This window comes from Bombus huntii, chromosome 1 (genome assembly GCF_024542735.1).
Source record: "Bombus huntii isolate Logan2020A chromosome 1, iyBomHunt1.1, whole genome shotgun sequence".
NCBI lineage: Eukaryota > Metazoa > Arthropoda > Insecta > Hymenoptera > Apidae > Bombus > Bombus huntii.
The window spans coordinates 15868050-16012228 of NC_066238.1; positions in this window are offsets into that span (position 1 = coordinate 15868050).

Sequence of the window (144179 nt, forward strand, 5' to 3'; positions counted from 1 at the left end):
TAGCGTCATATAGTATAACGTTATAACGTATTACGTTATATGCTATATCGTCATATGGTATAACGTTATAACATATTACGTTATATGGTATCACGTTATAACGTATTACGTTATATGGTATTACGTCATATGGTATAACGTTATAACATATTACGTTATATGGTATCACGTTATAACGTATTACGTTGTATGGTATTACGTCATATGGTATAACGTTATAACGTATTACGTTATATGGTATTACGTCATAACGTAATACGTTATATGGTATAACGTTGTAACGTATTACGTTATATGCTGTAACGTGATATGGTATAACTTTATAACGTGTTACGTTATATGGTATTAAGTCATTTGGTATAACGTTATAACGTATTACGTTATATGGTATAACGTTATAACGTATTACGTTATATGGTATAACGTCATATGGTATAACGTTATAACGTATTACGTTATATGGTATCACGTTATAACGTATTACGTTATATGGTATAACGTCAAATGGTATAACGTTATAACGTATTACGTTATATGGTATTACGTCAACACGTATTACGTTATATGGTATGACGTTATAACGTCTTACGTTATATGCTATAACGTCATATGGTATAACGTTATAACATATTACGTTATATGGTATCACGTTATAACGTATTACGTTATATGGTATAACGTCATATGATATAACGTTATAACATATTACGTTATATGGTATCACGTTATAACGTATTACGTTATATGGTATTACGTCATAACGTATTACGTTATATGGTATAACGTTATAACGTATTACGTTATATGGTATAACGTCTCATGGTATAACGTTATAACATATTACGTTATATGGTATTACGTCATAACGTATTACGTTATATGGTATAACGTCATATGATATAACTTTATAACATATTACGTTATATGGTATCACGTTATAACGTATTACGTTATATGGTATTACGTCATATGGTATAACGTTATAACATATTACGTTATATGGTATCACGTTATAACGTATTACGTTATATGGTATTACGTTATAACGTGTTACGTTATATGGTATTACGTTATAACGTGTTACGTTATATGGTATAACGTCATATGATATAACGTTATAACATATTACGTTATATGGTCACGTTATAACCTATTACGTTATATGGTATTACGTCATATGATATAACGTTATAACGTATTACGTTATATGGTATTACGTTATAACGTGTTACGTTATATGGTATTACGTTATAGCGTGTTACATTATATGGTATAACGTCATATGGTATAACGTTATAACATATTACGTTATATGGTATAACGTTATAGCGTATTACCTTATATGGTATAACGTCATATGATATAACGTTATAAAGTATTACGTTATATGGTATCACGTTATAACGTATTACGTTATATGGTATTACGTCATAACGTAATACGTTATATGGTATAACGTTATAACGTATTACGTTACATCCTCTAACGTCATATGGTATAACGTTATAACGTATTACGTCATATTGTATAACGTTATAACGTATTACCTTATATGGTGTAACGTCATATGGTATAACGTTATAACGTATTACGTTTTATGGTATTACGTCATAATGTAATACGTTATATGGTATAACGTTATAACGCATTACGTTATATGCTATAACGTCATATGGTATAACGTTATAATGTATTACGTCATATTGTATAACGTTATAACGTAATACGTTATATGGTATAACGTCATATGGTATAACGTTATAACGTATTACGTTATATGGTATTACGTTATAACGTATTACGTTATATGGTATTACGTCAAAACGTATTACGTTATATGGTATAACGTTATAACGTATTACGTTATATGGTATAACGTCTCATGGTATAACGTTATAACGTATTACGTTACATGGTATTACGTTATAACGTATTACGTTACATGGTATAACGTTATAACCTATTACGTTATATGCTATAACGTCATATGGTATAACGTTATAACGTATTACGTTATATGGTATAACGTCATGTGGTATAACGTTATAACGTATTACGTTATATGGTATCACGTTATAACGTATTATGTTATATGGCATAACGTTATAACGTATTACATTATATGGTATTACGTCATAACGTATTACGTTATAAGGTATAACGTTATAACGTATTACGTTATATGGTATAACGTCATATGGTATAACGTTATAACGTATTACGTTATATGGTATTACGTCATAACGTATTACGTTATATGGTATATCGTTATAACGTATTACGTTATAAGCTATAACGTCATATAGTATAACGTTATAACGTATTACGCTATACGGTATTACGTTATAACGTATTACGATATATCGTATAACGTTATAACGTGTTACGTTATATGGTATAACGTCAAATGGTATAACGTTATAACGTATTACGTTATATGGTATAACGTTATAACGTCTTACGTTATATGCTATAACGTCATATGGTATAACGTTATAACGTATTACGTTATATGATATTACGTTATAACGTATTACGTTATGTGGTATGACGTTATAACGTGTTACGTTATATGGTATAACGTCATATGGTATAACGTAATAACGTATTACGTTATATGACATAACGTTATAACGTATTTCATTATGTGGTATTACGTTATAACGTATTACGTTATATGGTATAACGTTATAACGTATTACGTTATAAGGTATTACGTCTCATGGTATAACGTTATAACGTATTACGTTATATGGTATTACGTCATAACGTATTACGTTATATGGTATGACGTAATAACGTATTACATTATATGCTATAACGTCATATGGTATAACGCTATAACGTATTACGTTATATGGTATTACGTTATAACGTATTACGTTACATGGTATAACGTTATATGGTATAACGTTATAACGAATTACCTTATATGGTATAACGTCATATGGTATAACGTTATAAAGTATTACGTTATATGGTATCACGTTATAACGTATTACGTTATATGGCATAACGTTATAACGTATTACGTTATACGGTATTACGTTATAACGTATTACGATATATCGTATAACGTTATAACGTATTACGTTATATGGTATAACGTCAAATGGTATAACGTTATAACGTATTACGTTATATGGTATTACGTCAACACGTATTACGTTATATGGTATAATGTTATAACGTCTTACGTTATATGCTATAACGTCATATGGTATAACGTTATATGATATTACGTTATAACGTATTACGTTATGTGGCATGACGTTATAACGTGTTACGTTATATGGTATAACGTCATATGGTATAACGTTATATGGTATAACGTCATATGGTATAACGTTATAACGTATTACGTTATATGGCATAACGTTATAACGTATTTCATTATGTGGTATTACGTTATAACGTATTACGTTATATGGTATAACGTTATAACGTATTACGTTATATGGTATAACTTTATAACGTATTACGTTATATGGTATTACGTCATAACGTAATACGTCATATGGTATAACGTTATAACGTATTACGTTATATGCTCTAACGTCATATGGTATTACGTCATAACGTATTACGTTATATGGTATCACGTTATAACGTATTACGTTATATGGCATAACGTTATAACGTATTACATTATATGGTATTACGTTATAACGTATTACCTTATATGGTATAACGTCATATGGTATAACGTTATAACGTATTACGTTATATGGTATCACGTTATAACGTATTACGTTATATGGTATTACGTTATAACGAATTACATTATGTGGTATTACGTTATAACGTATTACGTTATATGGTATAAAGTTATAACGTATTACGTTATATGGTATAACGTCATATGGTATAACGTTATAACGTATTACGTTATATGGTATTACGTTATAACGTATTACATTATGTGGTATTACGTTATAACGTATTACGTTATATGGTATAACGTTATAACGTATTACCTTATATGGTATAACGTCATATGGTATAACGTTATAACGTATTGCGTTATATGGTATCACGTTATAACGTATTACGCTATATGGTATTACGTCATAACGTATTACGTTATATGGTATCACGTTATAACGTATTACGTTATATGGCATAACGTTATAACGTATTTCATTATGTGGTATTACGTTATAACGTATTACGTTATATGGTATAACGTTATAACGTATTACGTTATATGGTATAACGTCTCATGGTATAACGTTATAACGTATTACGTTATATGGTATTACGTCATAACGTATTACGTTATATGGTATGACGTAATAACGTATTACATTATATGCTATAACGTCATATGGTATAACGTTATAACGTATTACGTTATATGGTATTACGTCATAACGTATTACGTTATATGGTATGACGTAATAACGTATTACATTATATGCTATAACGTCATATGGTATAACGTTATAACGTATTACGTTATATGGTATTACGTTATAACGTATTACGTTACAGGGTATAACGTTATAACGTATTACGTTATATGCTATAACGTCATATGGTATAACGTTATAACGTATTACGTTATATGGTATAACGTCATATGGTATAACGTTATAACGTATTACGTTATATGGTATCACGTTATAACGTATTATGTTATATGGCATAACGTTATAACGTATTACATTATATGGTATTACGTCATAACGTATTACGTTATATGGTATAACGTTATAACGTATTACGTTATATGGCATAACGTTATAACGTATTACATTATGTGGTATTACGTTATAACGTATTACGTTATATGGTATAAAGTTATAACGTATTACGTTACATGGTATAACGTCATATGGTATAACGTTATAACGTGTTACGTTATATGGTATTACGTCATAACGTATTACGTTATATGGCATAACGTTATAACGTATTACCTTATATGGTATTACGTTATAACGTTTTACGTTATATGGTATAACGTTATAACGTATTTCATTATGTGGTATTACGTTATAACGTATTACGTTATATGGTATAACGTTATAACGTATTACGTTATATGGTATAACGTCTCATGGTATAACGTTATAACGTATTACGTTATATGGTATTACGTCATAACGTATTACGTTATATGGTATGACGTAATAACGTATTACATTATATGCTATAACGTCATATGGTATAACGTTATAACGTATTACGTTATATGGTATTACGTTATAACGTATTACGTTACATGGTATAACGTTATAACGTATTACGTTATATGCTATAACGTCATATGGTATAACGTTATAACGTATTACGTTATATGGTATAACGTCATATGGTATAACGTTATAACGTATTACGTTATATGGTATCACGTTATAACGTATTACGTTATAACGTATTACGTTATATGGTATAACGTTATATGGTATAACGTTATAACGAATTACCTTATATGGTATAACGTCATATGGTATAACGTTATAAAGTATTACGTTATATGGTATCACGTTATAACGTATTACGTTATATGGCATAACGTTATAACGTATTACGTTATACGGTATTACGTTATAACGTATTACGATATATCGTATAACGTTATAACGTATTACGTTACATGGTATAACGTTATAACGTATTACGTTATAACGTATTACGTTATATGGTATAACGTTATATGGTATAACGTTATAACGAATTACCTTATATGGTATAACGTCATATGGTATATCGTTATAACGTATTACGTTATATGCTATAACGTCATATAGTATAACGCTATAACGTATTACGTTATATGGTACGTTATAACGTATTACGTTATATGGTATTACGTTATAACGTATTACGTTATATGGCATAACGTTATAACTTATTACATTATGTGGTATTACGTTATAACGTATTACGTTATATGGTATAAAGTTATAACTTATTACGTTACATGGTATAACGTCATATGGTATAACGTTATAACGTGTTACGTTATATGGTATTACGTCATAACGTATTACGTTATATGGTATAACGTTATAACGTATTACGTTATAACGTATTACCTTATATGGTATAACGTCATATGGTATAACGTTATAAAGTATTACGTTATATGGTATCACGTTAAGACGTATTACGTTATATGGCATAACGTTATAACGTATTACGTTATATGGTATTACGTTATAACGTATTACGATATAACGTATAACGTTATAACCTATTACGTTATATGGTATAACGTCAAATGGTATAACGTTATAACGTATTACGTTATATGGTATTACGTCATAACGTAATACGTTATACGGTATAACGTTATAACGTATTACGTTATATGCTATAACGTCATATGGTATAACGTTATAACGTATTACGTTATATGGTATAACGTTATAACGTATTACTTTATATGGTATTACGTCATAACTTATTACCTTATACGGTATAACGTTATAACGTATTACGTTATATGGCATAACGTTATAACGTATTACGTTATATGGTATAACGTCATATGGTATAACGTTATAACGTATTACGTTATATGGTATTACGTCATAACGTATTACGTTATATGGTATATCGTAATAACGTATTACGTTATATGGTATAACGTCAAATGGTATAACGTTATAACGTATTACGTTATATGGTATTACGTCAACACGTATTACGTTATATGGTATGACGTTATAACGTCTTACTTTATATGCTATAACGTCATATGGTATAACGTTATAACGTATTACGTTATATGATATTACGCTATAACGTATTACTTTATGTGGTATGACGTTATAACGTGTTACGTTATATGGTGTAACGTCATATGGTATAACGTTATAACGTATTACGTTATATGGCATAACGTTATAACGTATTACATTATATGGTATAACGTCTCATGGTATAACGTTATAACATATTACGTTATATGGTATTACGTCATAACGTATTACGTTATATGGTATAACGTCATATGATATAACGTTATAACATATTACGTTATATGGTATCACGTTATAACGTATTACGTTATATGGTATTACGTCATATGGTATAACGTTATAACATATTACGTTATATGGTATCACGTTATAACGTATTACGTTATATGGTATTACGTTATAACGTGTTACGTTATATGGTATTACGTTATAACGTGTTACGTTATATGGTATAACGTCATATGATATAACGTTATAACATATTACGTTATATGGTCACGTTATAACCTATTACGTTATATGGTATTACGTCATATGATATAACGTTATAACGTATTACGTTATATGGTATTACGTTATAACGTGTTACGTTATATGGTATTACGTTATAGCGTGTTACGTTATATGGTATAACGTCATATGGTATAACGTTATAACATATTACGTTATATGGTATAACGTTATAGCGTATTACCTTATATGGTATAACGTCATATGATATAACGTTATAAAGTATTACGTTATATGGTATCACGTTATAACGTATTACGTTCTATGGTATTACGTCATAACGTAATACGTTATATGGTATAACGTTATAACGTATTACGTTACATCCTCTAACGTCATATGGTATAACGTTATAACGTATTACGTTATATGGTATTACGTTATAACGTATTACGTTATATGGTGTAACGTTATAACGTATTACCTTATATGGTGTAACGTCATATGGTATAACGTTATAACGTATTACGTTTTATGGTATTACGTCATAATGTAATACGTTATATGGTATAACGTTATAACGCATTACGTTATATGCTATAACGTCATATGGTATAACGTTATAATGTATTACGTCATATTGTATAACGTTATAACGTAATACGTTATATGGTATAACGTCATATGGTATAACGTTATAACGTATTACGTTATATGGTATTACGTTATAACGTATTACGTTATATGGTATTACGTCAAAACGTATTACGTTATATGGTATAACGTTATAACGTATTACGTTATATGGTATAACGTCTCATGGTATAACGTTATAACGTATTAAGTTATATGGTATTACGTCATAACGTATTACGTTATATGGTATGGCGTAATAACATATTACATTATATGCTATAACGTCATATGGTATAACGTTATAACGTATTACGTTACATGGTATTACGTTATAACGTATTACGTTACATGGTATAACGTTATAACCTATGACGTTATATGCTATAACGTCATATGGTATAACGTTATAACGTATTACGTTATATGGTATAACGTCATGTGGTATAACGTTATAACGTATTACGTTATATGGTATCACGTTATAACGTATTATGTTATATGGCATAACGTTATAACGTATTACATTATATGGTATTACGTCATAACGTATTACGTTATAAGGTATAACGTTATAACGTATTACGTTATATGGTATAACGTCATATGGTATAACGTTATAACGTATTACGTTATATGGTATTACGTCATAACGTATTACGTTATATGGTATATCGTTATAACGTATTACGTTATATGCTATAACGTCATATAGTATAACGTTATAACGTATTACGTTATATGGTATTACGTTATAACGTATTACGTTATATGGTAAAACGTTATAACGTATTACGTTATATGTTATAACGTTATATGGTATAACGTTATAACGAATTACCTTATATGGTATAACGTCATATGGTATAACGTTATAAAGTATTACGTTATATGGTATCACGTTATAACGTATTACGTTATATGGCATAACGTTATAACGTATTACGTTATACGGTATTACGTTATAACGTATTACGATATATCGTATAACGTTATAACGTGTTACGTTATATGGTATAACGTCAAATGGTATAACGTTATAACGTATTACGTTATATGGTATTACGTCAACACGTATTACGTTATATGGTATAACGTTATAACGTCTTACGTTATATGCTATAACGTCATATGGTATAACGTTATAACGTATTACGTTATATGATATTACGTTATAACGTATTACGTTATGTGGTATGACGTTATAACGTGTTACGTTATATGGTATAGCGTCATATGGTATAACGTTATAACGTATATCGTTATATGGCATAACGTTATAACGTATTTCATTATGTGGTATTACGTTATAACGTCTTACGTTATATGGTATAACTTTATATGGTATAACGTTATAACGAATTACCTTATATGGTATAACGTTATAAAGTATTACGTTATATGGTATCACGTTATAACGTATTACGTTATATGGCATAACGTTATAACGTATTACGTTATACGGTATTACGTTATAACGTATTACGATATATCGTATAACGTTATAACGTGTTACGTTATATGGTATAACGTCAAATGGTATAACGTTATAACGTATTACGTTATATGGTATAACGTTATAACGTCTTACGTTATATGCTATAACGTCATATGGTATAACGTTATAACGTATTACGTTATATGATATTACGTTATAACGTATTACGTTATGTGGTATGACGTTATAACGTGTTACGTTATATGGTATAACGTCATATGGTATAACGTAATAACGTATTACGTTATATGACATAACGTTATAACGTATTTCATTATGTGGTATTACGTTATAACGTATTACGTTATATGGTATAACGTTATAACGTATTACGTTATATGGTATAACGTCTCATGGTATAACGTTATAACGTATTACGTTATATGGTATTACGTCATAACGTATTACGTTATATGGTATGACGTAATAACGTATTACATTATATGCTATAACGTCATATGGTATAACGTTATAACGTATTACGTTATATGGTATTACGTTATAACGTATTACGTTACATGGTATAACGTTATATGGTATAACGTTATAACGAATTACCTTATATGGTATAACGTCATATGGTATAACGTTATAAAGTATTACGTTATATGGTATCACGTTATAACGTATTACGTTATATGGCATAACGTTATAACGTATTACGTTATACGGTATTACGTTATAACGTATTACGATATATCGTATAACGTTATAACGTATTACGTTATATGGTATAACGTCAAATGGTATAACGTTATAACGTATTACGTTATATGGTATTACGTCAACACGTCTTACGTTATATGGTATAACGTTATAACGTCTTACGTTATATGCTATAACGTCATATGGTATAACGTTATATGATATTACGTTATAACGTATTACGTTATGTGGTATGACGTTATAACGTGTTACGTTATATGGTATAACGTCATATGGTATAACGTTATATGGCATAACGTCATATGGTATAACGTTATAACGTATTACGTTATATGGCATAACGTTATAACGTATTTCATTATGTGGTATTACGTTATAACGTATTACGTTATATGGTATAACGTTATAACGTATTACGTTATATGGTATAACTTTATAACGTATTACGTTATATGGTATTACGTCATAACGTAATACGTCATATGGTATAACGTTATAACGTATTACGTTATATGCTCTAACGTCATATGGTATTACGTCATAACGTATTACGTTATATGATATTACGTTATAACGTATTACGTTATGTGGTATGACGTTATAACGTGTTACGTTATATGGTATAACGTCATATGGTATAACGTAATAACGTATTACGTTATATGACATAACGTTATAACGTATTTCATTATGTGGTATTACGTTATAACGTATTACGTTATATGGTATAACGTTATAACGTATTACGTTATATGGTATAACGTCTCATGGTATAACGTTATAACGTATTACGTTATATGGTATTACGTCATAACGTATTACGTTATATGGTATGACGTAATAACGTATTACATTATATGCTATAACGTCATATGGTATAACGTTATAACGTATTACGTTATATGGTATTACGTTATAACGTATTACGTTACATGGTATAACGTTATATGGTATAACGTTATAACGAATTACCTTATATGGTATAACGTCATATGGTATAACGTTATAAAGTATTACGTTATATGGTATCACGTTATAACGTATTACGTTATATGGCATAACGTTATAACGTATTACGTTATACGGTATTACGTTATAACGTATTACGATATATCGTATAACGTTATAACGCATTACGTTATATGGTATAACGTCAAATGGTATAACGTTATAACGTATTACGTTATATGGTATTACGTCAACACGTATTACGTTATATGGTATAACGTTATAACGTCTTACGTTATATGCTATAACGTCATATGGTATAACGTTATATGATATTACGTTATAACGTATTACGTTATGTGGTATGACGTTATAACGTGTTACGTTATATGGTATAACGTCATATGGTATAACGTTATATGGCATAACGTCATATGGTATAACGTTATAACGTATTACGTTATATGTCATAACGTTATAACGTATTTCATTATGTGGTATTACGTTATAACGTATTACGTTATATGGTATAACGTTATAACGTATTACGTTATATGGTATAACTTTATAACGTATTACGTTATATGGTATTACGTCATAACGTAATACGTCATATGGTATAACGTTATAACGTATTACGTTATATGCTCTAACGTCATATGGTATTACGTCATAACGTATTACGTTATATGGTATCACGTTATAACGTATTACGTTATATGGCATAACGTTATAACGTATTACATTATATGGTATTACGTTATAACGTATTACCTTATATGGTATAACGTCATATGGTATAACGTTATAACGTATTACGTTATATGGTATCACGTTATAACGTATTACGTTATATGGTATTACGTTATAACGAATTACATTATGTGGTATTACGTTATAACGTATTACGTTATATGGTATAAAGTTATAACGTATTACGTTATATGGTATAACGTCATATGGTATAACGTTATAACGTATTACGTTATATGGTATTACGTTATAACGTATTACATTATGTGGTATTACGTTATAACGTATTACGTTATATGGTATTACGTCATAACGTATTACGTTATATGGTATCACGTTATAACGTATTACGTTATATGGCATAACGTTATAACGTATTACCTTATATGGTATTACGTTATAACGTTTTACGTTATATGGTATAACGTTATAACGTATTTCATTATGTGGTATTACGTTATAACGTATTACGTTATATGGTATAACGTTATAACGTATTACTTTATATGGTATAACGTCTCATGGTATAACGTTATAACGTATTACGTTATATGGTATTACGTCATAACGTATTACGTTATATGGTATGACGTAATAACGTATTACATTATATGCTATAACGTCATATGGTATAACGTTATAACGTATTACGTTATATGGTATTACGTTATAACGTATTACGTTACATGGTATAACGTTATAACGTATTACGTTATATGCTATAACGTCATATGGTATAACGTTATAACGTATTACGTTATATGGTATAACGTCATATGGTATAACGTTATAACGTATTACGTTATATGGTATCACGTTATAACGTATTATGTTATATGGCATAACGTTACAACGTATTACATTATATGGTATTACGTCATAACGTATTACGTTATATGGTATAACGTTATAACGTATTACGTTATATGGCATAACGTTATAACGTATTACAGTATGTGGTATTACGTTATAACGTATTACGTTATATGGTATAAAGTTATAACGTATTACGTTACATGGTATAACGTCATATGGTATAACGTTATAACGTGTTACGTTATATGGTATTACGTCATAACGTATTACGTTATATGGTATAACGTTATAACGTATTACGTTATAACGTATTACGTTATATGGTATAACGTTATATGGTATAACGTTATAACGAATTACCTTATATGGTATAACGTCATATGGTATAACGTTATAAAGTATTACGTTATATGGTATCACGTTATAACGTATTACGTTATATGGCATAACGTTATAACGTATTACGTTATACGGTATTACGTTATAACGTATTACGATATATCGTATAACGTTATAACGTATTACGTTATATGGTATAACGTCAAATGGTATAACGTTATAACGTATTACGTTATATGGTATTACGTTATAACGTATTACGTTACATGGTATAACGTTATAACGTATTACGTTATATGCTATAACGTCATATGGTATAACGTCATAACGTATTACGTTATATGGTATAACGTCATATGGTATAACGTTATAACGTATTACGTTATATGGTATCACGTTATAACGTATTATGTTATATGGCATAACGTTATAACGTATTACATTATATGGTATTACGTCATAACGTATTACGTTATATGGTATAACGTTATAACGTATTACGTTATATGGCATAACGTTATAACTTATTACATTATGTGGTATTACGTTATAACGTATTACGTTATATGGTATAAAGTTATAACGTATTACGTTACATGGTATAACGTCATATGGTATAACGTTATAACGTGTTACGTTATATGGTATTACGTCATAACGTATTACGTTATATGGTATAACGTTATAACGTATTACGTTATAACGTATTACGTTATATGGTATAACGTTATATGGTATAACGTTATAACGAATTACCTTATATGGTATAACGTCATATGGTATATCGTTATAACGTATTACGTTATATGCTATAACGTCATATAGTATAACGCTATAACGTATTACGTTATATGGTATTACGTTATAACGTATTACGTTATATGGCATAACGTTATAACTTATTACATTATGTGGTATTACGTTATAACGTATTACCTTATATGGTATAACGTTATAACGTATTACGTTATATGGTATAACGTCATATGGTATAACGTTATAACGTATTACGTTATATGGTATTACGTCATAACGTATTACGTTATATGGTATATCGTTATAACGTATTACGTTATATGCTATAACGTCATATAGTATAACGTTATAACGTATTACGTTATATGGTATTACGTTATAACGTATTACGTTATATGGTAAAACGTTATAACGTATTACGTTATATGGTATAACGTTATATGGTATAACGTTATAACGAATTACCTTATATGGTATAACGTCATATGGTATAACGTTATAAAGTATTACGTTATATGGTATCACGTTATAACGTATTACGTTATATGGCATAACGTTATAACGTATTACGTTATATGGTATAACGTCTCATGGTATAACGTTATAACGTATTACGTTATATGGTATTACGTCATAACGTATTACGTTATATGGTATATCGTTATAACGTATTACGTTATATGCTATAACGTCATATAGTATAACGTTATAACGTATTACGTTATATGGTATTACGTCATAACGTATTACGATATATCGTATAACGTTATAACGTGTTACGTTATATGGTATAACGTCAAATGGTATAACGTTATAACGTATTACGTTATATGGTATTACGTCAACACGTATTACGTTATATGGTATAACGTTATAACGTCTTACGTTATATGCTATAACGTCATATGGTATAACGTTATAACGTATTACGTTATATGATATTACGTTATAACGTATTACGTTATGTGGTATGACGTTATAACGTGTTACGTTATATGGTATAACGTCATATGGTAAAACGTTATAACGTATTACGTTATATGGCATAACGTTATAACGTATTTCATTATGTGGTATTACGTTATAACGTATTACGTTATATGGTATAACGTTATAACGTATTACGTTATATGGTATAACGTCTCATGGTATAACGTTATAATGTATTACGTTATATGGTATTACGTCATAACGTATTACGTTATATGGTATGACGTAATAACGTATTACATTATATGCTATAACGTCATATGGTATAACGATATAACGTATTACGTTATATGGTATTACGTTATAACGTATTACGTTATATGGTAAAACGTTATAACGTATTACGTTATATGGTATAACGTTATATGGTATAACGTTATATGGTATAACGTTATAACGAATTACCTTATATGGTATAACGTCATATGGTATAACGTTATAAAGTATTACGTTATATGGTATCACGTTATAACGTATTACGTTATATGGCATAACGTTATAACGTATTACGTTATACGGTATTACGTTATAACGTATTACGATATATCGTATAACGTTATAACGTGTTACGTTATATGGTATAACGTCAAATGGTATAACGTTATAACGTATTACGTTATATGGTATTACGTCAACACGTATTACGTTATATGGTATAACGTTATAACGTCTTACGTTATATGCTATAACGTCATATGGTATAACGTTATAACGTATTACGTTATATGATATTACGTTATAACGTATTACGTTATGTGGTATGACGTTATAACGTGTTACGTTATATGGTATAGCGTCATATGGTATAACGTTATAACGTATATCGTTATATGGCATAACGTTATAACGTATTTCATTATGTGGTATTACGTTATAACGTCTTACGTTATATGGTATAACTTTATATGGTATAACGTTATAACGAATTACCTTATATGGTATAACGTCATATGGTATAACGTTATAAAGTATTACGTTATATGGTATCACGTTATAACGTATTACGTTATATGGCATAACGTTATAACGTATTACGTTATACGGTATTACGCTATAACGTATTACGATATATCGTATAACGTTATAACGTGTTACGTTATATGGTATAACGTCAAATGGTATAACGTTATAACGTATTACGTTATATGGTATAACGTTATAACGTCTTACGTTATATGCTATAACGTCATATGGTATAACGTTATAACGTATTACGTTATATGATATTACGTTATAACGTATTACGTTATGTGGTATGACGTTATAACGTGTTACGTTATATGGTATAACGTCATATGGTATAACGTAATAACGTATTACGTTATATGACATAACGTTATAACGTATTTCATTATGTGGTATTACGTTATAACGTATTACGTTATATGACATAACGTTATAACGTATTTCATTATGTGGTATTACGTTATAACGTATTACGTTATATGGTATAACGTTATAACGTATTACGTTATATGGTATAACGTCTCATGGTATAACGTTATAACGTATTTCATTATGTGGTATTACGTTATAACTTATTACGTTATATGGTATAACGTTATAACGTATTACGTTATATGGTAAAACTTTATAACGTATTACGTTATATGGTATTACGTCATAACGTAATACGTCATATGGTATAACGTTATAACGTATTACGTTATATGCTCTAACGTCATATGGTACTACGTCATAACGTATTACGTTATATGGTATCACGTTATAACGTATTACGTTATATGGCATAACGTTATAACGTATTACATTATATGGTATTACGTTATAACGTATTACCTTATATGGTATAACGTCATATGGTATAACGTCATAACGTATTACGTTATATGGTATTACGTCACAACGTAATACGTCATATGGTATAACGTTATAACGTATTACGTTATATGCTCTAACGTCATATGGTATTACGTCATAACGTATTACGTTATACGGTATTACGTTATAACGTATTACGATATATCGTATAACGTTATAACGTATTACGTTATATGGTATAACGTCAAATGGTATAACGTTATAACGTATTACGTTATATGGTATTACGTTATAACGTATTACGTTACATGGTATAACGTTATAACGTATTACGTTATATGCTATAACGTCATATGGTATAACGTTATAACGTATTACGTTATATGGTATAACGTCATATGGTATAACGTTATAACGTATTACGTTATATGGTATCACGTTATAACGTATTATGTTATATGGCATAACGTTATAACGTATTACATTATATGGTATTACGTCATAACGTATTACGTTATATGGTATAACGTTATAACGTATTACGTTATATGGCATAACGTTATAACGTATTACATTATGTGGTATTACGTTATAACGTATTACGTTATATGGTATAAAGTTATAACGTATTACGTTACATGGTATAACGTCATATGGTATAACGTTATAACGTGTTACGTTATATGGTATTACGTCATAACGTATTACGTTATATGGTATAACGTTATAACGTCTTACGTTATAACGTATTACGTTATATGGTATAACGTTATATGGTATAACGTTATAACGAATTACCTTATATGGTATAACGTCATATGGTATAACGTTATAAAGTATTACGTTATATGGTATCACGTTATAACGTATTACGTTACATGGCATAACGTTATAACGTATTACGTTATACGGTATTACGTTATAACGTATTACGATATATAGTATAACGTTATAACGTATTACGTTATATGGTATAACGTCAAATGGTATAACGTTATAACGTATTACGTTATATGGTATTACGTCAACACGTATTACGTTATAGGGTATAACGTTATAACGTATTACGTTATATGGCATAACGTTATAACGTATTTCATTATGTGGTATTACGTTATAACTTATTACGTTATATGGTATAACCTTATAACGTACTACGTTATATGGTAAAACTTTATAACGTATTACGTTATATGGTATTACGTCATAACGTAATACGTCATATGGTATAACGTTATAACGTATTACGTTATATGCTCTAACGTCATATGGTACTACGTCATAACGTATTACGTTATATGGTATCACGTTATAACGTATTACGTTATATGGCATAACGTTATAACGTATTACATTATATGGTATTACGTTATAACGTATTACCTTATATGGTATAACGTCATATGGTATAACGTCATAACGTATTACGTTATATGGTATTACGTCACAACGTAATACGTCATATGGTATAACGTTATAACGTATTACGTTATATGCTCTAACGTCATATGGTATTACGTCATAACGTAATACGTTATATGGTATCACGTTATAACGTATTACGTTATATGGCATAACTTTATAACGTATTACGTTATATGGTATTACGTCATAACGTAATACGTCATATGGTATAACGTTATAACGTATTACGTTATATGCTCTAACGTCATATGGTATTACGTCATAACGTATTACGTTATATGGTATTACGTCATAACGTAATACGTTATATGGTATAACGTTATAACGTATTACGTTATATGCTATAACGTCATATGGTATAACGTTATAACGTATTACGTTATATGGTATTACGTTATAACGTATTACGTTATATGGTATTACGTCATAACGTATTACGTTATATGGTATAACGTAATAACGTATTACATTATATGGTATAACGTCATATGGTATAACGTTATAACGTATTACGTTATATGATATCACGTTATAACGTATTATGTTATATGGTATAACGTTATAACGTATTACGTTATGTGGCATAACGCTATAACGTATTACATTATGTGGTATTACGTTATAACTTATTACGTTATATGGTATAAAGTTATAACGTATTACGTTATATGGTATAACGTCATATGGTATAACGTTATAACGTATTACGTTATAAGGTATTACGTCATAACGTAATACGTTATATGGTATAACGTTATAACGTATTACGTTATATGCTATAACGTTATAACGTATTACGTTATATGGTATTACGTTACAACGTATTACATTATGTGGTATTACGTTATAACGTATTACGTTATATGGTATAACGTTATAACGTATTACCTTATATGGTATAACGTCACATGGTACAACGTTATAACGTATTACGTTATATGGTATCACGTTATAACGTATTACGTTATATGGTATTACGTCATAACGTATTACGTTATATGGTATCACGTTATAACGTATTACGTTATATGTCATAACGTTATTACGTATTACGTTATATGTCATAACGTCATAACGTATTACGTTATATGGTATTACGTCACAACGTAATACGTCATATGGTATAACGTTATAACGTATTACGTTATATGCTCTAACGTCATATGGTATTACGTCATAACGTATTACGTTATACGGTATTACGTTATAACGTATTACGATATATCGTATAACGTTATAACGTATTACGTTATATGGTATAACGTCAAATGGTATAACGTTATAACGTATTACGTTATATGGTATTACGTTATAACGTATTACGTTACATGGTATAACGTTATAACGTATTACGTTATATGCTATAACGTCATATGGTATAACGTTATAACGTATTACGTTATATGGTATAACGTCATATGGTATAACGTTATAACGTATTACGTTATATGGTATCACGTTATAACGTATTATGTTATATGGCATAACGTTATAACGTATTACATTATATGGTATTACGTCATAACGTATTACGTTATATGGTATAACGTTATAACGTATTACGTTATATGGCATAACGTTATAACGTATTACATTATGTGGTATTACGTTATAACGTATTACGTTATATGGTATAAAGTTATAACGTATTACGTTACATGGTATAACGTCATATGGTATAACGTTATAACGTGTTACGTTATATGGTATTACGTCATAACGTATTACGTTATATGGTATAACGTTATAACGTCTTACGTTATAACGTATTACGTTATATGGTATAACGTTATATGGTATAACGTTATAACGAATTACCTTATATGGTATAACGTCATATGGTATAACGTTATAAAGTATTACGTTATATGGTATCACGTTATAACGTATTACGTTACATGGCATAACGTTATAACGTATTACGTTATACGGTATTACGTTATAACGTATTACGATATATAGTATAACGTTATAACGTATTACGTTATATGGTATAACGTCAAATGGTATAACGTTATAACGTATTACGTTATATGGTATTACGTCAACACGTATTACGTTATAGGGTATAACGTTATAACGTATTACGTTATATGGCATAACGTTATAACGTATTTCATTATGTGGTATTACGTTATAACTTATTACGTTATATGGTATAACGTTATAACGTATTACGTTATATGGTAAAACTTTATAACGTATTACGTTATATGGTATTACGTCATAACGTAATACGTCATATGGTATAACGTTATAACGTATTACGTTATATGCTCTAACGTCATATGGTACTACGTCATAACGTATTACGTTATATGGTATCACGTTATAACGTATTACGTTATATGGCATAACGTTATAACGTATTACATTATATGGTATTACGTTATAACGTATTACCTTATATGGTATAACGTCATATGGTATAACGTCATAACGTATTACGTTATATGGTATTACGTCACAACGTAATACGTCATATGGTATAACGTTATAACGTATTACGTTATATGCTCTAACGTCATATGGTATTACGTCATAACGTATTACGTTATACGGTATTACGTTATAACGTATTACGATATATCGTATAACGTTATAACGTATTACGTTATATGGTATAACGTCAAATGGTATAACGTTATAACGTATTACGTTATATGGTATTACGTTATAACGTATTACGTTACATGGTATAACGTTATAACGTATTACGTTATATGCTATAACGTCATATGGTATAACGTTATAACGTATTACGTTATATGGTATAACGTCATATGGTATAACGTTATAACGTATTACGTTATATGGTATCACGTTATAACGTATTATGTTATATGGCATAACGTTATAACGTATTACATTATATGGTATTACGTCATAACGTATTACGTTATATGGTATAACGTTATAACGTATTACGTTATATGGCATAACGTTATAACGTATTACATTATGTGGTATTACGTTATAACGTATTACGTTATATGGTATAAAGTTATAACGTATTACGTTACATGGTATAACGTCATATGGTATAACGTTATAACGTGTTACGTTATATGGTATTACGTCATAACGTATTACGTTATATGGTATAACGTTATAACGTCTTACGTTATAACGTATTACGTTATATGGTATAACGTTATATGGTATAACGTTATAACGAATTACCTTATATGGTATAACGTCATATGGTATAACGTTATAAAGTATTACGTTATATGGTATCACGTTATAACGTATTACGTTACATGGCATAACGTTATAACGTATTACGTTATACGGTATTACGTTATAACGTATTACGATATATAGTATAACGTTATAACGTATTACGTTATATGGTATAACGTCAAATGGTATAACGTTATAACGTATTACGTTATATGGTATTACGTCAACACGTATTACGTTATAGGGTATAACGTTATAACGTATTACGTTATATGGCATAACGTTATAACGTATTTCATTATGTGGTATTACGTTATAACTTATTACGTTATATGGTATAACGTTATAACGTACTACGTTATATGGTAAAACTTTATAACGTATTACGTTATATGGTATTACGTCATAACGTAATACGTCATATGGTATAACGTTATAACGTATTACGTTATATGCTCTAACGTCATATGGTACTACGTCATAACGTATTACGTTATATGGTATCACGTTATAACGTATTACGTTATATGGCATAACGTTATAACGTATTACATTATATGGTATTACGTTATAACGTATTACCTTATATGGTATAACGTCATATGGTATAACGTCATAACGTATTACGTTATATGGTATTACGTCACAACGTAATACGTCATATGGTATAACGTTATAACGTATTACGTTATATGCTCTAACGTCATATGGTATTACGTCATAACGTAATACGTTATATGGTATCACGTTATAACGTATTACGTTATATGGCATAACTTTATAACGTATTACGTTATATGGTATTACGTCATAACGTAATACGTCATATGGTATAACGTTATAACGTATTACGTTATATGCTCTAACGTCATATGGTATTACGTCATAACGTATTACGTTATATTGTATTACGTCATAACGTAATACGTTATATGGTATAACGTTATAACGTATTACGTTATATGCTATAACGTCATATGGTATAACGTTATAACGTATTACGTTATATGGTATTACGTTATAACGTATTACGTTATATGGTATTACGTCATAACGTATTACGTTATATGGTATAACGTAATAACGTATTACATTATATGGTATAACGTCATATGGTATAACGTTATAACGTATTACGTTATATGATATCACGTTATAACGTATTATGTTATATGGTATAACGTTATAACGTATTACGTTATGTGGCATAACGCTATAACGTATTACATTATGTGGTATTACGTTATAACTTATTACGTTATATGGTATAAAGTTATAACGTATTACGTTATATGGTATAACGTCATATGGTATAACGTTATAACGTATTACGTTATAAGGTATTACGTCATAACGTAATACGTTATATGGTATAACGTTATAACGTATTACGTTATATGCTATAACGTTATAACGTATTACGTTATATGGTATTACGTTACAACGTATTACATTATGTGGTATTACGTTATAACGTATTACGTTATATGGTATAACGTTATATGGTATAACGTTATAACGTATTACCTTATATGGTATAACGTCACATGGTACAACGTTATAACGTATTACGTTATATGGTATCACGTTATAACGTATTACGTTATATGGTATTACGTCATAACGTATTACGTTATATGGTATCACGTTATAACGTATTACGTTATATGTCATAACGTTATTACGTATTACGTTATATGGTCTAACGTTATAACGTATTACGTTATATGGTATAACTTTATAACGTATTACCTTATATGGTATAACGTCATATGGCATAACGTTATAACGTATTACGTTATATGGTATTACGTCATAACGTATTACGTTATATGGTATATCGTTATAACGTATTACGTTATATGCTATAACGTCATATAGTATAACGTTATAACGTATTACGTTATATGGTATTACGTTATAACGTATTACGTTATATGGTATAACGTTATAACGTATTACGTTATATGGTATAACGTTATATGGTATAACGTTATAACGTATTACCTTATATGGTATAACGTTATAACGTATGACGTTATATGGTATAACGTCATATGGTATAACGTTATAACGTATTACGTTATATGGTATTACGTTATAACGTATTACGTTATATGATATTACGTTATAACGTATTACGTTATGTGGTATGATGTTATAACGTGTTACGTTATATGGTATAACGTCATATGGTATAACGTTATAACCTATTACGTTATATGGCATAACGTTATAACGTATTACGTTATATGCTATAACGTCATATGGTATAACGTTATAACGTATTACGTTATATGCTATTACGTTATAACGTATTACGTTACTTGGTATAACGTTATAACGTATTACGTTATATGCTATAACGTCATATGGTATAACGTTATAACGTATTACGTCATATAGTATAACGTTATAACGTATTACGTTATATGGCATAACGTTATAACGTATTACATTATATGGTATTACGTCATAACGTATTACGTTATATGGTATAACGTTATAACGTATTACGTTATATGGTATAACGTTATACGGTATTACGTTATAACGTATTACGATATATAGTATAACGTTATAACGTATTACGTTATATGGTATAACGTCATATGGTATAACGTTATAACGTATTACGTCATATAGTATAACGTTATAACGTATTACGTTATATGGTATAACGTTATAACGTGTTACGTTATATGGTATTACGTCATAACGTATTACGTTATATGGTATGACGTAATAACGTATTACATTAAATGCTATAACGTCATATGGTATAACGTTATATCGTATTACGTTATATGGTATTACGTTATAACGTATTACGTTACATGGTATAACGTTATAACGTATTACGTTATATGCTATAACGTCATATGGTATAACGTTATAACGTATTACGTTATATGGTATAACGTCATATAGTATAACGTTATAACGTATTACGTTATATGGTATCACGTTATAACGTATTATGTTATATGGCATAACGTTATAACGTATTACATTATGTGGTATTACGTTATAACGTATTACGTTATATGGTATAAAGTTATAACGTATTACGTTACATGGTATAACGTCATATGGTATAACGTTATAACGTGTTACGTTATATGGTATTACGTCATAACGTATTACGTTATATGGTATAACGTTATAACGTATTACGTTATAACGTATTACGTTATATGGTATAACGTTATATGGTATAACGTTATAACGAATTACCTTATATGGTATAACGTCATATGGTATAACGTTATAAAGTATTACGTTATATGGTATCACGTTATAACGTATTACGTTATATGGCATAACGTTATAACGTATTACGTTATACGGTATTACGTTATAACGTATTACGATATATCGTATAACGTTATAACGTATTGCGTTATATGGTATAACGTCAAATGGTATAACGTTATAACGTATTACGTTATATGGTATTACGTCAACACGTATTACGTTATATGGTATAACGTTATAACGTCTTACGTTATATGGCATAACGTTATATGATATCACGTTAGAACGTATTACGTTATGTGGTATGACGTTATAACGTGATACGTTATATGGTATAACGTCATATGGTATAACGTTATAACGAATTACCTTATATGGTATAACGTCATATGGTATAACGTTATAACGTATTACGTTATATGGCATAACGTTATAACGTATTTCATTATGTGGTATTACGTTATAACTTATTACGTTATATGGTATAACGTTATAACGTATTACGTTATATGGTAAAACTTTATAACGTATTACGTTATATGGTATTACGTCATAACGTAATACGTCATATGGTATAACGTTATAACGTATTACGTTATATGCTCTAACGTCATATGGTACTACGTCATAACGTATTACGTTATATGGTATCACGTTATAACGTATTACGTTATATGGCATAACGTTATAACGTATTACATTATATGGTATTACGTTATAACGTATTACCTTATACGGTATAACGTCATATGGTATAACGTCATAACGTATTACGTTATATGGTATTACGTCACAACGTAATACGTCATATGGTATAACGTTATAACGTATTACGTTATATGCTCTAACGTCATATGGTATTACGTCATAACGTATTACGTTATACGGTATTACGTTATAACGTATTACGATATATCGTATAACGTTATAACGTATTACGTTATATGGTATAACGTCAAATGGTATAACGTTATAACGTATTACGTTATATGGTATTACGTTATAACGTATTACGTTACATGGTATAACGTTATAACGTATTACGTCATAACGTAATACGTCATATGGTATAACGTTATAACGTATTACGTTATATGCTCTAACGTCATATGGTATTACGTCATAACGTATTACGTTATATTGTATTACGTCATAACGTAATACGTTATATGGTATAACGTTATAACGTATTACGTTATATGCTATAACGTCATATGGTATAACGTTATAACGTATTACGTTATATGGTATTACGTTATAACGTATTACGTTATATGGTATTACGTCATAACGTATTACGTTATATGGTATAACGTAATAACGTATTACATTATATGGTATAACGTCATATGGTATAACGTTATAACGTATTACGTTATATGATATCACGTTATAACGTATTATGTTATATGGTATAACGTTATAACGTATTACGTTATGTGGCATAACGCTATAACGTATTACATTATGTGGTATTACGTTATAACTTATTACGTTATATGGTATAAAGTTATAACGTATTACGTTATATGGTATAACGTCATATGGTATAACGTTATAACGTATTACGTTATAAGGTATTACGTCATAACGTAATACGTTATATGGTATAACGTTATAACGTATTACGTTATATGCTATAACGTTATAACGTATTACGTTATATGGTATTACGTTACAACGTATTACATTATGTGGTATTACGTTATAACGTATTACGTTATATGGTATAACGTTATATGGTATAACGTTATAACGTATTACCTTATATGGTATAACGTCACATGGTACAACGTTATAACGTATTACGTTATATGGTATCACGTTATAACGTATTACGTTATATGGTATTACGTCATAACGTATTACGTTATATGGTATCACGTTATAACGTATTACGTTATATGTCATAACGTTATTACGTATTACGTTATATGGTCTAACGTTATAACGTATTACGTTATATGGTATAACTTTATAACGTATTACCTTATATGGTATAACGTCATATGGCATAACGTTATAACGTATTACGTTATATGGTATTACGTCATAACGTATTACGTTATATGGTATATCGTTATAACGTATTACGTTATATGCTATAACGTCATATAGTATAACGTTATAACGTATTACGTTATATGGTATTACGTTATAACGTATTACGTTATATGGTATAACGTTATAACGTATTACGTTATATGGTATAACGTTATATGGTATAACGTTATAACGTATTACCTTATATGGTATAACGTTATAACGTATGACGTTATATGGTATAACGTCATATGGTATAACGTTATAACGTATTACGTTATATGGTATTACGTTATAACGTATTACGTTATATGATATTACGTTATAACGTATTACGTTATGTGGTATGATGTTATAACGTGTTACGTTATATGGTATAACGTCATATGGTATAACGTTATAACGTATTACGTTATATGGCATAACGTTATAACGTATTACGTTATATGCTATAACGTCATATGGTATAACGTTATAACGTATTACGTTATATGCTATTACGTTATAACGTATTACGTTACTTGGTATAACGTTATAACGTATTACGTTATATGCTATAACGTCATATGGTATAACGTTATAACGTATTACGTCATATAGTATAACGTTATAACGTATTACGTTATATGGCATAACGTTATAACGTATTACATTATATGGTATTACGTCATAACGTATTACGTTATATGGTATAACGTTATAACGTATTACGTTATATGGTATAACGTTATACGGTATTACGTTATAACGTATTACGATATATAGTATAACGTTATAACGTATTACGTTATATGGTATAACGTCATATGGTATAACGTTATAACGTATTACGTCATATAGTATAACGTTATAACGTATTACGTTATATGGCATAACGTTATAACGTATTACATTATATGGTATTACGTCATAACGTATTACGTTATATGGTATAACGTTATAACGTATTACGTTATATGGCATAACGTTATAACGTATTACATTATGTGGTATTACGTTATAACGTATTACGTTATATGGTATAAAGTTATAACGTATTACGTTACATGGTATAACGTCAGATGGTATAACGTTATAACGTGTTACGTTATATGGTATTACGTCATAACGTATTACGTTATATGGTATGACGTAATAACGTATTACATTAAATGCTATAACGTCATATGGTATAACGTTATATCGTATTACGTTATATGGTATTACGTTATAACGTATTACGTTACATGGTATAACGTTATAACGTATTACGTTATATGCTATAACGTCATATGGTATAACGTTATAACGTATTACGTTATATGGTATAACGTCATATAGTATAACGTTATAACGTATTACGTTATATGGTATCACGTTATAACGTATTATGTTATATGGCATAACGTTATAACGTATAACATTATGTGGTATTACGTTATAACGTATTACGTTATATGGTATAAAGTTATAACGTATTACGTTACATGGTATAACGTCATATGGTATAACGTTATAACGTGTTACGTTATATGGTATTACGTCATAACGTATTACGTTATATGGTATAACGTTATAACGTATTACGTTATAACGTATTACGTTATATGGTATAACGTTATATGGTATAACGTTATAACGAATTACCTTATATGGTATAACGTCATATGGTATAACGTTATAAAGTATTACGTTATATGGTATCACGTTATAACGTATTACGTTATATGGCATAACGTTATAACGTATTACGTTATACGGTATTACGTTATAACGTATTACGATATATCGTATAACGTTATAACGTATTGCGTTATATGGTATAACGTCAAATGGTATAACGTTATAACGTATTACGTTATATGGTATTACGTCAACACGTATTACGTTATATGGTATAACGTTATAACGTCTTACGTTATATGGCATAACGTTATATGATATCACGTTAGAACGTATTACGTTATGTGGTATGACGTTATAACGTGATACGTTATATGGTATAACGTCATATGGTATAACGTTATAACGAATTACCTTATATGGTATAACGTCATATGGTATAACGTTATAACGTATTACGTTATATGGCATAACGTTATAACGTATTTCATTATGTGGTATTACGTTATAACTTATTACGTTATATGGTATAACGTTATAACGTATTACGTTATATGGTAAAACTTTATAACGTATTACGTTATATGGTATTACGTCATAACGTAATACGTCATATGGTATAACGTTATAACGTATTACGTTATATGCTCTAACGTCATATGGTACTACGTCATAACGTATTACGTTATATGGTATCACGTTATAACGTATTACGTTATATGGCATAACGTTATAACGTATTACATTATATGGTATTACGTTATAACGTATTACCTTATATGGTATAACGTCATATGGTATAACGTCATAACGTATTACGTTATATGGTATTACGTCACAACGTAATACGTCATATGGTATAACGTTATAACGTATTACGTTATATGCTCTAACGTCATATGGTATTACGTCATAACGTATTACGTTATACGGTATTACGTTATAACGTATTACGATATATCGTATAACGTTATAACGTATTACGTTATATGGTATAACGTCAAATGGTATAACGTTATAACGTATTACGTTATATGGTATTACGTTATAACGTATTACGTTACATGGTATAACGTTATAACGTATTACGTTATATGCTATAACGTCATATGGTATAACGTTATAACGTATTACGTTATATGGTATAACGTCATATGGTATAACGTTATAACGTATTACGTTATATGGTATCACGTTATAACGTATTATGTTATATGGCATAACGTTATAACGTATTACATTATATGGTATTACGTCATAACGTATTACGTTATATGGTATAACGTTATAACGTATTACGTTATATGGCATAACGTTATAACGTATTACATTATGTGGTATTACGTTATAACGTATTACGTTATATGGTATAAAGTTATAACGTATTACGTTACATGGTATAACGTCATATGGTATAACGTTATAACGTGTTACGTTATATGGTATTACGTCATAACGTATTACGTTATATGGTATAACGTTATAACGTCTTACGTTATAACGTATTACGTTATATGGTATAACGTTATATGGTATAACGTTATAACGAATTACCTTATATGGTATAACGTCATATGGTATAACGTTATAAAGTATTACGTTATATGGTATCACGTTATAACGTATTACGTTACATGGCATAACGTTATAACGTATTACGTTATACGGTATTACGTTATAACGTATTACGATATATAGTATAACGTTATAACGTATTACGTTATATGGTATAACGTCAAATGGTATAACGTTATAACGTATTACGTTATATGGTATTACGTCTACACGTATTACGTTATAGGGTATAACGTTATAACGTATTACGTTATATGGCATAACGTTATAACGTATTTCATTATGTGGTATTACGTTATAACTTATTACGTTATATGGTATAACGTTATAACGTATTACGTTATATGGTAAAACTTTATAACGTATTACGTTATATGGTATTACGTCATAACGTAATACGTCATATGGTATAACGTTATAACGTATTACGTTATATGCTCTAACGTCATATGGTACTACGTCATAACGTATTACGTTATATGGTATCACGTTATAACGTATTACGTTATATGGCATAACGTTATAACGTATTACATTATATGGTATTACGTTATAACGTATTACCTTATATGGTATAACGTCATATGGTATAACGTCATAACGTATTACGTTATATGGTATTACGTCACAACGTAATACGTCATATGGTATAACGTTATAACGTATTACGTTATATGCTCTAACGTCATATGGTATTACGTCATAACGTATTACGTTATATGGTATCACGTTATAACGTATTACGTTATATGGCATAACTTTATAACGTATTACGTTATATGGTATTACGTCATAACGTAATACGTCATATGGTATAACGTTATAACGTATTACGTTATATGCTCTAACGTCATATGGTATTACGTCATAACGTATTACGTTATATGGTATTACGTCATAACGTAATACGTTATATGGTATAACGTTATAACGTATTACGTTATATGCTATAACGTCATATGGTATAACGTTATAACGTATTACGTTATATGGTATTACGTTATAACGTATTACGTTATATGGTATTACGTCATAACGTATTACGTTATATGGTATAACGTAATAACGTATTACATTATATGGTATAACGTCATATGGTATAACGTTATAACGTATTACGTTATATGATATCACGTTATAACGTATTATGTTATATGGTATAACGTTATAACGTATTACGTTATGTGGCATAACGCTATAACGTATTACATTATGTGGTATTACGTTATAACTTATTACGTTATATGGTATAAAGTTATAACGTATTACGTTATATGGTATAACGTCATATGGTATAACGTTATAACGTATTACGTTATAAGGTATTACGTCATAACGTAATACGTTATATGGTATAACGTTATAACGTATTACGTTATATGCTATAACGTTATAACGTATTACGTTATATGGTATTACGTTACAACGTATTACATTATGTGGTATTACGTTATAACGTATTACGTTATATGGTATAACGTTATATGGTATAACGTTATAACGTATTACCTTATATGGTATAACGTCACATGGTACAACGTTATAACGTATTACGTTATATGGTATCACGTTATAACGTATTACGTTATATGGTATTACGTCATAACGTATTACGTTATATGGTATCACGTTATAACGTATTACGTTATATGTCATAACGTTATTACGTATTACGTTATATGGTCTAACGATTATAACGTATTACGTTATATGGTATTACGTTATAACGTATTACGTTATATGGTATAACGTTATAACGTATTACGTTATATGGTATAACGTTATATGGTATAACGTTATAACGTATTACCTTATATGGTATAACGTCATATGGCATAACGTTATAACGTATTACGTTATATGGTATTACGTCATAACGTATTACGTTATATGGTATATCGTTATAACGTATTACGTTATATGCTATAACGTCATATAGTATAACGTTATAACGTATTACGTTATATGGTATTACGTTATAACGTATTACGTTATATGGTATAACGTTATAACGTATTACGTTATATGGTATAACGTTATATGGTATAACGTTATAACGTATTACCTTATATGGTATAACGTTATAACGTATGACGTTATATGGTATAACGTCATATGGTATAACGTTATAACGTATTACGTTATATGGTATTACGTTATAACGTATTACGTTATATGATATTACGTTATAACGTATTACGTTATGTGGTATGATGTTATAACGTGTTACGTTATATGGTATAACGTCATATGGTATAACGTTATAACGTATTACGTTATATGGCATAACGTTATAACGTATTACGTTATATGCTATAACGTCATATGGTATAACGTTATAACGTATTACGTTATATGCTATTACGTTATAACGTATTACGTTACATGGTATAACGTTATAACGTATTACGTTATATGCTATAACGTTATACGGTATTACGTTATAACGTATTACGATATATAGTATAACGTTATAACGTATTACGTTATATGGTATAACGTCATATGGTATAACGTTATAACGTATTACGTCATATAGTATAACGTTATAACGTATTACGTTATATGGCATAACGTTATAACGTATTACATTATATGGTATTACGTCATAACGTATTACGTTATATGGTATAACGTTATAACGTATTACGTTATATGGCATAACGTTATAACGTATTACATTATGTGGTATTACGTTATAACGTATTACGTTATATGGTATAAAGTTATAACGTATTACGTTACATGGTATAACGTCAGATGGTATAACGTTATAACGTGTTACGTTATATGGTATTACGTCATAACGTATTACGTTATATGGTATGACGTAATAACGTATTACATTAAATGCTATAACGTCATATGGTATAACGTTATAACGTATTACGTTATATGGTATTACGTTATAACGTATTACGTTACATGGTATAACGTTATAACGTATTACGTTATATGCTATAACGTCATATGGTATAACGTTATAACGTATTACGTTATATGGTATAACGTCATATAGTATAACGTTATAACGTATTACGTTATATGGTATCACGTTATAACGTATTATGTTATATGGCATAACGTTATAACGTATTACATTATGTGGTATTACGTTATAACGTATTACGTTATATGGTATAAAGTTATAACGTATTACGTTACATGGTATAACGTCATATGGTATAACGTTATAACGTGTTACGTTATATGGTATTACGTCATAACGTATTACGTTATATGGTATAACGTTATAACGTATTACGTTATAACGTATTACGTTATATGGTATAACGTTATATGGTATAACGTTATAACGAATTACCTTATATGGTATAACGTCATATGGTATAACGTTATAAAGTATTACGTTATATGGTATCACGTTATAACGTATTACGTTATATGGCATAACGTTATAACGTATTACGTTATACGGTATTACGTTATAACGTATTACGATATATCGTATAACGTTATAACGTATTGCGTTATATGGTATAACGTCAAATGGTATAACGTTATAACGTATTACGTTATATGGTATTACGTCAACACGTATTACGTTATATGGTATAACGTTATAACGTCTTACGTTATATGGCATAACGTTATATGATATTACGTTAGAACGTATTACGTTATGTGGTATGACGTTATAACGTGTTACGTTATATGGTATAACGTCATATGGTATAACGTTATAACGTATTACGTTATATGGCATAACGTTATAACGTATTTCATTATGTGGTATTACGTTATAACGTATTACGTTATATGATATAACGTTATAACGTATTACGTTATATGGTATAACGTCTCATGGTATAACGTTATAACGTGTTACGTTATATGGTATTACGTCATAACGTATTACGTTATATGGTATAACGTAATGACGTATTACATTATATGCTATAACGTCATATGGTATAACGTTATAACGTATTACGTTATATGGTATTACGTTATAACGTATTATGTTATATGGTATAACGTTATAACGTATTACGTTATATGGCATAACGCTATAACGTATTACATTATGTGGTATTACGTTATAACTTATTACGTTATATGGTATAAAGTTATAACGTATTACGTTATATGGTATAACGTTATAACGTATTACGTTATATGGTATAACGTTATATGGTATAACGTTATAACGTATTACCTTATATGGTATAACGTCATATGGTATAACGTTATAACGTATTACGTTATATGGTATCACGTTATAACGTATTACGTTATATGGTATTACGTCAGAACGTATTACGTTATATGGTATCACGTTATAACGTATTACGTTATATGGCATAACGTTATAACGTATTACATTATATGGTATTACGTTATAACGTATTACCTTATATGGTATAACGTCATATGGTATAACGTTATAACGTATTACGTTATATGGTATTACGTCAAAACGTATTACGTTATGTGGTATAACGTTTTTAACGTATTACGTTATATGGTATTACGTCATAACGTAATACGTTATATGGTATAACGTTATAACGTATTACGTTATATGCAATAACGTCATATGGTATAACGCTATAACGTATTACGTTATATGGTATTACGTTATAACGTATTACATTATATGGTATTACGTCATAACGTATTACGTTATATGGTATAACGTAACAACGTATTACATTATATGGTATAACGTCATATGGTATAACGTTATAACGTATTACGTTATATGGTATCACGTTATAACGTATTATGTTATATGGTATAACGTTATAACGTATTACGTTATATGGCATAACGCTATAACGTATTACATTATGTGGTATTACGTTATAACTTCTTACGTTATATGGTATAAAGTTATAACGTATTACGTTATATGGTATAACGTCATATGGTATAACGTTATAACGTATTACGTTATATGGTATTACGTCATAACGTAATACGTTATATGGTATAACGTTATAACGTATTACGTTATATGCTATAACGTCATATGGTATAACGTTATAACGTATTACGTTATATGGTATTACGTTATAACGTATTACATTATGTGGTATTACGTTACAAAGTATTACGTTATATGGTATAAAGTTATAACGTATTACGTTATGTGGTATAACGTCATATGGTATAACGTTATAACGTATTACCTTATATTGTATTACGTTATATGGTATTACGTTATAACGTATTACATTATGTGGTATTACGTTATTACGTATTACGTTATATGGTATAACGTTATATGGTATAACGTTATAACGTATTACCTTATATGGTATAACGTCTTATGGTATAACGTTATAACGTATTACGTTATATGGTATCACGTTATAACGTATTACGTTATATGGTATTACGTCATAACGTATTACGTTATATGGTATCACGTTATAACGTATTACGTTATATGGCATAACGTTATAACGTATTACGTTATATGGTCTAACGTTATAACGTATTACGTTATATGGTATAACTTTATAACGTATTACCTTATATGGTATAACGTCATATGGCATAACGTTATAACGTATTACGTTATATGGTATAACGTTATAACGTATTACGTTATATGGTATAACGTTATAACGAATTACGTTATATGGTATATCGTTATAACGTATTACGTTATATGCTATAACGTCATATAGTATAACGTTATAACGTATTACGTTATATGGTATTACGTCATAACGTATTACGTTATATGGTATCACGTTATAACGTATTACGTTATATGGTATAACTTTATAACGTATTACCTTATATGGTATAACGTCATATGGTATAACGTTATAACGTATTACGTTATATGGTATAACGTTGTAACGTATTACGTTATATGGTATATCGTCATATGGTATAACGTTATAACGTATTACGTTATATGGTATTACGTCATAACGTATTACGTTATATGGTATCACGTTATAACGTATTACGTTATATGGCATAACGTTATAACGTATTACGTTATATGGTCTAACGTTATAACGTATTACGTTATATGGTATAACTTTATAACGTATTACCTTATATGGTATAACGTCATATGGTATAACGTTATAACGTATTACCTTATATTGTATTACGTTATATGGTATTACGTTATAACGTATTACATTATGTGGTATTACGTTATTACGTATTACGTTATATGGTATAACGTTATATGGTATAACGTTATAACGTATTACCTTATATGGTATAACGTCATATGGTATAACGTTATAACGTATTACGTTATATGGTATCACGTTATAACGTATTACGTTATATGGTATTACGTCATAACGTATTACGTTATATGGTATCACGTTATAACGCATTACGATATATCGTATAACGTTATAACGTATTACGTTATATGGTATAACGTCAAATGGTACAACGTTATAACGTATTACGTTATATGGTATTACGTCAACACGTATTACGTTATATGGTATAACGTTATAACGTCTTACGTTATATGCTATAACGTCATATGGTATAACGTTATAACGTATTACGTTATATGATATCACGTTATAACGTATTATGTTATATGGCATAACGTTATAACGTATTACATTATATGGTATTACGTCATAACGTATTACGTTATATGCTATAACGTCATATGGTATAAAGTTATAACGTATTACGCTATATGGTATAACGTCATATGGTATAACGTTATAACGTATTACGTTATATGGTATCACGTTATAACGTATTATGTTATATGGCATAACGTTATAACGTATTACATTATATGGTATTACGTCATAACGTATTACGTTATATGGTATAACGTTATAACGTATTACGTTATATGGTATAACGTTATAACGAATTACGTTACATGGTATAACGTTGTAACGTATTACGTTATATGCTATAACGTCATATGGTATAACGTTATAACGTATTACGTTATATGGTATAACTATATAACGTATTACCTTATATGGTATAACGTCATATGGTATAACGTTATAACGTATTACGTTATATGGTATAACGTTGTAACGTATTACGTTATATGGTATAACGTCATATGGTATAACGTTATAACGTATTACGTTAAATGGTATTACGTTATAACGTATTACATTATGTGGTATTACGTTATAACGTATTACGTTATATGGTATAACGTTATATGCTATAACGTTATAACGTATCACCTTACATGGTATAACGTCATATAGTATAACGTTATAACGTATTGCGTTATATGGTATCACGTTATAACGTATTACGTTATATGGTATTACGTCATAACGTATTACGTTATATGGTATCACGTTATAAAGTATTACGTTATATGGTATAACGTCATATGGTATAACGTTATAACGTATTACGTTATATGGTATTACGTCATAACGTATTACGTTATATGGTATATCGTTATAACGTATTACGTTATATGCTATAACGTCATATAGTATAACGTTATAACGTATTACGTTATATGGTATTACGTCATAACGTATTACGTTATATGGTATCACGTTATAACGTATTACGTTATATGGCATAACGTTATAACGTATTACGTTATACGGTATTACGTTATAACGTATTACGTTATATGGTATAACGTTATATGGTATAACGTTATAACGTATTACCTTATATGGTATAACGTCATATGGTATAACGTTATAACGTATTACGTTATATGGTATAACGTTATAACGTATTACGTTATATGGTATTACGTCATAACGTATTACGTCATATGGTATAACGTTATAACGTATTACGTTATATGCTATAACGTCATATGGTATAACGCTATAACGTATTACGTTATATGGTATTACGTTATAACGTATTACGATATATGGTATTACGTCATAACGTATTACGTTATATGGTATAACGTAATAACGTATTACATTATATGGTATAACGTCATATGGTATAACGTTATAACGTATTACGTTATATGGTATCACGTTATAACGTATTATGTTATATGGTATAACGTTATAACGTATTACGTTATATGGCATAACGCTATAACGTATTACATTATGTGGTATTACGTTATAACTTATTACGTTATATGGTATAAAGTTATAACGTATTACGTTATATGGTATAACGTCATATGGTATAACGTTATAACGTATTACGTTATATGGTATTACGTCATAACGTAATACGTTATATGGTATAACGTTATAACGTATTACGTTATATGCTATAACGTCATATGGTATAACGTTATAACGTATTACGTTATATGGTATTACGTTATAACGTATTACATTATGTTGTATTACGTTACAAAGTATTACGTTATATGGTATAAAGTTATAACGTATTACGTTATGTGGTATAACGTCATATGGTATAACGTTATAACGTATTACCTTATATTGTATTACGTTATATGGTATTACGTTATAACGTATTACATTATGTGGTATTACGTTATAACGTATTACGTTATATGGTATAACGTTATAACGAATTACGTTATATGGTATAACGTTGTAACGTATTACGTTATATGCTATAACGTCATATGGTATAACGTTATAACGTATTACGTTATATGGTATAACTTTATAACGTATTACCTTATATGGTATAACGTCATATGGTATAACGTTATAACGTATTACGTTATATGGTATCACGTTATAACGTATTACGTTATATGGTATTACGTCATAACGTATTACGTTATATGGTATAACGTCATGTGGTATAACGTTATAACGTATTACGTTATATGGTATTACGTCATAACGTAATACGTTATATGGTATAACGTTATAACGTATTACGTTATATGCTATAACGTCATATGGTATAACGTTATAACGTATTACGTTATATGGTATTACGTTATAACGTATTACATTATGTGGTATTACGTTACAAAGTATTACGTTATATGGTATAAAGTTATAACGTATTACGTTATGTGGTATAACGTCATATGGTATAACGTTATAACGTATTACCTTATATTGTATTACGTTATATGGTATTACGTTATAACGTATTACATTATGTGGTATTACGTTATAACGTATTACGTTATATGGTATAACGTTATATGGTATAACGTTATAACGTATTACCTTATATGGTATAACGTCATATGGTATAACGTTATAACGTATTACGTTATATGGTCTAACGTTATAACGTATTACGTTATATGGTATAACTTTATAACGTATTACCTTATATGGTATAACGTCATATGGCATAACGTTATAACGTATTACGTTATATGGTATAACGTTATAACGTATTACGTTATATGGTATAGCGTTATAACGAATTACGTTATATGGTATATCGTTATAACGTATTACGTTATATGCTATAACGTCATATAGTATAACGTTATAACGTATTACGTTATATGGTATTACGTCATAACGTATTACGTTATATGGTATCACGTTATAACGTATTACGTTATATGGCATAACGTTATAACGTATTACGTTATACGGTATTACGTTATAACGCATTACGATATATCGTATAACGTTATAACGTATTACGTTATATGGTATAACGTCAAATGGTACAACGTTATAACGTATTACGTTATATGGTATTACGTCAACACGTATTACGTTATATGGTATAACGTTATAACGTCTTACGTTATATGCTATAACGTCATATGGTATAACGTTATAACGTATTACGTTATATGATATCACGTTATAACGTATTATGTTATATGGCATAACGTTATAACGTATTACATTATATGGTATTACGTCATAACGTATTACGTTATATGCTATAACGTCATATGGTATAAAGTTATAACGTATTACGCTATATGGTATAACGTCATATGGTATAACGTTATAACGTATTACGTTATATGGTATCACGTTATAACGTATTATGTTATATGGCATAACGTTATAACGTATTACATTATATGGTATTACGTCATAACGTATTACGTTATATGGTATAACGTTATAACGTATTACGTTATATGGTATAACGTTATAACGAATTACGTTATATGGTATAACGTTATATGCTATAACGTTATAACGTATTACCTTACATGGTATAACGTCATATGGTATAACGTTATAACGTATTACGTTATATGGTATAACGTTGTAACGTATTACGTTATATGGTATAACGTCATATGGTATAACGTTATAACGTATTACGTTATATGGTATTACGTTATAACGTATTACATTATGTGGTATTACGTTATAACGTATTACGTTATATGGTATAACGTTATATGCTATAACGTTATAACGTATTACCTTACATGGTATAACGTCATATAGTATAACGTTATAACGTATTGCGTTATATGGTATCACGTTATAACGTATTACGTTATATGGTATTACGTCATAACGTATTACGTTATATGGTATCACGTTATAAAGTATTACGTTATATGGTATAACGTCATATGGTATAACGTTATAACGTATTACGTTATATGGTATTACGTCATAACGAATTACGTTATATGGTATATCGTTATAACGTATTACGTTATATGCTATAACGTCATATAGTATAACGTTATAACGTATTACGTTATATGGTATTACGTCATAACGTATTACGTTATGTGGTATCACGTTATAACGTATTACGTTATATGGCATAACGTTATAACGTATTACGTTATACGGTATTACGTTATAACGTATTACGTTATATGGTATCACGTTATAACGTATTATGTTATATGGCATAACGTTATAACGTATTACATTATATGGTATTACGTCATAACGTATTACGTTATATGGTATATCGTTATAACGTATTACGTTATATGGTATAACGTTATAACGAATTACGTTATATGGTATAACGTTGTAACGTATTACGTTATATGCTATAACGTCATATGGTATAACGTTATAACGTATTACGTTATATGGTATAACTTTATAACGTATTACCTTATATGGTATAACGTCATATGGTATAACGTTATAACGTATTACGTTATATGGTATCACGTTATAACGTATTACGTTATATGGTATTACGTCATAACGTATTACGTTATATGGTATCACGTTATAACGTATTACGTTATATGGCATAACGTTATAACGTATTACATTATATGGTATTACGTTATAACGTTTTACGTTATATGGTATAACGTTATAACGTATTACCTTATATGGTATAACGTCATGTGGTATAACGTTATAACGTATTACGTTATATGGTATTACGTCAAAACGTATTACGTTATGTGGTATAACGTTTTTAACGTATTACGTTATATGGTATTACGTCATAACGTAATGCGTTATATGGTATAACGTTATAACGTATTACGTTATATGCTATAACGTCATATGGTATAACGTTATAACGTATTACGTTATATGGTATTACGTTATAACGTATTACGTTATATGGTATAAATTTATAACGTATTACGTTATATGGTATTACGTCATAACGTATTACGTTATATGGCATATCGTTATAACGTATTACGTTATATGCTATAACGTCATATAGTATAACGTTATAACGTATTACGTTATATGGTATTACGTTATAACGTATTACGTTATATGGTATAACGTTATATGGTATAACGTTATAACGTATTACCTTATATGGTATAACGTCATATGGTATAACGTTATAACGTATTACGTTATATGGTATAACGTTATAACGTATTACGTTATATGGTATTACGTCATAACGTATTACGTCATATGGTATAACGTTATAACGTATTACGTTATATGCTATAACGTCATATGGTATAACGCTATAACGTATTACGTTATATGGTATTACGTTATAACGTATTACGTTATATGGTATTACGTCATAACGTATTACGTTATATGGTATAACGTAATAACGTATTACATTATATGGTATAACGTCATATGGTATAACGTTATAACGTATTACGTTATATGGTATCACGTTATAACGTATTATGTTATATGGTATAACGTTATAACGTATTACGTTATATGGCATAACGCTATAACGTATTACATTATGTGGTATTACGTTATAACTTATTACGTTATATGGTATAAAGTTATAACGTATTACGTTATATGGTATAACGTCATATGGTATAACGTTATAACGTATTACGTTATATGGTATTACGTCATAACGTAATACGTTATATGGTATAACGTTATAACGTATTACGTTATATGCTATAACGTCATATGGTATAACGTTATAACGTATTACGTTATATGGTATTACGTTATAACGTATTACATTATGTGGTATTACGTTACAAAGTATTACGTTATATGGTATAAAGTTATAACGTATTACGTTATGTGGTATAACGTCATATGGTATAACGTTATAACGTATTACCTTATATTGTATTACGTTATATGGTATTACGTTATAACGTATTACATTATGTGGTATTACGTTATAACGTATTACGTTATATGGTATAACGTTATATGGTATAACGTTATAACGTATTACCTTATATGGTATAACGTCATATGGTATAACGTTATAACGTATTACGTTATATGGTATCACGTTATAACGTATTACGTTATATGGTATTACGTTATAACGTATTACGTTATATGGTATCACGTTATAACGTATTACGTTATATGGCATAACGTTATAACGTATTACGTTATACGGTCTAACGTTATAACGTATTACGTTATATGGTATAACGTTGTAACGTATTACGTTATATGGTATAACGTCATATGGTATAACGTTATAACGTATTACGTTATATGGTATTACGTTATAACGTATTACATTATGTGGTATTACGTTATAACGTATTACCTTATATGGTATAACGTCATATGGTATAACGTTATAACGTATTACGTTATATGGTATCACGTTATAACGTATTACGTTATATGGTATTACGTTATAACGTATTACGTTATATGGTATCACGTTATAACGTATTACGTTATATGGCATAACGTTATAACGTATTACGTTATACGGTCTAACGTTATAACGTATTACGTTATATGGTATAACGTTGTAACGTATTACGTTATATGGTATAACGTCATATGGTATAACGTTATAACGTATTACGTTATATGGTATAACGTTATAACGAATTACGTTATATGGTATAACGTTGTAACGTATTACGTTATATGCTATAACGTCATATGGTATAACGTTATAACGTATTACGTTATATGGTATAACTTTATAACGTATTACCTTATATGGTATAACGTCATATGGTATAACGTTATAACGTATTACGTTATATGGTATCACGTTATAACGTATTACGTTATATGGTATTACGTCATAACGTATTACGTTATATGGTATCACGTTATAACGTATTACGTTATATGGCATAACGTTATAACGTATTACATTATATGGTATTACGTTATAACGTTTTACGTTATATGGTATAACGTTATAACGTATTACCTTATATGGTATAACGTCATGTGGTATAACGTTATAACGTATTACGTTATATGGTATTACGTCAAAACGTATTACGTTATGTGGTATAACGTTTTTAACGTATTACGTTATATGGTATTACGTCATAACGTTTTACGTTATATGGTATAACGTTATAACGTATTACGTTATATGGTATAACGTCAAATGGTACAACGTTATAACGTATTACGTTATATGGTATTACGTCAACACGTATTACGTTATATGGTATAACGTTATAACGTCTTACGTTATATGCTATAACGTCATATGGTATAACGTTATAACGTATTACGTTATATGATATCACGTTATAACGTATTATGTTATATGGCATAACGTTATAACGTATTACATTATATGGTATTACGTCATAACGTATTACGTTATATGCTATAACGTCATATGGTATAAAGTTATAACGTATTACGCTATATGGTATAACGTCATATGGTATAACGTTATAACGTATTACGTTATATGGTATCACGTTATAACGTATTATGTTATATGGCATAACGTTATAACGTATTACATTATATGGTATTACGTCATAACGTATTACGTTATATGGTATAACGTTATAACGTATTACGTTATATGGTATAACGTTATAACGAATTACGTTATATGGTATAACGTTATATGCTATAACGTTATAACGTATTACCTTACATGGTATAACGTCATATGGTATAACGTTATAACGTATTACGTTATATGGTATAACGTTGTAACGTATTACGTTATATGGTATAACGTCATATGGTATAACGTTATAACGTATTACGTTATATGGTATTACGTTATAACGTATTACATTATGTGGTATTACGTTATAACGTATTACGTTATATGGTATAACGTTATATGCTATAACGTTATAACGTATTACCTTACATGGTATAACGTCATATAGTATAACGTTATAACGTATTGCGTTATATGGTATCACGTTATAACGTATTACGTTATATGGTATTACGTCATAACGTATTACGTTATATGGTATCACGTTATAAAGTATTACGTTATATGGTATAACGTCATATGGTATAACGTTATAACGTATTACGTTATATGGTATTACGTCATAACGAATTACGTTATATGGTATATCGTTATAACGTATTACGTTATATGCTATAACGTCATATAGTATAACGTTATAACGTATTACGTTATATGGTATTACGTCATAACGTATTACGTTATGTGGTATCACGTTATAACGTATTACGTTATATGGCATAACGTTATAACGTATTACGTTATACGGTATTACGTTATAACGTATTACGTTATATGGTATCACGTTATAACGTATTATGTTATATGGCATAACGTTATAACGTATTACATTATATGGTATTACGTCATAACGTATTACGTTATATGGTATATCGTTATAACGTATTACGTTATATGGTATAACGTTATAACGAATTACGTTATATGGTATAACGTTGTAACGTATTACGTTATATGCTATAACGTCATATGGTATAACGTTATAACGTATTACGTTATATGGTATAACTTTATAACGTATTACCTTATATGGTATAACGTCATATGGTATAACGTTATAACGTATTACGTTATATGGTATCACGTTATAACGTATTACGTTATATGGTATTACGTCATAACGTATTACGTTATATGGTATCACGTTATAACGTATTACGTTATATGGCATAACGTTATAACGTATTACATTATATGGTATTACGTTATAACGTTTTACGTTATATGGTATAACGTTATAACGTATTACCTTATATGGTATAACGTCATGTGGTATAACGTTATAACGTATTACGTTATATGGTATTACGTCAAAACGTATTACGTTATGTGGTATAACGTTTTTAACGTATTACGTTATATGGTATTACGTCATAACGTAATGCGTTATATGGTATAACGTTATAACGTATTACGTTATATGCTATAACGTCATATGGTATAACGTTATAACGTATTACGTTATATGGTATTACGTTATAACGTATTACGTTATATGGTATAAATTTATAACGTATTACGTTATATGGTATTACGTCATAACGTATTACGTTATATGGCATATCGTTATAACGTATTACGTTATATGCTATAACGTCATATAGTATAACGTTATAACGTATTACGTTATATGGTATTACGTTATAACGTATTACGTTATATGGTATAACGTTATATGGTATAACGTTATAACGTATTACCTTATATGGTATAACGTCATATGGTATAACGTTATAACGTATTACGTTATATGGTATAACGTTATAACGTATTACGTTATATGGTATTACGTCATAACGTATTACGTCATATGGTATAACGTTATAACGTATTACGTTATATGCTATAACGTCATATGGTATAACGCTATAACGTATTACGTTATATGGTATTACGTTATAACGTATTACGTTATATGGTATTACGTCATAACGTATTACGTTATATGGTATAACGTAATAACGTATTACATTATATGGTATAACGTCATATGGTATAACGTTATAACGTATTACGTTATATGGTATCACGTTATAACGTATTATGTTATATGGTATAACGTTATAACGTATTACGTTATATGGCATAACGCTATAACGTATTACATTATGTGGTATTACGTTATAACTTATTACGTTATATGGTATAAAGTTATAACGTATTACGTTATATGGTATAACGTCATATGGTATAACGTTATAACGTATTACGTTATATGGTATTACGTCATAACGTAATACGTTATATGGTATAACGTTATAACGTATTACGTTATATGCTATAACGTCATATGGTATAACGTTATAACGTATTACGTTATATGGTATTACGTTATAACGTATTACATTATGTGGTATTACGTTACAAAGTATTACGTTATATGGTATAAAGTTATAACGTATTACGTTATGTGGTATAACGTCATATGGTATAACGTTATAACGTATTACCTTATATTGTATTACGTTATATGGTATTACGTTATAACGTATTACATTATGTGGTATTACGTTATAACGTATTACGTTATATGGTATAACGTTATATGGTATAACGTTATAACGTATTACCTTATATGGTATAACGTCATATGGTATAACGTTATAACGTATTACGTTATATGGTATCACGTTATAACGTATTACGTTATATGGTATTACGTTATAACGTATTACGTTATATGGTATCACGTTATAACGTATTACGTTATATGGCATAACGTTATAACGTATTACGTTATACGGTCTAACGTTATAACGTATTACGTTATATGGTATAACGTTGTAACGTATTACGTTATATGGTATAACGTCATATGGTATAACGTTATAACGTATTACGTTATATGGTATTACGTTATAACGTATTACATTATGTGGTATTACGTTATAACGTATTACCTTATATGGTATAACGTCATATGGTATAACGTTATAACGTATTACGTTATATGGTATCACGTTATAACGTATTACGTTATATGGTATTACGTTATAACGTATTACGTTATATGGTATCACGTTATAACGTATTACGTTATATGGCATAACGTTATAACGTATTACGTTATACGGTCTAACGTTATAACGTATTACGTTATATGGTATAACGTTGTAACGTATTACGTTATATGATATAACGTCATATGGTATAACGTTATAACGTATTACGTTATATGGTATAACGTTATAACGAATTACGTTATATGGTATAACGTTGTAACGTATTACGTTATATGCTATAACGTCATATGGTATAACGTTATAACGTATTACGTTATATGGTATAACTTTATAACGTATTACCTTATATGGTATAACGTCATATGGTATAACGTTATAACGTATTACGTTATATGGTATCACGTTATAACGTATTACGTTATATGGTATTACGTCATAACGTATTACGTTATATGGTATCACGTTATAACGTATTACGTTATATGGCATAACGTTATAACGTATTACATTATATGGTATTACGTTATAACGTTTTACGTTATATGGTATAACGTTATAACGTATTACCTTATATGGTATAACGTCATGTGGTATAACGTTATAACGTATTACGTTATATGGTATTACGTCAAAACGTATTACGTTATGTGGTATAACGTTTTTAACGTATTACGTTATATGGTATTACGTCATAACGTAATGCGTTATATGGTATAACGTTATAACGTATTACGTTATATGGTATTACGTTATAACGTATTACGTTATATGGTATAAATTTATAACGTATTACGTTATATGGTATTACGTCATAACGTATTACGTTATATGGCATATCGTTATAACGTATTACGTTATATGCTATAACGTCATATAGTATAACGTTATAACGTATTACGTTATATGGTATTACGTTATAACGTATTACGTTATATGGTATAACGTTATATGGTATAACGTTATAACGTATTACCTTATATGGTATAACGTCATATGGTATAACGTTATAACGTATTACGTTATATGGTATAACGTTATAACGTATTACGTTATATGGTATTACGTCATAACGTATTACGTCATATGGTATAACGTTATAACGTATTACGTTATATGCTCTAACGTCATATGGTATAACGTTATAACGTATTACGTTATATGGTATAACGTTATAACGTATTACGTTATATGCTATAACGTCATATAGTATAACGTTATAACGTATTACGTTATATGGTATTACGTCATAACTTATTACGTTATACGGTATAACGTTATAACGTATTACGTTATATGGCATAACGTTATAACGTATTACGTTATATGGTATAACGTCATACGGTATAACGTTATAACGTATTACGTTATATGGTATTATGTCATAACGTATTACGTTATATGGTATAACGTTATAACGTATTACGTTATATGGTATAACGTTATATGGTACAACGTTATAACGAATTACCTTATATGGTATAACGTCATATGGTATAACGTTATAATGTATTACGTTATATGGTATCATGTTATAACGTATTACGTTATATGGCATAACGTTATAACGTATTACGTTATACGGTATTTCGTTATAACGTATTACGATATATCGTTTAACGTTATAACGTATTACGTTATATGGTATAACGTCAAATGGTACAACGTTATAACGTATTACGTTATATGGTATTACGTCAACACGTATTACGTTATATGGTATAAAGTTATAACGTATTACGTTATATGGTATAACGTTATACGGTATAACGTTATAGCGTATTACATTGTATGGTATAACGTCATATGGTATAACGTTATAACGTATTACGTTATATGGTATCACGTTATAACGGATTACGTTATATGGTATTATGTCATAACGTATTACGTTATATGGTATCACGTTATAACTTATTACGTTATATGGCATAACGTTATAACGTATTACATTATATGGTATTACGTCATAACGTATTACGTTATATGGTATAACGTTATAACGTATTACGTTATATGGTATAACGTTATATGGTACAACGTTATAACGAATTACCTTATATGGTATAACGTCATATGGTATAACGTTATAATGTATTACGTTATATGGTATCATGTTATAACGTATTACGTTATATGGCATAACGTTATAACGTATTACGTTATACGGTATTTCGTTATAACGTATTACGATATATCGTTTAACGTTATAACGTATTACGTTATATGGTATAACGTCAAATGGTACAACGTTATAACGTATTACGTTATATGGTATTACGTCAACACGTATTACGTTATATGGTATAAAGTTATAACGTATTACGTTATATGGTATAACGTTATACGGTATAACGTTATAGCGTATTACATTGTATGGTATAACGTCATATGGTATAACGTTATAACGTATTACGTTATATGGTATCACGTTATAACGGATTACGTTATATGGTATTATGTCATAACGTATTACGTTATATGGTATCACGTTATAACTTATTACGTTATATGGCATAACGTTATAACGTATTACATTATATGGTATTACGTTATAACGTTTTACGTTATATGGTATAACGTTATAACGTATTACCTTATATGGTATAACGTCATATGGTATAACGTTATAACGTATTACGTTATATAGTATTACGTCAAAACGTATTACGTTATGTGGTATAGCATTTTTAACGTATTACGTTATATGGTATTACGTCATAACGTAATACGTTATATGCTCTAACGTCATATGGTATAACGTTATAACGTATTACGTTATATGGTATAACGTAATAACGTATTACATTATATGCTATAACGTCGTATGGTATAATGTTATAACGTATTACGTTATATGGTGTTACGTCATAACGTATTACGCTATATGGTATAACGTTATAACGTATTACGTTATATGGTATCGCGTTATAACGTATTACGTTATATGGTATAACGTCATATGGTATAACGCCATAACGTATTAAGATATATGGTATTACGTCATAACGTAATACGTTATATGGTATAACGTTATAACGTATTTCGTTATATGGTATAACGTCATATGGTATAACGTTATATCGTATTACGTTATATGGTATTACGTTATAACGTGTTACGTTATATGGTATAACGTTAGAACGTATTACGTTATATGGTGTAACCTTATAACGTATTACGTTATATGGTATAACGTTATATCGTATTATCTTATATGGTATAACGTTATATGGTATAACGTTATAACGTTATAACGTATTACGTTATATGGTATAACGTTATAACGTATTACGATATATGGTATTACGTCATAACGTATTACGTTATAAGGTGTAACGTTGTAACGTACTACGATATATGGTATAACGTTATAACGTATTACGTTATATGGTATCACGTTATAACATATTACGTTATATGGTATTTCGTCATAACGTATTACGTTATATGCTATAACGTCATATGGTATAATGTTATAACGTATTACGTTATATGGTGTTACGTCATAACATATTACTCTATATGGTATAACGTTATAACGTATTACGTTATATGGTATCGCGTTATAACGTATTACGTTATATGGTATAACGTCATATGGTATAACGCTATAACGTATTAAGATATATGGTATTACGTCATAACGTAATACGTTATATGGTATAACGTTATAACGTATTACGTTATATGCTATAACGTCATATGGTATAACTTTATAATGTATTACGTTATATTGTATAACGTTATAACGTAATACGTTATATGGAATAACGTCATATGGTATAACGTTATAACGTATTACGTTATATGGTATTACGTTATAACGTATTACGTTATATGGTATTACGTCAAAACGTATTACGTTATATGGTATAACGTTATAACGTATTACGTTTTATGGTATAACGTTATAACGTATTACGTTATATGGTATAACGTCATAAGGTATAACGTTATAACGTATTAAGATATATGGTATTACGTCATAACGTAATACGTTATATGGTATAACGTTATAACGTATTTCGTTATATGGCATAACGTCATATGGTATAACGTTATATCGTATTACGTTATATGGTATTACGTTATAACGTGTTACGTTATATGGTATCATATTATAACGTGTTACGTTATATGGTATAACGTTATAATGTATTACGTTATATGCTATAACGTCATATGGTATAACGTTTTAACATATTACGTTGTTTGGTATCACTTTATAACGTATTACGTTATATGGTATTACGTCATATGGTATAACGTTATAACATATTACGTTATATGGTATCACGTTATAACGTATTACGTTATATGGTATTACGTTATCACGTGTTACGTTATATGGTATTACGTTATAACGAGTTACGTTATATGGTATAACGTCATATGATATAACGTTATAACATATTACGTTATATGGTATCACGTTATAGCTTATTACGTTATATGGTATTACGTCATATGGTATAACGTTATAACATATTACGTTATATGGTATCACGTTATAACTTATTACGTTATATGGTATTACGTCATATGATATAACGTTATAACGTATTACGTTATATGGTATTACGTTATAACGTGTTACGTTATATGGTATTACGTTATAACGTGTTACGTTATATGGTATAACATCATATGGTATAACGTTATAAAGTATTACGTTATATGGTATAACGTTATAACGTTATAACGTATTACGTTATATGGTATAACGTTATAACGTATTACGATATATGGTATTACGTCATAACGTATTACGTTATAAGGTGTAACGTTGTAACGTACTACGATATATGGTATAACGTTATAACGTATTACGTTATATGGTATCACGTTATAACATATTACGTTATATGGTATTTCGTCATAACGTATTACGGTATATGCTATAACGTCATATGGTATAATGTTATAACGTATTACGTTATATGGTGTTACGTCATAACATATTACTCTATATGGTATAACGTTATAACGTATTACGTTATATGGTATCGCGTTATAACGTATTACGTTATATGGTATAACGTCATATGGTATAACGCTATAACGTATTGAGATATATGGTATTACGTCATAACGTAATACGTTATATGGTATAACGTTATAACGTATTACGTTATATGCTATAACGTCATATGGTATAACTTTATAATGTATTACGTCATATTGTATAACGTTATAACGTAATACGTTATATGGAATAACGTCATATGGTATAACGTTATAACGTATTACGTTATATGGTATTACGTTATAACGTATTACGTTATATGGTATTACGTCAAAACGTATTACGTTATATGGTATAACGTTATAACGTATTACGTTTTATGGTATAACGTTATAACGTATTACGTTATATGGTATAACGTCATAAGGTATAACGTTATAACGTATTAAGATATATGGTATTACGTCATAACGTAATACGTTATATGGTATAACGTTATAACGTATTTCGTTATATGGCATAACGTCATATGGTATAACGTTATATCGTATTACGTTATATGGTATTACGTTATAACGTGTTACGTTATATGGTATCATATTATAACGTGTTACGTTATATGGTATAACGTTATAATGTATTACGTTATATCCTTTAACGTCATATGGTATAACGTTTTAACATATTACGTTGTATGGTATCACGTTATAACGTATTACGTTATATGGTATTACGTCATATGGTATAACGTTATAACATATTACGTTATATGGTATCACGTTATAACGTATTACGTTATATGGTATTACGTTATCACGTGTTACGTTATATGGTATTACGTTATAACGTGTTACGTTATATGGTATAACGTCATATGATATAACGTTATAACATATTACGTTATATGGTATCACGTTATAGCGTATTACGTTATATGGTATTACGTCATATGGTATAACGTTATAACATATTACGTTATATGGTATCACGTTATAACGTATTACGTTATATGGTATTACGTCATATGATATAACGTTATAACGTATTACGTTATATGGTATTACGTTATAACGTGTTACGTTATATGGTATTACGTTATAACGTGTTACGTTATATGGTATAACATCATATGGTATAACGTTATAAAGTATTACGTTATATAGTATAACGTTATAACGTATTACGTTATATGGTATAACGTAATAACGTATTACATTATATGCTATAACGTCGTATGGTATAACGTTAGAACGTATTACGTTATATGCTCTAACGTCATATGGTATAACGTTATAACGTATTACGTTATATGGTATAACGTAATAACGTATTACATTATATGCTATAAGGTCGTATGGTATAACGTTAGAACGTATTACGTTATATGGTGTAACCTTATAACGTATTACGTTATATGGTATAACGTTATATCGTATTATCTTATATGGTATAACGTTATATGGTATAACGTTATAACGTATTACGTTATATGGTATAACGTTATAACGTATTACGATATATGGTATTACGTCATAACGTATTACGTTATAAGGTGTAACGTTATAACGTACTACGATATATGGTATAACGTTATAACCTATTACGTTATATGGTATCACGTTATAACGTATTACGTTATATGGTATTACGTCATATGATATAACGTTATAACGTATTACGTTATATGGTATTACGTTATAACGTGTTACGTTATATGGTATTACGTTATAACGTGTTACGTTATATGGTATTACGTTATAACGTGTTACGTTATATGGTATAACATCATATGGTATAACGTTATAAAGTATTACGTTATATGGTATAACGTTATAACGTATTACGTTATATGGTATAACGTAATAACGTATTACATTATATGCTATAACGTCGTATGGTATAACGTTAGAACGTATTACGTTATATGCTCTAACGTCATATGGTATAACGTTATAACGTATTACGTTATATGGTATAACGTAATAACGTATTACATTATATGCTATAAGGTCGTATGGTATAACGTTAGAACGTATTACGTTATATGGTGTAACCTTATAACGTATTACGTTATATGGTATAACGTTATATCGTATTATCTTATATGGTATAACGTTATATGGTATAACGTTATAACGTATTACGTTATATGGTATAACGTTATAACGTATTACGATATATGGTATTACGTCATAACGTATTACGTTATAAGGTGTAACGTTATAACGTACTACGATATATGGTATAACGTTATAACCTATTACGTTATATGGTATCACGTTATAACGTATTACGTTATATGGTATTACGTCATATGATATAACGTTATAACGTATTACGTTATATGGTATTACGTTATAACGTGTTACGTTATATGGTATTACGTTATAACGTGTTACGTTATATGGTATAACGTCATATGGTATAACGTTATAAAGTATTACGTTATATGGTATAACGTTATAACGTATTACGTTATATGGTATAACGTAATAACGTATTACATTATATGCTATAACGTCGTATGGTATAACGTTAGAACGTATTACGTTATATGCTCTAACGTCATATGGTATAACGTTATAACGTATTACGTTATATGGTATAACGTCATAACGTATTACATTATATGCAATAAGGTCGTATGTTATAACGTTAGAACGTATTACGTTATATGGTGTAACCTTATAACGTATTACGTTATATGGTATAACGTTATATCGTATTATCTTATATGGTATAACGTTATATGGTATAACGTTATAACGTATTACGTTATATGGTATAACGTTATAACGTATTACGATATATGGTATTACGTCATAACGTATTACGTTATAAGGTGTAAAGTTATAACGTACTACGATATATGGTATAACGTTATAACGTATTACGTTATGTGGTATCACGTTATAACATATTACGTTATATGGTATTTCGTCATAACGTATTACGTTATATGCTATAACGTCATATGGTATAATGTTATAACGTATTACGTTATATGGTGTTACGTCATAACGTATTACGCTATATGGTATAACGTTATAACGTATTACGTTATACGGTATCGCGTTATAACGTATTACGTTATATGGTATAACGTCATATGGTATAACGCTATAACGTATTAAGATATATGGTATTACGTCATAACGTAATACGTTATATGGTATAACGTTATAACGTATTTCGTTATATGGTATAACGTCATATGGTATAACGTTATATCGTATTACGTTATATGGTATTACGTTATAACGTGTTACGTTATATGGTATTACGTCATATGGTATAACGTTATAACATATTACGTTATATGGTATCACGTTATAACGTATAACGTCATATGGTATAACGTTATATCGTATTACGTTATATGGTATTACGTTATAACGTGTTACGTTATATGGTATTACGTCATATGGTATAACGTTATAACATATTACGTTATATGGTATAACGTTATAATGTATTACGTTATATGCTATAACGTCATATGGTATAACGTTATAACGGATTTCGTTATATGGTGTAACGTCATATGGTATAACGTTATAACGTATCACGTTATATGGTATAACGTCATAACGTATTACTTTATATGGTATAACGTTATGTGGTATAACGTTATAACGTATTACGTTATATGGTATAACGTTATAACGTATTACGTTATATGGTATTACGTTATAACGTGTTTCGTTATATGGTATTACGTTATAACGTGTTACGTTATATGGTATAACGTCATATGATATAACGTTTTAACATATTACGTTGTATGGTATCACGTTATAACGTATTACGTTATATGGTATTACGTCATATGGTATAACGTTATAACATATTACGTTATATGGTATCACGTTATAACGTATTACGTTATATGGTATTACATTATCACGTGTTGCGTTATATGGTATTAAGTTATAACGTGTTACGTTATATGGTATAACGTCATATGATATAACGTTATAACATATTACGTTATATGGTATCACGTTATAACGTATTACGTTATATGGTATTACGTCATATGGTATAACGTTATAACATATTACGTTATATGGTATCACGTTATAACGTGTTACGTTATATGGTATAACGTCATATGGTATAACGTTATAAAGTATTACGTTATATGGTATAACGTTATAACGTATTACGTTATATGGTATTACGTTATAACGTATTACGTTATATGGTGTAACGTTATAACGTATTACCTTATATGGTATAACTTCATATGGTATAACGTTATAACGTATTACGTTATATCGTATTACGTCATAATGTAATACGTTATATGGTATAACGTTATAACGTATTACGTTATATGCTATAACGTCATATGGTATAACGTTATAATGTATTACGTCATATTGTATAACGTTATAACGTAATACGTTATATGGAATTACGTCATATGGTATAACGTTATAACGTATTACGTTATATGGTATTACGTTATAACGTATTACGTTATATGGTATTACGTCAAAACGTATTACGTTATATGGTATAACGTTATAACGTATTACGTTTTATGGTATAACGTTATAACGTATTACGTTATATGGTATAACGTTATAACGTATTACGTTATATGCTATAACGTCATATGGTATAACGTTATAATGTATTACGTCATATTGTATAACGTTATAACGTAATACGTTATATGGAATTACGTCATATGGTATAACGTCATAACGTATTACTTTATATGGTATAACGTTATAACGCATTACGTTATATGATATAACGTTATATGGTATAGCGTTAAAACGTATTACCTTATATGGTATAACGTCATATGGTATAACGTTATAACGTATTACGTTATATGGTATAACGTTATAACGTATTACGTTATATGGTATTACGTCATAAAGTAATACGTCATATGGTATAACGTTATAACGTATTACGTTATATGCTCTAACGTCATATGGTATAACGTTATAACGTATTGCGTTATATGGTATAACGTAATAACGTATTACATTATATGCTATAACGTCGCATGGTATAACGTTATAACGTATTACGTTATATGGTATTACGTTATAACGTATTACGTTACATGGTATAACGTTATAACGTATTACGTTATATGGTATAACGTCATAAGGTATAACGTTATAACGTATTACGTTATATGGTATTACGTTATAACGTACTACGTTATATGGTATAACGTTATAACGTATTACCATATATGGTATAACGTCATATGGTATAACGTTATAACGTATCACGTTATATGGTATAACGTCATAAGGTATTACTTTATATGGTATAACGTTATAACGCATTACCTTATATGGTATAACGTTATATGGTATAACGTTATAACGTATTACGTTATATGGTATAACGTTATAACGTATTACGATATATGGTATTACGTCATAACGTATTACGTTATAAGGTGTAACGTTATAACGTACTACGATATATGGTATAACGTTATAACGTATTACGTTATATGGTATCACGTTATAACATATTACGTTATATGGTATTTCGTCATAACGTATTACGTTATATGCTATAACGTCATATGGTATAATGTTATAACGTATTACGTTATATGGTGTTACGTCATAACGTATTACGCTATATGGTATAACGTTATAACGTATTACGTTATATGGTATCGCGTTATAACATATTACGTTATATGGTATTTCGTCATAACGTATTACGTTATATGCTATAACGTCATAAGGTATAATGTTATAACGTATTACGTTATATGGTGTTACGTCATAACGTACTACGATATATGGTATAACGTTATAACGTATTACGTTATATGGTATCACGTTATAACATATTACGTTATATGGTATTTCGTCATAACGTATTACGTTATATGCTATAACGTCATATGCTATAATGTTATAACGTATTACGTTATATGGTATAACGTCATATGGTATAACGCTATAACGTATTAAGATATATGGTATTACGTCATAACGTAATACGTTATATGGTATAACGTTATAACGTATTTCGTTATATTGTATAACGTCATATGGTATAACGTTATATCGTATTACGTTATATGGTATTACGTTATAACGTGTTACGTTATATGGTATCATATTATAACGTGTTACGCTATATGGTATAACGTTATAATGTATTACGTTATATGCTATAACGTCATATGGTATAACGTTATAACGGATTTCGTTATATGGTGTAACGTCATATGGTATAACGTTATAACGTATCACGTTATATGGTATAACGTCATAACGTATTACTTTATATGGTACAACGTTATGTGGTATAACGCTATAACGTATTAAGATATATGGTATCACGTCATAACGTAATACGTTATATGGTATAACGTTATAACGTATTTCGTTATATTGTATAACGTCATATGGTATAACGTTATAACGTATTACGTTATATGGTATTACGTTATAACGTGTTACGTTATATGGTATTACGTTATAACGTGTTACGTTATATGGTATAACGTCATATGATATAACGTTTTAACATATTACGTTGTATGGTATCACGTTATAACGTATTACGTTATATGGTATTACGTCATATGGTATAACGTTATAACATATTACGTTATATGGTATCACGTTATAACGTATTACGTTATATGGTATTACGTCATATGGTATAGCGTTATAACATATTACGTTATATGGTATCACGTTATAACGTATTACGTTATATGGTATTACGTCATATGATATAACGTTATAACGTATTACGTTATATGGTATTACGTTATAACGTGTTACGTTATATGGTATTACGTTATAACGTGTTACGTTATATGGTATTTCGTCATAACGTATTACGTTATATGCTATAACGTCATATGCTATAATGTTATAACGTATTACGTTATATGGTATAACGTCATATGGTATAACGCTATAACGTATTAAGATATATGGTATTACGTCATAACGTAATACGTTATATGGTATAACGTTATAACGTATTTCGTTATGTTGTATAACGTCATATGGTATAACGTTATAACGTATTACGTTATATGGTATTACGTTATAACGTGTTACGTTATATGGTATTACGTTATAACGTGTTACGTTATATGGTATAACGTCATATGATATAACGTTTTAACATATTACGTTGTATGGTATCACGTTATAACGTATTACGTTATATGGTATTACGTCATATGGTATAACGTTATAACATATTACGTTATATGGTATCACGTTATAACGTATTACGTTATATGGTATTACGTTATAACGTATTACCTTATATGGTATAAAGTCATATGGTATAACGTTATAACGTATTACGTTATATGGTATAACATCATATGGTATAACGTCATAACGTATTACGTTATATGGTATTACGTTATAACGTATTACGTTATATGGTATAACGTTATATCGTATTACGTTATATGGTATTACGTCATAACGTATTACGATATATGGTATATCGTTATAACGTATTACGTTATATGCTATAACGTCATATAGTATAACGTTATAACATATTACGTTATATGGTATTACGTTATAACGTATTACGTTATATGGTATAACGTTATAACGTATTACGTTATATGGTATAACGTTATATGGTATAACGTTATAACGTATTACGTTATATGGTATTACGTCATAACTTAATACGTCATATCGTATAACGTTATAACGTATTACGTTATATGCTCTAACGTCATATGGTATAACGTTATAACGTATTACGTTATATGGTATTACGTCATAACGTATTACGTTATATGGTATATCGTTATAACGTATTACGTTATATGCTATAACGTCATATAGTATAGCGTTATAACATATTACGTTATATGGTATTACGTTATAACGTATTACGTTATATGGTATAACGTTATAACGTATTACGTTATATGGTATAACGTTATATGGTATAACGTTATAACATATTACGTTATATGGTATTACGTCATAACGTAATACGTCATATGGTATAACGTTATAACGTATTACGTTATTTGCTCTAACGTCATATGGTATAACGTTATAACGTATTACGTTATATGGTATAACGTTATATGGTATAACGTTATAACGAATTACCTTATATGGTATAACGTCATATGGTATAACGTTATAACGTATTACGTTATATGGTATCACGTTATAACGTATTACGTTATATGGCATAACGTTATAACGTATTACGTTATACGGTATTACGTTATAACGTATTACGATATATCGTATAACGTTATAACGTATTACGTTATATGGTATAACGTCAAATGGTATAACGTTATAACGTATTACGTTATATGGTATAACGTCAAATGGTATAACGTTATAACGTATTACGTTATATGGTATTACGTCAACACGTATTACGTTATATGGTATTACGTTATAACGTCTTACGTTATATGCTATAACGTCATATGGTATAACGTTATAACGTATTACGTTATATGATATTACGTTATAACGTATTACGTTATGTGGTATGACGTTATAACGTGTTACGTTATATGGTATAACGTCATATGGTATAACGTTATAAGCTATTACGTTATATGGCATAACGTTATAACGTATTACATTATGTGGTATAACGTTATAACGTATTACGTTATATGGTATAACGTTATAACGTATTACGTTATATGGTATAACGTCTCATGGTATAACGTTATAACGTATTACGTTATATGGTATTACGTCATAACGTATTACGTTATATGGTATATCGTTATAACGTATTACGTTATATGCTATAACGTCATATAGTATAACGTTATAACGTATTACGTTATATGGTATTACGTCATAATGTAATACGTTATATGGTATAACGTTATAACGTATTACGTTATATGGTATCACGTTATAACGTATTACGTTATATGGTATTACGTCATAACGTATTACGTTATATGGTATTACGTTATATGGTATTACGTTATAACGTATTACGTTATATGGTATAACGTTATAACGTATTACCTTATATGTTATAACGTCATGTGGTATAACGTTATAACGTATTACGTTATATGGTATTACGTCATAACGTATTACGTTATATGGTATTACGTTATATGGTATTACGTTATAACGTATTACGTTATATGGTATTACGCCATAACTTATTACGTTATACGGTATAACGTTATAACGTATTACGTTATATGGCATAACGTTATAACGTATTACGTTATATGGTATAACGTCATATGCTATAACGTTATAACGTATTACGTTATATGGTATTACGTCATATCGTGTTACTTTATATGGTATATCGTTATAACGTATTACGTTATATGCTATAACGTCATATAGTATAACGTTATAACGTATTACGTTATACGGTATTACGTTATAACGTATAACGTTATATGGTATAACGTAATAACGTATTACATTATATGCTATAACGTCATATGGTATAACGTTATAACGTATTACGTTATATGGTATTACGTCATAATGTAATACGTTATATGGTATAACGTTATAACGTATTACGTTATATGGTATAACGTAATAACGTATTACCTTATATGTTATAACGTCATGTGGTATAACGTTATAACTTATTACGTTATATGGTATTACGTCAACAGGTATTACGTTATATGGTATAACGTTATAACGTATTACCTTATATGGTATAACGTCATATGGTATAACGTTATACCGTATTACGTTATATGGTATAACGTCATATGGTATAACGTTATAACGTATTACGTTATATGGTATTACGTCATAACGTATTACGTTATATGGTATTACGTCATAATGTAATACGTTATATGGTATCACGTTATAACGTATTATGTTATACGGCATAACGTTATAACGTATTACATTATATGGTATTACGTCATAACGTATTACGTTATATGGTATAACGTTATAACGTATTACGTTATATGGTATTACGTCATAACGTAATACGTCATATGGTATAACGTTATAACGTATTACGTTATATGCTCTAACGTCATATGGTATAACGTTATAACGTATTACGTTATATGGTATTACGTTATAACGTATTACGTTATATGGTATAAAGTTATAACTTATTACGTTATATGCTATAACGTCATATAGTATAACGTTATAACGTATTACGTTATATGGTATTACGTCATAATGTAATACGTTATATGGTATAACGTTATAACGTATTACGTTATATGGTATCACGTTATAACGTATTACGTTATATGGTATTACGTCATAACGTATTACGTTATATGGTATTACGTTATATGGTATTACGTTATAACGTATTACGTTATATGGTATTACGTCATAATGTAATACGTTATATGGTATAACGTTATAACGTATTACGTTATATGGTATCACGTTATAACGTATTACGTTATATGGTATTACGTCATAACGTATTACGTTATATGGTATTACGTTATATGGTATTACGTTATAACGTATTACGTTATATGGTATAACGTTATAACGTATTACCTTATATGTTATAACGTCATGTGGTATAACGTTATAACGTATTACGTTATATGGTATTACGTCATAACGTATTATGTTATATGGTATTACGTTATATGGTATTACGTTATAACGTATTACGTTATATGGTATTACGCCATAACTTATTACGTTATACGGTATAACGTTATAACGTATTACGTTATATGGCATAACGTTATAACGTATTACGTTATATGGTATAACGTCATATGCTATAACGTTATAACGTATTACGTTATATGGTATTACGTCATATCGTGTTACTTTATATGGTATATCGTTATAACGTATTACGTTATATGCTATAACGTCATATAGTATAACGTTATAACGTATTACGTTATACGGTATTACGTTATAACGTATTACGTTATATGGTATAACGTAATAACGTATTACATTATATGCTATAACGTCATATGGTATAACGTTATAACGTATTACGTTATATGGTATTACGTCAACAGGTATTACGTTATATGGTATAACGTTATAACGTATTACCTTATATGGTATAACGTCATATGGTATAACGTTATACCGTATTACGTAATATGGTATAACGTCATATGGTATAACGTTATAACGTATTACGTTATATGGTATTACGTCATAACGTATTACGTTATATGGTATTACGTCATAATGTAATACGTTATATGGTATCACGTTATAACGTATTATGTTATACGGCATAACGTTATAACGTATTACATTATATGGTATTACGTCATAACGTATTACGTTATATGGTATAACGTTATAACGTATTACGTTATATGGTATAACGTTATATGGTATAACGTTATAACGTATTACGTTATATGGTATTACGTCATAACGTAATACGTCATATGGTATAACGTTATAACGTATTACGTTATTTGCTCTAACGTCATATGGTATAACGTTATAACGTATTACGTTATATGGTATAACGTCATATGGTATAACGTTATAACGTATTACGTTATATGGTATTACGTCATAACGTATTACGTTATATGGTATATCGTTATAACGTATTACGTTATATGCTATAACGTCATATAGTATAACGTTATAACATATTACGTTATATGGTATTACGTTATAACGTATTACGTTATATGGTATAACGTTATAACGTATTACGTTATATGGTATAACGTTATATGGTATAACGTTATAACATATTACGTTATATGGTATTGCGTTATAAGGTATTACGTTATATGGTATAACGTTATAACGTATTACGTTATATGGTATAACGTTATATGGTATAACGTTATAACGTATTACGTTATATGGTATTACGTCATAACGTAATACGTCATATGGTATAACGTTATAACGTATTACGTTATTTGCTCTAACGTCATATGGTATAACGTTATAACGTATTACGTTATATGGTATAACGTTATATGGTATAACGTTATAACGAATTACCTTATATGGTATAACGTCATATGGTATAACGTTATAACGTATTACGTTATATGGTATCACGTTATAACGTATTACGTTATATGGCATAACGTTATAACGTATTACGTTATACGGTATTACGTTATAACGTATTACGATATATCGTATAACGTTATAACGTATTACGTTATATGGTATAACGTCAAATGGTATAACGTTATAACGTATTACGTTATATGGTATAACGTCAAATGGTATAACGTTATAACGTATTACGTTATATGGTATTACGTCAACACGTATTACGTTATATGGTATTACGTTATAACGTATTACCTTATATGCTATAACGTCATATGGTATAACGTTATAACGTATTACGTTATATGGTATTACGTCATAACGTATTACGTTATATGGTATTACGTTATATGGTATTACGTTATAACGTATTACGTTATATGGTATAACGTAATAACGTATTACATTATATGCTATAACGTCATATGGTATAACGTTATAACGTATTACGTTATATGGTATTACGTCATAATGTAATACGTTATATGGTATAACGTTATAACGTATTACGTTATATGGTATCACGTTATAACGTACTACGTTATATGGTATTACGTCATAACGTATTACGTTATATGGTATTACGTTATATGGTATTACGTTATAACGTATTACGTTATATGGTATAACGTTATAACGTATTACCTTATATGTTATAACGTCATGTGGTATAACGTTATAACGTATTACGTTATATGGTATTACGTCAACAGGTATTACGTTATATGGTATAACGTTATAACGTATTACCTTATATGGTATAACGCCATATGGTATAACGTTATACCGTATTACGTTATATGGTATAACGTCATATGGTATAACGTTATATGGTATTACGTTATAACGTATTACGTTATATGGTATAACGTTATAACGTATTACCTTATATGGTATAAAGTCATATGGTATAACGTTATAACGTATTACGTTATATGGTATAACGTCATATGGTATAACGTTATAACGTATTACGTTATATGGTATAACGTTATAACGTATTACGTTATATGCTATAACGTCATATAGTATAACGTTATAACGTATTACGTTATATGGTATTACGCCATAACTTATTACGTTATACGGTATAACGTTATAACGTATTACGTTATATGGCATAACGTTATAACGTATTACGTTATATGGTATAACGTCATATGCTATAACGTTATAACGTATTACGTTATATGGTATTACGTCATAACGTGTTACTTTATATGGTATATCGTTATAACGTATTACGTTATATGCTATAACGTCATATAGTATAACGTTATAACGTATTACGTTATACGGTATTACGTTATAACGTATTACGTTATATGGTATAACGTAATAACGTATTACATTATATGCTATAACGTCATATGGTATAACGTTATAACGTATTACGTTATATGGTATTACGTCATAATGTAATACGTTATATGGTATAACGTTATAACGTATTACGTTATATGGTATAACGTAATAACGTATTACATTATATGCTATAACGTCATATGGTATAACGTTATAACGTATTACGTTATATGGTATTACGTCATAATGTAATACGTTATATGGTATAACGTTATAACGTATTACGTTATATGGTATCACGTTATAACGTATTACGTTATATGGTATTACGTCATAACGTATTACCTTATATGTTATAACGTCATGTGGTATAACGTTATAACGTATTACGTTATATGGTATTACGTCAACAGGTATTACGTTATATGGTATAACGTTATAACGTATTACCTTATATGGTATAACGTCATATGGTATAACGTTATACCGTATAACGTTATATGGTATAACGTCATATGGCATAACGTTATAACGTATTACATTATATGGTATTACGTCATAACGTATTACGTTATATGGTATAACGTTATATGGCATAACGTTATAACGTATTACGTTATATGGTATTACGTCATAACGTAATACGTCATATGGTATAACGTTATAACGTATTACGTTATATGCTATAACGTCATATAGTATAACGTTATAACGTATTACGTTATATGGTATTACGTCATAATGTAATACGTTATATGGTATAACGTTATAACGTATTACGTTATATGGTATCACGTTATAACGTATTACGTTATATGGTATTACGTCATAACGTATTACGTTATATGGTATTACGTTATATGGTATTACGTTATAACGTATTACGTTATATGGTATAACGTTATAACGTATTACCTTATATGTTATAACGTCATGTGGTATAACGTTATAACGTATTACGTTATATGGTATTACGTCAACAGGTATTACGTTATATGGTATAACGTTATAACGTATTTCCTTATATGCTATAACGTCATATGGTATAACGTTATAACGTATTACGTTATATGGTATTACGTCATAACGTATTACGTTATATGGTATTACGTTATATGGTATTACGTTATAACGTATTACGTTATATGGTATTACGCCATAACTTATTACGTTATACGGTATAACGTTATAACGTATTACGTTATATGGCATAACGTTATAACGTATTACGTTATATGGTATAACGTCATATGCTATAACGTTATAACGTATTACGTTATATGGTATTACGTCATATCGTGTTACTTTATATGGTATATCGTTATAACGTATTACGTTATATGCTATAACGTCATATAGTATAACGTTATAACGTATTACGTTATACGGTATTACGTTATAACGTATTACGTTATATGGTATAACGTAATAACGTATTACATTATATGCTATAACGTCATATGGTATAACGTTATAACGTATTACGTTATATGGTATTACGTCATAATGTAATACGTTATATGGTATAACGTTATAACGTATTACGTTATATGGTATAACGTAATAACGTATTTCCTTATATGTTATAACGTCATGTGGTATAACGTTATAACTTATTACGTTATATGGTATTACGTCAACAGGTATTACGTTATATGGTATAACGTTATAACGTATTACCTTATATGGTATAACGTCATATGGTATAACGTTATACCGTATTACGTTATATGGTATAACGTCATATGGTATAACGTTATAACGTATTACGTTATATGGTACTACGTCATAACGTATTACGTTATATGGTATTACGTCATAATGTAATACGTTATATGGTATCACGTTATAACGTATTATGTTATACGGCATAACGTTATAACGTATTACATTATATGGTATTACGTCATAACGTATTACGTTATATGGTATAACGTTATATGGCATAACGTTATAACGTATTACGTTATATGGTATTACGTCATAACGTAATACGTCATATGGTATAACGTTATAACGTATTACGTTATATGCTCTAACGTCATATGGTATAACGTTATAACGTATTACGTTATATGGTATTACGTTATAACGTATTACGTTATATGGTATAAAGTTATAACTTATTACGTTATATGGTATAACGTTATATGGTATAACGATATAACGAATTACCTTATATGGTATAACGTCATATGGTATAACGTTATAACGTATTACGTTATATGGTATCACGTTATAACGTATTACGTTATATGGCATAACGTTATAACGTATTACGTTATACGGTATTACGTTATAACGTATTACGATATATCGTATAACGTTATAACGTATTACGTTATATGGTATTACGTCATAATGTAATACGTTATATGGTATAACGTTATAACGTATTACGTTATATGGTATCACGTTATAACGTATTACGTTATATGGTATTACGTCATAACGTATTACGTTATATGGTATTACGTTATATGGTATTACGTTATAACGTATTACGTTATATGGTATAACGTTATAACGTATTACCTTATATGTTATAACGTCATGTGGTATAACGTTATAACGTATTACGTTATATGGTATTACGTCAACAGGTATTACGTTATATGGTATAACGTTATAACGTATTTCCTTATATGCTATAACGTCATATGGTATAACGTTATAACGTATTACGTTATATGGTATTACGTCATAACGTATTACGTTATATGGTATTACGTTATATGGTATTACGTTATAACGTATTACGTTATATGGTATTACGCCATAACTTATTACGTTATACGGTATAACGTTATAACGTATTACGTTATATGGCATAACGTTATAACGTATTACGTTATATGGTATAACGTCATGTGCTATAACGTTATAACGTATTACGTTATATGGTATTACGTCATATCGTGTTACTTTATATGGTATATCGTTATAACGTATTACGTTATATGCTATAACGTCATATAGTATAACGTTATAACGTATTACGTTATACGGTATTACGTTATAACGTATTACGTTATATGGTATAACGTAATAACGTATTACATTATATGCTATAACGTCATATGGTATAACGTTATAACGTATTACGTTATATGGTATTACGTCATAATGTAATACGTTATATGGTATAACGTTATAACGTATTACGTTATATGGTATAACGTAATAACGTATTACGTTATATGGTATAACGTCATATGGTATAACGTTATAACGTATTACGTTATATGGTATTACGTCATAACGTATTACGTTATATGGTATTACGTCATAATGTAATACGTTATATGGTATCACGTTATAACGTATTATGTTATACGGCATAACGTTATAACGTATTACATTATATGGTATTACGTCATAACGTATTACGTTATATGGTATAACGTTATATGGCATAACGTTATAACGTATTACGTTATATGGTATTACGTCATAACGTAATAGGTCATATGGTATAACGTTATAACGTATTACGTTATATGCTCTACCGTCATATGGTATAACGTTACAACGTATTACGTTATATGGTATTACGTTATAACGTATTACGTTATATGGTATAAAGTTATAACTTATTACGTTATATGGTATAACGTTATATGGTATAACGATATAACGAATTACCTTATATGGTATAACGTCATATGGTATAACGTTATAACGTATTACGTTATATGGTATCACGTTATAACGTATTACGTTATATGGCATAACGTTATAACGTATTACGTTATACGGTATTACGTTATAACGTATTACGATATATCGTATAACGTTATAACGTATTACGTTATATGGTATAACGTCATATGGTATAACGTTATAACGTATTACGTTATATGGTATTACGTCAACAGGTATTACGTTATATGGTATAACGTTATAACGTATTACCTTATATGCTATAACGTCATATGGTATAACGTTATAACGTATTACGTTATATGGTATTACGTCATAATGTAATACGTTATATGGTATTACGTTATAACGTATTGCGTTATATGGTATAACGTAATAACGTATTACATTATATGCTATAACGTCATATGGTATAACGTTATAACGTATTACGTTATATGGTATTACGTCATAATGTAATACGTTTTATGGTATAACGTTATAACGTATTACGTTATATGGTATCAGGTTATAACGTATTAAGTTATATGGTATTACGTCATAACGTATTACGTTATATGGTATTACGTTATATGGTATTACGTTATAACGTATTACGTTATATGGTATAACGTTATAACGTATTACCTTATATGTTATAACGTCATGTGGTATAACGTTATAACGTATTACGTTATATGGTATTACGTCAACAGGTATTACGTTATATGGTATAACGTTATAACGTATTACCCTATATGGTATAACGTTATATGGTATAACGTTATAACGTATTACGTTATATGGTATTACGTCATAACGTAATACGTCATATGGTATAACGTTATAACGTATTACGTTATATGCTCTAACGTCATATGGTATAACGTTATAACGTATTACGTTATATGGTATTACGTCATAACGTATTACGTTATATGGTATATCGTTATAACGTATTACGTTATATGCTATAACGTCATATAGTATAACGTTATAACATATTACGTTATATGGTATTACGTTATAACGTATTACGTTATATGGTATAACGTTATAACGTATTACGTTATATGGTATAACGTTATATGGTATAACGTTATAACATATTACGTTATATGGTATTGCGTTATAAGGTATTACGTTATATGGTATAACGTTATAACGTATTACGTTATATGGTATAACGTTATATGGTATAACGTTATAACGTATTACGTTATATGGTATTACGTCATAACGTAACACGTCATATGGTATAACGTTATAACGTATTACGTTATTTGCTCTAACGTCATATGGTATAACGTTATAACGTATTACGTTATATGGTATAACGTTATAACGAATTACCTTATATGGTATAACGTCATATGGTATAACGTTATAACGTATTACGTTATATGGTATCACGTTATAACGTATTACGTTATATGGCATAACGTTATAACGTATTACGTTATACGGTATTACGTTATAACGTATTACGATATATCGTATAACGTTATAACGTATTACGTTATATGGTATAACGTCAAATGGTATAACGTTATAACGTATTACGTTATATGCTCTAACGTCATATGGTATAACGTTATAACGTATTACGTTATATGGTATTACGTCATAACGTATTACGTTATATGGTATATCGTTATAACGTATTACGTTATATGCTATAACGTCATATAGTATAACGTTATAACATATTACGTTATATGGTATTACGTTATAACGTATTACGTTATATGGTATAACGTTATAACGTATTACGTTATATGGTATAACGTTATATGGTATAACGTTATAACATATTACGTTATATGGTATTGCGTTATAAGGTATTACGTTATATGGTATAACGTTATAACGTATTACGTTATATGGTATAACGTTATATGGTATAACGTTATAACGTATTACGTTATATGGTATTACGTCATAACGTAATACGTCATATGGTATAACGTTATAACGTATTACGTTATTTGCTCTAACGTCATATGGTATAACGTTATAACGTATTACGTTATATGGTATAACGTTATATGGTATAACGTTATAACGAATTACCTTATATGGTATAACGTCATATGGTATAACGTTATAACGTATTACGTTATATGGTATCACGTTATAACGTATTACGTTATATGGCATAACGTTATAACGTATTACGTTATACGGTATTACGTTATAACGTATTACGATATATCGTATAACGTTATAACGTATTACGTTATATGGTATAACGTCAAATGGTATAACGTTATAACGTATTACGTTATATGGTATAACGTCAAATGGTATAACGTTATAACGTATTACGTTATATGGTATTACGTCAACACGTATTACGTTATATGGTATTACGTTATAACGTCTTACGTTATATGCTATAACGTCATATGGTATAACGTTATAACGTATTACATTATGTGGTATAACGTTATAACGTATTACGTTATATGGTATAACGTTATAACGTATTACGTTATATGGTATCACGTTATAACGTATTACGTTATATGGTATTACGTCATAACGTATTACGTTATATGGTATTACGTTATATGGTATTACGTTATAACGTATTACGTTATATGGTATAACGTTATAACGTATTACCTTATATGTTATAACGTCATGTGGTATAACGTTATAACGTATTACGTTATATGGTATTACGTCAACAGGTATTACGTTATATGGTATAACGTTATAACGTATTACCTTATATGCTATAACGTCATATGGTATAACGTTATAACGTATTACGTTATATGGTATTACGTCATAACGTATTACGTTATATGGTATTACGTTATATGGTATTACGTTATAACGTATTACGTTATATGGTATAACGTATTAACGTATTACATTATATGCTATAACGTCATATGGTATAACGTTATAACGTATTACGTTATATGGTATTACGTCATAATGTAATACGTTATATGGTATAACGTTATAACGTATTACGTTATATGGTATCACGTTATAACGTACTACGTTATATGGTATTACGTCATAACGTATTACGTTATATGGTATTACGTTATATGGTATTACGTTATAACGTATTACGTTATATGGTATAACGTTATAACGTATTACCTTATATGTTATAACGTCATGTGGTATAACGTTATAACGTATTACGTTATATGGTATTACGTCAACAGGTATTACGTTATATGGTATAACGTTATAACGTATTACCTTATATGGTATAACGCCATATGGTATAACGTTATACCGTATTACGTTATATGGTATAACGTCATATGGTATAACGTTATATGGTATTACGTTATAACGTATAACGTTATATGGTATAACGTTATAACGTATTACCTTATATGGTATAAAGTCATATGGTATAACGTTATAACGTATTACGTTATATGGTATAACGTCATATGGTATAACGTTATAACGTATTACGTTATATGGTATAACGTTATAACGTATTACGTTATATGCTATAACGTCATATAGTATAACGTTATAACGTATTACGTTATATGGTATTACGCCATAACTTACTACGTTATACGGTATAACGTTATAACGTATTACGTTATATGGCATAACGTTATAACGTATTACGTTATACGGTATAACGTCATATGCTATAACGTTATAACGTATTACGTTATATGGTATTACGTCATAACGTGTTACTTTATATGGTATATCGTTATAACGTATTACGTTATATGCTATAACGTCATATAGTATAACGTTATAACGTATTACGTTATACGGTATTACGTTATAACGTATTACGTTATATGGTATAACGTAATAACGTATTACATTATATGCTATAACGTCATATGGTATAACGTTATAACGTATTACGTTATATGGTATTACGTCATAATGTAATACGTTATATGGTATAACGTTATAACGTATTACGTTATATGGTATAACGTCATGTGGTATAACGTTATAACGTATTACGTTATATGGTATTACGTCAACAGGTATTACGTTATATGGTATAACGTTATAACGTATTACCTTATATGGTATAACGTCATATGGTATAACGTTATACCGTATTACGTTATATGGTATAACGTCATATGGTATAACGTTATAACGTATTACGTTATATGGTATTACGTCATAACGTATTACGTTATATGGTATTACGTCATAATGTAATACGTTATATGGTATCACGTTATAACGTATTATGTTATACGGCATAACGTTATAACGTATTACATTATATGGTATTACGTCATAACGTATTACGTTATATGGCATAACGTTATAACGTATTACGTTATATGGTATTACGTCATAACGTAATACGTCATATGGTATAACGTTATAACGTATTACGTTATATGCTCTAACGTCATATGGTATAACGTTATAACGTATTACGTTATATGGTATTACGTTATAACGTATTACGTTATATGGTATAAAGTTATAACTTATTACGTTATATGGTATAACGTTATATGGTATAACGTTATAACGAATTACCTTATATGGTATAACGTCATATGGTATAACGTTATAACGTATTACGTTATATGGTATCACGTTATAACGTATTACGTTATATGGCATAACGTTATAACGTATTACGTTATACGGTATTACGTTATAACGTATTACGATATATCGTATAACGTTATAACGTATTACGTTATATGGTATAACGTCATATGGTATAACGTTATAACGTATTACGTTATATGGTATTACGTCAACAGGTATTACGTTATATGGTATAACGTTATAACGTATTACCTTATATGCTATAACGTCATATGGTATAACATTATAACGTATTACGTTATATGGTATTACGTCATAATGTAATACGTTATATGGTATTACGTTATAACGTATTACGTTATATGGTATAACGTAATAACGTATTACATTATATGCTATAACGTCATATGGTATAACGTTATAACGTATTACGTTATATGGTATTACGTCATAATGTAATACGTTATATGGTATAACGTTATAACGTATTTCGTTATATGGTATCACGTTATGACGTATTAAGTTATATGGTATTACGTCATAACGTATTACGTTATATGGTATTACGTTATATGGTATTACGTTATAACGTATTACGTTATATGGTATAACGTTATAACGTACTACCTTATATGTTATAACGTCATGTGGTATAACGTTATAACGTATTACGTTATATGGTATTACGTCAACAGGTATTACGTTATATGGTATAACGTTATAACGTATTACCCTATATGGTATAACGTCATATGGTATAACGTTATACCGTATTACGTTATATGGTATAACGTCATATGGTATAACGTTATAACGTATTACGTTATATGGTATTACGTTATAACGTATTACGTTATATGGTATAACGTTATAACGTATTACCTTATATGGTATAAAGTCATATGGTATAACGTTATAACGTATTACGTTATATGGTATCACGTTATAACGTATTATGTTATATGGCATAACGTTATAACGTTTTACATTATATGGTATTACGTCATAACGTATTATGTTATATGGTATTACGTTATAACGTATTACGTTATATGGTATAACGTTATAACGTATTACGTTATATGGTATTACGTCATAACGTATTACGTTATATGGTATATCGTTATAACGTATTACGTTATATGCTATAACGTCATATAATATAACGTTATAACATATTACGTTATATGGTATTACGTTATAACGTATTACGTTATATGGTATAACGTTATAACGTATTACGTTATATGGTATAACGCCATATGGTATAACGTTATACCGTATTACGTTATATGGTATAACGTCATATGGTATAATGTTATATGGTATTACGTTATAACGTATTACGTTATATGGTATAACGTTATAACGTATTACCTTATATGGTATAACGTCAAATGGTATAACGTTATAACGTATTACGTTATATGGTATAACGTCAAATGGTATAACGTTATAACGTATTACGTTATATGGTATTACGTCAACACGTATTACGTTATATGGTATTACGTTATAACGTCTTACGTTATATGCTATAATGTCATATGGTATAACGTTATAACGTATTACGTTATATGATATTACGTTATAACGTATTACGTTATGTGGTATGACGTTATAACGTGTTACGTTATATGGTATAACGTCATATGGTATAACGTTATAAGCTATTACGTTATATGGCATAACGTTATAACGTATTACATTATGTGGTATAACGTTATAACGTATTACGTTATATGGTATAACGTTATAACGTATTACGTTATATGGTATAACGTCTCATGGTATAACGTTATAACGTATTACGTTATATGGTATTGCGTCATAACGTATTACGTTATATGGTATATCGTTATAACGTATTACGTTATATGCTATAACGTCATATAGTATAACGTTATAACGTATTACGTTATATGGTATTACGTCATAATGAAATACGTTATATGGTATAACGTTATAACGTATTACGTTATATGGTATCACGTTATAACGTATTACGTTATATGGTATTACCTCATAACGTATTACGTTATATGGTATTACGTTATATGGTATTACGTTATAACGTATTACGTTATATGGTATAACGTTATAACGTATTACGTTATATGGTATAACGTTATAACGTATTACCTTATATGTTATAACGTCATGTGGTATAACGTTATAACGTATTACGTTATATGGTATTACGTCAACAGGTATTACGTTATATGGTATAACGTTATAACGTATTACGTTATATGGTATAACGTTATAACGTATTACGTTATATGGTATAACGTTATACCGTATTACGTTATATGGTATAACGTCATATGGTATAACGTTATATGGTATTACGTTATAACGTATTACGTTATATGGTATAACGTTATAACGTATAACCTTATATGGTATAAAGTCATATGGTGTAACGTTATAACGTATTACGTTATATGGTATAACGTCATATGGTATAACGTTATAACGTATTACGTTATATGGTATAACGTTATAACGTATTACGTTATATGCTATAATGTCATATAGTATAACGTTATAACGTATTACGTTATATGGTATAACGTTATATGGTATAACGTTATAACGTATTACGTTATATGGTATTACGTCATAACGTAATACGTCATATGGTATAACGTTATAACGTATTACGTTATTTGCTCTAACGTCATATGGTATAACGTTATAACGTATTACGTTATATGGTATAACGTTATATGGTATAACGTTATAACGAATTACCTTATATGGTATAACGTCATATGGTATAACGTTATAACGTATTACGTTATATGGTATCACGTTATAACGTATTACGTTATATGGCATAACGTTATAACGTATTACGTTATACGGTATTACGTTATAACGTATTACGATATATCGTATAACGTTATAACGTATTACGTTATATGGTATAACGTCAAATGGTATAACGTTATAACGTATTACGTTATATGGTATAACGTCAAATGGTATAACGTTATAACGTATTACGTTATATGGTATTACGTCAACACGTATTACGTTATATGGTATTACGTTATAACGTCTTACGTTATATGCTATAACGTCATATGGTATAACGTTATAAGCTATTACGTTATATGGCATAACGTTATAACGTATTACATTATGTGGTATAACGTTATAACGTATTACGTTATATGGTATAACGTTATAACGTATTACGTTATATGGTATAACGACTCATGGTATAACGTTATAACGTATTACGTTATATGGTATTACGTCATAACGTATTACGTTATATGGTATATCGTTATAACGTATTACGTTATATGCTATAACGTCATATAGTATAACGTTATAACGTATTACGTTATATGGTATTACGTCATAATGAAATACGTTATATGGTATAACGTTATAACGTATTACGTTATATGGTATCACGTTATAACGTATTACGTTATATGGTATTACGTCATAACGTATTACGTTATATGGTATTACGTTATATGGTATTACGTTATAACGTATTACGTTATATGGTATCACGTTATAACGTATTACGTTATATGGTATTACGTCATAACGTATTACGTTATATGGTATTACCTTATATGGTATTACGTTATAACGTATTACGTTATATGGTATAACGTTATAACGTATTACGTTATATGGTATTACGTCATAACGTATTACGTTATATGGTATATCGTTATAACGTATTACGTTATATGCTATAACGTCATATAGTATAACGTTATAACATATTACGTTATATGGTATTACGTTATAACGTATTACGTTATATGGTATAACGTTATAACGTATTACGTTATATGGTATAACGCCATATGGTATAACGTTATACCGTATTACGTTATATGGTATAACGTCATATGGTATAACGTTATATGGTATTACGTTATATGGTATTACGTCATAATGTAATACGTTATATGGTATAACGTTATAACGTATTACGTTATATGGTATCACGTTATAACGTATTACGTTATATGGTATTACGTCATAACGTACTACCTTATATGTTATAACGTCATGTGGTATAACGTTATAACGTATTACGTTATATGGTATTACGTCAACAGGTATTACGTTATATGGTATAACGTTATAACGTATTACCTTATATGCTATAACGTCATATGGTATAACGTTATAACGTATTACGTTATATGGTATTACGTCATAACGTATTACGTTATATGGTATTACCTTATATGGTATTACGTTATAACGTATTACGTTATATGGTATAACGTTATAACGTATTACGTTATATGGTATTACGTCATAACGTATTACGTTATATGGTATATCGTTATAACGTATTACGTTATATGCTATAACGTCATATAGTATAACGTTATAACATATTACGTTATATGGTATTACGTTATAACGTATTACGTTATATGGTATAACGTTATAACGTATTACGTTATATGGTATAACGCCATATGGTATAACGTTATACCGTATTACGTTATATGGTATAACGTCATATGGTATAACGTTATATGGTATTACGTTATATGGTATTACGTCATAATGTAATACGTTATATGGTATAACGTTATAACGTATTACGTTATATGGTATCACGTTATAACGTATTACGTTATATGGTATTACGTCATAACGTATTACCTTATATGTTATAACGTCATGTGGTATAACGTTATAACGTATTACGTTATATGGTATTACGTCAACAGGTATTACGTTATATGGTATTACGTTATATGGTATTACGTTATAACGTATTACGTTATATGGTATCACGTTATAACGTATTACGTTATATGGTATTACGTCATAACGTATTACGTTATATGGTATTACGTTATATGGTATTACGTTATAACGTATTACGTTATATGGTATAACGTTATAACGTATTACCTTATATATTATAACGTCATGTGGTATAACGTTATAACGTATTACGTTATATGGTATTACGTCAACAGGTATTACGTTATATGGTATAACGTTATAACGTATTACCTTATATGCTATAACGTCATATGGTATAACGTTATAACGTATTACGTTATATGGTATTACGTCATAACGTATTACGTTATATGGTATTACGTTATATGGTATTACGTTATAACGTATTACGTTATATGGTATAACGTTATAACGTATTACGTTATATGGTATTACGTCATAACGTATTACGTTATATGGTATATCGTTATAACGTATTACGTTATATGCTATAACGTCATATAGTATAACGTTATAACATATTACGTTATATGGTATTACGTTATAACGTATTACGTTATATGGTATAACGTCATAACGTATTACGTTATATGGTATATCGTTATAACGTATTACGTTATATGCTATAACGTCATATAGTATAACGTTATAACGTATTACGTTATATGGTATTACGTCATAATGAAATACGTTATATGGTATAACGTTATAACGTATTACGTTATATGGTATCACGTTATAACGTATTACGTTATATGGTATTACGTCATAACGTATTACGTTATATGGTATTACGTTATATGGTATTACGTTATAACGTATTACGTTATATGGTATAACGTTATAACGTATTACCTTATATGTTATAATGTCATGTGGTATAACGTTATAACGTATAACGTTATATGGTATTACGTCAACAGGTATTACGTCATATGGTATAACGTTATAACGTATTACGTTATATGGTATTACGTCATAATGAAATACGTTATATGGTATAACGTTATAACGTATTACGTTATATGGTATCACGTTATAACGTATTACGTTATATGGTATTACGTTATAACGTATTACGTTATATGGTATAACGTTATAACGTATTACCTTATATGTTATAACGTCATGTGGTATAACGTTATAACGTATTACGTTATATGGTATTACGTCAACAGGTATTACGTTATATGGTATAACGTTATAACGTATTACCTTATATGGTATAACGCCATATGGTATAACGTTATACCGTATTACGTTATATGGTATTACGTTATAACGTATTACGTTATATGGTATAACGTCATAACGTATTACCTTATATGCTATAACGTCATATGGTATAACGTTATAACGTATTACGTTATATGGTATTACGTCATAATGAAATACGTTATATGGTATAACGTTATAACGTATTACGTTATATGGTATCACGTTATAACGTATTACGTTATATGGTATTACGTCATAACGTATTACGTTATATGGTATTACGTTATATGGTATTACGTCATAATGTAATACGTTATATGGTATAACGTTATAACGTATTACGTTATATGGTATCACGTTATAACGTACTACGTTATATGGTAATACGTCATAACGTATTACCTTATATGCTATAACGTCATATGGTATAACGTTATAACGTATTACGTTATATGGTATTACGTCATAACGTATTACGTTATATGGTATAACGTTATATGGTATTACGTTATAACGTAATACGTTATATGGTATAACGTTATAACGTATTACCTTATATGGTATAAAGTCATATGGTATAACGTTATAACGTATTACGTTATATGGTATTACGCCATAACTTATTACGTTATACGGTATAACGTTATAACGTATTACGTTATATGGCATAACGTTATAACGTATTACGTTATATGGTATAACGTCATATGCTATAACGTTATAACGTATTACGTTATATGGTATTACGTCATAACGTGTTACTTTATATGGTATATCGTTATAACGTATTACGTTATATGCTATAACGTCATATAGTATAACGTTATAACGTATTACATTATACGGTATTACGTTATAACGTATTACGTTATATGGTATAACGTAATAACGTATTACATTATATGCTATAACGTCATATGGTATAACGTTATAACGTATTACGTTATATGGTATTACGTCATAATGTAATACGTTATATGGTATAACGTTATAACGTATTACGTTATATGGTATAACGTAATAACGTATTACATTATATGCTATAACGTCATATGGTATAACGTTATAACGTATTACGTTATATGGTATTACGTCATAATGTAATACGTTATATGGTATAACGTTATAACGTATTACGTTATATGGTATCACGTTATAACGTATTACGTTATATGGTATTACGTCATAACGTATTACCTTATATGTTATAACGTCATGTGGTATAACGTTATAACGTATTACGTTATATGGTATTACGTCAACAGGTATTACGTTATATGGTATAACGTAATAACGTATTACATTATATGCTATAACGTCATATGGTATAACGTTATAACGTATTACGTTATATGGTATTACGTCATAATGTAATACGTTATATGGTATAACGTTATAACGTATTACGTTATATGCTATAACGTTATAACGTATTACGTTATATGGTATTACGTCATAACGTGTTACTTTATATGGTATATCGTTATAACGTATTACGTTATATGCTATAAGGTCATATAGTATAACGTTATAACGTATTACGTTATACGGTATTACGTTATAACGTATTACGTTATATGGTATAACGTAATAACGTAATACATTATATGCTATAACGTCATATGGTATAACGTTATAACGTATTACGTTATATGGTATAACGTTATAACGTATTACGTTATATGGTATTACGTCATAATGTAATACGTTATATGGTATAACGTTATAACGTATTACGTTATATGGTATCACGTTATAACGTATTACGTTATATGGTATTACGTCATAACGTATTACCTTATATGTTATAACGTCATGTGGTATAACGTTATATGGTATAACGTTATAATGTATTACCTTATATGGTATAACGTCATATGGTATAACGTTATACCGTATTACGTTATATGGTATAACGTCATATGGTATAACGTTATAACGTATTACGTTATATGGTATTACGTCATAACGTATTACGTTATATGGTATTACGTCATAATGTAATACGTTATATGGTATCACGTTATAACGTATTATGTTATACGGCATAACGTTATAACGTATTACATTATATGGTATTACGTCATAACGTATTACGTTATATGGTATAACGTTATATGGCATAACGTTATAACGTATTACGTTATATGGTATTACGTCATAACGTAATACGTCATATGGTATAACGTTATAACGTATTACGTTATATGCTCTAACGTCATATGGTATAACGTTATAACGTATTACGTTATATGGTATTACGTTATAACGTATTACGTTATATGGTATTACGTTATAACGTATTACGTTATATGGTATAAAGTTATAACTTATTACGTTATATGGTATAACGTTATATGGTATAACGTTATAACGAATTACCTTATATGGTATAACGACATATGGTATAACGTTATAACGTATTACGTTATATGGTATCACGTTATAACGTATTACGTTATATGGCATAACGTTATAACGTATTACGTTATACGGTATTACGTTATAACGTATTACGATATATCGTATAACGTTATAACGTATTACGTTATATGGTATAACGTCATATGATATAACGTTATAACGTATTACGTTATATGGTATTACGTCATAATGTAATACGTTATATGGTATTACGTTATAACGTATTACGTTATATGGTATAACGTAATAACGTATTACATTATATGCTATAACGTCATATGGTACAACGTTATAACGTATTACGTTATATGGTATTACGTCATAACGTAATACGTTATATGGTATAACGTTATAACGTATTACGTTATATGGTATCACGTTATAACGTATTAAGTTATATGGTATTACGTCATAACGTATTACGTTATATGGTATTACGTTATATGGTATAACGTTATAACGTATTACCTTATATGCTATAACGTCATATGGTACAACATTATAACGTATTACGTTATATGGTATTACGTCATAATGTAATACGTTATATGGTATTACGTTATAACGTATTACGTTATATGGTATAACGTAATAACGTATTACATTATATGCTATAACGTCATATGGTATAACGTTATAACGTATTACGTTATATGGTATTACGTCATAATGTAATACGTTATATGGTATAACGTTATAACGTATTACGTTATATGGTATCACGTTATAACGTATTAAGTTATATGGTATTACGTCATAACGTATTACGTTATATGGTATTACGTTATATGGTATTACGTTATAACGTATTACGTTATATGGTATAACGTTATAACGTATTACCTTATATGTTATAACGTCATGTGGTATAACGTTATAACGTATTACGTTATATGGTATTACGTCAACAGGTATTACGTTATATGGTATAACGTTATAACGTATTACCCTATATGGTATAACGTCATATGGTATAACGTTATACCGTATTACGTTATATGGTATAACGTCATATGGTATAACGTTATAACGTATTACGTTATATGGTATTACGTTATAACGTATTACGTTATATGGTATAACGTTATAACGTATTACCTTATATGGTATAAAGTCATATGGTATAACGTTATAACGTATTACGTTATATGGTATAACGTCATATGGTATAACGTTATAACGTATTACGTTATATGGTATCACGTTATAACGTATTATGTTATATGGCATAACGTTATAACGTTTTACATTATATGGTATTACGTCATAACGTATTACGTTATATGGTATTACGTTATAACGTATTACGTTATATGGTATAACGTTATAACGTATTACGTTATATGGTATTACGTCATAACGTATTACGTTATATGGTATATCGTTATAACGTATTACGTTATATGCTATAACGTCATATAGTATAACGTTATAACATATTACGTTATATGGTATTACGTTATAACGTATTACGTTATATGGTATAACGTTATAACGTATTACGTTATATGGTATAACGCCATATGGTATAACGTTATACCGTATTACGTTATATGGTATAACGTCATATGGTATAACGTTATATGGTATTACGTTATAACGTATTACGTTATATGGTATAACGTTATAACGTATTACCTTATATGGTATAAAGTCATATGGTATAACGTTATATCGTATTACGTTATATGGTATAACGTCATATGGTATAACGTTATATGGTATTACGTTATAACGTATTACGTTATATGGTATAACGTTATAACGTATTACCTTATATGGTATAAAGTCATATGGTATAACGTTATAACGTATTACGTTATATGGTATAACGTCATATGGTATAACGTTATAACGTATTACGTTATATGGTATCACGTTATAACGTACTACGTTATATGGTATTACGTCATAACGTATTACGTTATATGGTATTACGTTATATGGTATTACGTTATAACGTATTACGTTATATGGTATAACGTTATAACGTATTACCTTATATGTTATAACGTCATGTGGTATAACGTTATAACGTATTACGTTATATGGTATTACGTCAACAGGTATTACGTTATATGGTATAACGTTATAACGTATTACCTTATATGGTATAACGCCATATGGTATAACGTTATACCGTATTACGTTATATGGTATAACGTCATATGGTATAACGTTATATGGTATTACGTTATAACGTATTACGTTATATGGTATAACGTTATAACGTATTACCTTATATGGTATAAGGTCATATGGTATAACGTTATAACGTATTACGTTATATGGTATAACGTCATATGGTATAACGTTATAACGTATTACGTTATATGGTATAACGTTATAACGTATTACGTTATATGCTATAACGTCATATAGTATAACGTTATAACGTATTACGTTATATGGTATTACGCCATAACTTATTACGTTATACGGTATAACGTTATAACGTATTACGTTATATGGCATAACGTTATAACGTATTACGTTATATGGTATAACGTCATATGCTATAACGTTATAACGTATTACGTTATATGGTATTACGACATAACGTGTTACTTTATATGGTATATCGTTATAACGTATTACGTTATATGCTATAACGTCATATAGTATAACGTTATAACGTATTACGTTATACGGTATTACGTTATAACGTATTACGTTATATGGTATAACGTAATAACGTATTACATTATATGCTATAACGTCATATGGTATAACGTTATAACGTATTACGTTATATGGTATTACGTCATAATGTAATACGTTATATGGTATAACGTTATAACGTATTACGTTATATGGTATAACGTAATAACGTATTACATTATATGCTATAACGTCATATGGTATAACGTTATAACGTATTACGTTATATGGTATTACGTCATAATGTAATACGTTATATGGTATAACGTTATAACGTATTACGTTATATGGTATCACGTTATAACGTATTACGTTATATGGTATTACGTCATAACGTATTACCTTATACGTTATAACGTCATGTGGTATAACGTTATATGGTATAACGTTATAACGTATTACCTTATATGGTATAACGTCATATGGTATAACGTTATACCGTATTACGTTATATGGTATAACGTCATATGGTATAACGTTATAACGTATTACGTTATATGGTATTACGTCATAACGTATTACGTTATATGGTATTACGTCATAATGTAATACGTTATATGGTATCACGTTATAACGTATTATGTTATACGGCATAACGTTATAACGTATTACATTATATGGTATTACGTCATAACGTATTACGTTATATGGTATAACGTTATATGGCATAACGTTATAACGTATTACGTTATATGGTATTACGTCATAACGTAATACGTCATATGGTATAACGTTATAACGTATTACGTTATATGCTCTAACGTCATATGGTATAACGTTATAACGTATTACGTTATATGGTATTACGTTATAACGTATTACGTTATATGGTATAAAGTTATAACTTATTACGTTATATGGTATAACGTTATATGGTATAACGTTATAACGAATTACCTTATATGGTATAACGTCATATGGTATAACGTTATAACGTATTACGTTATATGGTATCACGTTATAACGTATTACGTTATATGGCATAACGTTATAACGTATTACGTTATACGGTATTACGTTATAACGTATTACGATATATCGTATAACGTTATAACGTATTACGTTATATGGTATAACGTCATATGGTATAACGTTATAACGTATTACGTTATATGGTATTACGTCAACAGGTATTACGTTATATAGTATAACGTTATAACGTATTACCTTATATGCTATAACGTCATATGGTATAACATTATAACGTATTACGTTATATGGTATTACGTCATAATGTAATACGTTATATGGTATTACGTTATAACGTATTACGTTATATGGTATAACGTAATAACGTATTACATTATATGCTATAACGTCATATGGTATAACGTTATAACGTATTACGTTATATGGTATTACGTCATAATGTAATACGTTATATGGTATAACGTTATAACGTATTACGTTATATGGTATCACGTTATAACGTATTAAGTTATATGGTATTACGTCATAACGTATTACGTTATATGGTATTACGTTATATGGTATTACGTTATAACGTATTACGTTATATGGTATAACGTTATAACGTATTACCTTATATGTTATAACGTCATGTGGTATAACGTTATAACGTATTACGTTATATGGTATTACGTCAACAGGTATCACGTTATATGGTATAACGTTATAACGTATTACCCTATATGGTATAACGTCATATGGTATAACGTTATACCGTATTACGTTATATGGTATAACGTCATATGGTATAACGTTATAACGTATAACGTTATATGGTATAACGTTATAACGTATTACGTTATATGCTATAACGTCATATAGTATAACGTTATAACGTATTACGTTATATGGTATAACGTTATATGGGATAACGTCATATGGTATAACGTTATAACGTATTACGTTATATGGTATAACGTTATAACGTATTACGTTATATGGTATTACGTCATAACGTAATACGTCATATGGTATAACGTTATAACGTATTACGTTATATGCTCTAACGTCATATGGTATAACGTTATAACGTATAACGTTATATGGTATAACGTTATAACGTATTACGTTATATGCTATAACGTCATATAGTATAACGTTATAACGTATTACGTTATATGGTATTACGTCATAACTTATTACGTTATACGGTATAACGTTATAACGTATTACGTTATATGGCATAACGTTATAACGTATTACGCTATATGGTATAACGTCATATGGTATAACGTTATAACGTATTACGTTATATGGTATTACGTCATAACGTATTACGTTATATGGTATATCGTTATAACGTATTACGTTATATGCTATAACGTCATATAGTATAACGTTATAACGTATTACGTTATATGGTATTACGTTATAACGTATTACGTTATATGGTATAAAGTTATAACGTATTACGTTATATGGTATAACGTTATATGGTATAACGTTATAACGAATTACCTTGTATGGTATAACGTCATATGGTATAACGTTATAACGTATTACGTTATATGGTATCACGTTATAACGTATTACGTTATATGGCATAACGTTATAACGTATTACGTTATACGGTATTACGTTATAACGTATTACGATATATCGTATAACGTTATAACGTATTACGTTATATGGTATAACGTCAAATGGTATAACGTTATAACGTATTACGTTATATGGTATTACGTCAACACGTATTACGTTATATGGTATAACGTTAAAACGTATTACGTTATATGATATTACGATATAACGTATTACGTTATGTGGTATGACGTTATAACGTGTTACGTTATATGGTATAACGTCATATGGTATAACGTTATAACGTATTACGTTATATGGCATAACGTTATAACGTATTACATTATGTGGTATAACGTTATAACGTATTACATTATATGCTATAACGTCATATGGTATAATGTCATAACGTATTACGTTATATGGTATTACGTCATAATGTAATACGTTATATGGTATAACGTTATAACGTATTACGTTATATGGTATCACGTTATAACGTATTACGTTATATGGTATTACGTCATAACGTATTACGTTATATGGTATTACGTTATATGGTATTACGTTATAACGTATTACGTTATATGGTATAACGTTATAACGTATTCCGTTATATGGTATTACGTCATAACTTATTACGTTATACGGTTTAACGTTATAACGTATTACGTTATATGGCATAACGTTATAACGTATTACGTTATATGGTATAACGTCAAATGGTATAACGTTATAACGTATTACGTTATATGGTATTACGTCAACACGAATTACGTTATATGGTATGACGTTATAACGTCTTACGTTATATGCTATAACGTCATATGGTATAGCGTTATATCGTATTACGTTATATGATATTACGTTATAACGTATTACGTTATGTGGTATGACGTTATAACGTGTTACGTTATATGGTATAACGTCATACGGTATAACGTTATAACGTATTACGTTATATGGCATAACGTTATAACGTATTACGTCTATGGTATATCGTTATAACGTATTACGTTATACGGTATTACGTTATAACGTATTACGATATATCGTATAACGTTATAACGTATTACGTTATATGGTATAACGTCAAATGGTATAACGTTATAACGTATTACGTTATATGGTATTACGTCAACACGTATTACGTTATATGGTATAACGTTATAACGTATTACGTTATATGCTATAACGTCATATAGTATAACGTTATAACGTATTACGTTATATGGTATTACGTTATAACGTATTACGTTATATGGTATAAAGTTATAACGTATTACGTTATATGGTATAACGTTATATGGTATAACGTTATAACGAATTACCTTATATGGTATAACGTCATATGGTATAACGTTATAACGTATTACGTTATATGGTATCACGTTATAACGTATTACTTTATATGGCATAACGTTATAACGTATTACGTTATACGGTATTACGTTATAACGTATTACGATATATCGTATAACGTTATAACGTATTACGTTATATGGTATAACGTTATAGCGTATTACCTTATATGGTATAACGTCATATGATATAACGTTATAAAGAATTACGTTATATGGTATCACGTTATAACGTATTACGTTATATGGTATTACGTCATAACGTAATACGTTATATGGTATAACGTTATAACGTATTACGTTATATGCTCTAACGTCATATGGTATAACGTTATAACGTATTACGTTATATGCTATAACGTCATATAGTATAACGTTATAACATATTACGTTATATGGTATTACGTTATAACGTATTACGTTATATGGTATAACGTTATAACGTATTACGTTATATGGTATAACGTTATATGGTATAACGTTATAACGTTTACCTTATATGGTATAACGTCATATGGTATAACGTTGTAACGTATTACGTTATATGGTATAACGTTATAACGTATTACGTTATATGGTATTACGTCATAACGTAATACGTCATATGGTATAACGTTATAACGTATTACGTTATATGCTCTAACGTCATATGGTATAACGTTATAACGTATTACGTTATATGCTCTAACGTCATATGGTATAACGTTATAACGTATTACCTTATATGGTATAACGTCATATGGTATAACGTTATACCGTATTACGTTATATGGTATTACGTCATAACGTAATACGTTATATGGTATTACGTAATAACGTATTACCTTATATGGTATAACGTTATAAAGTATTACGTTATATGGTATCACGTTATAACGTATTACGTTATATGGTATAACGTTATAACGTATTACGTTATATGGTATTACGTCATAACGTAATACGTCATATGGTATAAGGTTATAACGTATTACGTTATATGCTCTAACGTCATATGGTATAACGTTATAACGTATTACGATATATGGTATAACGTTATAACGTATTACGTTATATGCTATAACGTCATATAGTATAACGTTATAACGTATTACGTTATATGGTATTACGTCATAACTTATTACGTTATACGGTATAACGTTATAACGTATTACGTTATATGGCATAACGTTATACCGTATTACGTTATATGGTATAACGTCATATGGTATAACGTTATAACGTATTACGTTATATGGTATCACGTTATAACGTATTATGTTATATGGCATAACGTTATAACGTATTACGTTATACGGTTTAACGTTATAACGTATTACGTTATATGGCATAACGTTATAACGTATTACGTTATATGGTATAACGTCATATGGTATAACGTCATAACGTATTACGTTATATGGTATTACGTCAACACGTATTACGTTATATGGTATAACGTTATAACGTATTACGTTATATGATATTACGTTATAACGTATTACGTTATGTGGTATGACGTTATAACGTGTTACGTTATATGGTATAACGTCATACGGTATAACGGTATAACGTATTACGTTATATGGCATAACGTTATAACGTATTACGTCTATGGTATATCGTTATAACGTATTACGTTATACGGTATTACGTTATAACGTATTACGATATATCGTATAACGTTATAACGTATTACGTTATATGGTATAACGTCAAATGGTATAACGTTATAACGTATTACGTTATATGGTATTACGTCAACACGTATTACGTTATATGGTATAACGTTATAACGTATTACGTTATATGCTATAACGTCATATAGTATAACGTTATAACGTATTACGTTATATGGTATTACGTTATAACGTATTACGTTATATGGTATAAAGTTATAACGTATTACGTTATATGGTATAACGTTATATGGTATAACGTTATAACGAATTACCTTATATGGTATAACGTCATATGGTATAACGTTATAACGTATTACGTTATATGGTATCACGTTATAACGTATTACGTTATATGGCATAACGTTATAACGTATTACGTTATACGGTATTACGTTATAACGTATTACGATATATCGTATAACGTTATAACGTATTACGTTATATGGTATAACGTCAAATGGTATAACGTTATAACGTATTACGTTATATGGTATTATGTCAACACGTATTACGTTATATGGTATAACGTTATAACGTATTACGTTATATGATATTACGTTATAACGTATTACGTTATGTGGTATGACGTTATAACGTGTTACGTTATATGGTATATCGTCATATGGTATAACGTTATAACGTATTACGTTATATGGCATAACGTTATAACGTATTACATTATGTGGTATAACGTTATAACGTATTACATTATATGCTATAACGTCATATGGTATAATGTTATAACGTATTACGTTATATGGTATTACGTCATAATGTAATACGTTATATGGTATAACGTTATAACGTATTACGTTATATGGTATCACGTTATAACGTATTACGTTATATGGTATTACGTCATAACGTATTACGTTATATGGTATTACGTTATATGGTATTACGTTATAACGTATTACGTTATATGGTATAACGTTATAACGTATTCCGTTATATGGTATTACGTCATAACTTATTACGTTATACGGTTTAACGTTATAACGTATTACGTTATATGGCATAACGTTATAACGTATTACGTTATATGGTATAACGTCAAATGGTATAACGCTATAACGTATTACGTTATATGGTATTACGTCAACACGAATTACGTTATATGGTATGACGTTATAACGTCTTACGTTATATGCTATAATGTCATATGGTATAACGTTATATCGTATTACGTTATATGATATTACGTTATAACGTATTACGTTATGTGGTATGACGTTATAACGTGTTACGTTATATGGTATAACGTCATATGGTATAACGTTATAACGTATTACGTTATATGGCATAACGTTATAACGTATTACGTCTATGGTATATCGTTATAACGTATTACGTTATATGCTATAACGTCATATAGTATAACGTTATAACGTATTACGTTATATGGTATTACGTCATAACGTAATACGTTATATGGTATATCGTTTAACGTATTACGTTATATGGTATAACGTCTCATGGTATAACGTTATAACGTATTACGTTATATGGTATTACGTCATAACGTATTACGTTATATGGTATAACGTAATAACGTATTACCTTATATGGTATAACGTTATAAAGTATTACGTTATATGGTATCACGTTATAACGTATTACGTTATATGGTATTACGTCATAACGTAATACGTTATATGGTATAACGTTATAACGTATTACGTTATATGCTCTAACGTCATATGGTATAACGTTATAACGTATTACCTTATATGGTATAACGTCATATGGTATAACGTTATACCGTATTACGTTATATGGTATTACGTCATAACGTAATACGTTATATGGTATTACGTAATAACGTATTACCTTATATGGTATAACGTTATAAAGTATTACGTTATATGGTATCACGTTATAACGTATTACGTTATATGGTATAACGTTATAACGTATTACGTTATATGGTATTACGTCATAACGTAATACGTCATATGGTATAACGTTATAACGTATTACGTTATATGCTCTAACGTCATATGGTATAACGTTATAACGTATTACGATATATGGTATAACGTTATAACGTATTACGTTATATGCTATAACGTCATATAGTATAACGTTATAACGTATTACGTTATATGGTATTACGTCATAACTTATTACGTTATACGGTATAACGTTATAACGTATTACGTTATATGGCATAACGTTATACCGTATTACGTTATATGGTATAACGTCATATGGTATAACGTTATAACGTATTACGTTATATGGTATTACGTCATAACGTATTACGTTAAATGGTATATCGTTATAACGTATTACGTTATATGCTATAACGTTATATAGTATAACGTTATAACGTATTACGTTATATGGTATTTCGTTATAACGTATTACGTTATATGGTATAAAGTTATAACGTATTACGTTATATGGTATAACGTTATAACGAATTACCTTATATGGTATAACGTCATATGGTATAACGTTATAACGTATTACGTTATATGGTATCACGTTATAACGTATTATGTTATATGGCATAACGTTATAACGTATTACGTTATACGGTTTAACGTTATAACGTATTACGTTATATGGTATTTCGTTATAACGTATTACGTTATATGGTATAAAGTTATAACGTATTACGTTATATGGTATAACGTTATAACGAATTACCTTATATGGTATAACGTCATATGGTATAACGTTATAACGTATTACGTTATATGGTATCACGTTATAACGTATTACGTTATATGGTATTACGTCATAACGTATTACGTTATATGGTATATCGTTATAACGTATTACGTTATATGGTATAACGTCAAATGGTATAACGTTATAACGTATTACGTTATATGGTATTACGTCAACACGAATTACGTTATATGTTATGACGTTATAACGTCTTACGTTATATGCTATAACGTCATATGGTATAACGTTATAACGTATTACGTTATATGATATTACGTTATAACGTATTACGTTATGTGGTATGACGTTGTAACGTGTTACGTTATATGGTATAACGTCATATGGTATAACGTTATAACGTATTACGTTATATGGCATAACGTTATAACGTATTACGTCTATGGTATATCGTTATAACGTATTACGTTATATGCTATAACGTCATATAGTATAACGTTATAACGTATTACGTTATATGGTATTACGTCATAACGTAATACGTTATATGGTATATCGTTATAACGTATTACGTTATATGGTATAACGTCTCATGGTATAACGTTATAACGTATTACGTTATATGGTATTACGTCATAACGTATTACGTTATATGGTATAACGTTATAACGTATTACGTTATATGGTATTACGTCATAACGTATTACGTTATATGGTATAACGTAATAACGTATTACCTTATATGGTATAACGTTATAAAGTATTACGTCATATGGTATAACGTTATAACGTATTACGTTATATGGTATTACGTCAACACGTAATACGTTATATGGTATGACGTTATAACGTATTACGTTATATGGTATAACGTTATAACGTCTTACGTTATATGGTAAAACGTTATATGGTATAACGTTATAGCGTATTACCTTATATGGTATAACGTCATATGGTATAACGTTATAAAGTATTACGTTATATGGTATCACGTTATAACGTATTACGTTATATGGTATTACGTCATAACGTAATACGTTATATGGTATAACGTTATAACGTATTACGTTATATGCTCTAACGTCATATGGTATAACGTTATAACGTATTACCTTATATGGTATAAAGTCATATGGTATAACGTTATAACGTATTACGTTATATGGTATGACGTCATATGGTATAACGTTATAACGTATTACGTTATATGGTATCACGCTATAACGTATTATGTTATATGGCATAACGTTATAACGTATTACATTATATGGTATTACGTCATAACGTATTACGTTATATGGTATAACGTTATAACGTATTACGTTATATGGTATAACGTTATATGGTATAACGTTATAAAGTATTACCTTATATGGTATAACGTCATATGGTATAACGTTATAACGTATTATGTTATATGGTATAACGTTATAACGTATTACGTTATATGGTATTACGTCATAACGTAATACGTCATATGGTATAACGTTATAACGTATTACGTTATATGCTCTAACGTCATATGGTATAACGTTATAACGTATTACGTTATATGGTATAACGTTATAACGTATTACGTTATATGCTATAACGTCATATAGTATAACGGTATAACGTATTACGTTATATGGTATTACGTAATAACTTATTACGTTATACGGTATAACGTTATAACGTATTACGTTATATGGCATAACGTTATAACGTATTACGTTATATGGTATAACGTCATATGGTATAACGTTATAACGTATTACGTTATATGGTATTACGTCATAACGTATTACGTTATATGGTATATCGTTATAACTTATTACGTTATATGCTATAACGTCATATAGTATAACGTTATAACGTATTACGTTATATGGTATTACGTTATAACGTATTACGTTATATGGTATAAAGTTATAACGTATTACGTTATACGGTATAACGTTATATGGTATAACGTTATAACGAATTACCTTATATGGTATAACGTCATATGGTATAACGTTATAACGTATTACGTTATATGGTATCACGTTATAACGTATTACGTTATATGGCATAACGTTATAACGTATTACGTTATACGGTTTAACGTTATAACGTATTACGTTATATGGCATAACGTTATAACGTATTACGTTATATGGTATAACGTCATATGGTATAACGTTATAACGTATTACGTTATATGGTATTACGTCATAACGTATTACGTTATATGGTATATCGTTATAACGTACTACGTTATATGGTATAACGTCAAATGGTATAACGTTATAACGTATTACGTTATATGCTATAACGTCATATAGTATAACGGTATAACGTATTACGTTATATGGTATTACGTAATAACTTATTACGTTATACGGTATAACGTTATAACGTATTACGTTATATGGCATAACGTTATAACGTATTACGTTATATGGTATAACGTCATATGGTATAACGTTATAACGTATTACGTTATATGGTATTACGTCATAACGTATTACGTTATATGGTATATCGTTATAACTTATTACGTTATATGCTATAACGTCATATAGTATAACGTTATAACGTATTACGTTATATGGTATTACGTTATAACGTATTACGTTATATGGTATAAAGTTATAACGTATTACGTTATACGGTATAACGTTATATGGTATAACGTTATAACGAATTACCTTATATGGTATAACGTCATATGGTATAACGTTATAACGTATTACGTTATATGGTATCACGTTATAACGTATTACGTTATATGGCATAACGTTATAACGTATTACGTTATACGGTTTAACGTTATAACGTATTACGTTATATGGCATAACGTTATAACGTATTACGTTATATGGTATAACGTCATATGGTATAACGTTATAACGTATTACGTTATATGGTATTACGTCATAACGTATTACGTTATATGGTATATCGTTATAACGTACTACGTTATATGGTATAACGTCAAATGGTATAACGTTATAACGTATTACGTTATATGGTATTACGTCAACACGTAATACGTCATATGGTGTAACGTTATAACGTATTACGTTATATGCTCTAACGTCATATGGTATAACGTTATAACGTATTATGTTATATGATATTACGTTATAACGTATTACGTTATGTGGTATGACGTTATAACGTGTTACGTTATATGGTATAACGTCATATGGTATGACGTTATAACGTATTACGTTATATGGCATAACGTTATAACGTATTACGTCTATGGTATATCGTTATAACGTATTACGTTATATGCTATAACGTCATATAGTATAACGTTATAACGTATTACGTTATATGGTATTACGTCATAACGTAATACGTTATATGGTATATCGTTATAACGTATTACGTTATATGGTATAACGTATCATGGTATAACGTTATAACGTATTACGTGATATGGTATTACGTCATAACGTATTACGTTATATGGTATAACGTAATAACGTATTACCTTATATGGTATAACGTTATAAAGTATTACGTTATATGGTATCACGTTATAACGTATTACGTTATATGGCATAACGTTATAACGTATTACGTTATATGGTATTACGTTATAACGTCTTACGTTATATGGTATAACGTTATAACGTATTACGTTATATGGTATAACGTTATAGCGTATTACCTTATATGGTATAACGTCATATGATATAACGTTATAAAGAATTACGTTATATGGAATCACGTTATAACGTATTACGTTATATGGTATTACGTCATAACGTAATACGTTATATGGTATAACGTTATAACGTATTACGTTATATGCTCTAACGTCATATGGTATAACGTTATAACGTATTACGTTATATGCAATAACGTCATATAGTATAACGTTATAACATATTACGTTATATGGTATTACGTTATAACGTATTACGTTATATGGTATAACGTTATAACGTATTACGTTATATGGTATAACGTTATATAGTATAACGTTATAACGTTTACCTTATATGGTATAACGTCATATGGTATAACGTTGTAACGTATTACGTTATATGGTATAACGTTATAACGTATTACGTTATATGGTATTACGTCATAACGTAATACGTCATATGGTATAACGTTATAACGTATTACGTTATATGCTCTAACGTCATATGGTATAACGTTATAACGTATTACGTTATATGCTCTAACGTCATATGGTATAACGTTATAACGTATTACCTTATATGGTATAACGTCATATGGTATAACATTATACCGTATTACGTTATATGGTATTACGTCATAACGTAATACGTTATATGGTATTACGTAATAACGTATTACCTTATATGGTATAACGTTATAAAGTATTACGTTATATGGTATCACGTTATAACGTATTACGTTATATGGTATAACGTTATAACGTATTACGTTATATGGTATTACGTCATAACGTAATACGTCATATGGTATAACGTTATAACGTATTACGTTATATGCTCTAACGTCATATGGTATAACGTTATAACGTATTACGATATATGGTATAACGTTATAACGTATTACGTTATATGCTATAACGTCATATAGTATAACGTTATAACGTATTACGTTATATGGTATTACGTCATAACTTATTACGTTATACGGTATAACGTTATAACGTATTACGTTATATGGCATAACGTTATACCGTATTACGTTATATGGTATAACGTCATATGGTATAACGTTATAACGTATTACGTTATATGGTATTACGTCATAACGTATTACGTTAAATGGTATATCGTTATAACGTATTACGTTATATGCTATAACGTTATATAGTATAACGTTATAACGTATTACGTTATATGGTATTTCGTTATAACGTATTACGTTATATGGTATAAAGTTATAACGTATTACGTTATATGGTATAACGTTATAACGAATTACCTTATATGGTATAACGTCATATGGTATAACGTTATAACGTATTACGTTATATGGTATCACGTTATAACGTATTATGTTATATGGCATAACGTTATAACGTATTACGTTATACGGTTTAACGTTATAACGTATTACGTTATATGGCATAACGTTATAACGTATTACGTTATATGGTATAACGTCATATGGTATAACGTTATAACGTATTACGTTATATGGTATTACGTCATAACGTATTACGTTATATGGTATATCGTTATAACGTATTACGTTATATGGTATAACGTCAAATGGTATAACGTTATAACGTATTACGTTATATGGTATTACGTCAACACGAATTACGTTATATGTTATGACGTTATAACGTCTTACGTTATATGCTATAACGTCATATGGTATAACGTTATAACGTATTACGTTATATGATATTACGTTATAACGTATTACGTTATGTGGTATGACGTTGTAACGTGTTACGTTATATGGTATAACGTTATAACGTATTACGTTATATGGCATAACGTTATAACGTATTACGTCTATGGTATATCGTTATAACGTATTACGTTATATGCTATAACGTCATATAGTATAACGTTATAACGTATTACGTTATGTGGTATTACGTCATAACGTGATACGTTATATGGTATATCGTTATAACGTATTACGTTATATGGTATAACGTCTCATGGTATAACGTTATAACGTATTACGTTATATGGTATTACGTCAACACGTAATACGTTATATGGTATGACGTTATAACGTATTACGTTATATGGTATAACGTTATAACGTATTACGTTATATGGTAAAACGTTATATGGTATAACGTTATAGCGTATTACCTTATATGGTATAACGTCGTATGGTATAACGTTATAAAGTATTACGTTATATGGTATCACGTTATAACGTATTACGTTATATGGTATTACGTCATAACGTAATACGTTATATGGTATAACGTTATAACGTATTACGTTATATGCTCTAACGTCATATGGTATAACGTTATAACGTATTACCTTATATGGTATAAAGTCATATGGTATAACGTTATAACGTATTACGTTATATGGTATGACGTCATATGGTATAACGTTATAACGTATTACGTTATATGCTCTAACGTCATATGGTATAACGTTATAACGTATTACGTTATATGGTATAACGTTATAACGTATTACGTTATATGGTATCACGTTATAACGTATTACGTTATATGGCATAACGTTATAACGTATTACGTTATACGGTATTACGTTATAACGTATTACGATATATCGTATAACGTTATAACGTATTACGTTATATGGTATAACGTCAAATGGTATAACGTTATAACGTATTACGTTATATGCTATTATGTCAACACGTATTACGTTATATGCTATAACGTTATAACGTATTACGTTATATGATATTACGTTATAACGTATTACGTTATGTGGTATGACGTTATAACGTGTTACGTTATATGGTATAACGTCATATGGTATAACGTCATATGGTATAACGTTATAACGTATTACGTTATATGGCATAACGTTATAACGTATTACATTATGTGGTATAACGTTATAACGTATTACATTATATGCTATAACGTCATATGGTATAATGTTATAACGTATTACGTTATATGGTATTACGTCATAATGTAATACGTTATATGGTATAACGTTATAACGTATTACGTTATATGGTATCACGTTATAACGTATTACGTTATATGGTATTACGTCATAACGTATTACGTTATATGGTATTACGTTATATGGTATTACGTTATAACGTATTACGTTATATGGTATAACGTTATAACGTATTCCGTTATATGGTATTACGTCATAACTTATTACGTTATACGGTTTAACGTTATAACGTATTACGTTATATGGCATAACGTTATAACGTATTACGTTATATGGTATAACGTCAAATGGTATAACGCTATAACGTATTACGTTATATGGTATTACGTCAACACGAATTACGTTATATGGTATGACGTTATAACGTCTTACGTTATATGCTATAACGTCATATGGTATAACGTTATATCGTATTACGTTATATGATATTACGTTATAACGTATTACGTTATGTGGTATGACGTTAGAACGTGTTACGTTATATGGTATAACGTCATATGGTATAACGTTATAACGTATTACGTTATATGGCATAACGTTATAACGTATTACGTCTATGGTATATCGTTATAACGTATTACGTTATATGCTATAACGTCATATAGTATAACGTTATAACGTATTACGTTATATGGTATTACGTCATAACGTAATACGTTATATGGTATATCGTTTAACGTATTACGTTATATGGTATAACGTCTCATGGTATAACGTTATAACGTATTACGTGATATGGTATTACGTCATAACGTATTACGTTATATGGTATAACGTAATAACGTATTACCTTATATGGTATAACGTTATAAAGTATTACGTTATATGGTATCACGTTATAACGTATTACGTTATATGGCATAACGTTATAACGTATTACGTTATATGGTATTACGTTATAACGTCTTACGTTATATGGTATAACGTTATAACGTATTACGTTATATGGTATAACGTTATAGCGTATTACCTTATATGGTATAACGTCATATGATATAACGTTATAAAGAATTACGTTATATGGAATCACGTTATAACGTATTACGTTATATGGTATTACGTCATAACGTAATACGTTATATGGTATAACGTTATAACGTATTACGTTATATGCTCTAACGTCATATGGTATAACGTTATAACGTATTACGTTATATGCTATAACGTCATATAGTATAACGTTATAACATATTACGTTATATGGTATTACGTTATAACGTATTACGTTATATGGTATAACGTTATAACGTATTACGTTATATGGTATAACGTTATATGGTATAACGTTATAACGTTTACCTTATATGGTATAACGTCATATGGTATAACGTTGTAACGTATTACGTTATATGGTATAACGTTATAACGTATTACGTTATATGGTATTACGTCATAACGTAATACGTCATATGGTATAACGTTATAACGTATTACGTTATATGCTCTAACGTCATATGGTATAACGTTATAACGTATTACGTTATATGCTCTAACGTCATATGGTATAACGTTATAACGTATTACCTTATATGGTATAACGTCATATGGTATAACATTATACCGTATTACGTTATATGGTATTACGTCATAACGTAATACGTTATATGGTATTACGTAATAACGTATTACCTTATATGGTATAACGTTATAAAGTATTACGTTATATGGTATCACGTTATAACGTATTACGTTATATGGTATAACGTTATAACGTATTACGTTATATGGTATTACGTCATAACGTAATACGTCATATGGTATAACGTTATAACGTATTACGTTATATGCTCTAACGTCATATGGTATAACGTTATAACGTATTACGATATATGGTATAACGTTATAACGTATTACGTTATATGCTATAACGTCATATAGTATAACGTTATAACGTATTACGTTATATGGTATTACGTCATAACTTATTACGTTATACGGTATAACGTTATAACGTATTACGTTATATGGCATAACGTTATACCGTATTACGTTATATGGTATAACGTCATATGGTATAACGTTATAACGTATTACGTTATATGGTATTACGTCATAACGTAATACGTCATATGGTATAACGTTATAACGTATTACGTTATATGCTCTAACGTCATATGGTATACCGTTATAACGTATTACGATATATGGTATAACGTTATAACGTATTACGTTATATGCTATAACGTCATATAGTATAACGTTATAACGTATTACGTTATATGGTATTACGTCATAACTTATTACGTTATACGGTATAACGTTATAACGTATTACGTTATATGGCATAACGTTATACCGTATTACGTTATATGGTATAACGTCATATGGTATAACGTTATAACGTATTACGTTATATGGTATTACGTCATAACGTATTACGTTAAATGGTATATCGTTATAACGTATTACGTTATATGCTATAACGTTATATAGTATAACGTTATAACGTATTACGTTATATGGTATTTCGTTATAACGTATTACGTTATATGGTATAAAGTTATAACGTATTACGTTATATGGTATAACGTTATAACGAATTACCTTATATGGTATAACGTCATATGGTATAACGGTATAACGTATTACGTTATATGGTATCACGTTATAACGTATTATGTTATATGGCATAACGTTATAACGTATTACGTTATACGGTTTAACGTTATAACGTATTACGTTATATGGCATAACGTTATAACGTATTACGTTATATGGTATAACGTCATATGGTATAACGTTATAACGTATTACGTTATATGGTATTACGTCATAACGTATTATGTTATATGGTATATCGTTATAACGTATTACGTTATATGGTATAACGTCAAATGGTATAACGTTATAACGTATTACGTTATATGGTATTACGTCAACACGAATTACGTTATATGTTATGACGTTATAACGTCTTACGTTATATGCTATAACGTCATATGGTATAACGTTATAACGTATTACGTTATATGATATTACGTTATAACGTATTACGTTATGTGGTATGACGTTGTAACGTGTTACGTTATATGGTATAACGTCATATGGTATAACGTTATAACGTATTACGTTATATGGCATAACGTTATAACGTATTACGTCTATGGTATATCGTTATAACGTATTACGTTATATGCTATAACGTCATATAGTATAACGTTATAACGTACTACGTTATGTGGTATTACGTCATAACGTAATACGTTATATGGTATATCGTTATAACGTATTACGTTATATGGTATAACGTCTCATGGTATAACGTTATAACGTATTACGTTATATGGTATTACGTCAACACGTAATACGTTATATGGTATGACGTTATAACGTATTACGTTATATGGTATAACGTTATAACGTATTACGTTATATGGTAAAACGTTATATGGTATAACGTTATAGCGTATTACCTTATATGGTATAACGTCGTATGGTATAACGTTATAAAGTATTACGTTATATGGTATCGCGTTATAACGTATTACGTTATATGGTATTACGTCATAACGTAATACGTTATATGGTATAACGTTATAACGTATTACGTTATATGCTCTAACGTCATATGGTATAACGTTATAACGTATTACCTTATATGGTATAAAGTCATATGGTATAACGTTATAACGTATTACGTTATATGGTATGACGTCATATGGTATAACGTTATAACGTATTACGTTATATGGTATCACGTTATAACGTATTATGTTATATGGCATAACGTTATAACGTATTACATTATATGGTATTACGTCATAACGTATTACGTTATATGGTATAACGTTATAACGTATTACGTTATATGGTATAACGTTATATGGTATAACGTTATAAAGTATTACCTTATATGGTATAACGTCATATGGTATAACGTTATAACGTATTACGTTATATGGTATAACGTTATAACGTATTACGTTATATGGTATTACGTCATAACGTAATACGTCATATGGTATAACGTTATAACGTATTACGTTATATGCTCTAACGTCATATGGTATAACGTTATAACGTATTACGTTATATGGTATAACGTTATAACGTATTACGTTATATGCTATAACGTCATATAGTATAACGGTATAACGTATTACGTTATATGGTATTACGTAATAACTTATTACGTTATACGGTATAACGTTATAACGTATTACGTTATATGGTATAACGTTATATGGTATAACGTTATAACGAATTACCTTATATGGTATAACGTCATATGGTATAACGTTATAACGTATTACGTTATATGGTATCACGTTATAACGTATTACGTTATATGGCATAACGTTATAACGTATTACGTTATACGGTATTACGTTATAACGTATTACGATATATCGTATAACGTTATAACGTATTACGTTATATGGTATAACGTCAAATGGTATAACGTTATAACGTATTACGTTATATGGTATTATGTCAACACGTATTACGTTATATGCTATAACGTTATAACGTATTACGTTATATGATATTACGTTATAACGTATTACGTTATGTGGTATGACGTTATAACGTGTTACGTTATATGGTATAACGTCATATGGTATAACGTCATATGGTATAACGTTATAACGTATTACGTTATATGGCATAACGTTATAACGTATTACATTATGTGGTATAACGTTATAACGTATTACATTATATGCTATAACGTCATATGGTATAATGTTATAACGTATTACGTTATATGGTATTACGTCATAATGTAATACGTTATATGGTATAACGTTATAACGTATTACGTTATATGGTATCACGTTATAACGTATTACGTTATATGGTATTACGTCATAACGTATTACGTTATATGGTATTACGTTATATGGTATTACGTTATAACGTATTACGTTATATGGTATAACGTTATAACGTATTCCGTTATATGGTATTACGTCATAACTTATTACGTTATACGGTTTAACGTTATAACGTATTACGTTATATGGCATAACGTTATAACGTATTACGTTATGTGGTATGACGTTAGAACGTGTTACGTTATATGGTATAACGTCATATGGTATAACGTTATAACGTATTACGTTATATGGCATAACGTTATAACGTATTACGTCTATGGTATATCGTTATAACGTATTACGTTATATGCTATAACGTCATATAGTATAACGTTATAACGTATTACGTTATATGGTATTACGTCATAACGTAATACGTTATATGGTATATCGTTTAACGTATTACGTTATATGGTATAACGTCTCATGGTATAACGTTATAACGTATTACGTTATATGGTATTACGTCATAACGTATTACGTTATATGGTATAACGTAATAACGTATTACCTTATATGGTATAACGTTATAAAGTATTACGTTATATGGTATCACGTTATAACGTATTACGTTATATGGCATAACGTTATAACGTATTACGTTATATGGTATCACGTTATAACGTATTACGTTATATGGTATTACGTCATAACGTAATACGTTATATGGTATAACGTTATAACGTGTTACGTTATATGCTCTAACGTCATATGGTATAACGTTATAACGTATTACCTTATATGGTATAACGTCATATGGTATAACGTTATACCGTATTACGTTATATGGTATTACGTCATAACGTAATACGTTATATGGTATTACGTAATAACGTATTACCTTATATGGTATAACGTTATAAAGTATTACGTTATATGGTATCACGTTATAACGTATTACGTTATATGGTATAACGTTATAACGTATTACGTTATATGGTATTACGTCATAACGTAATACGTCATATGGTATAACGTTATAACGTATTACGTTATATGCTCTAACGTCATATGGTATAACGTTATAACGTATTACGATATATGGTATAACGTTATAACGTATTACGTTATATGCTATAACGTCATATAGTATAACGTTATAACGTATTACGTTATATGGTATTACGTCATAACTTATTACGTTATACGGTATAACGTTATAACGTATTACGTTATATGGCATAACGTTATACCGCATTACGTTATATGGTATAACGTCATATGGTATAACGTTATAACGTATTACGTTATATGGTATAAAGTTATAACGTATTACGTTATATGGTATAACGTTATAACGAATTACCTTATATGGTATAACGTCATATGGTATAACGTTATAACGTATTACGTTATATGGTATCACGTTATAACGTATTATGTTATATGGCATAACGTTATAACGTATTACGTTATACGGTTTAACGTTATAACGTATTACGTTATATGGCATAACGTTATAACGTATTACGTTATATGGTATAACGTCATATGGTATAACGTTATAACGTATTACGTTATATGGTATTACGTCATAACGTATTACGTTATATGGTATATCGTTATAACGTATTACGTTATATGGTATAACGTCAAATGGTATAACGTTATAACGTATTACGTTATATGGTATTACGTCAACACGAATTACGTTATATGTTATGACGTTATAACGTCTTACGTTATATGCTATAACGTCATATGGTATAACGTTATAACGTATTACGTTATATGATATTACGTTATAACGTATTACGTTATGTGGTATGACGTTGTAACGTGTTACGTTATATGGTATAACGTCATATGGTATAACGTTATAACGTATTACGTTATATGGCATAACGTTATAACGTATTACGTCTATGGTATATCGTTATAACGTATTACGTTATATGCTATAACGTCATATAGTATAACGTTATAACGTATTACGTTATATGGTATTACGTCATAACGTAATACGTTATATGGTATATCGTTATAACGTATTACGTTATATGGTATAACGTCTCATGGTATAACGTTATAACGTATTACGTTATATGGTATTACGTCATAACGTATTACGTTATATGGTATTACGTCATAACGTAATACGTTATATGGTATATCGTTATAACGTATTACGTTATATGGTATAACGTCTCATGGTATAACGTTATAACGTATTACGTTATATGGTATTACGTCATAACGTATTACTTTATATGGTATAACGTTATAACGTATTACGTTATATGGTATTACGTCATAACGTATTACGTTATATGGTATAACGTAATAACGTATTACCTTATATGGTATAACGTTATAAAGTATTACGTCATATGGTATAACGTTATAACGTATTACGTTATATGGTATTACGTCAACACGTAATACGTTATATGGTATGACGTTATAACGTATTACGTTATATGGTATAACGTTATAACGTATTACGTTATATGGTAAAACGTTATATGGTATAACGTTATAGCGTATTACCTTATATGGTATAACGTCATATGGTATAACGTTATAAAGTATTACGTTATATGGTATCACGTTATAACGTATTACGTTATATGGTATTACGTCATAACGTAATACGTTATATGGTATAACGTTATAACGTATTACGTTATATGCTCTAACGTCATATGGTATAACGTTATAACGTATTACCTTATATGGTATAAAGTCATATGGTATAACGTTATAACGTATTACGTTATATGGTATGACGTCATATGGTATAACGTTATAACGTATTACGTTATATGGTATCACGTTATAACGTATTATGTTATATGGCATAACGTTATAACGTATTACATTATATGGTATTACGTCATAACGTATTACGTTATATGGTATAACGTTATAACGTATTACGTTATATGGTATAACGTTATATGGTATAACGTTATAAAGTATTACCTTATATGGTATAACGTCATATGGTATAACGTTATAACGTATTACGTTATATGGTATAACGTTATAACGTATTACGTTATATGGTATTACGTCATAACGTAATACGTCATATGGTATAACGTTATAACGTATTACGTTATATGCTCTAACGTCATATGGTATAACGTTATAACGTATTACGTTATATGGTATAACGTTATAACGTATTACGTTATATGCTATAACGTCATATAGTATAACGGTATAACGTATTACGTTATATGGTACTACGTAATAACTTATTACGTTATACGGTATAACGTTATAACGTATTACGTTATATGGCATAACGTTATAACGTATTACGTTATATGGTATAACGTCATATGGTATAACGTTATAACGTATTACGTTATATGGTATTACGTCATAACGTATTACGTTATATGGTATATCGTTATAACGTATTACGTTATATGCTATAACGTCATATAGTATAACGTTATAACGTATTACGTTATATGGTATTACGTTATAACGTATTACGTTATATGGTATAAAGTTATAACGTATTACGTTATACGGTATAACGTTATATGGTATAACGTTATAACGAATTACCTTATATGGTATAACGTCATATGGTATAACGTTATAACGTATTACGTTATATGGTATCACGTTATAACGTATTACGTTATATGGCATAACGTTGTAACGTATTACGTTATACGGTTTAACGTTATAACGTATTACGTTATATGGCATAACGTTATAACGTATTACGTTATATGGTATAACGTCATATGGTATAACGTTATAACGTAATACGTTATATGGTATTACGTCATAACGTATTACGTTATATGGTATATCGTTATAATGTACTACGTTATATGGTATAACGTCAAATGGTATAACGTTATAACGTATTACGTTATATGGTATTACGTCAACACGTAATACGTCATATGGTGTAACGTTATAACGTATTACGTTATATGCTCTAACGTCATATGGTATAACGTTATAACGTATTATGTTATATGATATTACGTTATAACGTATTACGTTATGTGGTATGACGTTATAACGTGTTACGTTATATGGTATAACGTCATATGGTATGACGTTATAACGTATTACGTGATATGGTATTACGTCATAACGTATTACGTTATGTGGTATAACGTAATAACGTATTACCTTATATGGTATAACGTTATAAAGTATTACGTTATATGGTATCACGTTATAACGTATTACGTTATATGGCATAACGTTATAACGTATTACGTTATATGGTATTACGTTATAACGTCTTACGTTATATGGTATAACGTTATAACGTATTACGTTATATGGTATAACGTTATAGCGTATTACCTTATATGGTATAACGTCATATGATATAACGTTATAAAGAATTACGTTATATGGTATCACGTTATAACGTATTACGTTATATGGTATTACGTCATAACGTAATACGTTATATGGTATAACGTTATAACGTATTACGTTATATGCTCTAACGTCATATGGTATAACGTTATAACGTATTACGTTATATGCTATAACGTCATATAGTATAACGTTATAACATATTACGTTATATGGTATTACGTTATAACGTATTACGTTATATGGTATAACGTTATAACGTATTACGTTATATGGTATAACGTTATATGGTATAACGTTATAACGTTTACCTTATATGGTATAACGTCATATGGTATAACGTTGTAACGTATTACGTTATATGGTATAACGTTATAACGTATTACGTTATATGGTATTACGTCATAACGTAATACGTCATATGGTATAACGTTATAACGTATTACGTTATATGCTCTAACGTCATATGGTATAACGTTATAACGTATTACGTTATATGGTATAACGTTATAACGTATTACGTTATATGCTATAACGTCATATAGTATAACGTTATAACGTATTACGTTATATGCTCTAACGTCATGTGGTATAACGTTATAACGTATTACCTTATATGGTGTAACGTCATATGGTATAACGTTATAACGTATTACGTTATATGGTATAACGTTATAACGTATTACGTTATATGGTATTACGTCATAACGTAATACGTCATATGGTATAACGTTATAAGGTATTACGTTATATGCTCTAACGTCATATGGTATAACGTTATAACGTATTACGTTATATGGTATAACGTTATAACGTATTACGTTATATGGTATAACGTTATATGGTATAACGTTATAACGAATTACCTTAATGGTATAACGTCATATGGTATAACGTTATAACGTATTACGTTATATGGTATCACATTATTACGTATTACGTTATATGGCATAACGTTATAACGTATTACGTTATACGGTATTAAGTTATAACGTATTACGATATATCGTATAACGTTATAACGTATTACGTTATATGGTATAACGTCAAATGGTATAACGTTATAACGTATTACGTTATATGGTATTACGTCAACACGTATTACGTTATATGGTATTACGTTACAACGTCTTACGTTATATGCTATAACGTCATATGGTATAACGTTATAACGTATTACGTTATATGATATTACGTTATAACGTATTACGTTATGTGGTATGACGTTATAACGTGTTACGTTATATGGTATAACGTCATATGGTATAACGTTATAACGTATTACGTTATATGGCAAAACGTTATAACGTATTACATTATGTGGTATTACGTTATAACGTGTTACGTTATATGGTATAACGTCATATGGTATAACGTTATAACGTATTACGTAATATGGCATAACGTTATAACGTATTACATTATGTGGTATTACGTTATATGGTATAACGTCATATGGCATAACGTTATAACGTATTACATTATATGCTATAATGTCATATGGTATAACGTTATAACGTATTACGTTATATGGTATTACGTTATAACTTATTACGTTACATGGTATAACGTTATAACGTATTACGTTATATGGTTAACGTCATATGGTATAACGTTATAATGTATTAAGTCATATTGGATAACGTTATAACGTAATACGTTATATGGTATAACGTCATATGGTATAACTTTATAACGTATTACGTTATATGGTATAACGTTATAACGTATTACGTTATATGGTATCACGTTATAATGTATTACGTTATGTGGCATAACGTTATAACGTATTACATTATATGGTATTACGTCATAACGTATTAGGTTATATGATATAACGTTATAACGTATTACGTTATTTGTTATAACGTCATATGTTATAACGTTATAACGTATTACGTTATATGGTATTACGTTATAACGTATTACGTTATATGGTATAAAGTTATAACGTATTACGTTATACGGTATAACGTTATATGGTATAACGTTATAACGAATTACCTTATATGGTATAACGTCATATGGTATAACGTTATAACGTATTACGTTATATGGTATCACGTTATAACGTATTACGTTATATGGCATAACGTTGTAACGTATTACGTTATACGGTTTAACGTTATAACGTATTACGTTATATGGCATAACGTTATAACGTATTACGTTATATGGTATAACGTCATATGGTATAACGTTATAACGTATTACGTTATATGGTATTACGTCATAACGTATTACGTTATATGGTATATCGTTATAATGTACTACGTTATATGGTATAACATCAAATGGTATAACGTTATAACGTATTACGTTATATGGTATTACGTCAACACGTAATACGTCATATGGTGTAACGTTATAACGTATTACGTTATATGCTCTAACGTCATATGGTATAACGTTATAACGTATTATGTTATATGATATTACGTTATAACGTATTACGTTATGTGGTATGACGTTATAACGTGTTACGTTATATGGTATAACGTCATATGGTATGACGTTATAACGTATTACGTGATATGGTATTACGTCATAACGTATTACGTTATGTGGTATAACGTAATAACGTATTACCTTATATGGTATAACGTTATAAAGTATTACGTTATATGGTATCACGTTATAACGTATTACGTTATATGGCATAACGTTATAACGTATTACGTTATATGGTATTACGTTATAACGTCTTACGTTATATGGTATAACGTTATAACGTATTACGTTATATGGTATAACGTTATAGCGTATTACCTTATATGGTATAACGTCATATGATATAACGTTATAAAGAATTACGTTATATGGTATCACGTTATAACGTATTACGTTATATGGTATTACGTCATAACGTAATACGTTATATGGTATAACGTTATAACGTATTACGTTATATGCTCTAACGTCATATGGTATAACGTTATAACGTATTACGTTATATGCTATAACGTCATATAGTATAACGTTATAACATATTACGTTATATGGTATTACGTTATAACGTATTACGTTATATGGTATAACGTTATAACGTATTACGTTATATGGTATAACGTTATATGGTATAACGTTATAACGTTTACCTTATATGGTATAACGTCATATGGTATAACGTTGTAACGTATTACGTTATATGGTATAACGTTATAACGTATTACGTTATATGGTATTACGTCATAACGTAATACGTCATATGGTATAACGTTATAACGTATTACGTTATATGCTCTAACGTCATATGGTATAACGTTATAACGTATTACGTTATATGGTATAACGTTATAACGTATTACGTTATATGCTATAACGTCATATAGTATAACGTTATAACGTATTACGTTATATGCTCTAACGTCATGTGGTATAACGTTATAACGTATTACCTTATATGGTGTAACGTCATATGGTATAACGTTATAACGTATTACGTTATATGGTATAACGTTATAACGTATTACGTTATATGGTATTACGTCATAACGTAATACGTCATATGGTATAACGTTATAAGGTATTACGTTATATGCTCTAACGTCATATGGTATAACGTTATAACGTATTACGTTATATGGTATAACGTTATAACGTATTACGTTATATGGTATAACGTTATATGGTATAACGTTATAACGAATTACCTTAATGGTATAACGTCATATGGTATAACGTTATAACGTATTACGTTATATGGTATCACATTATTACGTATTACGTTATATGGCATAACGTTATAACGTATTACGTTATACGGTATTAAGTTATAACGTATTACGATATATCGTATAACGTTATAACGTATTACGTTATATGGTATAACGTCAAATGGTATAACGTTATAACGTATTACGTTATATGGTATTACGTCAACACGTATTACGTTATATGGTATTACGTTACAACGTCTTACGTTATATGCTATAACTTCATATGGTATAACGTTATAACGTATTACGTTATATGATATTACGTTATAACGTATTACGTTATGTGGTATGACGTTATAACGTGTTACGTTATATGGTATAACGTCATATGGTATAACGTTATAACGTATTACGTTAAATGGCATAACGTTATAACGTATTACATTATGTGGTATTACGTTATAACGTGTTACGTTATATGGTATAACGTCATATGGTATAACGTTATAACGTATTACGTAATATGGCATAACGTTATAACGTATTACATTATGTGGTATTACGTTATATGGTATAACGTCATATGGCATAACGTTATAACGTATTACATCATATGCTATAATGTCATATGGTATAACGTTATAACGTATTACGTTATATGGTATTACGTTATAACTTATTACGTTACATGGTATAACGTTATAACGTATTACGTTATATGGTTAACGTCATATGGTATAACGTTATAATGTATTAAGTCATATTGGATAACGTTATAACGTAATACGTTATATGGTATAACGTCATATGGTATAACTTTATAACGTATTACGTTATATGGTATAACGTTATAACGTATTACGTTATATGGTATCACGTTATAATGTATTACGTTATGTGGCATAACGTTATAACGTATTACATTATATGGTATTACGTCATAACGTATTAGGTTATATGATATAACGTTATAACGTATTACGTTATTTGTTATAACGTCATATGTTATAACGTTATAATGCATTACGTCATATTGTATAACGTTATAACGTAATACGTTATATGGTATAACGTCATATGGTATAACGTTATAACGTATTACGTTATATGGTATTACTTCATAACGTAATACGTTATAACGTATTACGTTATATGGTATTACGTCATAACGTAATACGTTATAACGTTATACCATATAACGTATTACGTTATATGCTCTAACGTCATATGGTATAACGTTATAACGTATTACGTTATATGGCATAACGTTATAACGTATTACGTAATACGGCATTACGTCATAACTTATTACGTTATACGGTATAACTTTATAACGTATTACGTTATATGGCACAACGTTATAACGTATTACGTTATATGGTATAACGTCATATGGTATAACGTTATAACGTATTACCTTATATGGTATAACGTTATAAAGTATTACGTTATATGGTATCACGTTATAACGTATTACGTTATATGGCATAACGTTATAACGTATTACGTTATATGGTATTACGTTATAACGTATTACGATATATCGTATAACGTTATAACGTATTACGTTATATGGTATAACGTCAAATGGTATAACGTCATAACGTATTACGTTAGATGGTATTACGTCAACACGTATTACGTTATATGGCATAACGTTATAACGTATTACGTTATATGATATAACGTCATATGGTATAACGTTATAACGTATTACGTTATATGGTATTACGGCATAACGTATTACGTCTATGGTATATCGTTATAACGTATTACGTTATATGGTATAACGTCATATGTTATAACGTTATAATGCATTACGTCATATTGTATAACGTTATAACGTAATACGTTATATGGTATAACGTCATATGGTATAACGTTATAACGTATTATGTTATACGGTATTACGTTATAACGTATTACGTTATATGGTATAACGTTATAACTTCTTACGTTATATGGTATATCGTTATAACGTATTACGTTATATGGTATAACGTCATATGGTATAACGTTATAACGTATTACGTTATATGGTATTACGTTATAACGTATTACGTTGTATGGTATAACGTTATATGGTATAACGTTATAACGTATTACCTTATATGGTATAAAGTTATATGGTATAACGTTATAACGTATTACCTTATATGGTATAACGTCATATGGTATATCGTTATAACGTATTACGTTATATGGTATCACGTTATAACGTATTACGTTTTATGGCATCACGTCATAACGTATTACGTTATATGGTATCACGTTATAACGTATTACGTTATATGGCATAACGTTATAACGTATTACATTATATGGTATTACGTTATAACGTTTTACGTCATATTGTATAACGTTATAACGTAATACGTTATATGGTATAACGTCATATGGTATAACGTTATAACGTATTACGTTATATGCTCTAACGTCATATGGTATAAAGTTATAACGTATTCCGTTATATGGCATAACGTTATAAAGTATTACGTCATATGGTATAACGTCATATGGTATAACGTTATAACGTATTACGTTAAATGGTATTACGTCATAACGTATTACGTCTATGGTATATCGTTATATCGTATTACGTTACATGCTATAACGTAATATAGTATAACGTTATAACGTATTATGTTATATAGTATTACGTTATAACGTATTACGTTATATGGTATATCGTTATAACGTATTACGTTATATGGTATAACGTTATATGGTATTACGTTGTAACGTATTACCTTATATGGTATAACGTCATATGATATGACGTTATAAAGTATTACGTTATATGGTATAACGTTATAACGTATTACGTTATATGGCATAACGTTATAACGTATTACGTTATATGGCATTACGTTATAACGTATTACGATATATCGTATAACGTTATAACGTATTACGTTATATGGTATAACGTCAAATGGTATAACGTCATAACGTATTACGTTAGATGGTATTACGTCAACACGTATTACGTTATATGGCATAACGTTATAACGTAATACGTTATATGGTATTACGTCATAACGTATTACCTCTATGGTATATCGTTATAACGTATTACGTTATATGCTATAACGTCATATAGTATAACGTTATGACGTATTACGTTATATGGTACTACGTTATAACGTATTACGTTATATGGTATAACGTCATATGGTATAAAGTTATAACGTATTACGTTATATGATATTACGTTATAACGTATTACGTTATGTGGAATGACGTTATAACGTGTTACGTTATATGGTATAACGTCATATGTTATAACGTTATAACGTATTACCTTATATGGTATAACGTCATATGGTATAACGTTATAAAGTATTACGTTATATGGTATCACGTTATAACGTATTACGTTATATGGCATAACGTTATAACGTATTACGTTATATGGTATTACGTTATAACGTATTACGATATATCGTATAACGTTATAACGTATTACGTTATATGGTATAACGTCAAACGGTATAACGTCATAACGTATTACGTTAGATGGTATTACGTCAACACGTATTACGTTATATGGTATAACGTTATAACGTCTTACGTTATATGCTATAACGTCATATGGTATTAAGTTATAACGTATTAAGTTATATGATATTACGTTATAACGTATTACGTTATGTGGAATGACGTTATAACGTGTTACGTTATATGGTATAACGTCATATGGTATAACGTCATAACGTATTGCGTTATATGGCATAACGTTATAACGTATTACGTTATGTGGTATTACGTTATAACGTATTACGTTATATGGTATAACGTCATATGGTATAAAGTTATAACGTATTACGTTATATGATATTACGTTATAACGTATTACGTTATGTGGAATGACGTTATAACTTGTTACGTTATATGGTATAACGTCATATGGTATAACGTTATAACGTATTACCTTATATGGTATAACGTCATATGGTATAACGTTATAAAGTATTACGTTATATGGTATCACGTTATAACTTATTACGTTATATGGCATAACGTTATAACGTATTACGTTATATGGTATTACGTTATAACGTATTACGATATATCGTATAACGTTATAACGTATTACGTTATATGATATAACGTCAAATGGTATAACGTCATAACGTATTACGTTATATGCTATAACGTCATATGGTATAACGTTATAACGTATTATGTTATACGGTATTACGTTATAACGTATTACGTTATATGGTATAACGTTATAACTTCTTACGTTATATGGTATATCGTTATAACGTATTACGTTATATGGTATAACGTCATATGGTATAACGTTATAACGTATTACGTTATATGGTATTACGTTATAACGTATTACGTTGTATGGTATAACGTTATATGGTATAACGTTATAACGTATTACCTTATATGGTATAAAGTTATATGGTATAACGTTATAACGTATTACCTTATATGGTATAACGTCATATGGTATATCGTTATAACGTATTACGTTATATGGTATCACGTTATAACGTATTACGTTATATGGCATCACGTCATAACGTATTACGTTATATGGTATCACGTTATAACGTATTACGTTATATGGCATAACGTTATAACGTATTACATTATATGGTATTACGTTATAACGTTTTACGTTATATGGTATAACGTTATAACGTATTACCTTATATGGTATAACGTCATATGGTATAACGTTATAACGTATTACGTTATATGGTGTTACGTCAAAACGTATTACGTTATGTGGTATAACGTTTTTAATGTATTACGTTATATGGTATTACGTCATAACGTAATACGTTATATGGTATAACGTTATAACGTATTACGTTATATGCTATAACGTCATATGGTATAACGTTATAACGTATTACGTTATATGGTATTACGTCAAAACGTATTATGTTATATGGCATAACGTTATAACGTATTACATTATATGGTATTACGTCATAACGTATTACGTTATATGGTATTACGTTATAACGTATTACGTTATATGGTATAACGTTATAACGTATTACGTTATATGGTATAACGTTATATGGTATAACGTTATAACGTATTACCTTATATGGTATAACGTCATATGGTATAACATTATAACGTATTACGCTATATGGTATAACGTTATAACGTATTACGTTATATGGTATTACGTCATAACGTAATACGTCATATGGTATAACGTTATAACGTATTACGTTATATGCTCTAACGTCATATGGTATAACGTTATAACGTATTACGTTATATGGTATAACGTTATAACGTATTACGTTATATGCTATAACGTCATATAGTATAACGTTATAACGTATTACGTTATATGGTATTACGTCATAACTTATTACGTTATACGGTATAACGTTATAACGTATTACGTTATATGGTATTACGTCATAACGTATTACGTTATATGGTATATCGTTATAACGTATTACGTTATATGCTATAACGTCATATATAACTCCTCTACATGGCGCTACGCGGGACTCGCTTCTGAGCACGTCTTTCTCGTTGGAGGTTTCTTCTTTCTTTTCTTTCCCAGTAGAATTTTTACACAATTCTTTCTCTCTTTTATCATTAAATTACCTTTAATTCTTAACGATCTTTAATCTTTGTCTCTTCTTTCCTATATATATATTTTTGTTTACTTTTCTCCGTAGCGAATTTTGTCTTTCTGACGCGGGATTAGGTTCCTGGACTTAGGGAGTTGCTACACGCCAGCTCCACCATGGCGACGGCATTCACTAGGCAGCCTACATAGCCACCTTTCAGCTCACGCTTCGGGATACTTTTTTCGCTGAGATTCTCCGCGATAAGGCATGAAAGCAGAGACCACCGTCTGCGGAGGCATGATTATTCTATTGTTCCTTTTAACGAGTAATCGTTTTACTCGAGTCCTCTTACTAAACCGTAAGTACAAAAGACTATTATACTTAGATAGGTACTTGGTCTCAAGAACCAACTTATTTTGGTCTTTCGATTAAGTTCTTAATTAAATGCTCAATTAGATATTCATAAATATATCTTCATAATATTTCCCTCATCTATTTCTTTGACATTCTAGCAACCTCGTTAAGACGTCCGCCAACTTCTATCTACAAGTGGCAAAAACTGAAGCTGACCTTCTTCATGGAGAAACATGCCGGAAATGGCATCCGCACGTGTGAATAATTATACTCAGTGTCCAGGTAGTTTTTTCGATCATCCGATAGAAGTCGTTTCTGTTTTTCAGAGTTCGTTCACGCCTCCAGAATGTAAAAATATCCAAGGAAGTACCATTAGGAAGCAATGAAATTCAGAGCTTCTGTGGTTATTCCTTTTTCTGATTGTTTCTTTTCTTTGCCCAAAATGGATGATTTCTATATCAAATTGTTTATTCGTATTTTTTTTTAATATTCCTTGAGATTTTCAATCAACTCGATTTCGAATTTTTTACCATCCGATCTTCTGGTTGACGTCGTTAAGAAAGAGGAACGAGTGCACAGGAAGCATGGTCGGCGTGAGCATGATTAGATCCGGTCTGCCCGATGACCTTGCCAGTGATAATAGCGGTTCGTTAAGGTGGTTGCAGTCTTGGTTTGCTTCTGTTTCGATTTCCAGCGAACTCGTCAGCCGGCATGGCTTCCGAGATGCTCCCCCTGAAACAAGTCGAAAAGAAATAATTAATGGACTCTCTGTTCGATTGTACGTGGATGACAAGCTGACCGTAAAAAGAAATATACAAATACGATTAGAAAATATAATCCGAACCCCTTTCGGTTTGATCTGAAGGTTTCTTTTTCTAGATGGAACCAAAGATTCTTATCTGGTTTATGGTGAGCTAAGGAACTCTTTGAAAACAGCATTTATAACTTTCGAAAAAGAGACAGGTATTTCTTGCGCGAACAATTGAATAATTAATTCGTTCTCTAAATATCCTTATCTGTTGTTCCTAAAATACATAATGATTGGAAGCTTCTTACGGGAAGCGCAATCAGCCGCTGATATCATTGAAGTCGAAACGCCATTAAAACCATATTACGATTCGCATGCGACATGCTCCATTCATGAAAACACAAAAGCAATAAACAAGTACAAATCAACGAAATAAATCCTCCGAGAACGAGACGTTACAGGAATTATACCATTGCGAGGATACAAAAGACTTGCTCATGAGCTACTTCCTTCAAGTAGTCGACCGGTGTATTTTCCGGTCGTTAACTTCCATATAATGGGATATTAAAGAGTACGGATACAACGCTGCTATTTTTCAACTGTTCATTATCAAATTACGCAGCGGGAATCGTTGCAACGACAAAACTGTAACGACTCGTACCTGCGTATCTTCCATTTAGCTGCGGTAAACGCTGACTTGTCTGCGTTTTTTTTTCACTTCCTCGTTACGGAAACCAGGAAAAGTGATTCACAATACAGTTTCTAACTGTACTTCTCGCGATTCTTTCTTAGAAACAAGCAATTGCTTCTTTTCAATTTCCTAAATCTATAATAAAACAGTCCATTCCTTGAATAGAAATTAACTTTAAAACTTTAGGCGCATACATTGTACGTATCGTATGTATGTATTTTGATTTGAAAAGAAACGCGGCAAACGCCTTTGAAAAGACGTTAGGTTTTCAACGCCTTAACTAACTTAATTCCAGCGAGTTGTAAATCTGCTGCATCTCCAACATCTGAATATCAATCTTTTACAATGACTTGTTCTCCAATTTATTAAAATTACATCTCTCCCGTTGCACCGACCTTCTTTAAAGGTTCCCGCGGCAGGTTGAACTCGCATCACGTATCTTCCCTCTTCCTTCCACCCCCTGTTCCCTTTCTCTTTCTATCGGACGGGAAGAGTGGGAACGCTTAAAACGCGCGAATCACGCGAGCGCCTCACGATTTGCGAAACATCACGTGAAAATCACCGATCCGATCTCCGTGCGCGCGGTGCACCGTGGGGGTAACGATTAAATCGACAGGATATACTTTATTGGCTATTCCGTTATTACAGGCTGTAGTTGGCGGGGAAATAGTCACTATGGATCGATGAACTCCATTGTAACAACGCACCTTCGAATTGCATCGGAAACGCTTCTGTATTGCGTCCACCGTATAACCTATCATCGTGTGTTTAGGGTAAATCAGTGGATCGGAAGTTACGTTTCTATGTTTCTCGCCTGTCAGTATAATACTGTGCAAGAGATACAGCAAGATCCTAAAATCATTCGAGTACAAGTAGCGTAAAATGGTCGTTTAAATTTCAATAAATTAACTATTCATACGTTAATTGTACGCGGTCAGGATTAAGGGGTACGGCGATGGAGAAGATTTTGTTAGCTAGATGTTGAGTAAATAATCGAAGATGATAATTTTATAAATGTTTCGTATTTATGATGATGGAAAAGATTTAATTTGAGTTACGTTACGTTTGAATAAGATAGACTTTTCCAAGAGTGGAGGATTTGTAGAGATAGTGGACGTAATAGTAGTATGATTTAATACTTGATGTGTCTTTTTTTTCTTTGACATATAGGTCACTGTGGGGAGTAATATTGATCTAGATATAACTATCTTTTCTGAGAAGTACGTATATGCTTATGGGAACTATGTTTGGTTAATCAATAGAGCCATTCTTTTGAGAAATTGAATCTAGAAGAATTCGACGATACTTTGCCTTGTTTCAATAGTACATCATTTTAAAGAAACGCCTGCGATTATAGTATATAATTGCACATAGGTATATGCAAAATTGCATTTTCAAATAATTAAATAAAAAATATAGGAATGTATCAATGGGAAGAATATTTGTTAAAGATCTTTCCTTTCTAATCAAATTCGTCCAACAACCCCATTCTCGTCAAACATAAAATGAACGGTGCCTTTCTCAAAGAAACAAGAAGAAAATTGCTGTCGTTCTAAAGTTCTTTTCCATTGCTAAATTACCGTTCGTGTTTCTAGTTACACTCCAATTATTCGATTGTAAGAAGCAAGCAATCCCTCCATCCAAGGGCTAGATATAGTTTCTCGAGTAGTTCTCTTCAATACCGTTATATCGATGAACTCTTTTTGAATAAAGTTCACATTTATAAAGCAAACACAATAAAATACGACAGGACAATTGTAATCGATAAATAACATTTTATTAGGATATTATAAGAAGCTAAGATATCGAGTTCTAATTGTGAATATCAAGCGCTCGTCGTTTGAGGAGATTACCAATATTTTCTTCCTTAACAATATCAATTACGAAGTTTCGATACCGTTTATGACATTAAGATCTCTTGATAAAGTTGTATCGTTAAAATCTTACTGTTCCTAGGGAAAATATATAGTTAATATATATAGTTAAATATATGTCGGAGATGAAAGGACACCGGAATCTTGGGATAGCCCCGCAACATTGCAATCTAAAGTCTACTATAACTGTAACTAAACTATTGTAGTTATTCAATCCGATTGTAATTGTTCGAGATTAGTGACGGTGAGCTTTGGCTCGAGGTGACAGTCCGTCGCCCAACGTAGCCGCGGTCAAGGGATGAACGCTTTGCCTAACAAAGGTATGGAGTAATTCTATAGCTCTCCTTAAAAGAAATATTCGTGGCGACACGCGACAGTAAACATTCCAACGGTTTCTGTCCCGTGACTCGCCACACGCAGACCCTATTCTTCGAGTAAGATGATTGCCAGATGTCGATGCGTCTCCGCAGTACATGTTCGGCTAACCCGAGGGCCAGTTATAAATCTTAAGGTTTAGTTAACTAAAGTCCTTCAAACAGACAAACAGTCTTTGTCCCAACTACGGGAAGATAGGGGAGATATATTTTTCAACGAGCGGCGTCTCCCACTAGCAACTTTCCCTCGAGGGCGGCTAGCATCTTTTTCTAACCACCGATATGGAGATTGACCAATTAGCAGCAACGTCAATTTCCCTTACTTCCTAAACGAAGGCTTTCCTCGACGAATCCGATGATCTCGTGTCCTTAGACACACCCCATTATAGTTTTCCTCTGTGGCATCATCGGGACGGGACGGGCATTCTTTTACGCGCTCCCGTCGACCAAAGAGTAACGTCTTTACGCTCAGCAATTATTTTTACGAATCAGACTTAGATTCAGCGAGAACGCCCATCTGTCGTCCCGTTGGCCGCGGATTCGTTATCGAACCGGAGACCACTGTCACTAGTGTCGCGGACGTCTCACCGCCGTGGTAGATTGTCAAACCGGTGTTATTCATACCTGTGTCAATAAATCGTATCTTCGTTACACCGCAACGATGGCTACCTTCAATGAAGACTCCTCAAACACCGACAACCCTATCCCCAATGTCATTCCGACATATATATCCACCGAAAATGCGCTCTTGTAGACAAACGCTCGATTCGCGTCATAGCTTTTAAAGCTTGTCGCATCTCAATCCGTTGGAAAAAGTTTTTCCTGTAGCATATTTTATTTTTACGAACCAACAAGGTCTTTGTTTATTTCCTTCTGCTTTTGCTCCAATTTCCCCATTGTTTTTTCAAGGATAGTATTTCAGAGCCACTAGTCAAGTTTATTGTAACAATAAACTTACGTTTCGGAAACATTTTGTGCTGTGAAACAGAATACACTAAAGTTTGAAGGTCACATCGATTTTCGAAAGTTTATAAATGGAGGTGTATGACAGTATCACCAGCTGTTGCTGTCCAAGTAACTCCAACATCGAAATACTACAACGATTCCAATCGAAAACGCTAAGAGCCTTAATAGACGCACCTTGGTATGTTACCAACGAAACCATCCATCGCGACCTCAAGATACCTACAGTCAAAGAGGAAATAGCAAAATATAGCGACAGATATAGCAAAAGAGTCAACAAACACCGAAACCCCCTAATCACTGGACTACTCGATACGACGGACCAGATTCGATTTCATTTTACTACAGACATGCAAGAAATTTCGTCTTGGAAAGCGATGTTGCGAGTTCGAATGCCTGGACCATCTAAAGAACATTACCGGAACTGGTAAAGTTTATGTCGTTGATGATAATAATTCCTCCACGACTCAGCAACAAGAGCTACTCTGGGCGATGAGCTTAATGGTGCTGTTGCGGCTATTTTAATTTTTCAACAAGGATCCAGATGGCGCCGTTGACGAAATTCTTATAACGTAATATGTTATATGGTATAACGTCATATGGTATAACTTTATAACGTATTACGTTATATGGTATAACGTTATAACGTATTACGTTATATGGTATCACGTTATAATGTATTACGTTATATGGCATAACGTTATAACGTATTACATTATATGGTATTACGTCATAACGTATTAGGTTATATGATATAACGTTATAACGTATTACGTTATTTGGTATAACGTCATATGTTATAACGTTATAATGCATTACGTCATATTGTATAACGTTATAACGTAATACGTTATATGGTATAACGTCATATGGTATAACGTTAAAACGTATTACGTTATATGGTATTACTTCATAACGTAATACGTTATAACGTATTACGTTATATGGTATTACGTCATAACGTAATACGTTATAACGTTATACCATATAACGTATTACGTTATATGCTCTAACGTCATATGGTATAACGTTATAACGTATTACGTTATATGGCATAACGTTATAACGTATTACGTAATACGGCATTACGTCATAACTTATTACGTTATACGGTATAACTTTATAACGTATTACGTTATATGGCACAACGTTATAACGTATTACGTTATATGGTATAACGTCATATGGTATAACGTTATAACGTATTACGTTATATGGTATTACGTCATAACGTATTACGTCTATGGTATATCGTTATAACGTATTACGTTATATGGTATAACGTTATATGGTATAACGTTATAACGTATTACCTTATATGGTATAACGTTATAAAGTATTACGTTATATGGTATCACGTTATAACGTATTACGTTATATGGCATAACGTTATAACGTATTACGTTATATGGTATTACGTTATAACGTATTACGATATATCGTATAACGTTATAACGTATTACGTTATATGGTATAACGTCAAATGTTATAACGTCATAACGTATTACGTTAGATGGTATTACGTCAACACGTATTACGTTATATGGCATAACGTTCTAACGTATTACGTTATATGATATAACGTCATATGGTATAACGTTATAACGTATTACGTTATATGGTATTACGGCATAACGAATTACGTCTATGGTATATCGTTATAACGTATTACGTTATATGCTATAACGTCATATAGTATAACGTTATAACGTATTACGTTATATGGTATTACGTCATAACGTATTAAGTTATATGGTATATCGTTATAACGTATTACGTTATATGCTATAACGTAATATAGTATAACGTTATAACGTATTACGTTATATGGTATAACGTCATATGTTATAACGTTATAATGCATTACGTCATATTGTATAACGTTATAACGTAATACGTTATATGGTATAACGTCATATGGTATAACGTTATAACGTATTACGTTATATGCTCTAACGTCATATGGTATAAAGTTATAACGTATTCCGTTATATGGCATAACGTTATAAAGTATTACGTCATATGGTATAACGTCATATGGTATAACGTTGTAACGTATTACGTTAAATGGTATTACGTCATAACGTATTACGTCTATGGTATATCGTTATATCGTATTACGTTACATGCTATAACGTAATATAGTATAACGTTATAACGTATTATGTTATATAGTATTACGTTATAACGTATTACGTTATATGGTTTATCGTTATAACGTATTACGTTATATGGTATAACGTTATATGGTATTACGTTGTAACGTATTACCTTATATGGTATAACGTCATATGGTATGACGTTATAAAGTATTACGTTATATGGTATCACGTTATAACGTATTACGTTATATGGCATAACGTTATAACGTATTACGTTATATGGCATTACGTTATAACGTATTACGATATATCGTATAACGTTATAACGTATTACGTTATATGGTATAAGGTCAAATGGTATAACGTCATAACGTATTACGTTAGATGGTATTACGTCAACACGTATTACGTTATATGGCATAACGTTATAACGTATTACGTTATATGGTATTACGTCATAACGTATTACGTCTATGGTATATCGTTATAACGTATTACGTTATATGCTATAACGTCATATAGTATAACGTTAAAACGTATTACGTGATATGGTATTACGTTATAACGTATTACGTTATATGGTATTACGTCATAACGTATTACGTCTATGGTATATCGTTATAACGTATTACGTTATATGCTATAACGTCATATAGTATAACGTTATAACGTATTACGTTATATGGTATTACGTTATAACGTATTACGTTATATGGTATAACGTCATATGGTATAAAGTTATAACGTATTACGTTATATGATATTACGTTATAACGTATTACGTTATATGGTATAACGTTATATCGTATAACGTTATAACGTATTACGTTATATGGTATAACGTCAAATGGTATAACGTCATAACGTATTACGTTATATGCTATAACGTCATATGGTATAACGTTATAACGTATTACGTTATACGGTATTACGTTATAACGTATTACGTTATATGGTATAACGTTATAACGTCTTACGTTATATGGTATATCGTTATAACGTATTACGTTATATGGTATAACGTTATATGGTATAACGTTATAACGTATTACCTTATATGGTATAAAGTCATATGGTATAACGTTATAACGTATTACCTTATATGGTATTACTTCATAACGTAATACGTTATAACGTATTACGTTATATGGTATTACGTCATAACGTAATACGTTATAACGTTATACCATATAACGTATTACGTTATATGCTCTAACGTCATATGGTATAACGTTATAACGTATTACGTTATATGGCATAACGTTATAACGTATTACGTAATACGGCATTACGTCATAACTTATTACGTTATACGGTATAACTTTATAACGTATTACGTTATATGGCACAACGTTATAACGTATTACGTTATATGGTATAACGTCATATGGTATAACGTTATAACGTATTACGTTATATGGTATTACGTCATAACGTATTACGTCTATGGTATATCGTTATAACGTATTACGTTATATGGTATAACGTTATATGGTATAACGTTATAACGTATTACCTTATATGGTATAACGTTATAAAGTATTACGTTATATGGTATCACGTTATAACGTATTACGTTATATGGCATAACGTTATAACGTATTACGTTATATGGTATTACGTTATAACGTATTACGATATATCGTATAACGTTATAACGTATTACGTTATATGGTATAACGTCAAATGTTATAACGTCATAACGTATTACGTTAGATGGTATTACGTCAACACGTATTACGTTATATGGCATAACGTTCTAACGTATTACGTTATATGATATAACGTCATATGGTATAACGTTATAACGTATTACGTTATATGGTATTACGGCATAACGTATTACGTCTATGGTATATCGTTATAACGTATTACGTTATATGCTATAACGTCATATAGTATAACGTTATAACGTATTACGTTATATGGTATTACGTCATAACGTATTAAGTTATATGGTATATCGTTATAACGTATTACGTTATATGCTATAACGTAATATAGTATAACGTTATAACGTATTACGTTATATGGTATAACGTCATATGTTATAACGTTATAATGCATTACGTCATATTGTATAACGTTATAACGTAATACGTTATATGGTATAACGTCATATGGTATAACGTTATAACGTATTACGTTATATGCTCTAACGTCATATGGTATAAAGTTATAACGTATTCCGTTATATGGCATAACGTTATAAAGTATTACGTCATATGGTATAACGTCATATGGTATAACGTTGTAACGTATTACGTTAAATGGTATTACGTCATAACGTATTACGTCTATGGTATATCGTTATATCGTATTACGTTACATGCTATAACGTAATATAGTATAACGTTATAACGTATTATGTTATATAGTATTACGTTATAACGTACTACGTTATATGGTTTATCGTTATAACGTATTACGTTATATGGTATAACGTTATATGGTATTACGTTGTAACGTATTACCTTATATGGTATAACGTCATATGGTATGACGTTATAAAGTATTACGTTATATGGTATCACGTTATAACGTATTACGTTATATGGCATAACGTTATAACGTATTACGTTATATGGCATTACGTTATAACGTATTACGATATATCGTATAACGTTATAACGTATTACGTTATATGGTATAAGGTCAAATGGTATAACGTCATAACGTATTACGTTAGATGGTATTACGTCAACACGTATTACGTTATATGGCATAACGTTATAACGTATTACGTTATATGGTATTACGGCATAACGTATTACGTCTATGGTATATCGTTATAACGTATTACGTTATATGCTATAACGTCATATAGTATAACGTTATAACGTATTACGTTATATGGTATTACGTCATAACGTATTAAGTTATATGGTATATCGTTATAACGTATTACGTTATATGCTATAACGTAATATAGTATAACGTTATAACGTATTACGTTATATGGTATAACGTCATATGTTATAACGTTATAATGCATTACGTCATATTGTATAACGTTATAACGTAATACGTTATATGGTATAACGTCATATGGTATAACGTTATAACGTATTACGTTATATGCTCTAACGTCATATGGTATAAAGTTATAACGTATTCCGTTATATGGCATAACGTTATAAAGTATTACGTCATATGGTATAACGTCATATGGTATAACGTTGTAACGTATTACGTTAAATGGTATTACGTCATAACGTATTACGTCTATGGTATATCGTTATATCGTATTACGTTACATGCTATAACGTAATATAGTATAACGTTATAACGTATTATGTTATATAGTATTACGTTATAACGTACTACGTTATATGGTTTATCGTTATAACGTATTACGTTATATGGTATAACGTTATATGGTATTACGTTGTAACGTATTACCTTATATGGTATAACGTCATATGGTATGACGTTATAAAGTATTACGTTATATGGTATCACGTTATAACGTATTACGTTATATGGCATAACGTTATAACGTATTACGTTATATGGCATTACGTTATAACGTATTACGATATATCGTATAACGTTATAACGTATTACGTTATATGGTATAAGGTCAAATGGTATAACGTCATAACGTATTACGTTAGATGGTATTACGTCAACACGTATTACGTTATATGGCATAACGTTATAACGTATTACGTTATATGGTATTACGTCATAACGTATTACGTCTATGGTATATCGTTATAACGTATTACGTTATATGCTATAACGTCATATAGTATAACGTTAAAACGTATTACGTGATATGGTATTACGTTATAACGTATTACGTTATATGGTATTACGTCATAACGTATTACGTCTATGGTTTATCGTTATAACGTATTACGTTATATGCTATAACGTCATATAGTATAACGTTATAACGTATTACGTTATATGGTATTACGTTATAACGTATTACGTTATATGGTATAACGTCATATGGTATAAAGTTATAACGTATTACGTTATATGATATTACGTTATAACGTATTACGTTATACGGTATAACGTTATATCGTATAACGTTATAACGTATTACGTTATATGGTATAACGTCAAATGGTATAACGTCATAACGTATTACGTTATATGCTATAACGTCATATGGTATAACGTTATAACGTATTACGTTATACGGTATTACGTTATAACGTATTACGTTATATGGTATAACGTTATAACGTCTTACGTTATATGGTATATCGTTATAACGTATTACGTTATATGGTATAACGTCATATGGTATAACGTTATAACGTATTACGTTATATGGTATTACGTTATAACGTATTACGTTATATGGTATAACGTTATATGGTATAACGTTATAACGTATTACCTTATATGGTATAAAGTCATATGGTATAACGTTATAACGTATTACCTTATATGGTATTACTTCATAACGTAATACGTTATAACGTATTACGTTATATGGTATTACGTCATAACGTAATACGTTATAACGTTATACCATATAACGTATTACGTTATATGCTCTAACGTCATATGGTATAACGTTATAACGTATTACGTTATATGGCATAACGTTATAACGTATTACGTAATACGGCATTACGTCATAACTTATTACGTTATACGGTATAACTTTATAACGTATTACGTTATATGGCACAACGTCATAACGTATTACGTTATATGGTATAACGTCATATGGTATAACGTTATAACGTATTACGTTATATGGTATTACGTCATAACGTATTACGTCTATGGTATATCGTTATAACGTATTACGTTATATGGTATAACGTTATATGGTATAACGTTATATGGTATAACGTTATAACGTATTACCTTATATGGTATAACGTTATAAAGTATTACGTTATATGGCATAACGTTATAACGTATTACGTTATATGGTATTACGTTATAACGTATTACGATATATCGTATAACGTTATAACGTATTACGTTATATGGTATAACGTCAAATGTTATAACGTCATAACGTATTACGTTAGATGGTATTACGTCAACACGTATTACGTTATATGGCATAACGTTCTAACGTATTACGTTATATGATATAACGTCATATGGTATAACGTTATAACGTATTACGTTATATGGTATTACGGCATAACGTATTACGTCTATGGTATATCGTTATAACGTATTACGTTATATGCTATAACGTCATATAGTATAACATTATAACGTATTACGTTATATGGTATTACGTCATAACGTATTAAGTTATATGGTATATCGTTATAACGTATTACGTTATATGCTATAACGTAATATAGTATAACGTTATAACGTATTACGTTATATGGTATAACGTCATATGTTATAACGTTATAATGCATTACGTCATATTGTATAACGTTATAACGTAATACGGTATATGGTATAACGTCATACGGTATAACGTTATAACGTATTACGTTATATGCTCTAACGTCATATGGTATAAAGTTATAACGTATTCCGTTATATGGCATAACGTTATAAAGTATTACGTCATATGGTATAACGTCATATGGTATAACGTTGTAACGTATTACGTTAAATGGTATTACGTCATAACGTATTACGTCTATGGTATATCGTTATATCGTATTACGTTACATGCTATAACGTAATATAGTATAACGTTATAACGTATTATGTTATATAGTATTACGTTATAACGTATTACGTTATATGGTATTACGTCATAACGTATTACGTCTATGGTATATCGTTATAACGTATTACGTTATATGCTATAACGTCATATAGTATAACGTTAAAACGTATTACGTGATATGGTATTACGTTATAACGTATTACGTTATATGGTATTACGTCATAACGTATTACGTCTATGGTATATCGTTATAACGTATTACGTTATATGCTATAACGTCATATAGTATAACGTTATAACGTATTACGTTATATGGTATTACGTTATAACGTATTACGTTATATGGTATAACGTCATATGGTATAAAGTTATAACGTATTACGTTATATGGTATAACGTCAAATGGTATAACGTCATAACGTATTACGTTATATGCTATAACGTCATATGGTATAACGTTATAACGTATTACGTTATACGGTATTACGTTATAACGTATTACGTTATATGGTATAACGTTATAACGTCTTACGTTATATGGTATATCGTTATAACGTATTACGTTATATGGTATAACGTCATATGGTATAACGTTATAACTTATTACGTTATATGGTATTACGTTATAACGTATTACGTTTTATGTTATAACGTTATATGGTATAGCGTTATAACGTATTACCTTATATGGTATAAAGACATATGGTATAACGTTACAACGTATTACCTTATATGGTATAACGTCATATGGTATAACGTTATAACGTATTACGTTATATGGTATCACGTTATAACGTATTACGTTATATGGCATCACGTCATAACGTATTACGTTATATGGTATCACGTTATAACGTATTACGTTATATGGCATAACGTTATAACGTATTACATTATATGGTATTACGTTATAACGTTTTACGTTATATGGTATAGCGTTATAACGTATTACCTTATATGGTATAACGTCATATGGTATAACGTTATAACGTATTACGTTATATGGTATTACGTCAAAACGTATTACGTTATGTGGTATAACGTTTTTAACGTATTACGTTATATGGTATTACGTCATAACGTAATACGTTATATGGTATAACGTTATAACGTATTACGTTATATGCTATAACGTCATATGGTATAACGTTATAACGTATTACGTTATATGGTATTACGTCAAAACGTATTACGTTATGTGGTATAACGTTTTTAACGTATTACGTTATATGGTATTACGTCATAACGTAATACGTAATATGGTATAACGTTATAACGTATTACGTTATATGCTATAACGTCATATGGTATAACGTTATAACGTATTACGTTATATGGTATTACGTTATAACGTATTACGTTATATGGTATAACGTTATAACGTATTACGTTATATGGTATAGCGTCATAACGTATTACGTTATATGGTATATCGTTATAACGTATTACGTTATATGCTATAACGTCATATAGTATAATGTTATAACGTATTACGTTATATGGTATTACGTTATAACGTATTACGATATATGGTATCACGTTATAACGTATTAAGTTATATGGCATAACGTTATAACGTATTACATTATATGGTATTACGTTATAACGTTTTACGTTATATGGTATAACGTTATAACGTATTACGTTATATGGCATCACGTCATAACGTATTACGTTATATGGTATCACGTTATAACGTATTACGTTATATGGCATAACGTTATAACGTATTACATTATATGGTATTACGTTATAACGTTTTACGTTATATGGTATAGCGTTATAACGTATTACCTTATATGGTATAACGTCATATGGTATAACGTTATAACGTATTACGTTATATGGTATTACGTCAAAACGTATTACGTTATGTGGTATAACGTTTTTAACGTATTACTATATATGGTATCACGTTATAACGTATTAAGTTATATGGCATAACGTTATAACGTATTACATTATATGGTATTACGTTATAACGTTTTACGTTATATGGTATAACGTTATAACGTATTACCTTATATGGTATAACGTCATATGGTATAACGTTATAACGTATTACGTTATATGGTATAACGATATAACGTATTACCTTATATGGTATAAAGTCATATGGTATAACGTTATAACGTATTACCTTATATGGTATAAAGTCATATGGTATAACGTTATAACGTATTACGTTATATGGTATAACGTCATATGGTATAACGTTATAACGTATTACGTTATATGGTATCACGTTATAACGTATTATGTTATATGGCATAACGTTATAACGTATTACATTATATGGTATTACGTCATAACGTATTACGTTATATGGTATAACGTTATAACGTATTACGTTATATGGCATAACGTTATAACGTATTACATTATGTGGTATTACGTTATAACGTATTACATTATATGGTATAACGTTATAACGTATTACGTTATATGGTATAACGTTATATGGTATAACGTTATAACGTATTACCTTATATGGTATAACGTCATATGGTATAACGTTATAACGTATTACGTTATATGGTATCACGTTATAACGTATTACGTTATATGGTATTACATCATAACGTATTACGTTATATGGTATCACGTTATAACGTATTACGTTATATACTATAACGTCATATGGTATAACGTTATAACGTATTACGTTATATGGTATTACGTTATAACGTATTGCGTTATTTGGTATAACGTTATAACGTATTACGTTATATGGTATTACGTCATAACGTATTACGTTATATGGTATATCGTTATAACGTATTACGATATATGCTATAACGTCATATAGTATAACGTTATAACGTATTACGTTATATGGTATTACGTTATAACGTATTACGTTATATGGTATCACGTTATAACGTATTACGTTATATGCTATAACGTTATATGGTATCACGTTATAACGTATTACGTTATATGGTATTACGTCATAACGTATTACGTTATATGGTATCACGTTATAACGTATTACGTTATATGCTATAACGTCATATGGTATAACGTTATAACGTATTACGTTATATGGTATTACGTTATAACGTATTACGTTATTTGGTATAACGTTATAACGTATTACGTTATATGGTATTACGTCATAACGTATTACGTTATATGGTATATCGTTATAACGTATTACGTTATATGCTATAACGTCATATAGTATAACGTTATAACGTATTACGTTATATGGTATTACGTTATAACGTATTACATTATATGGTATTACGTCATAACGTAATACGTAATATGGTATAACGTTATAACGTATTACGTTATATGCTATAACGTCATATGGTGTAACGTTATAACGTATTACGTTATATGGTATTACGTTATAACGTATTACGTTATATGGTATAACGTTATAACGTATTACGTTATATGGTATTACGTCATAACGTATTACGTTATATGGTATATCGTTATAACGTATTACGTTATATGCTATAACGTCATATAGTATAATGTTATAACGTATTACGTTATATGGTATTACGTTATAACGTATTACTATATATGGTATCACGTTATAACGTATTAAGTTATATGGCATAACGTTATAACGTATTACATTATATGGTATTACGTTATAACGTTTTACGTTATATGGTATAACGTTATAACGTATTACCTTATATGGTATAACGTCATATGGTATAACGTTATAACGTATTACGTTATATGGTATAACGATATAACGTATTACCTTATATGGTATAAAGTCATATGTTATAACGTTATAACGTATTACCTTATATGGTATAAAGTCATATGGTATAACGTTATAACGTATTACGTTATATGGTATAACGTCATATGGTATAACGTTATAACGTATTACGTTATATGGTATCACGTTATAACGTATTATGTTATATGGCATAACGTTATAACGTATTACATTATATGGTATTACGTTATAACGTATTGCGTTATTTGGTATAACGTTATAACGTATTACGTTATATGGCATAACGTTATAACGTATTACATTATGTGGTATTACGTTATAACGTATTACATTATATGGTATAACGTTATAACGTATTACGTTATATGGTATAACGTTATATGGTATAACGTTATAACGTATTACCTTATATGGTATAAAGTCATATGGTATAACGTTATAACGTATTACCTTATATGGTATTACTTCATAACGTAATACGTTATAACGTATTACGTTATATGGTATTACGTCATAACGTAATACGTTATAACGTTATACCATATAACGTATTACGTTATATGCTCTAACGTCATATGGTATAACGTTATAACGTATTACGTTATATGGCATAACGTTATAACGTATTACGTAATACGGCATTACGTCATAACTTATTACGTTATACGGTATAACTTTATAACGTATTACGTTATATGGCACAACGTCATAACGTATTACGTTATATGGTATAACGTCATATGGTATAACGTTATAACGTATTACGTTATATGGTATTACGTCATAACGTATTACGTCTATGGTATATCGTTATAACGTATTACGTTATATGGTATAACGTTATATGGTATAACGTTATATGGTATAACGTTATAACGTATTACCTTATATGGTATAACGTTATAAAGTATTACGTTATATGGTATATCGTTATAACGTATTACGTTATATGGTATAACGTCATATGGTATAACGTTATAACGTATTACGTTATATGGTATTACGTCATAACGTATTACGTCTATGGTATATCGTTATAACGTATTACGTTATATGGTATAACGTTATATGGTATAACGTTATAACGTATTACCTTATATGGTATAACGTTATAAAGTATTACGTTATATGGTATCACGTTATAACGTATTACGTTATATGGCATAACGTTATAACGTATTACGTTATATGGTATTACGTTATAACGTATTACGATATATCGTATAACGTTATAACGTATTACGTTATATGGTATAACGTCAAATGTTATAACGTCATAACGTATTACGTTAGATGGTATTACGTCAACACGTATTACGTTATATGGCATAACGTTCTAACGTATTACGTTATATGATATAACGTCATATGGTATAACGTTATAACGTATTACGTTATATGGTATTACGGCATAACGTATTACGTCTATGGTATATCGTTATAACGTATTACGTTATATGCTATAACGTCATATAGTATAACATTATAACGTATTACGTTATATGGTATTACGTCATAACGTATTAAGTTATATGGTATATCGTTATAACGTATTACGTTATATGCTATAACGTAATATAGTATAACGTTATAACGTATTACGTTATATGGTATAACGTCATATGTTATAACGTTATAATGCATTACGTCATATTGTATAACGTTATAACGTAATACGGTATATGGTATAACGTCATACGGTATAACGTTATAACGTATTACGTTATATGCTCTAACGTCATATGGTATAAAGTTATAACGTATTCCGTTATATGGCATAACGTTATAAAGTATTACGTCATATGGTATAACGTCATATGGTATAACGTTGTAACGTATTACGTTAAATGGTATTACGTCATAACGTATTACGTCTATGGTATATCGTTATATCGTATTACGTTACATGCTATAACGTAATATAGTATAACGTTATAACGTATTATGTTATATAGTATTACGTTATAACGTATTACGTTATATGGTATTACGTCATAACGTATTACGTCTATGGTATATCGTTATAACGTATTACGTTATATGCTATAACGTCATATAGTATAACGTTAAAACGTATTACGTGATATGGTATTACGTTATAACGTATTACGTTATATGGTATTACGTCATAACGTATTACGTCTATGGTATATCGTTATAACGTATTACGTTATATGCTATAACGTCATATAGTATAACGTTATAACGTATTACGTTATATGGTATTACGTTATAACGTATTACGTTATATGGTATAACGTCATATGGTATAAAGTTATAACGTATTACGTTATATGGTATAACGTCAAATGGTATAACGTCATAACGTATTACGTTATATGCTATAACGTCATATGGTATAACGTTATAACGTATTACGTTATACGGTATTACGTTATAACGTATTACGTTATATGGTATAACGTTATAACGTCTTACGTTATATGGTATATCGTTATAACGTATTACGTTATATGGTATAACGTCATATGGTATAACGTTATAACGTATTACGTTATATGGTATTACGTTATAACGTATTACGTTATATGGTATAACGTTATATGGTATAGCGTTATAACGTATTACCTTATATGGTATAAAGTCATATGGTATAACGTTATAACGTATTACCTTATATGGTATAACGTCATATGGTATAACGTTATAACGTATTACGTTATATGGTATCACGTTATAACGTATTACGTTATATGGCATCACGTCATAACGTATTACGTTATATGGTATCACGTTATAACGTATTACGTTATATGGCATAACGTTATAACGTATTACATTATATGGTATTACGTTATAACGTTTTACGTTATATGGTATAGCGTTATAACGTATTACCTTATATGGTATAACGTCATATGGTATAACGTTATAACGTATTACGTTATATGGTATTACGTCAAAACGTATTACGTTATGTGGTATAACGTTTTTAACGTATTACGTTATATGGTATTACGTCATAACGTAATACGTTATATGGTATAACGTTATAACGTATTACGTTATATGCTATAACGTCATATGGTATAACGTTATAACGTATTACGTTATATGGTATTACGTCAAAACGTATTACGTTATGTGGTATAACGTTTTTAACGTATTACGTTATATGGTATTACGTCATAACGTAATACGTAATATGGTATAACGTTATAACGTATTACGTTATATGCTATAACGTCATATGGTATAACGTTATAACGTATTACGTTATATGGTATTACGTTATAACGTATTACGTTATATGGTATAACGTTATAACGTATTACGTTATATGGTATAGCGTCATAACGTATTACGTTATATGGTATATCGTTATAACGTATTACGTTATATGCTATAACGTCATATAGTATAATGTTATAACGTATTACGTTATATGGTATTACGTTATAACGTATTACGATATATGGTATCACGTTATAACGTATTAAGTTATATGGCATAACGTTATAACGTATTACGTTATATGGTATTACGTCAAAACGTATTACGTTATGTGGTATAACGTTTTTAACGTATTACTATATATGGTATCACGTTATAACGTATTAAGTTATATGGCATAACGTTATAACGTATTACATTATATGGTATTACGTTATAACGTTTTACGTTATATGGTATAACGTTATAACGTATTACCTTATATGGTATAACGTCATATGGTATAACGTTATAACGTATTACGTTATATGGTATAACGATATAACGTATTACCTTATATGGTATAAAGTCATATGGTATAACGTTATAACGTATTACCTTATATGGTATAAAGTCATATGGTGTAACGTTATAACGTATTACGTTATATGGTATAACGTCATATGGTATAACGTTATAACGTATTACGTTATATGGTATCACGTTATAACGTATTATGTTATATGGCATAACGTTATAACGTATTACATTATATGGTATTACGTCATAACGTATTACGTTATATGGTATAACGTTATAACGTATTACGTTATATGGCATAACGTTATAACGTATTACATTATGTGGTATTACGTTATAACGTATTACATTATATGGTATAACGTTATAACGTATTACGTTATATGGTATAACGTTATATGGTATAACGTTATAACGTATTACCTTATATGGTATAACGTCATATGGTATAACGTTATAACGTATTACGTTATATGGTATCACGTTATAACGTATTACGTTATATGGTATTACATCATAACGTATTACGTTATATGGTATCACGTTATAACGTATTACGTTATATACTATAACGTCATATGGTATAACGTTATAACGTATTACGTTATATGGTATTACGTTATAACGTATTGCGTTATTTGGTATAACGTTATAACGTATTACGTTATATGGTATTACGTCATAACGTATTACGTTATATGGTATATCGTTATAACGTATTACGATATATGCTATAACGTCATATAGTATAACGTTATAACGTATTACGTTATATGGTATTACGTTATAACGTATTACGTTATATGGTATCACGTTATAACGTATTACGTTATATGCTATAACGTTATATGGTATCACGTTATAACGTATTACGTTATATGGTATTACGTCATAACGTATTACGTTATATGGTATCACGTTATAACGTATTACGTTATATGCTATAACGTCATATGGTATAACGTTATAACGTATTACGTTATATGGTATTACGTTATAACGTATTACGTTATTTGGTATAACGTTATAACGTATTACGTTATATGGTATTACGTCATAACGTATTACGTTATATGGTATATCGTTATAACGTATTACGTTATATGCTATAACGTCATATAGTATAACGTTATAACGTATTACGTTATATGGTATTACGTTATAACGTATTACATTATATGGTATTACGTCATAACGTAATACGTAATATGGTATAACGTTATAACGTATTACGTTATATGCTATAACGTCATATGGTGTAACGTTATAACGTATTACGTTATATGGTATTACGTTATAACGTATTACGTTATATGGTATAACGTTATAACGTATTACGTTATATGGTATTACGTCATAACGTATTACGTTATATGGTATATCGTTATAACGTATTACGTTATATGCTATAACGTCATATAGTATAATGTTATAACGTATTACGTTATATGGTATTACGTTATAACGTATTACTATATATGGTATCACGTTATAACGTATTAAGTTATATGGCATAACGTTATAACGTATTACATTATATGGTATTACGTTATAACGTTTTACGTTATATGGTATAACGTTATAACGTATTACCTTATATGGTATAACGTCATATGGTATAACGTTATAACGTATTACGTTATATGGTATAACGATATAACGTATTACCTTATATGGTATAAAGTCATATGGTATAACGTTATAACGTATTACCTTATATGGTATAAAGTCATATGGTGTAACGTTATAACGTATTACGTTATATGGTATAACGTCATATGGTATAACGTTATAACGTATTACGTTATATGGTATCACGTTATAACGTATTATGTTATATGGCATAACGTTATAACGTATTACATTATATGGTATTACGTTATAACGTATTGCGTTATTTGGTATAACGTTATAACGTATTACGTTATATGGCATAACGTTATAACGTATTACATTATGTGGTATTACGTTATAACGTATTACATTATATGGTATAACGTTATAACGTATTACGTTATATGGTATAACGTTATATGGTATAACGTTATAACGTATTACCTTATATGGTATAACGTCATATGGTATAACGTTATAACGTATTACGTTATATGGTATCACGTTATAACGTATTACGTTATATGGTATTACATCATAACGTATTACGTTATATGGTATCACGTTATAACGTATTACGTTATATACTATAACGTCATATGGTATAACGTTATAACGTATTACGTTATATGGTATTACGTTATAACGTATTGCGTTATTTGGTATAACGTTATAACGTATTACGTTATATGGTATTACGTCATAACGTATTACGTTATATGGTATATCGTTATAACGTATTACGATATATGCTATAACGTCATATAGTATAACGTTATAACGTATTACGTTATATGGTATTACGTTATAACGTATTACGTTATATGGTATCACGTTATATCGTATTACGTTATATGGCATAACGTTATAACGTATTACGTTATATGGTTTTACGTTATAACGTATTACGATATATCGTATAACGTTATAACGTATTACGTTATATGGTATAACGTCAAATGTTATAACGTCATAACGTATTACGTTAGATGGTATTACGTCAACACGTATTACGTTATATGGCATAACGTTCTAACGTATTACGTTATATGATATAACGTCATATGGTATAACGTTATAACGTATTACGTTATATGGTATCACGTTATAACGTATTACGTTATATGGCATAACGTTATAACGTATTACGTTATATGGCATTACGTTATAACGTATTACGATATATCGTATAACGTTATAACGTATTACGTTATATGGTATAAGGTCAAATGGTATAACGTCATAACGTATTACGTTAGATGGTATTACGTCAACACGTATTACGTTATATGGCATAACGTTATAACGTATTACGTTATATGGTATTACGTCATAACGTATTACGTCTATGGTATATCGTTATAACGTATTACGTTATATGCTATAACGTCATATAGTATAACGTTAAAACGTATTACGTGTATGGTATTACGTTATAACGTATTACGTTATATGGTATTACGTCATAACGTATTACGTCTATGGTATATCGTTATAACGTATTACGTTATATGCTATAACGTCATATAGTATAACGTTATAACGTATTACGTTATATGGTATTACGTTATAACGTATTACGTTATATGGTATAACGTCATATGGTATAAAGTTATAACGTATTACGTTATATGATATTACGTTATAACGTATTACGTTATATGGTATAACGTTATATCGTATAACGTTATAACGTATTACGTTATATGGTATAACGTCAAATGGTATAACGTCATAACGTATTACGTTATATGCTATAACGTCATATGGTATAACGTTATAACGTATTACGTTATACGGTATTACGTTATAACGTATTACGTTATATGGTATAACGTTATAACGTCTTACGTTATATGGTATATCGTTATAACGTATTACGTTATATGGTATAACGTCATATGGTATAACGTTATAACGTATTACGTTATATGGTATTACGTTATAACGTATTACGTTATATGGTATAACGTTATATGGTATAACGTTATAACGTATTACCTTATATGGTATAAAGTCATATGGTATAACGTTATAACGTATTACCTTATATGGTATTACTTCATAACGTAATACGTTATAACGTATTACGTTATATGGTATTACGTCATAACGTAATACGTTATAACGTTATACCATATAACGTATTACGTTATATGCTCTAACGTCATATGGTATAACGTTATAACGTATTACGTTATATGGCATAACGTTATAACGTATTACGTAATACGGCATTACGTCATAACTTATTACGTTATACGGTATAACTTTATAACGTATTACGTTATATGGCACAACGTTATAACGTATTACGTTATATGGTATAACGTCATATGGTATAACGTTATAACGTATTACGTTATATGGTATTACGTCATAACGTATTACGTCTATGGTATATCGTTATAACGTATTACGTTATATGGTATAACGTTATATGGTATAACGTTATAACGTATTACCTTATATGGTATAACGTTATAAAGTATTACGATATATGGTATCACGTTATAACGTATTACGTTATATGGCATAACGTTATAACGTATTACGTTATATGGTATTACGTTATAACGTATTACGATATATCGTATAACGTTATAACGTATTACGTTATATGGTATAACGTCAAATGTTATAACGTCATAACGTATTACGTTAGATGGTATTACGTCAACACGTATTACGTTATATGGCATAACGTTCTAACGTATTACGTTATATGATATAACGTCATATGGTATAACGTTATAACGTATTACGTTATATGGTATTACGGCATAACGTATTACGTCTATGGTATATCGTTATAACGTATTACGTTATATGCTATAACGTCATATAGTATAACATTATAACGTATTACGTTATATGGTATTACGTCATAACGTATTAAGTTATATGGTATATCGTTATAACGTATTACGTTATATGCTATAACGTAATATAGTATAACGTTATAACGTATTACGTTATATGGTATAACGTCATATGTTATAACGTTATAATGCATTACGTCATATTGTATAACGTTATAACGTAATACGGTATATGGTATAACGTCATACGGTATAACGTTATAACGTATTACGTTATATGCTCTAACGTCATATGGTATAAAGTTATAACGTATTCCGTTATATGGCATAACGTTATAAAGTATTACGTCATATGGTATAACGTCATATGGTATAACGTTGTAACGTATTACGTTAAATGGTATTACGTCATAACGTATTACGTCTATGGTATATCGTTATATCGTATTACGTTACATGCTATAACGTAATATAGTATAACGTTATAACGTATTATGTTATATAGTATTACGTTATAACGTATTACGTTATATGGTATTACGTCATAACGTATTACGTCTATGGTATATCGTTATAACGTATTACGTTATATGCTATAACGTCATATAGTATAACGTTAAAACGTATTACGTGATATGGTATTACGTTATAACGTATTACGTTATATGGTATTACGTCATAACGTATTACGTCTATGGTATATCGTTATAACGTATTACGTTATATGCTATAACGTCATATAGTATAACGTTATAACGTATTACGTTATATGGTATTACGTTATAACGTATTACGTTATAACGTATTACGTTATATGGTATAACGTCATATGGTATAAAGTTATAACGTATTACGTTATATGGTATAACGTCAAATGGTATAACGTCATAACGTATTACGTTATATGCTATAACGTCATATGGTATAACGTTATAACGTATTACGTTATACGGTATTACGTTATAACGTATTACGTTATATGGTATAACGTTATAACGTCTTACGTTATATGGTATATCGTTATAACGTATTACGTTATATGGTATAACGTCATATGGTATAACGTTATAACGTATTACGTTATATGGTATTACGTTATAACGTATTACGTTATATGGTATAACGTTATATGGTATAGCGTTATAACGTATTACCTTATATGGTATAAAGTCATATGGTATAACGTTATAACGTATTACCTTATATGGTATAACGTCATATGGTATAACGTTATAACGTATTACGTTATATGGTATCACGTTATAACGTATTACGTTATATGGCATCACGTCATAACGTATTACGTTATATGGTATCACGTTATAACGTATTACGTTATATGGCATAACGTTATAACGTATTACATTATATGGTATTACGTTATAACGTTTTACGTTATATGGTATAGCGTTATAACGTATTACCTTATATGGTATAACGTCATATGGTATAACGTTATAACGTATTACGTTATATGGTATTACGTCAAAACGTATTACGTTATGTGGTATAACGTTTTTAACGTATTACGTTATATGGTATTACGTCATAACGTAATACGTTATATGGTATAACGTTATAACGTATTACGTTATATGCTATAACGTCATATGGTATAACGTTATAACGTATTACGTTATATGGTATTACGTCAAAACGTATTACGTTATGTGGTATAACGTTTTTAACGTATTACGTTATATGGTATTACGTCATAACGTAATACGTAATATGGTATAACGTTATAACGTATTACGTTATATGCTATAACGTCATATGGTATAACGTTATAACGTATTACGTTATATGGTATTACGTTATAACGTATTACGTTATATGGTATAACGTTATAACGTATTACGTTATATGGTATAGCGTCATAACGTATTACGTTATATGGTATATCGTTATAACGTATTACGTTATATGCTATAACGTCATATAGTATAATGTTATAACGTATTACGTTATATGGTATTACGTTATAACGTATTACGATATATGGTATCACGTTATAACGTATTAAGTTATATGGCATAACGTTATAACGTATTACATTATATGGTATTACGTTATAACGTTTTACGTTATATGGTATAACGTTATAACGTATTACGTTATATGGCATCACGTCATAACGTATTACGTTATATGGTATCACGTTATAACGTATTACGTTATATGGCATAACGTTATAACGTATTACATTATATGGTATTACGTTATAACGTTTTACGTTATATGGTATAGCGTTATAACGTATTACCTTATATGGTATAACGTCATATGGTATAACGTTATAACGTATTACGTTATATGGTATTACGTCAAAACGTATTACGTTATGTGGTATAACGTTTTTAACGTATTACTATATATGGTATCACGTTATAACGTATTAAGTTATATGGCATAACGTTATAACGTATTACATTATATGGTATTACGTTATAACGTTTTACGTTATATGGTATAACGTTATAACGTATTACCTTATATGGTATAACGTCATATGGTATAACGATATAACGTATTACCTTATATGGTATAAAGTCATATGGTATAACGTTATAACGT